Genomic DNA, 121,026 nt, shown 5'->3' on the forward strand with positions numbered 1-121,026 from the left:
AACATTGGGTACTTTGTTGTTCTTGAATGATCTCAACTTCAACAAGTTCTAAAGAACAAGGACAATATAAGTAAAACTGGAATCTAAATTCTCTTCAGCAACATGATTAACTCGTAAATTCAGTCAAAATATTGTGATAGTTGTTTCAAAAAGTTAAGAATTGGGACTTGAGGTCCCAGCATGATTTTACCATTTTGTTGACTGAGTTTACTAGACATTGCCAGAGAAAATAGACAAGATCAATATCCTCGATCTCCAGCTTCACGATCTGATGCGTTCCCGAAGTAGTTGCAATCAATTATCTGAATGCAGGTGAGAAACAGATGGTTCTGCGTCAAGCAGAACTCTTCTTGTCGGAATTATTGTTTAATTCCGCAGTCGATTGTTCGAGCAGAACTCCGCATGTTTTTCGCGTGCGATCCGAAACCGGCGCGCCAGTGGATCCATCGGGATCTAAAGACCACGGATCGAGTCGCAGGCGTGGAGAAGCAGCTCGCCGCCGATTTTTCCCGGGGTGCCATTTTACAGGCATTGCCTTTTCGCCGTACAAATGTTGCCTTTCGAAATAAGAGAGCAACTTAATCTCACATTAGCCCGACCATATCTCACGTTTAAGGCGAGCGCGCAAACGTGACTGCACTCCTGACATTTCGAATATCGTTGTATTCGCCCGACACGTAGCTATCCCGGTTACAAATGCCCGAGCGCTGCCTCAAACTTACTTTTATCTGCCGCGTGCCTATCTGTTTCTGATTGCCCGTGGCCCGACCCCGCGGCGAAACAATGCAAAGTAATGAGAATTTATTCTTCGACGTGTGCTCCCCGCTAGTCGCGACCGCCACGGAGTCGTGCAGCGATTATTTACTGCAAGATGAAATAAAACCCGGGGATCGCCGTTAACACGATCTCTGGACCCATATACGGGGCCAGGATGAGTTCAACGAACGGTTCACTAACTCACCCATCATCGACAACGACGAGCTCTGCGAGCCAAATTAACCCGAAGCCCATGGAAAATTGGTAGAACGAAGAAAACGAATTACTAGACTGTGAATCTTCATGCGAAACAAAAATTGTCAGCATCGATTGCACGAAACGGTAGAAATTCTCAAGTTGCCTATAATTTGGATATAATACTGTTTTCTATTGTCTGCCAATTAGCAACTAAATTAGTTGCACCGAAATAAGTGTGCAATGTCAATGTGACCCTAACGGATACCTCTGTTGACGATAGTGTAATGTAACCTTGTGTGTTAACAATAGGTCAATGTGACCCAAAAGTGATTTCTGTTGTCAATACATTAAAGTCTCGTTTACTGACCAGTGCCAACCCACTCCACTATCATGCTGTCCTTCTCTACGTTCGGCTTTCGCAGACGCAGTCATAAAAAAATAATGTCGGTATGCGATCAGTGTCCGTGCAGAACACAGGCTGTTGGACAGTAAACGCGACTTTACTGTAGACCGCGTTTACTCATTTCTTGTTATAAATTTCAGTAACATGAATGCACCGAATAAAAACTAAAAATTGTGCAGCTTCTTGAAAGATTAGACGTTCGGGTTGAGTTATAATTATGGTAGAGACGATTGATAACGACGGTGGAAGGAAAAAATTAATTTTTCGTTGGCGTTTCGGGCGATTTTGGGGCTCGTCGACGCGAACGTGCCTCGTCGGCAGTTATCGCAATTGTTCCGGTGCTTATCGTGACATTAACTACTGTGCAGGCTCCTCTGCCATTTGAACTTCGGGAACGTTCGCCGCGCGGAGAGCCTGGCCGAGTTCGGAACGGGGACGTGCTAAGATAACAGGATTGTTTAGACATGCTGTTACTTTGCCGAACACTTGCACATTGCCGGTTAATTGTGCCGTCGAGAATAGTAACTTCGTCTTCGCCCGGAAAACCGGATAGATATGACGTCAGGAGCGTCGTATAATTGTGCGGCTCGGTGTACCATAAATTGATGTATTGATCGGTGGCTGGCGTCGGACAAATTAGAAGCTAACTGAGGAAGCTACGCGATAGACGCACTTATAATTTTGCAATTAATAGACCTGCTCACTCCCACGGATCGGGGAATTACAAGACCGTCGCGGAACGGATGAACAATGGAATTCCGAGCTGTTCCGAGATTCGATTAAATTGATATTTATAGAATTCATTGGGCAGAGATAAGGGGCGCGGGCTGGAAGGTAAATCACAGGGAAAACACGTATCGCAGAAACGATTCCGATAGAAGGTGGAAAAGCACACGCGCCATGAGCATTCCGAGCTCCGCCACGGCCTGGTGGGGTGGCCGAGGTTTCAGGGGATGCCAGTTAAAATGGGAGGGTTGTTCGGGCAAGCAACCACTTTGGCGCACGCGTAACCGCTGCCAGTCAATATTAACCGACGAGTCAGCCCCGAGGCTTCGGTGTCACCGTAAAAACCCGCACCGAATGGATTTTATTGCGCCAAATCGCGCCATCCTGCCGTTCCATCGAAAAACTACCAATTTCAACGTAAATCATCAAACCGATTATCCTTGTAACATTCTTTTCGAACCCCCCCTATTTAATATCGTCGAAAAACAGAATTTACGGTTGCGTACTCTGTCAGTAATACAAACAGACGGAAAATACAAAGGTACAAAAGGAAGCGTAAGGGGTTGAAAACAATATTTGAGGTTACAGAGTCGCAATCGAGGGGAGGATTGTGACGAGATCCCGTGTTTTTAAACAACCCCGTAGAAGACCAAAAATAGTAATGAAATCCATGGCTGAATATTTCACAGTTTTTGCTAATATATAGGGATCAACTGCTACAACAATTACAAGGGAAACTAGAAAGAAGATCAGCAGCCATCTAAAAATCCAAAAAACGCAGGTAAGCAAAGATCGCGAGAGAGGAACAGCAAGGTGAATAATCAGCAACTTGGATGACTAAAAAGAATGCAGATTGAAAGGTAAATGGTGGAATGGAGGGGTGAGAAGGGGTTTGCTCGATGTCGCAAATAATTGGTCAATAATAGTCTTGCGGCTGGCGAAAAGCACGGTGCTGCGGGGACAAAACGTCGCCGGGGCGTTATCGTGCACAGCTATAGCCGTGTTCAACGAATAGCAACCCCTTCCTCCGGTGGAGCCCCCACCCGGAGCCGGCGCTGACAACTTCTCATTGTCCGGGATTCAGCTTGACGTCGCGGGGACGTGCTCATTGTTAATTAAACTACGCGTCGCCGCGCCATTGCTACAGAACTCTCTCTCCGTGCTACCGATAACTGCGGCATGTTACTCGCTTGCTCGCTTGCTCGCACGCTCGCACGCTCATATTTTCTCCGCCTATGGTTTTCTGCCCGCGGACTCGCGCAGAGCCAGACGCGTTTCATCGAGCCGTCGTTAATCACGCGGCAGTTTAATTACCAAAGCGAATTAACGAGCTCTTCCCAGCGACGCGACAAGGCTGTTGCACACTTTTATACACCCTCCGACTCAAGCTTCTCCCTGCCGACTGGCAACGTTCCATTCACTGCCAAAATTCTGATATTTATCGTCGTGTTTCGCTCGTTTCCTGTCTGATTGCCGTTGACTGCTCTACTGGCAGTCCCCGCATTCCTGCAAGGTTTCGAAAAATCAAAATCCTTGTTGATATTGCACACGATCATTTTTAGCATGTAATACATATAGTTGAGCTGGATGGACCAGGTACCGTGTCACGGGGGTTAATAAAGGGATAGCGAGCAAATTCGCGACACGATTTACGGGCGTTTGGGGCGTTTGCGCTCCATCCAGAGGACAGTGGTTCCTCGGTATCGATTTCGCGGGCCGGAAAACTCGGAGTGGTCGTCCACGTTTAAAAAGGTCGAGTCTCAGCCAGCTAGAAGGGAAGTTAGGAATCGTTCGGGCCGAGTTTACGGCGTCCTTTTATATATCCAGTGGACGCCGCGATATTTCTTTCCATCGCCTGACTCCGAAATTAGGAGCCCGAGGATTCCCGGGGCAAGAAAAAGCCGCCTTAGCCGCCGCGACACACAATAGAGAATCGTTGCACGTGAGATGGTTCGCTGAAAGGCCCCCGAAGAAACTACCCTCTATCTCGCGCCTCTCTTCGACCTCTCTTCTCTTCTTCCCCTTTCCTCGGCGAGGGAAGACGTTCTTCCACGCTCGAAGCGGTTTCTCGGTTCTGTTCTCTCGTCCCTGGTGCCGATCCCGAGCTGTGGAGAAGGCGATGCCGCCTCGCCGACGATAACGTCCGTATCGGGAAGAACGTCACGACGTACCTACCCGGTAATTTCCTGCGTTTTATGGGTCGCTTAAGGAGCATCGGGACGCCCGATCGTGAGAATTAGGACGGACATCGCGATCTCGCCGCCTAATATACGGTTTCTTGTTACACGGGGCACCTTCTTCTTTCACGCGTCAGGATCCCCCTCGTTTCCCAGTGAAAGGATCCTTCTAGCTTCCGTCACGAAAAAAACGGACTAGAACCACGGCGATATCTTTTCTTTCGGTATCCTTGTATTTTTACTACTTGCTCTACGATTTCCTTCACAGCCTCGGGCGTTCAGTAGACCGCGGGGGTTTATGCAAAATAAAAATTGTCTGCTTCTACTGCAGGACCCAGCATCTACATAAACATTTCTTTATCTCTCAAATAATTAAAATGAGCTGAAAGTAATACAGCGAGATTTTTAGATTCGTCAAACGTTTTCACGGTATTATATTTCGTCTAGTGATTAGAACTACATATACATAATATTGCCTTGCACAACTGTTGGCTTCACGGCCACGGTGATTGGACTTATTAGACACTGGATAATAGTCTTGCGGGTTTTAGGAGCATAGCCAGGATTCGATAACATTATTGGAAGGGGACCAATAATTAGATTTAACTTCTCTAAATTAATACCTGAGCTATCAAACGTCCAATAGGAATACAAAGCCTGGTAATTTCATACCTCGTACACTGCTTGCAGATATACATATATATCTTTTTGTGACCCTTTCGATACGATAAATTAAGTACAACAGAATATAGACAACATTTTGTCATGTACAACATACACCCCAATGTATCCATAGGTGGGAATGTCTATCTCGACAAAGTTTTGTAATTTTATTTACATCCTACTCAAAAATGTCCCACTACAATGTTGTAAGTCTACAATGGTGTACGACCGTGTAAACTTGTATCAGGTTAATGCAAATGAAATATCCAACTTCTTGGTATTATATAAATATTTTCTTGAGAAATTGTTTCAGTACACTTTTTATTCGAGTACGTGTTATCATGAAACTCCTATATGAGATCTGAATAAATTAAATCCTGCCATTTTATTATAAAGGAATGTACATCAGTCTCGTTTAGGGCTCGGTAGTTCGAGCGTTAAGGTCTTGCAGAAGATTTAGAAAGCTGCCGCAAGGGATCGTCTGATCGAGTGGACGCGAAGAGGGTCAGAGAATAGCGCTTGGTGGTAAAATCGCGGGGAATCCATCGGAGGATCCGTCAGAGAGCGGTGTGCCCGGGGGCTGTTTCTTCGAACCGCGTTGCGCGTCGGAACGCTCGAAGAATCCGGATCCGCGACATTCGTGCAAATTAGCAGCGGCCGCTGACAGTATCCATGATCACCGTGACACCGAGTAACCACTCGTCGGTCCGTACATTCCTATCTGCGATCCTTCGGTGGCCGTGACAGCCACGGGATGGCTGTCCGTGCGATCTCGAGTGGCGAACTCGAAGAGAGTCGTCCTGTGCACGGTCCGCTCCTGCGGAGGAGGCTGGGGACCGTTGAGAGGTCGCTAGCTCGTAGCCGCCCCAGCATCTTCGTGGCTCTTCCTCTCTCCCAGCTTCTGTCTCGTTTCTCTCGACGCTGCAGGCTCGGCTTCGTTCGTATTCGCCTCTCGTTCTCCACCAAGTTTCCCTCTCCCTCTCTCTCTCTCTTTCTCTCTCTATCAAACAGGAATCCTTCTCTGTCTCCATTTCTCCGTCTCTCTCTTTCCATTCCGTCGTTTCCGTTCCCTCTGTCTCTCGTTCTCTCTTCCACTCGGTGTTCTCCTTCCCTCTCCCAAGAGCGAACAGGACGATGGAGCCAGAAGGGAGCAGAGTCGAGTAGCTACGAGCTCTCTCTGGAGCCCCCGACAATACCCAGGAAATTACATAACTGTTGGAAATATCAACCAATACCAGCGTGCTCTCTGGCAGCGCTATGCCGCGGCAAGCCGACGCGACGCGACGCGACGGCGGTGTCGGCGTCGGCGTCGGCGTCGGCAGTGGCGGCGTCGGTGGTGTCGGTGCCAACCCCTCCGTGCCCATTATTATAACTGGGTAGGTGGCGTATTATACGCGGCCGTCGGGGGAACTCAGGCGGGCGAACGAGATAGCACCGTGCTTGGAGAATGAAACGAGAAATTGAGTTGTGCTGAAACGGGGAAAGGGGCGGCCCTCTCTCTACACGGCCGCGGAAGGGCGGAAGGGCGGAAAGGGCGGTGGAGACGCGGGCGGACGACTCAACGAGCCGCGCTCGCGATGGACAAGAACCAACCCCACGCACGAACAAATAACATCAATCTACTTTCCCTTTAACCCCTTGCAATCTCTCGAACGTGACCGCTGCAATTGCTGTTTCTTTGCCGCTCGTAATTTCCTGCAAAGACGTTATTACGTGGACAAATTCAGTTCTTTCGAACGACATTTATCGTTTGCTCGGTGAAAGATCGTACGTCTTGCAATGCTTGAAATATTCGTTGCATACATGCAGCGGATTTTATGCAGTTGTGGGAAAAATGTGCAGGCGCAATTTGAACAAGTAGACAGATTTAAAAAATTATTAACATTATTGAAGGATGAATGAAATTTGTATTTAGCTGTTGTGTGTTGATGCAAACATTTTCTATTCTATATTCTATATCAAGGTCTGCAGTCTAGCCAAGACTGCAAATGGATGTCGATGGGTTTGTACAGGGGGGTGTGGATCATGTTCGACATGCGGCAGCTCCTCGAGCCCATCGCTATTTAAGAGACGAGCCGCGGGAACAAGGGAAGATAGCGCTCCAGTTGCACGTATACCGGTGGCAGCACGTCGACTGCCGAGTAATTCGCAAAAATTAATTACTAACTTGTTCCACGGCGAGAAAGGATCCCCCGCGCCGGCTGCTGCTCGGAGACAAAGGAAAAAGGAGCTGCTCCAGGAATCGTCGCACAATGGAACGGGAACGCGGTCGCCTCTCCCAGAAAACAACTACACCTCCTCCCTCTTAACGTTAACTTCGCGATGCAACTCTCAAATTCGAGCGTCAACCAAACAAGATCGAAAGACTGAGAATCTTGAAGGCAGAGCGATCACACGTTTAAAATCGGCTGCGAGGAAGAATAAACCGGTGTCGAGATAAAGAAGGTTGTCGCGGAGGTGATAAAAACAAAGAGCACACAGCCGAGGCCACTTGAAAAACGCGGGGGTCGCTGATCAGGAAGATAATATACTCGCCGATAACACCAACCCCTCCGAGAAGACATTTCAATTCGTAGATACAGGAGGGTCCATAAAAACTGGTCGACGATATAAATAAGCGTTTAATGTTGCGCGCTCCTAAATTGAATCTCGGCCGCCCAACGATCTGTGGACAAGATCCTTAGGGGTGAAATCCACGGAGAACTATTGTCCGCTTCCACCGACTCGATTACACTTCTCCGTGGTGGCAGACGCGGGACAGAAGATTCTCGGCCGTTTATGCACCCCATAAAAGCTAGCATTACATACGAAAAGTCAAGCGCCGCGACGATGGACCCCATACGTTCTCTGTTTGCCTATTATGTATGGTTTACCGTGGTTTAACCAGGGGAAATCTGGTTGCCGGGGACGGGGCTCAACCCGGAGGGACTTATGACTGTGATTAAGTGTGATGTATCGGGAAATGGATATCAGGAGACAGGGGCGGATTTCCACCCTCCCCGAATGATCCTTTCCCTCCCTCGAATGGAATCCTCGAGTAATATTTTTCTCACGATAAAACACTTCGGCGTGCAGACTTCTTCCGCAGACTCTGCGGTTTCACTTGATCCAATTCGGGATTGATTTTAACCAAGTTGATTTTCCTCAATGTGATTTCGTATGGTTTGATTTCACTCTGATTTCCATCAGTTCGATTTTGCTTAGATTGATCTTGTCGAGTTTGATTCTCCTTCGACTTTAACGAGGTTGATTTTACTTTGATTTCGGTGGGGTTGATTTTGTTTTAGATTCGACGTTGCATTTTGCGTTTGATCTTACTTTAGTTTCGATCAGTTCGATTTTACTTCGCTTCTGCTTGATTTAATTTCGTCCTTAAGGTCCATTTTCGTTTTGTAGTCGAAGGATTGCGATCTGAAATTTTAACGAAGAGGTAGCTAGTGGATCTGAAATTTTAAGATCCCCGTTTATCGGAGAATTGTCGAGATTGAAGGAGAGCTACACTGATTACGTTTCCCTGTCTCGAATCGCAGACGGGAGGCCAATTGTCTAGAAGCCTAAAATGATCGCTGTCAAGCGTCGAAGCGCAGTCACGCACGGTACACTCAACGTGCAACTCTCCCGCTAAACGCTTTCTTATCGTGGCCGTGTGAAAAAGCGCATACGTCAGGGACTGTGACATTTAAACGCGCAACAACTAATGAGGAATATTCCCGGCGAGACGGAAATGAGCTGCGAACGTATCTACGTTTACCCAGGTCTCCATTATGCGTGCTTTTATTCATTACGGGACAATCGAGCCCGCTGGTAAGAGAGAGAGAGAGAGAGAGAGAGAGAGAGAGAGAGGGTGTGAAAGAAAGACAGAGAACGAGAGCGAGAGTGAGAGCGAGAGAGAGAAGGGAAAACGTTCGAGGAGTGTTAAAAAGTCTCCGGCGAGACTCGGGGAAATTCAGGCGCGTCTGCTCGTGACACGGTGGTATTCAATTATCGCCGTTTAAAGTCGATTCTTTTTTTAAACGTTGCAGACGGCCTCGACGCAACGGAAAATCCCCGCCGTGACATTCAACGTTTCAAACTTTCTCCGATTTATTGATTCTAATAAATCCGCGCGCGGAAAAGACCCAACGGATAGTCCTTTCCACGATACAATTTCTAAACACGGGCGGAGAAGAGAATTACAAACGTGATTTGCTCGAGAGGGACTGAATGGAACCGGTCCGGCCTGCGACTACCCCTTAGTCTCCATTTTGCACAGAAAATAAATGTGGTCTTCGAACAGCTGTAAGGGAATAGCTGTAAAGTACTTTGTATCAGCATCTAGGATGCACCCCGTTGCATCTTAACATGTTCGCTACTCACTAAATATGTGACATCCATAATCTGACAGTTCAGTTAAAAACAGTCAAATTAATTTTATAAACTTCGTTGTTTAAAGTAAAAACAGTCAAATTCATTTTATGCACTTCGTTGTTTAAAGTCATGGTAGAATTCATACTTTTCAGAGAATCCGTGACTTTCTTCTGCTAAACTGTTTTGATCATTCAAAATTGGGTATGTTGGACTTAATAAAACTTTCGAACAAGGGAGGTAAGCAACGAAACAAATAGCGGACGTGATAAGAAAGAAAAATACTGTTGCACTGCAATTTATCTATAGGTAATAATGTCTACACATAAAGTGGTTGACGTAAAAGGGATCAATTGATTATATCAACTATGCATTAAAGCCGATGCATCTATCTTACAGAAGAAGTACGCTGGAAATATTTTAATGGCAACAGTCGACTATGATTTGTAAATTAGGTCCATCCAAGGGGCTGGTCCAAATCAAACAAACTCTGCATTAAAGGAATCTGTCCGCAACGATTGGACGCGACAGGAAAGAAAGAACGATGATTGCGGACTATGTTGAAACAGCCCAAAAACGATTTTCCAGCGTTCTGGAGTGGTTTGGTCGCCCGAAACGAATCAGAATGGTAGGCAGCCGACAAAAGGCACCGTGGAACGCGGAGTTCGACGGTTGATGATAAAGTGCACACAGGGAAAAGACACGGAGGGCGTAATGCGCCGCAGAAAGCGAATATTGTGCCGTGTAGCAAAAGGGGTAATTCCGCAGTAGGAAGCCTTATTGGAAAAGGGTAGATAAGGGGATGGGTTGGGTGGAGGGTAGGTGTGAATGGGCGTGCGAGCAAGTTGGTGTGGGTGGCCTCACCGACGAGACTCGAGGGGTTCGTGTCGGTGCGGGGGTGTGGATGGCGTTGGATGGTGTGGATGGTGCGCCAGCGTTGAACGGAAATTAAATATGCCTCACTCGATAAGTCAGAGAGTAGCATAGGAGGGCTCCGTATCAACGCCGGGAGATGAGCTATTGTGCTATTTTCGAGCGAAATCTCGGCGAGGCCATCCCCTCGAGTTCTGTCTCTGTAAAACGCTTTTCGCTTATTCCATTGCGCGGCCGGCCGGATATCGGCATGGCCGCTGGTCCGACCGTGTTCCACGGACATTTTTCTTCCTCCTCTATTTTTCGTTTCACCCACACCTCCCTTTACCCCTCCACAGTTTTTCATTTTTCATAGCGCCCGCCGAACGCCGCTGATATGGAGCAACCCTTATTGAAAAGATTCCATAATCGTGCTGTAATTGATTTTACGCGGCACAATGATCCTTACCGCTCGGAAAGGTTATTTCCTCATTTCTTACTCGATCGCCACATCGATCTGACGAAGAATTTATTAAACATGGATGTTAGGCATCATTTTCTGTATTTTTCTTTTTGTATTTGATAGGGTCAATGTATAATACTTAAAAGAATCTCGTGAATAGACTGATCTTTATGCAAAATAAAAATTGTTTGCATCACTTACAACAAACTAGAGGCAAATAACAATTTTTTTCATCCCTTAATAATGTTTCAAATGTACAAATCAACCCTATCTTGTAACCACTAAATTCCATGAGTTTTATCTTTTATTTGAAAAGTACTCGTTCGACAGTACAAATCGATTCAACGCCAACGTGCTCGATTTTCGGCGAATGTCCCGGCACTCCAGGTATTTCCCGCAGGATCCGAGCAGCGGGCAGCCCCTTATTTTTAATTAAGGAAACGGAGGAAGGAAAGAATCGGGCGAAGGAGCGTTTCCCTCTTCGATTCGCGCCGGGAATCGTTCTACAATTCTGCGCGGGCGTAACGAGAGGAAGAAAGAAGTTAATTTAAGCGCGGACAGTAAAGTTCGCGACGCGAGCGAAATAATTATATCAGATTTATTATCAAACTCCGGGCGCTGTGCCGCGAGCCCTTAGATAATAGGCTTTTTACGGCTCGGCCGCACGAGCTGCGCGATTCGAAAGTTACGATACTGTAAACCCTCTTTACGAGGCCATTACCGGGGGCTGTTACTCATATTTTTTCCTCAAATGAGTCGAGAGACACTTCGACGGTAATACCGTGAATGGGAATCGTAACAAACATCGAATATTGATTCCGTGTGCTCCTCTCGCCAGCTTCAACGACCCGGCACATCAAGAAAAATTCCTTTACAACGTGTTTGATAAGCCTTTGCAGTGAATGCTTATGCATTGTGATCGCATAAAGTGAATGACTTCTCGGATCATTTCTTCGTTCCCTTAGATTATCCATCGGGGAGTCTAACACATTTTGCGAGAATCGTTCCATATGAAATAGTGTAGTTACTCTATTTGGGTGAAATTTGTCCGACAGCTTTATTAATGTGTATTTTGTGAAACAACAATCAAATTTTAGACTTTATTCATTTTTTAATGTTCGATATCGTTGAAAATAGTACTCCATGCTCATTGTAGGCTTCGAACAGACCAAGAGTTTTACAAATTTTGAAAACGTTGTTCTTTCTTTTGTTCCTTTAATGTTAAGTACGGAGTATCCATGGAGGTATGAGTGTTTTATGTTTTACAATTAGCAGCAATCAGTGTCCCCTCGAAAAAACTGCTCGCATTGCTAGTTGAATTTAGGCTGTCTGCTTAAGGTGGTTGATCACGAACTCCTTCATTTAAGGGGCCCATTCACGATCAAGCATTTTGCGCAACAATGCCTATTGCGCAACATGATTGATTGTGAATGATGTTGATTGACTAATTGCGCAACCTGTTGTGCAAAATCAAAATTTCCTGATATTTTGTACTGTGAATGGCAATGTTGCACAAATATAACTGAGCGAAAGCTCAAATTATGTGTTAACGTGAATACAATTTGGATTTGCGTAACATCATGCTGCAAAATAATCGTTGCGCAACATACTTGATCGTGAATAGGCCCCTTTAGCGAATGAAGCCATTTGGTAATAACAACGACGAGTTGCACAACGTTCTCGAGACCGCGGGAACCAAAGCAAAATCTGGCCTCCTTAATTGTCAGCGACGGACTACCATTTGACGGAGAGAAGATATTTAAAAAAAGAAATAAAGAAAGAAGAGGCGCGGGCGAAGGGAGACGCTCGCCGGAACAATGGGAATTACCAATTTTAATTCCGTCGATAACCGATGGAAATCGCATTCAACGTAGAAGAATTTATTAAACTGTGAACTCGCCGCACTCGGTGGTTCTATGGAAAGAGACAAATAGCGACGATATTGTTTTCTAAACCAACGCGCGCAGGCTATGCATATGCATGGGGGACGCGAGCAACACCGGTCGAGAGAAAAACGACGAGCTGCGTCGTCGTACCTGTCCAGACAACGATCGGTAAATTTAATAAATATTCATCGGGGGAAGTGCTTGGCAATCGTTAGACCCTGAATTTGAACCAAACACGTTCGCCCGGATTGATATGGCCGCGCGCACCGCATTAGCGTGTTAATTGCGCGATCAGCCCCAGAATAATATCACCATTGATTCGAGCATGGTCGTCGATCCTCAATTTTATTACCGTCTCACGGCCGGAAACGGAAAGAACCAGCCCGTTTATGATGCATGCAACAAATGCCAATGAACAATGAATTTTCACGCTGGAACTGTGGGTCTCAATATACGAATTCACGTTTACCGTGAACATACATCTGCGTAGAATTAGTCAATTTCATTTCTTCGGACAATCTTTGGTTTAAACGTGATATTGCAGACAAGTATAAATATTCTAAACTAATAATTAATTAGTGTATTCTAGTCATTTTATCGTGCTTTAAGGTAAACACTTTACATGATAGAATTTGTTCGTCGTTTCAGTTCCATAAGATAGTAAAAAAAGTCGTAGTGCAGGTTTTAAGGGGTTGTTGCAAAGACGAAGCTTCAATCTCCAAGTTCATAGTAGATTCAGTCAGGAAAAATTTTACGAATGTTTCCAGAGACGTCCGAATTTGTAATTTTCGAGAAAAAGTTCAAGCTTTGAAATGAGCCTTTTTCGCAAAATTGTAAATAAATATACATGTACAGCCAATATCAATATCAATAAATGCCAGTATCAATAAATATACTTGTTCATTTTCCCAGCCCAACGACCAGCCAACGAGCTGCAAGAAAAAAATCCACGACAATGGAGAATTCATTTCTGGAACATAAATCGCGGCTGCTTATTTCCGATGACTCGCTGCGGCGATCCATCATATTCCGTCTCGAAATTGCAGGTGCGTGCGCCCTTCATCCACCCCCGCACACCCCCGTGCTTTCTGGCCGCTCGTGCCCAGGATTACGCAAGATAAACGTTTTTAATTATTTTTCCCCCTCGCGCCGAACCCCTCCAAATCCCTTCAGCAAACACGAGTAATACGAATCAGCCCCCCGGCAGGATGCAGTTCTTCAACCCCTCTGTTTCATCCCCCATCTCTCTCTCTCTCTCTCTCTGTTACTCCCTCATTCTCTCCTTCCCGCATACGAGGCGCGTGAAACTGCGTTTCCAGGGGCTTTGTGTGCGTACACGCGCGCGCGTGTAATGTCTGCAACGGCGTAGACGGCTCCATTGACCACGGGGATGAATGTGGCGGCGAATATGTGGGTTTTTTGGGAAGGGGAGTTTCACTGTCGTTTCGGTTCCCAGGAATTTCGAGTTGGAATTATAGTTTACCACAATTATACTTGTGGTGGATTTATAGTGGAGCTGCGAGCATCGATGATAGCGGCGCGGTGAAAAGAAACCAACATTCGTGACAACATTTCGACACATACTAATGAAAAAGTACATATGTTCTTTCTTTGTTTTTCTTTTTTTTCACCGCACAGCTCACCTCGCTGCTCCACTATAAATCCATCCTTAAACGTTCGAAACAATATTTTCTAAAATAAAAAAGTTAAAGAATGAGTGCTAACCAGAGTCGCGCTCAAAATTTCGAAGAACATCAAGTTCTCATTGAGGCAGACATGTTGTCATTTAACAAAGAGACTGTGGACGACCTAATAAAAATTGATCAACTTGAACCGCTTTGAATCCTCATTTAGTATTTTGCAGAAAGCGTAATCGGAGCATCGATGCGAAGTTCCCGGGATCTGAATTGAAATAGGAAAGTGCAGTGTTTGATTGCACCGGAGCTTGAATAGCATCGGATAATTTGGTAGCTCTTCGAGGATTTTATTAGTAATCGTAAAAGAAGAAGTCCGAGTATCCACGGGATCGATATCGTTAATCGGATATCAATCAGCACAAATTCCCGGGCTACGCCATTGCTTCCGGCGATCTAGGGGACGTCAAGATGAAGGCTGAAGAAGAGAGGTGGGATAGAAAGGTGCACACGTGGCGGGGAAGGAAGAGAAGAAAAGATAGAGAGAGAGAGAGAGAGAGAAAGTGGCTCTTTTAACAGGCCATTATTGTGTGCCGGGGACATTTTCCCGGGCCATTATTGTATCTGACGATAAGTCGGGAGATAAGCGATCCGAGGGGGCGTCCCAGCGTCCCCCGCGTCGCGTCGTTCTCGTTGACGGCCGCGTGCGCGAGAAAATCGGAATCGCTATCGAGATTCGATCGGTGACTAAGCGTTGTTTGTTGAGTGGATCTCGTCGGCGTCATTCGATCCCGATGTCTTCCTTTTGCGAAACGTGACAGTCCGAGCGATACACTTTCGAGAGATCCGCAGCGAAGCGATAAATACTTCGGAACAGTCTGCTGTTCAGAGAAATTGAAACTCTGACCCCTTTCCTCGCCGTGCGAATTGTCAATCGTTGCTGCCGGCTTCCCAACTCCTTGCTAGACGAACCTAAAGCAAGATGGTTCTTCTGATATTTAAACGACGAACCAAAGTAGGTAGTTCGAACAATCTTTACTATCACTAAGCCTGAATCCTCTATCCAAGATGAATCTCTTGTTATCCAGTTAATAAACCACGAAGTCTATGGAACTCTCTTTGTTAGCTTCTCTGGAACATATCAACCGAACCAACTTTGATTGCCCACTTGATAGATTCTTAACCCTTTGCGGTCCTATGTCGAGCCAGACTCGAAACTTTTGCACCAATAGGTACTTATTTGACTTACATTCGTCAATAATGCCTCAATTTCATGTGTACAACAAGAACTGTAGTATTTCTGAGCTATTTCACACAAGCTAGCAAATCTAGGAGTATAATTAAATTATATCTACATATTCTTCGGGAGTTTAAAATCGATGACTCCATCTCTTCCGAGGCCTAGCAAGACTCTTGTCCCTTTGGCCCAGCACTGGATGAAGCGGGTTTCGCCTTGATAGCAAGCAGGCTCCGGTAGCGGAGCGTTCGCAGGCCAAAGCTTGGGTAGCAAAGAACGAGCGCAGGCTATCCGGGAGCGAGAGTAGAGCCCGGTCCGAGGCTGCAGGTTCAATTAGACCGGCGTCCCGCGATCCACGATCTTAATTAGCCCCGGTCTAAGGTGGTCCAAGCTGACCGTAGATTAGGAAACGTCGATAGGGACCGTAATAACAAGCGACATTATCCCGGGGACTCATAATTCCAGCGCTACCGCTATACTCCGTGGCTAGCAAAACGAAACCGAAAAAAGGAGGATCAAAAAGAGAAGATTGACGAAGAGAAGGGGTTGGGGGAGGAGGAGAAGGAAGAGGAACCAGCACACAGAAGAGGAGAAGAAGAAGAAGAAGAAGAAGGGAACGGGGGAGCCGGAGGGCCGAGGACAGGGGAGGATTCAGGGGGCAGCCCTTCAATTATCGAGCGCGGCTCGGCCTGGCTCGGCTTGCGGCGGCCATGTTGCACGATCCGACGACGACGTCCCAGGTTCGGTGTCCATTCTGGACACTCGTTCAGGACTCGGGCCGACTTGCCACCGGACTCTCCGCGGCGACTATTGCATATGTATTATATGCGATTGTGTTCCGAGAAACTTCTGGCCGACATACGAGGACTCTGTTCGGTGTTCTCTCCTTCCTCCTCGGGCCAGCTCCACGGGACAAGCCTCTTCCTCTGTCTCCAGAGCTCTACCAGAGTCACTTTGCACCTGGCTCGTGTTCGCTCGTTGCCAGCTCTCCGTTCGTATCGTTTCGTTCCGTTTCGTTTCGAGGCGAGCTCTCGTCCTCTCGCGATATCGCCTGTCCCCTGCTACCACCTCCTCTTCGCGGTCTTTTTTCGCCATGGTCCCTCCGATCCTCCTCCATCCTCTTCTGTTAGCCACCCTCTTTCGCTCTTTCTTCGCTCTCCCTCACTCCCTCGCAGAAAGGGGTGCAACGAGCAACAAGAAATGGATGCGCTCGTCCATCTTGCCGCGCGATCGTGCGACCACTGTCGACACAACCACGGCAAATTCGACTCGGCATGGTTTTTTCGACCGACCGTCATTCGATCCCCACATCAAGAACGCTCTCCTCTCGCTGGACTCAGCCTTGCCCACCCCGCATCCTCTATTTCACCCCTCGCGTGACGAATCTAACATCTTTTCACCAGCGCCTGTGTGTGTTTTTCTACAAGTTAATTGGGTAATTCATTCCGGGGTGGAAGAAGTGGCTTCTCTCTTACATTGGGGAGCTTGGGGACTTCGTGGTGTGTCCATCCAGTGTTGCGGGTTCGTCGTCGAACGTGTCATTTTATAACTGAAGGTGTTTGCAATATTATCAGTATACTGCGGATTTTTATGCAAAATAAAAATTGTGTGTATCCATTGCAAGATACGGAAGCTACATATACATTTATTTCTTTTCTTCATTATTTTGAATATTTTATTTTTATAATGTTTACACTGTTTTGAATTTTATCTCATTTTCGTCATAAATGCTTAATATCCGCAGTCAAATTATTTGGTCTGATAAAAGGGCCGAAGCGAATTTTGAAGAAGCACGTTCGAGAAAATATTTAGAAGAGCCTGTTAGCTAGCGATTATATCATAATTTTTTGAAATCCATGGCTAAGGAATTTTTAGAAGATCTTTTAACAGCACAATATTGTTCTACGCTCCTCTAAAATTGACACAGCATCAAATTATGTTTCATACCTGATCGACGAATTGCGTTTTACATGTTTATAATTCCACAGAGAAATGCATTTTATAACACGAACAGGAAACGGAAGGTATGAGGACTAAGGTTTTTGCCAGTTGTAGAACAAGATTGTACATTTTCATCGAGTTGTTCGCTTGGAGAAATTAAACGGGTAAATAATGTGGTTGATTCTGTTTTTTTTTTCGACGCCATTCAAATCGGATAATACCGAGTCGCAACAGTTCATGTCCTTCTACCGATTGACGCATTCGTCTGTGTTGCGTCAAATGTCAATGCCTGCCCCGCCGGTCAAAAGCATTGACCCTCGGCCCGCGGTTAAGTGATTGTATTTCAATTATGTTCATTATACCGTTGATTCTAATCGAATCGGTAATCGATTGACAATCGCCGGAAGTATTACGCGTTCGCGGTCGGGAAAACGAGTATCGAAATCGTGTAAATTGAAGCCGAGGCTGTTTACCATATCAGAAGTCGAACGCTAAATGAGAACTTCGATCGCAGTCAATTATGGACAGCAATCTTCTTTGAATAAAACGAATAAACTTCTATGAAATGAGTTCGCTTAGCTATTCTTTTTCGCATAATTACGGGTTACGTCCCGACCCCAATCCCACTGAATGACGTCGCCGGAACGCAAGACCACGAAAAATATTTTCCGGAAACATTGCTTGTTCATCGATGCTAATGTAATTCGTAATCGCTTTGCATACGCTTGTCGAGCTGCGCGAAGTTACCTTGTCCGTCATTTTATCGTCGCAATGAGCCCATGATAAAAATGGGGGGTCGCGTTTCCGATATTGCAATCAACCGGAATGCTAATGCGTGACTTTACTGGGGCAAAAAGATCGTATACATATACATCGTGCTCACCGCGCCATACTGTTTTCGTTTGCGCTGCGAACGATTGTCAAGGCCTACAGTCACGCAATTATCCACAGTTACGCATCCTAATGTGCAATGTCATAAAACATTACGACGTTATAAATCTTAACTTCTGAATTTTGTTTAATCGAATAAATTGCGTTGATTTTACCCAATTTCTGTGATCACCGAGTTAAATAAGTTGAGTTTGGCAAAAGAAAATGTATGCGGGCGAGAGACGCCATTTCTACCGAAGGGGTTGACGGAATAAACGTGGGTCTGGGTCTAGGAAGACCCCAGGAACGCAACAGAAGCGTAGCAACTTCGAGAACGACAATCTCCAAGGAAACGGGCTAGGGGGAGGAAGGAGACAAATAAAGGTAAAAATTGAGCGGGAACTCGTGGGAATCCACCCTTACAGAGAGGAGCAGGGGTTCGCGGGATGGGCGGAGGGATTCACGGTCGTTGCCCGTGAAAAATCCCCCCTCGAAGAAAACACCTGAGCCGGTTTGGTGGTATCGAGCGGGGTCGGCACAAAGGAAAAGTCGTAAGTCAAAGACGGCAGACGGTTCCCGCGTCATTTGTCATCGGTCCACGGCGCGATTGTTCGCCGGCAGCCGGCCGCCATTTTGCCGGCCACCCTCCCGATACCTAATAGACCACCCTACGCATTCAGCGGACCCTGGTGATAAATCGTGAAATAATCTCGTCCGGGCCGTATTATGTCGGATTTATAAACGGCCGAAATGGCTCGCAAGCTCACTGGCCCGTGAGGATGTTTCATTTTTCGCCGAGACCCCGCTACGGCGACGCCTCCCTGTCGATCTCGATCCAACGATTCGATCCTAATGATCGGTTTATGGGGAGTAATGCGTAGGTAATGTACCGGAGGGAAGAGACGAACTTCTCAATTCGAAATTTCTTCCGTGGCCCCTGAAGCGCTCTGAATTGCCCCTGGGGCCAAAACTTCGGAGCCAATCACATTGCAAAAAGAGCAGACTCTCGATCTTCCCTTGAAAAATGATTTAGTCGTATTGAGAAATCAAGCACGAACTTTTGCACTGACCTAATACTTTAACATTACTAAAGTTAGCTCCGACTGGGCGTGGTTTTCTTGCTCTCGAATAGCCAGATCAGAGCCCCACGGGGCAATCTATGTCTACTCTGCAGTCTCGATTAGGTTCTATCAAATTTAAGAGTTTAAAATACAGTAGATTAAAGAAGGAACTTCTCCCTCCTAAGAAATTGATCCTCTTGTCCAGCGGACGATAGAAAAGCGACGCTGCCAACGCTTCAGACAACTCCCAAGAGATCCCTGACGTAATGGAGTCAAGCATGAACGAATCTTCTTCAATGAACATCATAATCTCGAGTGCAGTGTACGAATTTCTGCGGAATTTTCTAGAATTCAGTCACTCAGCCGGGAAGGAAAATAAAGGGACGCGCGTTCATTCAGCATGGAAGAAAGAGTTACCAGCGCGTTTTGGGAGCGATGACAACGCGTTTTTCGCGACGAGTTCATTAACTGCGGCCGCAAGAATGAACAGCTCGAGGACTTCTATGATGTGAATGCGTTGCTTCCCTTTCAGCTAGTCGACGGTTTTGGAAAATCATTTCGAGATGAAGTTGCTAGGTCGAGAGGGTACTCTTTGTCCGCGATTTCACGGGTCGGATTCATTCACGGTAGTCTCTCGCCGTGAATGGCCGCGGCTATGATCTCGAGAGGATCGACTGTGCAGCTCGAGTGGACATTTGTGCGTCCGAAGCGCACAAACGATCCCCGGCGAGCCGATACACACTTCGGAGATCGTCATTCAACTGATCCAGCCGAGGAGAAAGCGATAGCTGCCATTATTTTCCTGTCGAATTAGGCGCTATATTTTTACACGCTGGTAGCTGCTTTGTCCGGGACGCAGCGTGAAACTGGCATAAACTCCCGGCGAGATCATAATTATAGTTGGACAGTAGGACACCTTCAAACGTCCGAGCGATCCGTGTGCGACACGATTTATCGTCCGAATGGTATGAATTTCGTCCGGCACTGTAGCCTAATTCTGGAGCTTAACCCTCCATGGGCAAACTTATTTGTCCCGCAGCTTCTGTAGGCAAGATCGTTTATTTTTTACCACGCTTATATTTTACCTGCCGTGTTGTCGTTGTATGCGTCAAATCTTGCAATCGAATCTTAAACCTCTTCCCAATCTTGCTGAAATTTTGTATACACACTAGCTTCCGATGACAATAAAAGTAGAAAATAAAATATGTACAAAAAAGCCTTTTGAAAATCACGCTTATATTAAAATGCACTAAAAAGGAGAAAATAATTTTTTCTTGGTTCTCCATAAAGCGCGGAGCGCTAAACTATTTTGACGTAATCTCCGTGGGCGCTCCACGCTGTATGACCCAGGAAAAAAATTATTTTCTCCTTTTTAATGCATTTTAATATAAGCGTGATTTGTCAAAGGTTTTTTTATTTATTTTTTAAAACGATATTTACAGATTGTCATCAGAAAAATGAACGTTACCCCTCCAGTGTGCCCGTATAGGGTTAATCCTAGACAGAAAAAGATATTTTTAATTTTTCCAATTGTGTGAAGGTTCAGTAAAGTCTCAAACGCGATATTTCGGAGTCCAATGGAAATAAAAATGTTACCGAAGATAATTAAACTTTCTACACCTGTTCCCGCGACTGTGAGCACGCGTTTCTGGCAGACTGACGGGCCCGGCTCGTAATCGGACAATTACTACCCCGAAACTTGGCAGTGTTTGAACACGGTCGTGTGTCAAGGAAAGGGTAAACGCGTCCCTCAGTCACACGGTGGACGGCGAATGGCACCGGGAAAAGTTACAACACTCTACAAATACAAATTTAACCGCGGCACGCGTTTTACGAGCGAGACATAGTGTTCCAGCCCGCATCTGGTGAACCTTCCACGCCGTACTACGGGCACCTCGCAAGTTCAGAACACTGTGTACGTATTTACGAAGTGTGAAGCAGAGTTTAGTCGTGTGTTACCGAATAAAAATGCAACCGCCGCCGCCGGGAATCCCTTGCTACGATGTCTCTATGGGACGTCGCTTGAAACGCGGAGCGACGAAAGATCGGCCGAAATCTGTTCGGAAATTCTTCGGCGAGAATCCGTTCGCTCTAAAGTCTAAAGACACGTGCTCTCCATCTATGCACTCTGATGCCGAGCAATTTATTTTAATTGCGACTACTTTGTCCCAAGTTTCATGAAGCCAGTCGCTTTGAGCTTAAAAATTATTGCCTATGTAATTATTGAAGCTGATGACGATGGTATAATCTTTTTAATTAGCTTGTATTGACCCCTTGCTTTGTGCAATCGAACCACACTCGTAATGAAAACGATCTAGTGCGTACCTTGGGAAAGATTAATATTCATAGCGCGGATTTTATGCACTTATGTAATAAATCGGTAAGGTAAGGTGGGGTAAGTTCATAAACAAGGCAAACGCATATACTGGTTATTTTTATTACAGTATGAGCGAAATTTCTCTAGCTTGTATTTATTAATATACTATAAGTTAATGTGAACTATTCGACATAGATGTCGCCGAAGAATAAAGGTGTTTTCCTCGCTTGAATGAAAAAAAATCACTGTATCCCCTTCCATATTTCAGCAGAAAGTACTTGTTCGTTTAAAAATGGATAACTATAAAACTAAACAATATAATTTAATGCAATAAAAAGCATTTTATAGCAGGCTTGTTAATAATTCTCTCTTGCCTCGTTGCACATGAAACAAGGTTCCCCCATTTTCGGGGGAGAGTACAGAGTAGTTGACATTTTGTGTAATATCCTATCAAAATGAAAATTTTCAAGAAAAATTAGAATCCTACGTAATATTAATTCACCACTAATAACTGTGCACAGCGTTTAATATCATGAAATGTCGCATTATTTCCTACTCATTACAATGATTAATAACGAACAGACGATCTTTATTTTGCATAAAAGTCTGCAGTCTAGTGATATCAATCGACTCTGGATTATGCTTCGAGTCCGGTTCAGCTTAAAGAAGCTTCCCCCTTGAAGAAGAGAGACAAATTCTGCAAGCGTCTCTTAATAAACAATCTTGACACACCTGCTAGTCACATGAGAAGCGAATAAGACTGTTAGCATCGTCCATCGGAAGGGGATAAAGACAATTATAGTGACCGAAGGGTAGCAAAGGTTAGCAGAAACACGCGGTTGAGGGACACGCGATTTCCGCCGAAGATGTCGCGCAGCGATGTTTGCGCGAGAACGGGATTACACGGCTAATACACGAGCTTGCTTCGCCTCATTGTCTCCCTTAATTTCGTTGGCCCGGCGTGGTGGCTCATGGCTTCGACGCGTTAATCGGCAATTTCGCGGGTCGAGCCGAACAGAGGGAACAAGAGGGATGAAAAAGAAATGTTGACGATGTTACCGCGAACTAATAACGCAAATGCAGGTCGGATATATGGCCGGTGAAGTAAAGTAAAGCTGGTTCACCATGGCGGACAGTTAATGGGACCACCCGTAGCCGTGCTCTAATACCGGCACGATTAAATGCAGACAGGATATTAAACTAGGCACTATACACCGCGGCCATAACACATTTTGACAATGCATCGTCCTGGCAATAAACTAAAATCGTAAACCTCTTGCCGACGCTTATCCGCGGCTACGAGCCTCCGATGGTGTCGTATAAATCGGCGGCAATATAGCGGCCGCGCGCGGATCTGCACGCGAATTCTTTCCTTCGCTTGATTCACGCGTCCAACAGCTTGTTTCGACAATTTAGATGGATTTAATGCATCCCTTCAAATCCTTGCGTGCAGCAATTTTCCACGAACAATTATAAATTATACAATTGCACTCAAACTATGACTTCGAGGCGCCAGTAAAAAATTGCCATACGAGAAAACAAGTTTATTTTCATGTGCACAATATAAAACAGATTACATAGATGAAAAATGTTCTAGCTTGAAAGAAATGTCTTGGTTTTGGAATTAAAATTGCCTCGAGTGCAGAGGGTTAATGTATTAGGTGTGCAAATAGGTCCATTCCCCTTTTTTTCTACGATCATAACTCCTGACTGAATTCGAATTACTTCCCGATTGTGGCGCTATCTGAAAAAGCGTTCTTTTAGCTTTAAGAAGAATCTTAATTAGCGCTCGAAGAGTTTCCAGTCCTATGCAACAATTTCAAAGAATACGGCGTGCGAGAAGCATTATTTGCATCACTGCTTTCTCTTTGCATTCCAGCTTAGAAAATCAGCTGTTGAAACTACTGAAATGGTTTGTGCGACACTGGCAGAGAACGCTGTATCTGACAGAACATGCAAAAAGTGGTACCGAAGATTTAAAGCTGGAAATTTTAATTTGGAAGACGACGATCGTTCAGATGCGCCGAGAAAGTTCGATGAGATAGAGGAATTGCTCAACGAAAATCCGACCCAGACGCAAGAAGTATTGGCAGAAAGATTGGGAATCACACCAAACAAACAGTATCTATCCGACTGAAGCAATTGGGTAAGATACAGAAGTTAGGGCAATGGGTCCCAGACGAATTAAGCGAAATAAATGAGAGAAACAGACTCGATATTTCTGATGCCTTGCTTCCACGGCATGAAAGGAAAAGTTTTCTGCACAAAATTGTTACTGGCGATGAAAAACGGGTCTTATATGACAATCCTAAACGACGGAAATCATGGGTTAATCCTTGGGAACCGTCGACTTCAGTTGCAAAAAAGTTTTGCTGTCTATGTGGTGGGATTTCCGAGGAATCATCCATTATGAACAGCTTCCACCTGGAAGGACAATAACTGCCGAATATTATCAAAATCAATTAATGAATGCATACGACCAGCTAGAGCAGAAACGGCCGTTTACTGGACACGGAACAAGACACGTGATTTTGCAGCACGACAATGTGTGTTCGACCTAAAATCTTAGATTCTGTTGAAGATCGGTAAATTAATTGGAACAACGCGTTGTATAACATGTCGAATGCGCGTCAAATTAAAAGGGGGGGGGGGGTGCAGGATTTCTGGATTCAAGGATAACCCAGAAATAGAATGGTTCCCTGCAGAACTGGAGAAGCTCAATACAGTTTGGGTTCGAGCGTGGAACGAAGAAAGGTACATTTCTCAGCGGTGCAACTGAAATTCGAGTCGGCAGATCTAATGGCGGCGGTGGCAAGTCATCACGTTCGCGGGAAGGGAACGAGTTGCCGGGCCAAGGGGGCCACCGTTACTGGGACTATGGAGAACGGAATGGAAATTGCGAGAGAGAACACGCGAAAGAACCCGTGTCGTGTTGCGAGCATTAGCTACCGCGCGTGTCATCGCGCCGCGGATCGAACCGGCGACACGCGAGGAATTCGCGAAAAGAAATCACTGGGAACGCGATTCATGTGTGCAACGATCCTGCAGCCATTTTGGTCATTTAGGCGATTTGTCGATGCTTTTGGCATTCGAGAAGAAAGAAAGGAACCGTTGAAAATCGCTACTGCAGCCGTGATAGAATATTATTCTATGCGGGTTCACAAACAGTACCAGTGAACGAAATCAAGAGGAGCCTTTCTAGAAGCCAAGAAACAGATTCTAGAACCTGAAGAAAAATTCTAGAGTCCCCAAAAGAACTCTGGATTCTAGGGAAAATTGTAGAACCTCCAGAAAAGTTTGGAAGTTAGGAACAAGATCGTAGAGTCCACTAAAATATCGTGAAGCCTAGAACAAGGTTCTAGAGCCAGTAAAAGTAATCTAGAATCTCTAAAAAAAATTCTGGGGACCAAGAAATAAATTCTAGAACCTGTAAGAAAGTTGTAGAGCTCAGGAAAGGATTCAGGAGCCTGAGGAAAAACAATGTAGCCTTGGAAAAAATTGTACAGCCTAGAAAAAAAATGACGGAGCCTACAAGAATGGAACGAACGAAGAGGAGGTTTCAAAAACGAGGACACGAGTGCGGTATACAGGTGCGGATCGTTGCCAGCGGTACCTGAGGAGACGAAAAGCTTGTTCTAATTGATTGGCCGACGTACACTCGTAAATTTCATCGGCGAGTAGAGACGAGGAATCACCGAGTGGGTAATAGTCGTCCATCAATTAACGCCTGGACATTTAAGCACAAAGGGTAAGCAGCGACGCGATTTATCAAACCGCGAGTTGTTAACGATACTGCCACGAGAAGTTCCGAGAGGGAAGAGTTTCGAGATGGCTACTCGTATTCCCGACTCGGTTGATTCACGGCTCTCTTAAAGTATTTCGAACGTAAAGAGGGTTACACCAGTAGCTAGAGGGGAGAACAGAGGGAGAGAGGGGAGGTCCTTAAAATGAAATATCGTTATCAGGATTGCCGGGAGCGAAGAGAGCTGTTCTGCGTGGAAATCTGCGGCGCGGCGCGGCTCGCGAATTCGACGTAATTGTTTCCCACGCTGACGAATATATTTCGCATAATATCCGGTCTGTTCGCGATGACGCGAAGCGCCGCGCATTTTTCATTTCCACAATATAAACGGAACCGCCGCGAAATCGGGCATAATAAAGTCGCGATAGAAATGGGGAGGCCAAGGCTCTCTCTCTCTCGCTTCCCCGCGATTCTCACAATTTGCATTTTCATACGTTTCGGTAAGCGAAAGCGAACTTGAAGCGAAACGCTTGAGTAAAGATTCGTTCGTGTTAATTCTTCTATTTCCGCGATCGAGAACCTCTTTCCTCGATATCGGCCGTGAAAGCAGGATCTATCCGCCCGAGAGAAACTTGCATTAACATCGGGAGACACCGAACCGGTGTGAAGTCGAAGACAGGAAATTTTAATGTGACCCTGTTTGACTTCAATTGAAATAAAAGTATGGTGAAACATCCTTGAATAAATATTCAACGCGCGACAAGTTACCATCTTGGTGAAAGAACCAATCCGATCGGAAGATAAGAAACAGGGGTTGGGAGTAGATCGAAAACAGATTGCCTTTACAGGAAACTGTAGCAGACTGTGGATCTCAATGCAAAATCATAATTGTCTACCTCGATGGTTAATCATTTTGCATAAAGATCGACAGTCTATTAATAAGATTCTTCTCTGATCTGCGACGTAATGGAACTCGTGAAACAAATGGTTCCTTTCAAATCGTTATGAATCAGCTCGTAAATAGCTGTGTTCGCGTAAAGATCCGCAGTCTATTAGCGAGTTTATACGAAAATAATTGGCGGGGATCGTTCGTGGCGCGACGAAGTGGTAGGACGTATTTCGAAAACCGATTTTGGGGTCAAGTTTCAGACGCCCACGCGGCCGTTAATTCCGGCGGGGTGCTGAAGCGGATTCACGCGTTGAAAGCAGAAGCCGAGCGGCCGATTCCGCGGCGTATTTACGAGTGTCGGTGGCGCGCGACACAAAGGAACCGACAATTTTCACGAAAATACGAATCGACCGGCTCGCCCACCGAGAATTTATCACGGCGAGGCGGCGCACGGTGATCCGAATCCAAGAATTTCGTGACACTTTGCTAGAACCTCCGAACTGTAAGGAACTTCGAAATCAAATTCTCACTATGTATAATTACTTTATACATATACGTCATACATTTTATGTTTCCACAATAACTGTGTTCTTTTTTTAATTTTGTCACTCTAAAAATAGCATGAAAAAAATAACATGAAAAGAACAAATTCAAAGACCTACAAAAAATCATACCATACTCGAAAATATCAAGAGAAAATATAAAACGAATAATTGGAACATATTTCACATTGACAGCCAGCACAGCATCTTTAAAACTTCCATGAAATAAAAGTAATTTGTTTGGCGAAATAAAAACGTTGAGGTTAAATATGTAATACTGAAGGTACACTCTCAACCTTCTTGTCAATCTCAAAATTGATGTATTTTGGACAAATAATTCTGTCTTCCGTGTCCGGAAATGAAACATGCTATTTCTAAAACGTTCAACTTTTAGCGATCATCGCAGCCAAAATATTCATTCGATTCATTTTTGCAGTTCATATCCCCCGGAGAGCAGATATCGATTTGAGAAAAATCACTTTTCGAGAAAATCCCGCTGAAAATTGTACGATCCAGCCCGCTATGCGGCTCTCGGTTCTCCGTTCGTCGTTCTGGTCGCATCTCGGCCCTATCGCCGGTGATCTCGATGCTTGCTGATAAAATATCTTCGTCGTCGTTCACGTATGCTCGAGGCTCTCTCGTCGTTCTGTCCGGGACTTGATTGGTGCATTAAATACGCGAACGTATGCGTAGCTCCGGCTCGCGATCATGAGAGAAGAAGCACGTAAAGTCGGCGAATATACGTGTGCGCTCTGCTTGTGGCGAGATCGCGCGAATAAAATTAATCACCCCGCTCCGAAACCGATATCGGCGACCAGAACAAATATTTCGTGCCACGAACAAATATTTTAATTCGCATCACCGGCAATCATTCCCCGGAGGAAACTCTTCGGCAAATTTATGCTCGTTCCTGAGAAATTGGAAGAATCCTGATTTTCGCCGAGACAGAAGCTAAGAATAGTAGTCGTGTTTCTTTGCTGAGATTATAATCAATAGACCGCGGATTTTATGCGTTTATGACAAAAATGGGTACGTACAATTTAAAACAGTGGAGGTATTAAAAAGATTTAAAGCCAACAGTGTATTAGTTTCACCTTAATAAAATAATTAAAAGAAGAATGAATTTGTTATTTGGCTCCTGTGTCTTGCAATCAATGCAAACATTTTTTATTTTGCATAAAGATCCGCAGTCTAATAATCAATGATATCAGTACATTTGATAATAGACGCAGAAAAGCTTCAGCTGATTTAATTCTTAGACTGTGGACTTTCATGCAAAATAAAAATTTTATGAGACGACTAGATTCCACAGGAGTTTAATTTTAATTAAAACAAATGCCACAAGTTTATACAATTGGATTAGTAGTGGTTCACACCTATATGTATACCGGACCCCGTATCGGATTATCTTCCTGTCCTCTCGTGGGGTATTCCCCCCAGTGGAGGGGGTAGGCGAACGGACTAAGACTGACCATCTCCGTCGGGCTTACATCCAGTGTCGCCAGGTCGCCAGCAATCTAGGGGAATCAAGTACCCCCTCTCTGATGACCAGTCCAGTATACGGCACGGGCACCGTAGTCTACGGTCTTAGTGGGGGACGTTGGAGTGTGCGCATGGTACTGGAATGGGATAGTGGAAGGGGAAAAGAGGGAAATGTGTGAGCTCGGTTTGGAGCTCAATTGGCGACACTGCTTACGTCAAGATTTTACTGTATAGTTTTAATGTTAGTTACGTGTTCCGTTTAAGATTGAACTTCTAAGGCAGGCATGTCAAACTCTTTCACCACCAAGGGCCTCATTATGTATTATAAATTAATTCGAGGGCCGCAATAGAAAAAACCAGACTCGAAATAAAAAGGGAACACATTTTTTTTATTTGAATAAAACTATTTCATTTTTGAAAACTTGGGAATGTTTTTCAGTAACAAAACTTTTTTAATTTTCCCTCTCAGTAATTACACCGTTCACGTGTGTCTGAATAAATATATAATTTTGTCGAAATGAATAAATAATTATCTTTAAATATTCTTATGGGTGAGATTGATTTGCAGAATGGTGAAATTGATTTACAGGAAGGTGAAATTGACTTGCAAAAGGGTGAATTTAGAGTGTAATAGCTATAAATTGTCATCAACGGTTTCAAAGTTTTCGGTCGGGCCGCAAACTACTTGTCGACGAGGCGCGTGTTCGATATGCCTGCTCTGAGGAGTGAAGAAAGTTGATAAAAAATATTACTGGACGATACTAGAGGAGGTTCGTGGTTGTAGAGGCAGTCGGAAACGATCGAGTCTATTGGAATGACCGGTTCAAAATTAGGTTCGGGTCGCGCGTGTATCCCTTACGTACTCGGAAAGTCCTGCTATGAGTCTAAAGGGTCCAGCGGAGGCACGGTGGAGAGAAGGTAAGCCGGAGGTTGATTTATCGGCCAATTAGTCCACTGTACCGGGTGCGCTTCTGTGGTGCGTCTCACCTTCCAGATGATATCCTGGCGAAGACCCGCGCACGGGTTAAAACGTCGCCGGAGAAACAGAGAACGAGAGGGACAGAGAAAGAGATAGAGAGAGGGCAGTGCCGTAGCTATGCGATCCTTCAAAAAGGAATAGCCTGTCTCGGACCCTTCGACGGCGAATCAAAATTGCCCCGCGATCAAAATGGCCGGGCTAATCTCTGGAGCCCTCATACCCTACCATTTCACTACCCCGTATCACTCACCAAAATTTTCTACGATGTTCAATAACATTGTAATAGCTACAATTTATGGTTGTCGCACATAATCTTATTCCTCGAATGTAAATCAGTTTACAACTCTCCCAGAAAGTGGATGCCTACAACAATTTTGCTACTGGACAAATGGAATGCGAAGCATCCAGTTGAAGTACATACTTCGAATTGCACAAACTTGGATCAGAAGAATCCTGAGAATGTATGCGTGTTTTCTTTCCTAGGTAGAAATTTCTAGTTCTTGAGCAATTTGTACACATTCTTGCAACAATTTTAGAATGATGAAAGCAAGCTTAAAAACAAAACAACTATTCGATCTTCTAATTTATTTATACAGTGTGCTCAACGTAAAGACGTTTCGGTCAGGAACACCAAAAGCATACTTAATTGTGTTAAAGAAAAGCAAAACAACCGACTCGGAGCAAAGTGACCGTGAGTCAAAGACGAAATTTTCGCGATCCCAATCGGAGCGGTCCGAGATTCGGGTGCTCGACGTTCTAACCGCGAGTTTCCAAAGAAAAACAGACAACGATACCCGTCCGCTCCGGGAGCATCGTGGGAATAGGGATATTTGTTTGACACGAGATACGAGATCTCGTTCGAAATTTTTTTTACTGTTTTGGCTGGCCTCCCCCGTTTTGTGTTGGCTGGTTGCAACGACTCCATTAGGCCTCTCTCGGATCTATCCCAATCTGTGGTCTGCGGTTAATGGTACAAGCATCCGTTCGAGTCGAGTCGCGAGCCGCCTCTATCTCGCTCTCCGTGGCGTTTGTCACCGCTGCAACGTGTTGGGGACGTTTAACGTTTAGCGTGTTCGTCGTCGTCGTCGCCGGGGGCGAAAATAGACAGCCGGCTGCACTCCGCCTCGAAACCGTTCCCAGAAAAATGCCTGACGCTCGGGGAAACAAGATTAAAAGGCAGCGGGACCGACGAGACCGTGCACGCCGCCGCGCCGCGCCGCGATCCAGGATCCAACCGCTACGCTGTCCTTCGATCGTTGCCGCAGCCATGGATCCCTCTTATCGGCTCGTAAATTATTACGCAAACCTTCTACCACCAGATTTTGATTAAACTCCTCCGATCGATTCATTCTCTACCCATCGTCCACCTCTTTGTTCGTCCCTCGACCCTTAACCCTCGAGTATTCACCAGTCTTCTGTTTCAGACACCGTCAAATCTATCATTTCCCTATTTTAGTCTTACAATTTCAGTTGTTTGTCCAACCCCTTACCGTAGAATTGTATAGCCAGTCTCGTGATGGAGATTTTAATCACAATTTTAGGTCGATTTGAAATTCTATTCTTTCATATGATCAATGTTGATACATTAAAAGTAATTTAGACTCTTAAAGAGCAAATTTTCTTCTAGTATAACTAACTGTAACTATAAAACTGTAGAAGACTTCGAGTATTCCTCGGAATATATTCCTGCAGGATATAAAAAAGAATTCCACTTCGTTTGTTGGTTCGATATGACTGAAATTTTTCTGGAAATTAGTGTTTATCGGAAACGTTTTGGAACGTGCAGCAACTAGAGGTGAGAAGAAGTTGCTTTATCATTGCTTCGGGGTGTGCACAATGTTTGTTGGAAGCTTTTCGGAGCAAAAGAGACAAGAGGAAGATAGTTGTGGTTGGTTCGGTGAGGTCGCAGCTTTAGGCGAAGGGATCGGTAATCGGGGATCGATAGGCCGGGCGAGAGGGTTTTAATAATCAGCTGTCGACCACCGTGAGCCCGGGTAAGATTATCGCGGCGAGACGATCGGTGGCTCTCCTCGGTGCTCCTGTAATTTGTGTTTTCGTTATTGCGTCCGATTCCTGTTCCCCGAAGCGCGCACGGCGGACAACAACGACGGTATCTGGTGTCGCGGGAGCAGCCGAGAATGCGAGAAACCTCCGCCGCGTGGTGCGCTATGTGGTGTGCGGAGTTCTACACTGTGGAGTGTGGATTGTGGTGTGTGGAGAGCGCGGAGAGTGTGGAACAGGTTCTTCGTTTTCCGGGGGCAGATCGGCGTCCGCAGACTCTACGCTTGTTACCGCGTTGCGAGCGAACAGCGAGCACATCGGAGAAAATGGCACGATAAAACGGACGGAGAGAAACAGAGATCGAGAGAGAGAGAGAAACAGGGTGTTCATACGTGTGTGTGTGTGTGTGGGTGTATGTGCGAGCACACAGCGCTATCACCACCACGTACGCGCACTAATCGCACCGAGCGAACTTGTTGGAATTAATTGGTCCGGCCAATTAACGCTCACGGCCTGAAACGCGTCGAGGGCAATGAAGGCGCACGATTGGCCTCGTCCCCGCCACCCTCCGACGCTCGATATCCTTCGCAGCCGAGCTCTCTTCCTGCGAAGGACCTAATTAATTTCGACTCGCGGCCGTTCCCAGAAAATTGAACGCCCCGCTCGCTGTGAAACGCCGCTACCGATTCGACCCTCGGCTATCCCGCTACTTGTTCTACTCGGACAAGCTCCTGGACCCGCCAGGACACCAAACCGATTGTCCTCAATTATCCTGCGAACGAGAAATTAGCTGCGAACTCAGAAACGCACTCCCAAGCAAGAGAACTGAACTGATTAAAATTGAAACAGCTAATTGAAAGCTAAAAAACTAACAACTGCATGTTTTATATATTCTTTTGCAAAATTTCCCTCTACCTCATCGCAAGAAGTCTATTTCGTATCTACATATATCGTATGATCGGCTTCTTGCTTAATCAACTTATTTTTCTCATGAATAATGCGCGAAATTTGCAATCTAGCTTTGATACGTTCGGTGTAATAGAGAAACAGCTGCATAAATTGATATTTTATTATATCATTAGAGAGCCTTATTACTTCTAAATACATTATGTATCACGCTAATAATTCAAATAATATATACTCTGTTCAACAGATCTCTTTAACGGGAGTACTTACTACTTTTTTCTTCCACTGTGGTACAAAAAGGAATCGGCTCCGATATTTAAATTGCATTTATCGGAACAACTAGGAAGACACAGTCTTCGAATTCGGTATAACAGTATATCCGTCAATGGATGTACGCTGTTGGTTCAATCCAATTACCCGGAAGTTGCCGCATTATTGTAACAAGCTGCTGATATACTATATTCTTTTTGCCCTTCAAAGTTAAGAAGAAATAGCGACCCTATAACAAATGTTTCACCCATTGATTCTATCAATTCCCTCAATCGACGGGAAACTCGTTTCGCGAAATTATGAATCAAATAAATAGAGTATCTAATTACACCGATGCAGAATTTATACTACTTATAACTCGCAATAATCTGGAACCTGTTTATTGGGTAGTTGATCCTGCTGCTGACCGAAGCCTATTCGAGGGCCTCCAGTTAGCCCGAATTAGAATTAATTAAAACGAGAGTCACCTCCGCTGCTGTCGGAGGCGATTTGTGACGCGGAGGCCGATTCTCGAACAATATCTTCCTTAATTTCCTGAACCAGTTTCGAAACTAGATCGATAAAAGCTGCTGAAAATTATTCGAGCAGAAACTCAAAAGCGAACTAACTCGTTCCCGCGACGTCTCTCTCTTTCTCAATTTCTCTCTCCTCTCTTTTCAGAGGGAGAGAGAAAGAGAGAGAGAGAGAGGAGAGGAGAGCGTAGAGTCCCGCGATAACTCGATTATTACGGAACATATTGATTCATGTACGCCGCACGAGCCGGCGCGAGCAAAAAGCGAATTTGAATCGGTCGGTAAAACAATGAAATAACGATGTAATCTTCGACAATGGATGGCATAACCGAGGTCCGAGTCGCGCGCGTTGTCCGCTTGTTAGCGATGAAATATTACGTATGTACGGCAGCTGTCATCTTACCTGTCCTTTGACGGCATATTTATACCGGTTTCACTCTGTTCCAGGCTCCCCGATCGCCGATAACGGATGCCCCCTCGCTAATGTGCCTTGCTCGCGAGACGCTTTTACGCTTCTGAATTCGTTATACGTCCACGGGCGCGTTCGAACACGACACTGGGCCACTTTCTGCTCCAACATTGCAAACTGCACAACAACTCGAAACGACCAACCCGCGATCCTCGCTGGCACAATCAAAACGCCTACTTCACCTTGCAACCTTTAATCGTGTGCGCCGCTATAACACATTTACTTCTGTCGAGCCTACCGCAGTCCGCATTATCAATTAATTGATAGTTCCGAAATGCAGAATTACAGAGAGATCAGCTGGCTTGAAAAGTACCACTGCATTTATGCGATCTGAATTCACATCTGTGGAAGGGAAGGTGCTACAGGTAGCAAAAATATTTTGTTCAAGTCTATATATTTCTGTTTCAATACGGAATCACACTGCATTTGCGATTAATTCCAGTTGTACAGGTTTTTCACATCAAATTAACCCTTCCGGTAGTCAAGTTCGCCCTTTTGCAAATCAATTTCACCCTTCTGCAAATTAATTTCACCCTTTTGGAAATCAAATTCAACCTTTTACAAATAAAGAATTTTGAAGTAAGTTTTTGTTAAAAAAATTGGATCAAATGTAAATTATCTATACAAATCTTGACAATTCAAGAAATTCAAAATTTTATTTATTGCAAAGATGTATGTACATTAAATACTTATTTAAAAGTAATTACCAATTCATTAACTTTATAATGTGCGGAAAACTGTGTGTAGATATGTATATTTATTGTAGCCATTTCCTGATTAATAAATTTTAGAAATGAAAGTACATATTTACTGAAACGTATTGAATGTCGAGTCTTCCCTCGCAGAGTGACGACAGCGTTCACGTGTGTCTAAATGAATATATAATTTAATCGAAATAAATAAATAATTAATTTTAACTATTCTTAATGGGTGAAATTGATTTGCAAAGGTTGAATTTGATTTGCAAAAGGGTGAATTTGGAGTGTAAAACCAACAAATTATCATCAGTTTCAACGTTTTTGATCGTGCCACAAACTACTTGTCGACGGGCCGCGTGTTTGACAAGCCTGATATAGAGCATAGCATATCTTCTGCTAAACTGTTCCTGTGCATTTATTAAAAGATTACTGATAACTTCTAACTGCAAGGGAGCTTTACAGAAACTGTTCATCTTCAGCTTCGAGCAGATTTCAAAGACGACTGGCATCCGATCAATCAGGAATGGCAAAGAGCGGCAATATCGGATATCGCGTCCATTTCTCTGTTTAGCGAACCGATATATTTCCCGACACGAATCGCAGGAGTTCCAATCGCGAAAAACAATAGTGTTTCCAGCAGTCACGAGCCAGCCGAAGCGTTTCGGGAACAATTTTTCCCAGCGCGTTGGCGAAGGGAGCCTTGGGAATAATGGCGAGTCGGTGAGAGAGCTGGCCAGATCAGGCGTCGGTCTATCGATTGACGTGTATCGAAATCCCTCTCGCGGATCTACCGGCATCTCGACTGTCTTTCGTGGCGTATTTATGCCGGGTTCGCGGCTCTACATGACGGCCGATGGTCGATAACCGGCGCGCGCACTAATGCCCGCAATCAGGAACCGTAATCAGGATCGACGGTTGCATACTCGGGCCCCATTACTCAAAGATCCGACACGCCGGGGAAAATATGCGTCACGTGCCGATTAAACGCGTGTCACGGCCAGCTGAATTTCTCGTTGACCTAACGAGAGACACCGAATCGGAAATGGCCACTGTCTCCTCTCCAACCGGAGAAACTCCTGCAGCGCGAAACGGCCCCGTTCGTGAAATCATTTGGGCCACTTTGTCTCTTGTTTCGACGCGAAATTCGGAGAGTCTGCGCTGCAATTGCAACATTGCAGTGACATAATTCGCACTGAAGGTGCCAAACTGTAAAAGTGAGTGTCTGTTGTGTTATAAAAATTATAACGTTGAATCTATTTCACTCTTTCGCCAGTTTTATGAAAAAGAGAAATTTATGGAGTCGTTTCCTATGAATGAGTCTTTATAATTTCAACAATTTTGAAATAAAAAACATCTGAAGCCGATCATTCTAATTCTGATTCGTAACCGACAATTGCTCTTTAAGTCACAGAAGGATTGTAAACTATTGTAAATGAGAAGTTTGTAGAACAGTAATTCACAATGATATTTTGTTTAACGTAGGAAGCTCCACCACGAAATGAAATGACGAGAGCATTTCGCTGGAGGACGGCGACGAAATGTAAGTCGAATATCACGAGGCATGGATAATTCCGCGAAGAACAAAAATCGACGGGGGAGGGGTGGGGGAGAAAAAAGGAGAACGAGAGGTTGTTACGGTAGTGTCGAGTTTTCGATCGAGCTTGATCCCGCGTGGAAAAACACGAAGTGAGAAGAAGAAATGGCGGGTCCGTTTAACAAGGTGCTTCGCCTACCGGATAATACATAAGGGGTATTAAGGCCGCTACTCAATTGGGTATGAGCTCACCGAGAGGTGGACGTCTCAATTTTCTTCGCGACTTAATGACCGATCGTTAAAACCCGGCTTCGCCACGAACCGGCTCTGTGGCGCACGAGAAAGACCAAGGAGGAAACGAGACGAAGAGACAAGCCCCGACCTTCTCTTCGAGCCACCGTTCTACCCACACCCTTCTACGAGCTGCTGCCTCTCTCGTCGTTCTAACGTAATCACTGGGGCCCCCCTTTCTCCGTGGTAATGACGTTTATAAGTTTCGTGGGCCCCGCCGATTCTTCGTCACGGTCCTCCGCTTCTAAAAGATACCGATGAGCGCCGTGAATGCTGTAATTGCCGACTACCGCCGCATTTCTTTTCGCTCCCCGCCAATACACGCTCGCCGTCCTTTCGAACGGCCAAACATTTGCCAATTAGTTCTGTAACTTTATTCTGAATTATTCGATCGAGATACATCTGTCGTTGTCCTCGTAGATTTTTCACAACTTTTAATTCCCCTATTGATCGAGTAGGGTGTCTCTTCCAAACAATGTTTGTCTTCAAACGAATGATAATGTACTTGACGACCATTTATTTTACCGAATAGAGTACAGGTATCCTTTGCAAGAGTAAAAATTGATCTGAATCAATCTGAGAAGACATATTAAAAAGCATCATACTTTTGCGGTAAATCTAACAGGAAATTAGGACTGCAATGAGAACTTCGAACAGATAGAAAGTAGTATAATTTGAAAAGGCTCTTGGAACATCCATCTATTGCTAAATGCAATATTCTTGGAATTCATTCGTACATTATTGTAAAATTACAATGTATCACGATTATCAGTATAGACGCAAATGATTCTTGTCACTTTTGTCATAAGAACAATGCAAACTCCGGCAAGATTCCTTCGGTCTGTTCAAATGTCCGTATAGCGTCATTTCATGCAGCGGCAAAACTCTGAAACTAGTAACAAATTTACCGACAGAATCTAATGTGTTGGTATGCGCCACCTAGCAGCGTAAATTAGAATCATCTGTAGGTAATTGGTATATGGTAATTGGTCTAATTCGAGCGTTTGCCACTGCGTGAATTCAATTCACTGAATTGACTGAATATTGCCACCAATGGCGCACGTCTTATGACGTCTGCAGTTGGACATACAGACGCCTGAAAGATGACCCGAATATCCCAAGAACCTCTTCCGAACGTCTACTGAACGTTTTGTGTTAGAAAACGGTACATTATAAAGACGTTTTTAAGATGTCTGTTTGACGTGTAAAAGACGTTCCGGATATGTTCGTAGGACGTTCGGGGGTGTGGGTCCGAATTTGACCTTGGTCGAGCGCCAGTGTGGTGGTACCCTCACACAACGCTAGACATTGTATACGTACACGAGGTTGCAAGGATTCCGTACTTTTCAAACATTTGGGGCCCCTACGTAGTCACAATCGATAGATAAAAGTCCCACCAATTGCGGTCAGCTCCAAAAATGGCCTACTTTTGCGTTTTCGAGGCGTAATTTTCATTATTCGGCAGCATTTAGCGGAGTTCGACAAATATTGGGCGGCGCGACAGTGCTGCCACAATCAAGACACATACATTTTCTTAAATATCGAGAGATTTAGGGTTTCTATAGAAAAAAATGAAGCTGGCCGCATATTCAGGGACACATACAATGTCAATGCAACCTTTATTATGTTAAACGGTTAAACTATACGTGTTTAAACACACAGTTTGAAAACTACGAAGTACGGTGGAACCCACTGTTTTACCGATTCAGTCACTGTATCGGTATAATATCGGTAAAACAGTGAGTAAAACGTAAAACTTCAGAAATACACTAGCGATCCTAGCTAAAAATGCCAAACTGGAACTGATACTTGTGCCGAAACCCTCCGTTTAGGGATGTACAAACACGATGTGTAAACTTGTAAACACCTATAGTTTAACATAATAAAGGTTGCATTGACATTGTATGTGTCCCTGAATTGGTGCTCTGGTTCATTTTTTTCTACAGAAACCCTAAATCTCTCGATATTTAAGAAAATGTATGTCTTGGATGTGGCAGCACTGTCGCGCCGTCCAATATTTGTCGAATTCCGCTACATGCTGCCGAATAATGAAAATTACGCCTCGAAAACGCAAAAGTAGGCCATTTTTGGACCAGAGTACCAATTGTGGGTCTTTCGTCTATGGATTGTGACTACGTACGGGCCCCAAATGTGCATTAGCGAAACGTATTTTGAAAACTACGAAACCCTTGCAACCTCGTATACGTATACAATTTCTAACGGTGTGTGAGGGTACTACCACACTGGCGTTCGGCCAAGGTCAAATTCTGACCGTCACCCTCAATTATGGCCCGGCGCGGATTAGTGAAGAAATCGGCAGGTAACTACATAATAGCCAATTCCGAGTCCGCACCACCATTCTTCGGACTTCTTTTGTGGAAACGAGGTACCTGTCAACCAGCTCCATGACTTGAACAATGCCGAATGACCTACAATAAAACGTGTTTGGTTTATTATACATGTAAAACGTCCTTACTAGATAAGCACGAGGCTTTCAGTTGCAACGGCAACTCAAGAAATAAGAATAGGGGTTCAAATTCTATGCATTTATGAGCTTGTAAAATTACCGCGTAAAGGTAAGAAAAACGTTAAACGCGGAGGCAATTTTCCGTTTCACTATGTTTAAGTTTAAATACAAAAATACAGTTGGTAAAACGTAATTATAGGTGTTCTGCAAAACTAAGTTTTTAGTAATTCATTAAATATACATATAAACAAATTTAATAATGTAACAAATATTTTCAATAATAAAGCTGTGACTTTTTTGTGTCAAAGAGCGTCAAGGTAAAACTTGTTAATAATTGTGCAACATACTTTAAAGTACATATCCTACAGGTTTTGACTGCGTCAACTGGCGCTATTGACACTGACTTCTTTGGTTCAAAAGAAATTGGTCATCTTCATCGATCGTGATCATCTCCAAAGCATCAGCATGTGCGATATCGAAGATAATTGATCAAGAAACTGTTATTCCCGTTGAACTTGTAGTTGCGATCGTCGTTTCCATTCCTTTCGTAAGGCCTTCTACTCCTGGTATAAGGACTCCAATTTCTCGATGCTGTGACGGCTTTGGCGGACTGGAATTCTTGCTTTTTCCCACAGAACTTCCACTTCCTTCACAACAAGATGTGCACTAGATCGATGGTCCAATTTCACTTTCCACAAATTGTAAAACAGAACTCTTAAAACTTGTCTTCTTGATGGAAACTTCTAATAAATTTATATTTAGCTCCTGCGTCTCTTACAATTGATGCAGCAGCTTTTTATTTTGCATGGAGATCCACAGTCTACTCATTTCTGTCGAAAGTTCTTTGATTTGTACACAAAGTTCATCGCTTCACCCCTCCGTGCGGCGCACCAAAACCCAACACCCAATCCAGGCCTGCGCGGTAACCATCCCACGAGAAATCCTCCCCCTATTGGCTTGTTCGGTTCCCTGGGGTACGGCACGCGAGTAAGGGGCTGAAGTGGGGGTACTGGTACTGTAGTGCGCGCAACAGGAACAATGTTCCGATTGAACCCACAGTAACTCATCGGAACACAGTAATCCAAATGGTCGACTTAGGAGTGCAAAACTCAAAGAATCAAACATGTAGTAGGCTCCATGGAGATCATATCAATTTCTTAAAATTCTGCATGGCGCTCAAGGTGCCACATTTCCTCAAGAAGCGTACTTTACTGAGGCTGAAATCGCCGCGCATGCGCGAAAAGACGTATCCCGTCTGGGCACACTGAACAGGTACAGGAACAGGTCAATGTTGAGCGATCGCTTGAACTACCGTGAACTACTTGAGCTACCGTGCGGTTTTGAACACTTGAAAATGGAACGAGTCTACCGCGGCCCGATCTTGATACTCTTGGGAGTCAGCTTTTTCATGTTACCGGTAAGCAAATGAACATTTTTTATTAACTCTAATCGAAAATACTGCGCGATTCGTGACGTGTGCGAACGAGTTGATTGGCCTGAGGTAGGAGAGTTGTACCCCTTCGGCAATCGTGTTGTTGTTGCTGCAGCCAATGATAAACGGAACTCAACGCCAAAAAATGATATTGTACAATCCTCGTGGAAATTATTTTATATACTAATTTGTCCTCTGTTATTTGCCTATTTCTTGTGGTTTCATATGCTTGGTCGAAAGCCAATAATCGGAGATGCAACTTATCAATAGACAGCGGGTTTTATGCATTTATGAGAAAATTCAGAAGGTGTGATTTAGAACGGTGAAAACATTAGAAGAATTTAGAAATGCTGTTATATTATTTTCAACCTATTAGCACTTACAATTAGAAAAATAATAAGTATAGATATATTTAGTAGTGCATGTATTACAATAAGAGCCGCACAAAGTCTAAATAAAATCAATGTGGTCATTTTTATAAGAGAACATGTACCAGTTACTTTTAAGGGGGTAGATTCCTTTTTCCAAGATTGCAAGGGTGCGGGATTCGCCCTCTCATTTCCCGCTAATACAAACAGTTTTTCAGTAGTAAGAAACGCTAGATAAAAGATTGATTTGGGGCACTATCTCCCTTAAAAGTCCTATTTTTTCGTTTACAAGGCGTAATTTGCATTATTCGGAAGCATACAACTGCACATGTGTAGCTATTTTCATAGCTACATGCTGCCGAATAATGCAAACTACGCCACGTAAACAAGAAAATAGGACTTTTGAGGGAGATAGCGCTCTAGATCGATCTTTTATCTAGCTTTTTTGACTACTGAAAAACTCCCCCGTGTTTTTATGATTGAGAAATGAGAAGGCGAAACCCTCACCCTTAAAATCCTGGAAACGAGTCTACCGTGTTAACGCATTTTTTTTCAAAGTGACGTACCTTGACCAGCATTTACATTTTACAGATCAACCATAAGACGGACGCGTTACCGCATCGCTTGTCGAGAACCTCGACTGGAAGTTTTAAAGGTTGGTAAATGAAGAATTATACACTCCCGTCTATAAATCATCGGACACTTTCTTATCTACAACAAAATGGCAATTAAAGAACACATACAAGCTTCCAGCTTGATTTGATTGTTTTACTTTGATTAGATGTAGCTATTATACGATAATATTTCAATGCAAAATTAAATATACATATACTGTTTGAATACATGTTGCAAAAAAGAGATTGAGAAATTGTGGGACGATTATATGGACAGCTCTAGAAGCCAAATTGGAAAACAATTTCACCACTTAAATTTTCAAAATTAGAAAATATAAGAAGAATAATTAAAATTTCGAAAATATGGGATATATTTTGGTCAGATTTGATTTGCATGTGTTCTCTACATTAGAAACAATTAGTGAGTACCACTTTTATTTTATAATTTAGCGAAATTTTAATAAGTGTCCGAGAACGTATGTAAACGGTGATCCACTTATAGGATGTAATATAAATAAAATTTAAATAAAAAAGATAATTCAAACGTAGATGAGACGTGTTTTAGGGTCCATACAAATGGTACCTGTTCTCCCTGTATTTATTTGAGGTAATTGATTCAATCTTTTATCGTGAAAATTTGTTTCCACAGATTTCCGGGACACGCAGTCGAACGCGATGATATTTCCCGACGAGGTCGATGATATAATTGCAATGATGCAACAACGGGTACCTGTCTCGCCTGTCTGCAAGGGGAGGTCTACGAGGTCTACATACTGCGAGGAAGTAACACACTACCCTGAACACACAGTAAACGAAGCTTTAAAACGGAACGAAAGCCTGAAATATCTGGCAGTTGTTGACGAGGTTGGTAGATAAATTATTAACACACTAACCGCGTACCACGACCGGTCAAATGACTGCTTTCACATTCTTTATATTTTTTAATTATTGAAATTATAAAGATGTGCTTCCATTAAAAATTATTCAATAAATTTCTTTGTTCGAGCACGTATTATCATAAAAGTTGTGAAAAATCTAAGTAAATTCTGCTTTGTAATCTTTATAAAACAATACATATACAGTAAATCCTCTATAAACGCAAAAGCCTCAGGGAGGTTCGTTTACATTTTTCGTAGACGGACACTAATTTTTTGAGCTTCACAGCCGAACGTAGAGAAGGACAGCACGCGTGTAACAAGAGACCGCGCGCGGCCGAAGCGACTGCGACTCTCCGCGTCTCTTTCTTTCCCATACGCTGTCCTTCCTTGCGCCCGAAACGTTCATCGTCAATTAAACCACTAAATACAGTTGAAATTATATTGTGTTTGGTCTTATTTTAATCCGCAAAATGCCACAAATATATTGGTGAAAGTTTCATTAAAAAACAAGTAGTAATAACAAAGATTTTATATTGGTATTGCATTGTGAGGAGGTACGGGCCTTTGAACTGTGCCGACGACTGCGATTCTCCGCGTCACACTGATATACCCGACCCGAGATCAGATTACTACAGTGGAGGGGATATTTTTTTATGCGTTTATCATGTACGGCCTTTTTGCGTTTATAGAGGATTTACTGCATATCCTACACATTTTGTGCCCCGTACGATATACGTAATATGTTTGTGGTTGTCAGAAAAAACACTGTATGTCACAATTTCAAAAAATTTCAGTTTATGCATTTATCGGACTTTATAGTATAGGATTTAGGTATTTACCAGAAGAAACAACATCAAAACATTAAACGGCAATATCTCGAACGTGAAAGTATGTGACATGCGGCGTTCTTCCTAACAACCACAGATGTATATGTACATATTCTTTATTCATTGTAAATTGACATTTTTAACATTCTCTAACTTTATCCGAATAGGTGTCTGTAATAGTCCAGAGATTCACGGCGGAAGACAACGACGTGCCTCTCTGCAGATCTACCGTAAGTATACGCGTGTAGTTGGGATCTTGTGAAAATAGTAAACTTGTTGGTGAAAAAGTAACCGGTTTAATAAAGAATTATCGTTTCAGGAGCAAGTTGTATACGTACAGGCGGCAATAAACATGGACAACGAATGGAAATACATTGCCAACCAGGCAAATTTCAAACAGGGGATTCGAATCGAGACGTGTAGGTAGGTATCTAAACCAATTACGAGTAGTACACCTTGAGTATACTTCTTGAGTACATTTCTAATCATTCGCGAACCGTTTTGCAGCAACGAAAACGCTGAATGCAGTACGGTGAACGGACCTGGTGCGGGCTACAAAACGAGCTGCAGGCAAAAGTTTTCGTATCGGCAACTTGTGGCAGTGCAACCAGATGACACATTAATCTTGGATACGTTCAAGTTTCCATCTAGTTGCTGCTGCCACCTCCAGTTTACTGGAGGTCTGTTACCAAGATTCAGAAAAGTGTAACATTTAGGTCGTATTTATTACTATTATTACTTTTTTGTACATATTGTACATTGTTTATAATGATAGTATGTAAGGGTAGAAAGTAAGAGATATGTATTAGCATGTAAGGACCAGTTTGAATTGGGCAAATAGAACCGCAGCTCTTCAACGGCATCTCTTTATGTGCACATAAAGTAAAGAATAAAGTCAAGTTATGCTCCTAACTGTATATGTGCTACTACTGCTACCGAACATAGCCGAAATACACCTAATTTACACGTAACACATTGGGAAATCGATCGACAGATAAATAATTGTAATAATCTGGAATCCCAACATCCACAGATTTTAGTTTCAATACGAAATCAGACTGCATTTCGAGTAATTCCAATTGTGAATTGCCATCAACAGTTTCAAAGTTATTGGTCGGGTCGCAGAGTACTTGTCGACGGGCCGCGTGTTCGACATGCCATGGTGTATACATATAAATCCACTAAAGAAAATATTGCAAACACTTCAACAGCTATTGTATCTTACTAAGTATTTGTTTAAGACTGTTCGCGGCACCTTCGATTTTATCGGAACACTCTAAATATTTATTTATTGACGGTTCAAATGAGGATGGAAGTACACCGGGTTGTATTGAGAAACGGAAGAACACCGTATTAAATGAACACCCAATTTGTTCGACTAGATTTATTTAATTAATTGGAGCACGGGCTTTCACACGCAGGTTTAGACACTTATCCGTCTACTTTTCGATCGCTCGGCGCGACGCTCTACTTCTCGCTTGGGATATGTGTTCGCTACGTGGTTATTTGTCGCTCGCATTATTTGTCACCTTCACTAGACATTCTTCGTTAACGCCAACGGTAGTCGCTAGGATGTTTGAATTCGAACACGTATACATATACATTTAAAAACACGACGACGAGGTCGAGCGCACCGGCTCAGCCGGAACAAAGACATATATGGTTCCTTTCAAACTTTTTCTCTTCCCCATGTGTAAAAGGTGTTGATGTGAATATAAGCTTTAACAATAATTTTCTTTCGCATGACAAATTTTGCGGAAAATTTCTTTTACAAATGTTCACCGATTCAGAGGTGTAGATTCATCCCTAGGACTGATGACCATTACTTTTCTACATCCTGTACCTGGTCGTGCTGTGCGTTCTCGCCTCGATCCTCAGATTGAATTATCGAATGCTCTCTCTCCGGTACTACTATGGGTTTCCGGGTCCCCACCACCGTAATGCAATTGTTGGTCGGGTTGCCATACTTTAGGCAGATTTTTAATTGTTAATAACTAAGTAACGAAGCCGGAATCGCAATGTTTTATTCTTCATTTTCGACTTATATTATCCTGGAGAACCACCCCTTTAAATAGTATCCCACCTGTAATCGAACACCCTGTATAAATCTCGTTTGTGTCGCGACGAAGTATGGCGCACAGCAATTTGTATACGGCTCCATCTAGCGAAGGAAAACTGAGACCTAATTGACCACAAGCTTGAGCGTTTTATCACTACGAGAAATGGCGCTGTTTGGATATTTTTCTTCTTTATTGAAAAATGCGGCATTGGACTTTTCTTTGACATGTGGCGGACATAGATAATGAAGATTTCTGATGTAGATATGAAGATAATGTAGATTACTGTTAATGTTAATTGTATCGATTAATTTGTTAACATTTATTTTGTTTTTGGTTTCCTACCAATAAATCTATTTATATAACAAATTAGAATTTATTCAAATAAATATTTTAAAGAAGTAACACGTCATTTTATTTTAGAGTACTATCTTACATCCTCTACACTCTACAGACAAAGATGAGTAGCGCCATCTAACAGAGATCGCTGGAACTATTTGTCCAAGCATGTTACCATTATGTTTTATGGCACCATTTTCGAATATTTTGGAATATGCCCATCAATCTCGAGAACGCATGAATTGCTTTACTTGAAAAGATTTCAATACAAGCGATCGGACAACAATTTTCTGTACAAAAAGAGTAGACCTTTATTAAAACTGCAAGCGTATAGTATAACAAATGTACGCGTACAAGCACGACGGAAGTCGGGCGCAGTTCGCGCGGTAAAAAAATTGTCCCATGAGAATACTCGTGGAAGCATGAAGTAGAGCAAGGAAAAGAATCGGCGAACCAGAAACAGGCTCGTCCTGTTGATTTTACGTTGTTCCGGCGACGCTGTTTAACCGAAAGTAAACGTGACGCGTGCAGATAACAGTGAACATTCTGGTCAATCGCTTCGCCGTTTCTGTTCTTTCTTTTCTTCTCCTTTCCCGCTTTGGAACTATTCAGGACGTCAATAGGCAGGCCTCCGGATACCATTAGCTTCGCTCGCCGAGAAACTTTGTCTCGCTTCGATAAAGCGAATCCACACGACGCTGAATATTCGCGTTCGCATCCTTAATTTTAAGTATTTAGCCTAACCGAAACAGATGGAACAACGCCAGCCAGGATATTCTCAGTATAGCGTAAGCGAAGATAAGTTTCAGCGCCAAATGAATCCAATACAATCTGGAAAAGAAAGTCGGTCAATCTGCGTCTTTCCACCAATGAAAATCACACGAGGTGGATCCGTGTATAGAATTACCTGTGCCATTTGACTCGCGCTGTCGGAAGAGTTTCCAACGGATCTTTGATCACGTAGACCCGAATTCCCCGGATGTACGTTCGGAAGTACTGGTCCCAATCGATTTTGGTGATGTCGCAGACAAAAATGTCGCGGTCCTCCGGACTCATTTTACCGAGGATCGATTTGAATGTGTCGTTCGTGAACGTCCAATGTCTCGTCGCGAAGTAACTCAGCACGTCCATGAACTTGTGTATCTTCTTGTAGAGCTTGAGCATCCTTTCACCGGGAAAACAGACACGCAACATTACGAGACCGTCGAGAAATGTTGAACAAAATTTATCAAATCGCGGAAGAAAGAGCCGAAGAACCCACCCAGGTTGTTTGCCCACGCAAAGCGTGACGGTATCGATCAGCAGAGCCGGAAGTAGATGCATGAAGTAGACGTAGAAGTAGTGCAGTATCTTGTACTTAGAGTTGCGGAAACTGTAGTACCATATCGCCTTCTCGGTCGGGAACTCTAGCACGTATTTCTCGGATATGGTCTTCAGCTCGTTGTAGGTGATGGGGTTGTCCTTCGAAACGTAATTGTAGACCGGGATGTCGTTCTTCTTTTCCTCTTTGGTAGTCGTAGACCTGCAATTAAGCGCAAAGGTCGGTCAAAGTAATAATCGGACAAAGATGGAATTCGCGTCGACGATAAGAACACAATCGAGTGACGTACTTGTAGCGGTTCGCTACGTCCCAGGCGCAGGCGATCAGAGCGTTCACAGTTAAATCTCCGGGCACCACGTTGGCCAGCGTCGATCCGTCGCAGTGGGTCGATCGAAGGATCCCGGTTCCTGCTCCAGCCGCGACACCAGTCGGCCCGTACAAATTGTCGATCCATCCTCGCACCGGCTCTCGATACGTCGAGATCACTAAAAATGCAATTGTCAACATTCGGCCCACTGATTTTCTCGTAGAGGCCGAGACGCGGCGACAAACGGTAGACAGAAGAAATGAAAAAGGAAGGAAATAGGGAGGCGGGAAAATTATTCGCAGAAATGAAATCGTCGTGAAAATACCAACCGATAGCGGGACGAAATATTCCGACTGGTAGATCGCCCGCCTCTTTCTTCACGACGCTCTCCGCCACCGCTTTCGTGAAAGTGTACGTGTTCGGCCAGATACCCAACAATCTGTAACGTTCGAAGAAATAGTTTATGCGAGCGCGTGGAAAAAAGCGTTTACGCGCGACTTTCCGCCGCGAAAGTTCAGAAAACGTTTTTACCGTGGAGTTATCTCCTCGAGGAGCTTCTCGTCCACGCACTCGATCAGCGTCATCAATTTGTCCGCGTCCATCGGCGGGTCGTATACTTTTTCCTCGATCACTGGCATCGGACAATTAGCATAAGCCGTGGACACGTGCACGAACGACTGAAATCATCAAATTGTTTTCTTAGCATCTCTATGCACGATTACAAGGCGAAATCTCAGCCGCGTTTTTCGTTGCGGTCTCATTCGATGATTTTTCAGACGCTTTTCAACCGACGGTGAGAACACTTTCGTAATTACCGGCACGTACCGCTGCCGAGAAAGCATTTTCACATCGCGTCAAGTATCGTTCACTTGCCTTCAAGCCCGGCATCACTTTGCAAAGATCAATCACAGCCTTGGGACCCCGCACGTTGATAGATACAGCCAGGTTCATCTTTTCATCGAACCTGACGGTCGCAGCAACGTGCATAACGATCGAAACCTCTCGTGTTATCATGGCTCTGTCCGTTGGAGAGATGCCCAACCCTGGCAGACTGCAGTCTCCGGCTACCGCGACGGTATGATGTCTAAACTTTGGCTGCATTTCCTTCAGTTTGCAAAACACCTGGAGAAACAGACGAGCAAGATTATACACACGCGATCAGGCCTTTACCTTAAACGATCCTTTATCTTCCTGTTATGGAAAACAGCTGAATCTGAAGTACCGATTAGACATAATTTGCAATTCATAGTCGAGTGACCATGACAGCTAAATGACACATATAATTTCCAAAAGTCCGTAGCTGAACACTGCAGGGCCCTGCCATTGATATTCAAATGCGTGCGAATACAAAAAATTAAGGATGACTAGGTAACTGGGAAAAAAATTTTAAATAACGACGTATACGAAGCCAAAACCGGTATTCGCGTATCTGAAGAATTTGAGACTACGTCAGACTATATGTTATCGATTCCGAAAATTCACGCTATTTATTATACTTCTCCTTTCCAAGATGCACAGCTAAATCCGAATCCAAAATAAATTTATATCCAGCCAATATTAATTAATGACATCGGAATAATTATTTATTTTGAGAAACATGCATAGGCGTTAGCTTAAATTTAGCTGCTCTCCTCCCTACCGCCAAAGATTTATATCGCTAATGTTCTCGCGAGGAAATGGTTAGGTGACTAAAGCAACTCACTATCACTCATTACACAATTCAATACTTATTTTATTTTCGTACACTGTCTATACACTTCTCTTCGTACACGTTCGATCACTTCGAACGCTCAAACAATAATGTCGATAGGGGACACAGTCCCCCATCTGGCCGATCGGCAAACCTCGATCGTTCAACCAATCATAGCCGGTAGGGGATACAGTCCCCCACCTGGCCGTGCGGCAAACCTCGCACCGATCGGCAAAAACTCGATCGTGCCCTTTTTTTGGCTTAGGTCGCGTCGCGGCCTTTCCCGCCCACCGGCAAACCTCGGTCGCGACCATAAAGTTTCGGCTATTGTTATATATTATATAAGCCCATATACAGTCCTTATCCGCTACGCGGAGAGAACCCAACATGTGTATATCAACACGATATGACACACGCCACAGAACGCCATAGACAAAGAACGCAGTAGAACAATAACGCAATAGAATACAAAACGCAATAGAGCGACGATAATACATTAAACATACCAGTACGCAAATTTTATAACTACCGCCGTGGCCCGATCGCGGCGGGAACATCCTCCCCTCCGTACAAGGTGGTAGCACGTTGTACTTCACTTTTACTAGTCATCTTTCTCGATTCTATTGCCGGTCTTGGCATACTTCCTCCTGTCGTCTGAACTCTGACCACACGCACTTGGTTATCGGAGCCCGGCAGTAATTCCGTTATTACTCCTTTTACCCATAGGTTTCTCGGGATTTGATAATCCACTATTAAAACAACATCACTGATTTTCATACCGTCTGTTTCCCGAAGCCACTTCTTTCGTGGTAGCAGGATAGGCAAGTACTCGCGTAGCCATCGCTTCCAAAAGCCGTCTGCCAAAGTCTGGGCAATTTGCCACTGTTTCCTTGGGCACGTACTTTGGCCATGGTGTTTTTCGAAAGCGATGCGACCGGAAGAACAGCCTATTAAAAAATGGTTTGGGGTTAATGCTTCCTGATCGCGAGGATCGAGCGAGACGTGAGTAAGTGGACGAGAGTTAACAGTGTGCTCAACCTCTGCAAAAAGGGTTAACGTTTCTTCTTTAGGGGCTTGCTCTCTCAAGACTACCTTCAACGCCGTCTTTACGGATCGAACTAGGCGTTCCCATGTTCCACCTATATGGGGAGCCGCTGGCGGGATAAAGCGCCACTCGGTTCCATAATGATGCACATACTCTTTTTGCGCCTTGAAATCCAACCCCCGTTTCGCTTCTCGTAATTCGTTACAAGCTTCTCGAAAATTGGTGCCATTATCGGAGTATATGATCCGCGGCTGACCCCTTCGCGCTGCTAACCGGCGCAATGCCATTATAGCCGAGCTTGTGTCTAAGCTATGCGCCAGCTCAATGTGGATCGCTCGTGTGGTGAGGCAAGTAAACAGAGCGCCCCAGCGCTTCTCCTTACGTCGGCCTATGGTGACTAGCATAGGCCCAAAATAATCCAATCCACAATGGCTAAAAGGACGCTCGAGATAAGCCAGTCTTGAGTCAGGCAAGCCAGCCATTAGGGGAGCCCTTGGTTGACTTCGAGTCACCCTGCATATCTGGCATTTCGACACCACCGAACGAAGAGCACCTCGCAAGTTCGTCACCTAGAATCGTTGTCGAACCTCGTTTAAAACAGTATTCTCGCTGCCATACTTTACGTCTACGTGATAATTATGTAACATCAACCTCGTTACCGAGTGTTTACCGTCCAGGATAACGGGTTGACCTTGAAAACTTGTAGTCGCCAGTACTCCAACACGGCCTTGTACCCGTAATAATCCGTGGTTGTGTCCATTACGGGTAATAATTTCACAATATGGCTGTTACATAGATCTAATGGCGCGACCAAGTTTTAGGGCTGCTATCTCGTCGGGAAAACATTGTCGTTGGATATCTATAATCCTTGCCTTCTCTGCCTTGGCTAGATGCTCCACGGTTAGAGTTATGGATGGTGTTTCTCGTTCTTAGCGTACCCGTTTCCATTTTTCCGCTGCCACAAAGAGACGAGCCGTGCTATACATTGTATAGTAAGCGCTTCCAAGAGGAGAATCGCGATGGGTCCGGAAGAGACGAGGTATCCTGTACGAAAGTTGCATTAATGAAAGCTTTCCTTTTTTCCGCGTTTGCCGAGCTTGAGGATTCGTTGGTCTCTAGGGATACTTGTACCGGCCATTCGGATTCGGGCAATCGTAGAAATTCGGGCCCATAAAACCTGCGATGATTTTCGTTGAGGACGCCTTTCGCTCGTTACGTAGCATCATCCGCCGGGTTAACATCAGAGGGAAACCATTTCCAATCCGTCGCAGTTGTCAAATCGCCGATCTCGGTCACTCTGTGTGCTACGAAGGTCTGAAGCGATCTCGGATTGGTGCGAATCCACAGAAAAACTGTACGCGAGTCGGACCAAAACACGCGTCTCGAGATTACAAAATCGTGCTCTTCGCTGATGGTTTTAGCGAGCCTGCTGGCTAGGACGGCCGCTTGGAGCTCCAATCGAGGGACCGAAAGAGGCTTCAAGGGGGCCACGCGGCTCTTTGCAGCCACAATGCTAGTCTGGATCGAACCGCAACTATACTGGAAACGCCAATACATATGCTTTATGCATATGCTTTAACGCTCGCATCGTAGAACACATGTAATTCAATCCGGGTTACTCTCCCCGGCAAGGCATACGACGCCGCGACGACTTCTCCGTCGGAAGCAGAACCGTTACAACCTTCTTTACATATCCACTTTTAATAAGCCGCTCCATTTCCTGATAATAAAGTGAAGCGTAGGCCGGACCGCGATCTAATCTAGCTTCTAACTGTTTTAATCAGAGCAGAGTTCAGAGCAGTAGTCTCTACTATTTGCTAGATGTCTTTTATCCGTCTGCCAAAGCAGACCAGTTTTCCACGCATCTCCAATGTAGCGAGTCGTTTGTCTCAGAATCTCAGTAGCCCTTGTCTCTTGCAACGAACTGCCAACACGCGCAGTCATTCCTTGCAGATCTAGCTTGAAATAAGTTTTTACCAACTCTTGCACATCTCTCTCATAATCAACTTGTACTGGTACGTGATCCACATCTGAGCCGTCGAGCAGTAACGCTTGCCGGGCTACCGCTACATTGCTTGTCAGTGGCTGAGCTCGCAGCCCGTGGATTAGGTACCCACCCTAATTGACGAGATCTTTTCACTCTCACAATCCCGCAAAGTTCCCGGGTTTCGGCACCAATTTGTTCTCGCGAGGAAATGGTCAGATGAGTAAAGCAACTCACTATCACTCATTACACAATTCAAATTTATTTTATCTTCGTACACTGTCTATACCACGCTATACCCTGTCTATGACACTAATACCACGAGTCCGATCACTTCGAATGCTCAAACAACAATGCCGATAGGGGACACAGTCCCCCATCTGGCCGATCGGCAAACCTCCATCGTTCAACCAATCATAGCCGGCAGGGGACACAGTCCCCGCCTGGCCGTGCGACAAACCTCGCACCGATCGGCCAAAACTCGATCGTGCCCTTTTTTTGGCTGAGGCCGTTGCGGCCTTTCCCGCCGACATCGGTGGACGCTCGATACGTCGAGAGAAAGTTGGTGCAGTTTCTTCGGTTCGTAGTATTATCGCGAGTCGGAGTGGACGTTGTTACGACTCGAAATAGACCAGGCTCGAAACTGCGAGAAATCGCGGGTACATTCAAACGACAGGGTAAATCGGTCACAGAGGGTAGTAGGATCGTTCTTACCGGATCATCGAAGAGCTCCTCGACGCGCTGGTGCACATCCTTCCCCTTCTTGGGGCGCACCAAAATGTAGATGAACGAGATCCCGGGACATTCCCTAAGTAGCTTCTCGATCAGTAATTTCCCCAAAAACCCGGTGCCTCCAGTAACGAAGATGCTCTGTCCATAGTAGAACTTCTGGATCGGTGTGAGGTTAGTCTCCTCCGAGGTCAAATGAATGTCACGCTCCTGCCTGGTGGTGCATTCCGTCGTGTTCTCGTTCAGGTTGCACCCGTTCTCGGGCACGGCCACGTCCTGGCCGCAGGACTCCTGAAAGACCTTCACCATCGCTTTGTTCCTCGGTCACTGACGGTCGGCTGATGTTTGCCCGCGAACAATTAACGCTCGCTGCTAACAACTAGAAAAAAGATCAGGACGGAACGTTTACACGCGTCGAAGCACGTACCGATTTCAAACCTGCCAGTCGTTCCGCCGCGCCGCACTGCCCCGTACTCTCGCGATAGTTAACCGGATAGAAACGCGTACCCCGTCGCACAGTGGTCGAAACGGGCCATTTAGCTGGTCAAAATTAATCTAGCCTTATTTTAAGACTTAAAGCCGCAGTTAAGTAGGTCATTGGTCACACACCACTAGATACATAAACGTACACGAGGATTGCAAGGTTTAAGCCGGACACCCTCGAAACTTGAAATCAAACCGCACCGTGCCCTTTGCCTGTTTCGCAAATCTTTCCGATAAGAAATCCTCGACAGCTCCTCTCACGAACCTCGCGCAGATTGGCTTTCGAGCGACGATCCGACAAATGAAAAATGTTTACAATTTCACTGACCTTATCCGATGTACTGTGCAACGGGTGCCCGGCGCCGCGACACTCCTAGTAGTCGATAAAACTGCCAATCGAGCGAATACCGTTCAACGGATCATCCATGTGACGAAGGGAAAAGCTAAATCGTCGAGTCGTCGATTAAACGGACGGAAACAAACGAGCGACGCGAACAACCGACAAACAGACCGATCGAACGAACAAATGAATTATCGCACACCAGATACCTTGGAAACTTTCTCCTCGCGCAAATTTACTGATCCTCCTCTTATGCCACCTTGCACGAGTCTTTTGCTAGCGATACACCTCGGGATTGTCACTCGTGCCGTCGTTGCGCTCCCTTTTTCTTCCTTCTCCTTCTACTCTCCTTACCGTGCTGCCCCTTCTCTTAACCCTTTAACTCTCTTTCCCCTTCCTGGTCAGCCTGATCGTGTCCGACCCTCCAGTCGACACCTCCCTTACCGTTGTGACGGTAATGCGGTTTACCAACCGGTTTACTACCGTATGAAATGCCGATTGCCCGTTGTTGCGGATGATGGTAAAAATTGTGAAGATTGGAAAAGAGTCTCGGCTGATGCTATGGAACATAACATGGAACTTAAATGGTGTCGAAGAGCACATCTTGTGTAGGTGGAGGCGTTTCAGAGATTTTGCGACGAGTTTGATTATTTTAAATGGAGTGACCTACTTTCTGTATTGCAAATCGATATAGCATCGAATTCTGAGGAAAAATGTATTGACCTTCGCGTGTCCAAAACGTCTTCACATAATGAAATCATTTTTAATACGCTGCCTGCAAACTAAAGTAGGTGCTCGAACCGATGTCTTTCCTAGCTACTTTAGCTTCCAGGCAACAACTTAAAAATTATTTTGTAGCCTGGAGACATTTGGAACACTCAAAAATTAATACATATTTACCCAGATTTATAATATAAAATGTAGATCACACCATATTAAAAAATCAAGAAGACCTTGAACCCACAAAATAGTCACGCGCATAACGACTCGTGCTACTCGACATTATTCAAATTTCACAGATCACGATTTAATCATCTGTAATCGGAGCTTAGTATTCGTTCGAGATGATCACGTTCGACATCAAGCAGGGGTCAATTTTTTCACGGGAATAGTGCGCAAATTGCCAACATGATGACACGGAATGCAAACGCGGACTCTGGAAACGCCACTGCCTTCTCGAGACGCTCTAGTATGCGCACCATAAAAACGCGGATTTTTTTCTATCGATAAAAACTTGTAACCCGCGTCACTGTCTTAATAAGGCTACATTTTCTTGTTTCGGTACGGGGTAAAAAATTTCCCGGACGGTATTCCTACGTTTGATTTACGTCAATTGTGCAATCATGTCCCGACGAAGCTTGAAACCTTCCCAACTGGATTTTTCTCAACCAGAAACATTGCAAATGCTACCGGCTGCTAGCAGGCAGATCGACCATTAGGATACGCGTGCTTCATTCGGTTGCGTCATTGCGATGATTTAGATCGAATAATTCATGGATCGAACGAACGCGGGGCCGAAGCAGTTCCACCGACACAGTCGCACAGCGGTCCACAACATCGTTTTAGCAGTTGAAGAGTCTAATTTGTAATTATTTCACGTGTATATGAATACACGTGGCACGTGAACCGTGTAGTAAGAATTTAAGGATCCGTGAAAACAGATCCGGTCGGCACGTTCAAGTCCGACAACTGAGGCGTTATAGTTTTTGACACGGACTCGTAGTCGCAGATTCATTCAATTCATATTCACTTACTACACGGTTTACGTAGCACTAATTCTCTAATTTGTACACGGAAACAGCTTGAACGGAATTATTATCTGAATATGGATGATGCTCATTATGTTTAAATTATGACTCGGTAGTTATATAACGTTTTAACATTTAATTGCAACCCAGAGAATATTAAACGATGCGACTTTTTATGCAATACGGTCTTAACTAGATCGTTTTCCGATGTATACCAAAGAAGGAATAAAGTACCGGTTTTGACGCTACCATTCATGATAATAATGAAGTACTATGATGTAATTAATAATAGAATTATCATTAAAAAACAAATCTATACTGCCGAGTACTTTAAATCTGTATTCTTTGATTTAATATTTGTAAGAGGTTGCCGCTGGTGGTGTATGTGAGTAGTTGCTGATCGGTGCACGTTGCCGCGACGACTGCTCGAGCCGTTTCGCCTTCGCTCTTTTCGGCGTGTTACCGATGCCGTCGCGTTCCTTGCGGCATGGTCCCCTAGGTAACGTTGACGCAATGACCGTTTCAGATGTTTCGGAAATAAAAGCGGGTCTTGAAGACCACATATCAGTTGTCGCACGACTACGAGCAAATAAACATCGTTTGATATTTTCCGCGTAATTTCTCTTACATATTCTACTTCGTTAGTAATTTGTTTTATTTTATATCCTTCATCATTCAGGGTTGAACCATGGCTGCTAATATCATTATCGAATATTTATACCGATCCTGTCCTGCTAAATCCTGATTTGAGACCACTGTGAGTCGCAGCGAAATTTACGCGTTTCGTTACGTGAATCCGGATTGCTATACCAATACGCGCTTATTACATTTATTACGCGGAAATAACTGTATCGGTGCAAGTAGGCGGTCGTGGAAGGGAAGCACAAATATAAAACACAAAGGCGGGTCGTAATAACTGGTCATGCGGTAATAAACAGGATACTAAAACTTGCCGATTGGAAAGATCGTCGATCGAAGACGCTAGCGTAACGTACCGGGACCGGGATTCGAATTGGCGTCGACGTCAATGTTATATGATTGCTCCGAGTTATCTTCATCTAACTAAGATCTTCGATTTTTCACGGTACACTAACTTGCCATTTCGACGAATTGACTGTATGGGTTATCTCGCTGACACGCGCGCTGCGAATAAAATCAACGATACTTTACGTCGTCGGGTGATCTCGAATTACCGTTCCCATCTCGTGTTCAAAATATCGTTTATTTTCTTTAAAAAAAATCGTAAAAACGTTCGGATAATTTTACGACGTCTCGAATCGGTAATAACATTTTTGTCGGCACGAGGATCGCTCGTAAAATACGCAAAAATCGCTTATTCAGGCGTTCGAATCTCCGCGATCCGAAGTCTGGAGAGATTGCGAGATATTGTATATGTTGTCACGTCGTTTCTCGTTTCTCACGAAACGATAGCGACACCGAGTATTTACAGGCGTTTCCGCCGGGCCACGTTCGGCCGCGCGAAACGTGGTCCACTCGGGACAAAAAATTGTACGCAGGCTCGTCGTCTCTCAAGATATCTTACGTGAAGCTCGGGCGCCAGGCACCGAAGGTGCCACGCGAAATCCGCTAATAATCACCGCGAGAGAGAGAGAGAGACCGACATACGAGCCTGCGACAATCGAAATTACGCGAAGATGTTCACGAATGGTCGCAGGATTCTACGCGGGTCGAACACGAGGCATTCCCCGCGGCGGGAAGGTTTCTCACGCAATAAACACTCTCGTACTATCTTGGTTAACACAATTTATTGTTTCGATGTTATAATGACGCAGCCGGCAGCGACCGGCAGCGTTTTGAGGTTAACCGGCGCGTAACAGGTGTTCGGCAACGAGAGCTCGTTGTACGCGCGCTTCGACCTTTCCTGGTCCGTTTCTGTTCGCTACGAATCCGGCAGCAACGTGATTTTATTGTCGGCGTTCACGATTTTCGCGTTTTACGCCCGAATTCGGATGGAATACGCGTTATCGTTAGCTTCTCGCCGGCGGAACAAGTCGCGGAAATACGACGAGAGCACGTGGCGGCGTCGCACCGTGGGACGACTCGAGGTTCGATTTATAACGACAATGACGCGCGGATCCCCCGAAAACCGAATAGTGCCCGATGCTTCCAATTTCTCCTGGGCCGCGCGTAGCGAGGTCAACTCTACACGCGGGCCCTCGCCCTCCGACCTCTAGCACGGACACCCGCGAAATATAGTACCCGCGCGTCCGTTACACACCGGATTCTCGCCCCTCGCGGATTACTTCGAATCCGTTTCGAGTATCGGCAACTGCGAATTTCCGTCGGTGCTTCTACAACGCGATCGCGGACACGACACACTACCGAGCCAACGCGAGAAGGATCACTTTATCGAAATGAGATCTGACAGAAGCTTACCCAGGGCAACGATGGATGATCTCACGTTCTCGTCCCTCTGTGTCCGGCAGCTCGCTTCGCAAATACCATAGTTCTTATGCAATAATTAAGGTTCGAAATTCGCAACTAGTTTTCGCTAAAGCCAACGAAGAAGTGATCTCTCGCGGTGTGACTCGGGAACGCGGAAGCGGAGCGTCCCCCTCTTGCCGCTCTCGTCCCCCCGCACGCAATTCAACCGATCGCTAATAGATTTTCGGACGGGGCCTAGCCCTGCGCGACGGTCCTTGGCGTCCTGCGATTCGATGATTCTCCGGCAGCGATGTTCGTTGATTCGCCGTTTCCCTCAGAGGCGATCGACGCGAGCCAATCCGGCAACTGGCCAGGTTTCTCTCCGGATGAGGCGACGGCGAGACAGTTGCGATCCCTGGCTTGGCATCGCATGTCCTCGACGGCGCCTCCAGGTTGTCTATCCTGGGCCACGTTGATCCCTTGCTTCCTCGGGGTCGGAGTTTTCGCCGACGCCGATCCGTTTTCCGTTTCTCGGCGGGAGAGGTGCTTCGGGTCCCCCCTTGGGGCCCGACTACGGTCCTGCAGATACGCGTCGCGCAATTGGCGCGACGCTCCAAAAATATTAGAACTCGCCCATGGGTCTCGTTCGCACCCAGGGCGAGCGCTCGCCACGGCGCCTCTCGCGTATTAGGCTGCCAGAGGGTGACCCGGTCTTCCGATAACCGGCATCGGGTGACGTTGGCAAAACTGCCACGTCACAATGTATTAAGAAATTGTTCGGAAACAACGATCCGCAGAACCAAATCGATCGGGAAAACGTATCTCTGTGCAGTGGGTTCATTATGTTTTACAAATCAATAATTCACACAAACGAGCGGTTGTTACATTAATGTTACATTGTAGAGTTCTATCGGAGCAAAAAATCACGCAGATTTACATGCAATTTACGTAACGCCGAGACGCTCGAGGCCCTCGGCTTTTTGCGGAGACCACGGATCTAGCGCCTAGGCGGGAAAAACGCTCTAGGCAGCAAACGAAAGATCGTCAAGAGGGGCGACTCGCTATGCCGCTCGCATGTGGCTATTGCCAGGCGACACGAGCGCCGTGGCAATGCGCGGAAGCACATATTGCCCCTACAGTAATTTGTATACGGCTCCATCTAGCGGAGGAAAACTGAAACCTAATTGACCACAAGCTTGAGCGTTTTGCCACTACGAGAATTGGCGCTGTTTGGATATTTTTCTTCTTTATTGAAAAATGCGGCATTGGACTTTTCTTTGACATGTGGCGGACATAGATAATGAAGATTTCTGATGTAGATATGAAGATAATGTAGATTACTGTTAATGTTAATTGTATCGATTAATTTGTTAACATTTATTTTGTTTTTGGTTTCCTACCAATAAATCTATTTATATAACAAATTAGAATTTATTCAAATAAATATTTTAAAGAAGTAACACGTCATTTTATTTTAGAGTACTATCTTACATCCTCTACACTCTACAGACAAAGATGAGTAGCGCCATCTAACAGAGATCGCTGGAACTATTTGTCCAAACATGTTACCATTATGTTTTATGGCACCATTTTCGAATATTTTGGAATATGCCCATCAATCTCGAGAACGCATGAATTGCTTTACTTGAAAAGATTTCAATACAAGCGATCGGACAACAATTTTCTGTACAAAAAGAGTAGACCTTTATTAAAACTGCAAGCGTATAGTATAACAAATGTACGCGTACAAGCACGACGGGAGTCGGGCGCAGTTCGCGCGGTAAAAAAATTGTCCTACGAGAATACTCGTGGAAGCATGAAGTAGAGCAAGGAAAAGAATCGGCGAACCGGAAACAGGCTCGTCCTGTTGATTTTACGTTGTTCCGGCGACGCTGTTTAACCGAAAGTAAACGTGACGCGTGCAGATAACAGTGAACATTCTGGTCAATCGCTTCGCCGTTTCTGTTCTTTCTTTTCTTCTCCTTTCCAGCTTTGGAACTATTCAGGACGTCAATAGGCAGGCCTCCGGATGCCATTAGCTTCGCTCGCCGAGAAACTTTGTCTCGCTTCGATAAAGCGAATCCACACGACGCTGAATATTCGCGTTCGCGCATGCGACCACGCACACACGCATGCTTAATTTTAAGTATTTGTATTGAGAAACGTGTACATCGATGCTACGCAAATTGCGACGCGCCTAACCGAAACAGATGGAACAACGCCAGCCAGGATATTCTCAGTATAGCGTACGCGAAGATAAGTTTCAGCGCCAAATGAATCCAATACAATCTGGAAAAGAAAGTCGGTCAATCCGCATCTTTCCACCAATGAAAATCACACGAGGTGGATCCGTGTATAGAATTACCTGTGCCATTTGACTCGCGCTGTCGGAAGAGTTTCCAACGGATCTTTTATCAAGTAGACCCGAATTCCCCGCATGTACGTTCGGAAGTACTGGTCCCAATCGATTTTGGTGATGTCGCAGACAAAATTGTCGCGGTCCTCCGGACTCATTTTACCGAGGATCGATTTGAATGTGTCGTTCGTGAACGTCCACTGTCTCGTCGTGAAGTAACTCAGCACGTCTATGAACTTATGCATCTTCTTGTAGAGCTTGAGCATACTTTCACCGGGAAAACAGACACGAAACATTACGAGGCCGTCGAGAAATGTTGAACAAAATTTTTCAAATCGCAAAAGAAAGAGCCGAAGAACCCACCTAGGTTGTTTGCCCACGCAAAGCGTGACGGTATCGATCAGCAGAGCCGGAAGTAGATGCATGAAGTAGACGTAGAAGTAGTGCAGTATCTTGTACTTAGAGTTGCGGAAACTGTAGTACCATATCGCCTTCTCGGTCGGGAACTCTAGCACGTATTTCTCGACCATGGTCATCAGCTCGTCGTAGGTGATGGGGTTGTCCTTCGAACCGTAATTGTAGACCGGGATGTCGTTCTTCTTTTCCTCTTTGGTAGTCGTAGACCTGCAATTAAGCGCAAAGGTCGGTCAAAGTAATAATCGGACAAAGATGGAATTCGCGTCGACGATAAGAACACAATCGAGTGACGTACTTGTAGCGGTTCGCTACGTCCCAGGCGCAGGCGATCAGAGCGTTCACAGTTAAATCTCCGGGCACCACGTTGGCCTGCTTCGATCCGTCGCAGTGCATCGATCGAAGGATCCCGGTTCCTGCTCCAGTCGGGACACCATTCGGCCCGTACAAATTGTCGGCCCATCCTCCCACCGGCTCTCGATACGTCGAGATCACTAAAAATGCAGTTGTTAACATTCGGTCCACTGATTTTCTCGTAGAGGCCGAGACGCGGCGACAAACGGTAGACAGAAGAAATGAAAAAGGAAGGAAATAGGGAGGCGGGAAAATTATTCGCAGAAATGAAATCGTCGTGAAAATACCAACCGATAGCGGGACGAAATATTCCGACTGGTAGATCGCCCGCCTCTTTCTTCACGACGCTCTCCGCCACCGCTTTCGTGAAAGTGTACGTGTTCGGCCAGATACCCAACAATCTGTAACAGTCGAAGAAATAGTTTATGCGAGCGCGTGGAAAAAGTTTACGCGCGACTTTCCGCCGCGAAAGTTCAGAAAACGTTTTTACCGTGGAGTTATCTCCTCGAGGAGCTTCTCGTCCACGCACTCGATCAGCGTCATCAATTTGTCCGCGTCCATCGGCGGGTCGTATACTTTTTCCTCGATCACTGGCATCGGACAATTAGCATAAGCCGTGGACACGTGCACGAACGACTGAAATCATCAAATTGTTTTCTTAGCATCTCTATGCACGATTACAAGGCGAAATCTCAGCCGCGTTTTTCGTTGCGGTCTCATTCGATGATTTTTCAGACGCTTTTCAACCGACGGTGAGAACACTTTCGTAATTACCGGCACGTACCGCTGCCGAGAAAGCATTTTCACATCGCGTCAAGTATCGTTCACTTGCCTTCAAGCCCGGCATCACTTTGCAAAGATCAATCACAGCCTTGGGACCCCGCACGTTGATAGATACAGCCAGGTTCATCTTTTCATCGAACCTGACGGTCGCAGCAACGTGCATAACGATCGAAACCTCTCGTGTTATCATGGCTCTGTCCGTTGGAGAGATGCCCAACCCTGGCAGACTGCAGTCTCCGGCTACCGCGACGGTCTGATGTCTAAACTTTGGCTGCATTTCCTTCAGTTTGCAAAACACCTGGAGAAACAGACGAGCAAGATTATACACACGCGATCAGGCCTTTACCTTAAACGATCCTTTATCTTCCTGTTATGGAAAACAGCTGAATCTGAAGTACCGATTAGACATAATTTGCAATTCATAGTCGAGTGACCATGACAGCTAAATGACACATATAATTTCCAAAAGTCCGTAGCTGAACACTGCAGGGCCCTGCCATTGATATTCAAATGCGTGCGAATACAAAAAATTAAGGATGACTAGGTAACTGGGAAAAAAATTTTAAATAACGACGTATACGAAGCCAAAACCGGTATTCGCGTATCTGAAGAATTTGAGACTACGTCAGACTATATGTTATCGATTCCGGAAATTCACGCTATTTATTATACTTCTCCTTTCCAAGATGCACAGCTAAATCCGAATCCAAAATAAATTTATATCCAGCCAATATTAATTAATGACATCGGAATAATTATTTATTTTGAGAAACATGCATAGGCGTTAGCTTAAATTTAGCTGCTCTCCTCCCTACCGCCAAAGATTTATATCGCTAATGTTCTCGCGAGGAAATGGTTAGGTGACTAAAGCAACTCACTATCACTCATTACACAATTCAATATTTATTTTATTTTCGTACACTGTCTATACACTTCTCTTCGTACACGTTCGATCACTTCGAACGCTCAAACAATAATGCCGATACGGGACACAGTCCCCCATCTGGCCGATCGGCAAACCTCGATCGTTCAACCAATCATAGCCGGTAGGGGATACAGTCCCCCACCTGGCCGTGCGGCAAACCTCGCACCGATCGGCAAAAACTCGATCGTGCCCTTTTTTTGGCTTAGGTCGCGTCGCGGCCTTTCCCGCCCACCGGCAAACCTCGGTCGCGACCATAAAGTTTCGGCTATTGTTATATATTATATAAGCCCATATACAGTCCTTATCCGCTACGCGGAGAGAACCCAACATGTGTATATCAACACGATATGACACACGCCACAGAACGCCATAGACAAAGAACGCAGTAGAACAATAACGCAATAGAATACAAAACGCAATAGAGCGACGATAATACATTAAACATACCAGTACGCAAATTTTATAACTACCGCCGTGGCCCGATCGCGGCGGGAACATCCTCCCCTCCGTACAAGGTGCTAGCACGTTGTACTTCACTTTTACTAGTCAACTTTCTCGATTCTATTGCCGGTCTTAGCATAATTCCTCCTGTCGTCTGAACTCTGACCACACGCACTTGGTTATCGGAGCCCGGCAGTAATTCCGTTATTACTCCTTTTACCCATAGGTTTCTCGGGATTTGATAATCCACTATTAAAACAACATCACTGATTTTCATACCGTCTGTTTCCCGAAGCCACTTCTTTCGTGGTAGCAGGATAGGCAAGTACTCGCGTAGCCATCGCTTCCAAAAGCCGTCTGCCAAAGTCTGGGCAATTTGCCACTGTTTCCTTGGGCACGTACTTTGGCCATGGTGTTTTTCGAAAGCGATGCGACCGGAAGAACAGCCTATTAAAAAATGGTTTGGGGTTAATGCTTCCTGATCGCGAGGATCGAGCGAGACGTGAGTAAGTGGACGAGAGTTAACAGTGTGCTCAACCTCTGCAAAAAGGGTTAACGTTTCTTCTTTAGGGGCTTGCTCTCTCAAGACTACCTTCAACGCCGTCTTTACGGATCGAACTAGGCGTTCCCATGTTCCACCTATATGGGGAGCCGCTGGCGGGATAAAGCGCCACTCGGTTCCATAATGATGCACATACTCTTTTTGCGCCTTGAAATCCAACCCCCGTTTCGCTTCTCGTAATTCGTTACAAGCTTCTCGAAAATTGGTGCCATTATCGGAGTATATGATCCGCGGCTGACCCCTTCGCGCTGCTAACCGGCGCAATGCCATTATAGCCGAGCTTGTGTCTAAGCTATGCGCCAGCTCAATGTGGATCGCTCGTGTGGTGAGGCAAGTAAACAGAGCGCCCCAGCGCTTCTCCTTACGTCGGCCTATGGTGACTAGCATAGGCCCAAAATAATCCAATCCACAATGGCTAAAAGGACGCTCGAGATAAGCCAGTCTTGAGTCAGGCAAGCCAGCCATTAGGGGAGCCCTTGGTTGACTTCGAGTCAGCCTGCATATCTGGCATTTCGACACCACCGAACGAAGAGCACCTCGCAAGTTCGTCACCTAGAATCGTTGTCGAACCTCGTTTAAAACAGTATTCTCGCTGCCATACTTTACGTCTACGTGATAATTATGTAACATCAACCTCGTTACCGAGTGTTTACCGTCCAGGATAACGGGTTGACCTTGAAAACTTGTAGTCGCCAGTACTCCAACACGGCCTTGTACCCGTAATAATCCGTGGTTGTGTCCATTACGGGTAATAATTTCACAATATGGCTGTTACATAGATCTAATGGCGCGACCAAGTTTTAGGGCTGCTATCTCGTCGGGAAAACATTGTCGTTGGATATCTATAATCCTTGCCTTCTCTGCCTTGGCTAGATGCTCCACGGTTAGAGTTATGGATGGTGTTTCTCGTTTTTAGCGTACCCGTTTCCATTTTTCCGCTGCCACAAAGAGACGAGCCGTGCTATACATTGTATAGTAAGCGCTTCCAAGAGGAGAATCGCGATGGGTCCGGAAGAGACGAGGTATCCTGTACGAAAGTTGCATTAATGAAAGCTTTCCTTTTTTCCGCGTTTGCCGAGCTTGAGGATTCGTTGGTCTCTAGGGATACTTGTACCGGCCATTCGGATTCGGGCAATCGTAGAAATTCGGGCCCATAAAACCTGCGATGATTTTCGTTGAGGACGCCTTTCGCTCGTTACGTAGCATCATCCGCCGGGTTAACATCAGAGGGAAACCATTTCCAATCCGTCGCAGTTGTCAAATCGCCGATCTCGGTCACTCTGTGTGCTACGAAGGTCTGAAGCGATCTCGGATTGGTGCGAATCCACAGAAGAACTGTACGCGAGTCGGACCAAAACACGCGTCTCGAGATTACAAAATCGTGCTCTTCGCTGATGGTTTTAGCGAGCCTGCTGGCTAGGACGGCCGCTTGGAGCTCCAATCGAGGGACCGAAAGAGGCTTCAAGGGGGCCACGCGGCTCTTTGCAGCCACAATGCTAGTCTGGATCGAACCGCAACTATACTGGAAACGCCAATACATATGCTTTATGCATATGCTTTAACGCTCGCATCGTAGAACACATGTAATTCAATCCGGGTTACTCTCCCCGGCAAGGCATACGACGCCGCGACGACTTCTCCGTCGGAAGCAGAACCGTTACAACCTTCTTTACATATCCACTTTTAATAAGCCGCTCCATTTCCTGATAATAAAGTGAAGCGTAGGCCGGACCGCGATCTAATCTAGCTTCTAACTGTTTTAATCAGAGCAGAGTTCAGAGCAGTAGTCTCTACTATTTGCTAGATGTCTTTTATCCGTCTGCCGAAGCAGACCAGTTTTCCACGCATCTCCAATGTAGCGAGTCGTTTGTCTCAGAATCTCAGTAGCCCTTGTCTCTTGCAACGAACTGCCAACACGCGCAGTCATTCCTTGCAGATCTAGCTTGAAATAAGTTTTTACCAACTCTTGCACATCTCTCTCATAATCAACTTGTACTGGTACGTGATCCACATCTGAGCCGTCGAGCAGTAACGCTTGCCGGGCTACCGCTACATTGCTTGTCAGTGGCTGAGCTCGCAGCCCGTGGATTAGGTACCCACCCTAATTGACGAGATCTTTTCACTCTCACAATCCCGCAAAGTTCCCGGGTTTCGGCACCAATTTGTTCTCGCGAGGAAATGGTCAGATGAGTAAAGCAACTCACTATCACTCATTACACAATTCAAATTTATTTTATCTTCGTACACTGTCTATACCACGCTATACCCTGTCTATGACACTAATACCACGAGTCCGATCACTTCGAATGCTCAAACAACAATGCCGATAGGGGACACAGTCCCCCATCTGGCCGATCGGCAAACCTCCATCGTTCAACCAATCATAGCCGGCAGGGGACACAGTCCCCGCCTGGCCGTGCGACAAACCTCGCACCGATCGGCCAAAACTCGATCGTGCCCTTTTTTTGGCTGAGGCCGTTGCGGCCTTTCCCGCCGACATCGGTGGACGCTCGATACGTCGAGAGAAAGTTGGTGCAGTTTCTTCGGTTCGTAGTATTATCGCGAGTCGGAGTGGACGTTGTTACGACTCGAAATAGACCAGGCTCGAAACTGCGAGAAATCGCGGGTACATTCAAACGACAGGGTAAATCGGTCACAGAGGGTAGTAGAATCGTTCTTACCGGATCGTCGAAGAGCTCCTCGACGCGCTGGTGCACATCCTTCCCCTTCTTGGGGCGCACCAAAATGTAGATGAACGAGATCCCGGGACATTCCCTAAGTAGCTTCTCGATCAGTAATTTCCCCAAAAACCCGGTGCCTCCAGTAACGAAGATGCTCTGTCCATAGTAGAACTTCTGGATCGGTGTGAGGTTAGTCTCCTCCGAGGTCAAATGAATGTCACGCTCCTGCCTGGTGGTGCATTCCGTCGTGTTCTCGTTCAGGTTGCACCCGTTCTCGGGCACGGCCACGTCGTGGCCGCAGGACTCCTGAAAGACCTTCACCATCGCTTTGTTCCTCGGTCACTGACGGTCGGCTGACGTTTGCCCGCGAACAATTAACGCTCGCTGCTAACAACTAGAAAAAAGATCAGGACGGAACGTTTACACGCGTCGAAGCACGTACCGATTTCAAACCTGCCAGTCGTTCCGCCGCGCCGCACTGCCCCGTACTCTCGCGATAGTTAACCGGATAGAAACGCGTACCCCGTCGCACAGTGGTCGAAACGGGCCATTTAGCTGGTCAAAATTAATCTAGCATTATTTTAAGACTTAAAGCCGCAGTTAAGTAGGTCATTGGTCACACACCACTAGATACATAAACGTACACGAGGATTGCAAGGTTTAAGCCGGACACCCTCGAAACTTGAAATCAAACCGCACCGTGCCCTTTGCCTGTTTCGCAAAACTTTCCGATAAGAAATCCTCGACAGCTCCTCTCACGAACCTCGCGCAGATTGGCTTTCGAGCGACGATCCGACAAATGAAAAATGTTTACAATTTCACTGACCTTATCCGATGTACTGTGCAACGGGTGACCGGCGCGACACTCCTAGTAGTCGATAAAACTGCCAATCGAGCGAATACCGTTCAACGGATCATCCATGTAACGAAGGGAAAAGCTAAATCGTCGAGTCGTCGATTAAACGGACGGAAACAAACGAGCGACGCGAACAACCGACAAACAGACCGATCGAACGAACAAACGAATTATCGCACACCAGATACCTTGGAAACTTTCTCCTCGCGCAAATTTACTGATCCTCCTCTTATGCCACCTTGCACGAGTCTTTTGCTAGCGATACACCTCGGGATTGTCACTCGTGCCGTCGTTGCGCTTCCTTTTTCTTCCTTCTCCTTCTACTCTCCTTACCGTGCTGCCCCTTCTCTTAACCCTTTAACTCTCATTCCCCTTCCTGGTCAGCCTGATCGTGTCCGACCCTCCAGTCGACACCTCCCTTACCGTTGTGACGGTAATGCGGTTTACCAACCGGTTTACTACCGTATGAAATGCCGATTGCCCGTTGTTGCGGATGATGGTAAAAATTGTGAAGATTGGAAAAGAGTCTCGGCTGATGCTATGGAACATAACATGGAACTTAAATGGTGTCGAAGAGCACATCTTGTGTAGGTGGAGGCGTTTCAGAGATTTTGCGACGAGTTTGATTATTTTAAATGGAGTGACCTACTTTCTGTATTGCAAATCGATATAGCATCGAATTCTGAGGAAAAATGTATTGACCTTCGCGTGTCCAAAACGTCTTCACATAATGAAATCATTTTTAATACGCTGCCTGCAAACTAAAGTAGGTGCTCGAACCGATGTCTTTCCTAGCTACTTTAGCTTCCAGGCAACAACTTAAAAATTATTTTGTAGCCTGGAGACATTTGGAACACTCAAAAATTAATACATATTTACCCAGATTTATAATATAAAATGTAGATCACACCATATTAAAAAATCAAGAAGACCTTGAACCCACAAAATAGTCACGCGCATAACGACTCGTGCTACTCGACATTATTCAAATTTCACAGATCACGATTTAATCATCTGTAATCGGAGCTTAGTATTCGTTCGAGATGATCACGTTCGACATCAAGCAGGGGTCAATTTTTTCACGGGAATAGTGCGCAAATTGCCAACATGATGACACGGAATGCAAACGCGGACTCTGGAAACGCCACTGCCTTCTCGAGACGCTCTAGTATGCGCACCATAAAAACGCGGATTTTTTTCTATCGATAAAAACTTGTAACCCGCGTCACTGTCCTAATAAGGCTACATTTTCTTGTTTCGGTACGGGGTAAAAAATTTCCCGGACGGTATTCCTACGTTTGATTTACGTCAATTGTGCAATCATGTCCCGACGAAGCTAGAAACCTTCCCAACTGGATTTTTCTCAACCAGAAACATTGCAAATGCTACCGGCTGCTAGCAGGCAGATCGACCATTAGGATACGCGTGCTTCATTCGGTTGCGTCATTGCGATGATTTAGATCGAATAATTCATGGATCGAACGAACGCGGGGCCGAAGCAGTTCCACCGACACAGTCGCACAGCGGTCCACAACATCGTTTTAGCAGTTGAAGAGTCTAATTTGTAATTATTTCACGTGTATATGAATACACGTGGCACGTGAACCGTGTAGTAAGAATTTAAGGATCCGTGAAAACAGATCCGGTCGGCACGTTCAAGTCCGACAACTGAGGCGTTATAGTTTTTGACACGGACTCGTAGTCGCAGATTCATTCAATTCATATTCACTTACTACACGGTTTACGTAGCACTAATTCTCTAATTTGTACACGGAAACAGCTTGAACGGAATTATTATCTGAATATGGATGATGCTCATTATGTTTAAATTATGACTCGGTAGTTATATAACGTTTTAACATTTAATTGCAACCCAGAGAATATTAAACGATGCGACTTTTTATGCAATACGGTCTTAACTAGATCGTTTTCCGATGTATACCAAAGAAGGAATAAAGTACCGGTTGTGACGCTACCATTCATGATAATAATGAAGTACTATGATGTAATTAATAATAGAATTATCATTAAAAAACAAATCTATACTGCCGAGTACTTTAAATCTGTATTCTTTGATTTAATATTTGTAAGAGGTTGCCGCTGGTGGTGTATGTGAGTAGTTGCTGATCGGTGCACGTTGCCGCGACGACTGCTCGAGCCGTTTCGCTTTCGCTCTTTTCGGCGTGTTACCGATGCCGTCGCGTTCCTTGCGGCATGGTCCCCTAGGTAACGTTGACGTAATGACCGTTTCAGATGTTTCGGAAATAAAAGCGGGTCTTGAAGACCACATATCAGTTGTCGCACGACTACGAGCAAATAAACATCGTTTGATATTTTCCGCGTAATTTCTCTTACATATTCTACTTCGTTAGTAATTTGTTTTATTTTATATCCTTCATCATTCAGGGTTGAACCATGGCTGCTAATATCATTATCGAATATTTATACCGATCCTGTCCTGCTAAATCCTGATTTGAGACCACTGTGAGTCGCAGCGAAATTTACGCGTTTCGTTACGTGAATCCGGATTGCTATACCAATACGCGCTTATTACATTTATTACGCGGAAATAACTGTATCGGTGCAAGTAGGCGGTCGTGGAAGGGAAGCACAAATATAAAACACAAAGGCGGGTCGTAATAACTGGTCATGCGGTAATAAACAGGATACTAAAACTTGCCGATTGGAAAGATCGTCGATCGAAGACGCTAGCGTAACGTACCGGGACCGGGATTCGAATTGGCGTCGACGTCAATGTTATATAATTGCTCCGAGTTATCTTCATCTAACTAAGATCTTCGATTTTTCACGGTACACTAACTTGCCATTTCGACGAATTGACTGTATGGGTTATCTCGCTGACACGCGCGCTGCGAATAAAATCAACGATACTTTACGTCGTCGGGTGATCTCGAATTACCGTTCCCATCTCGTGTTCAAAATATCGTTTATTTTCTTTAAAAAAAATCGTAAAAACGTTCGGATAATTTTTTTCGAATCGGTAATAACATTTTTGTCGGCACGAGGATCGCTCGTAAAATACGCAAAAATCGCTTATTCAGGCGTTCGAATCTCCGCGATCCGAAGTCTGGAGAGATTGCGAGATATTGTATATGTATTAAGAAATTGTTCGGAAACAACGATCCGCAGAACCAAATCGATCGGGAAAACGTATCTCTGTGCAGTGGGTTCATTATGTTTTACAAATCAATAATTCACACAAACGAGCGGTTGTTACATTAATGTTACATTGTAGAGTTCTATCGGAGCAAAAAATCACGCAGATTTACATGCAATTTACGTAACGCCGAGACGCTCGAGGCCCTCGGCTTTTTGCGGAGACCACGGATCTAGCGCCTAGGCGGGAAAAACGCTCTAGGCAGCAAACGAAAGATCGTCAAGAGGGGCGACTCGCTATGCCGCTCGCATGTGGCTATTGCCAGGCGACACGAGCGCCGTGGCAATGCGCGGAAGCACATATTGCCCCTACAGTAATTTGTATACGGCTCCATCTAGCGGAGGAAAACTGAAACCTAATTGACCACAAGCTTGAGCGTTTTGCCACTACGAGAATTGGCGCTGTTTGGATATTTTTCTTCTTTATTGAAAAATGCGGCATTGGACTTTTCTTTGACATGTGGCGGACATAGATAATGAAGATTTCTGATGTAGATATGAAGATAATGTAGATTACTGTTAATGTTAATTGTATCGATTAATTTGTTAACATTTATTTTGTTTTTGGTTTCCTACCAATAAATCTATTTATATAACAAATTAGAATTTATTCAAATAAATATTTTAAAGAAGTAACACGTCATTTTATTTTAGAGTACTATCTTACATCCTCTACACTCTACAGACAAAGATGAGTAGCGCCATCTAACAGAGATCGCTGGAACTATTTGTCCAAGCATGTTACCATTATGTTTTATGGCACCATTTTCGAATATTTTGGAATATGCCCATCAATCTCGAGAACGCATGAATTGCTTTACTTGAAAAGATTTCAATACAAGCGATCGGACAACAATTTTCTGTACAAAAAGAGTAGACCTTTATTAAAACTGCAAGCGTATAGTATAACAAATGTACGCGTACAAGCACGACGGAAGTCGGGCGCAGTTCGCGCGGTAAAAAAATTGTCCTATGAGAATACTCGTGGAAGCATGAAGTAGAGCAAGGAAAAGAATCGGCGAACCGGAAACAGGCTCGTCCTGTTGATTTTACGTTGTTCCGGCGACGCTGTTTAACCGAAAGTAAACGTGACGCGTGCAGATAACAGTGAACATTCTGGTCAATCGCTTCGCCGTTTCTGTTCTTTCTTTTCTTCTCCTTTCCAGCTTTGGAACTATTCAGGACGTCAATAGGCAGGCCTCCGGATGCCATTAGCTTCGCTCGCCGAGAAACTTTGTCTCGCTTCGATAAAGCGAATCCACACGACGCTGAATATTCGCGTTCGCGCATGCGACCACGCACACACGCATGCTTAATTTTAAGTATTTGTATTGAGAAACGTGTACATCGATGCTACGCAAATTGCGACGCGCCTAACCGAAACAGATGGAACAACGCCAGCCAGGATATTCTCAGTATAGCGTACGCGAAGATAAGTTTCAGCGCCAAATGAATCCAATACAATCTGGAAAAGAAAGTCGGTCAATCCGCATCTTTCCACCAATGAAAATCACACGAGGTGGATCCGTGTATAGAATTACCTGTGCCATTTGACTCGCGCTGTCGGAAGAGTTTCCAACGGATCTTTTATCAAGTAGACCCGAATTCCCCGCATGTACGTTCGGAAGTACTGGTCCCAATCGATTTTGGTAATGTCGCAGACAAAATTGTCGCGGTCCTCCGGACTCATTTTACGGAGGACCGATTTGAATGTGTCGTTCGTGAACGTCCACTGTCTCGTCGTGAAGTAATTCAGCACGTCCATGAACTTGTGTATCTTCTTGTAGAGCTTGAGCATCCTTTCACCGGGAAAACAGACACGCAACATTACGAGACCGTCGAGAAATGTTGAACAAAATTTATCAAATCGCGGAAGAAAGAGCCGAAGAACTCACCTGGGTTGTTTGCCCACGCAAAGCGTGACGGTATCGATCAGCAGAGCCGGAAGTAGATGCATGAAGTAGACGTAGAAGTAGTGCAGTATCTTGTACTTAGAGTTGCGGAAACTGTAGTACCATATCGCCTTCTCGGTCGGAAACTCCAGCCCGTACTTCTCGGACATGGTCTTCAGCTCGTCGTAGGTGATGGGGTTGTCCTTCGAAACGTAATTGTAGACCGGGATGTCGTTCTTCTTTTCCTCTTTGGTAGTCGTAGACCTGCAATTAAGCGCAAAGGTCGGTCAAAGTAATAATCGGACAAAGATGGAATTCGCGTAAACGATAAGAACACAATCGAGTGACGTACTTGTAGCGGTTCGCTACGTCCCAGGCGCAGGCGATCAGAGCGTTCACAGTTAAATCTCCGGGCACCACGTTGGCCAGCTTCGATCCGTCGCAGTGGATCGATCGAAGGATCCCGGTTCCTGCTCCAGCCGCGACACCAGTCGGCCCGTACAAATTGTCGATCCATCCTCGCACCGGCTCTCGATACGTCGAGATCACTAAAAATGCAGTTGTCAACATTCGGCCCACTGATTTTCTCGTAGAGGCCGAGACGCGGCGACAAACGGTAGACAGAAGAAATGAAAAAGGAAGGAAATAGGAAAGCGCGAAAATTATTCGCAGAAATGAAATCGTCGTGAAAATACCAACCGATAGCGGGACGAAATATTCCGACTGGTAGATCGCCCGCCTCTTTCTTCACGACGCTCTCCGCCACCGCTTTCGTGAAAGTGTACGTGTTCGGCCAGATACCCAACAATCTGTAACGTTCGAAGAAATAGTTTATGCGAGCGCGTGGAAAAAAGCGTTTACGCGCGACTTTCCGCCGCGAAAGTTCAGAGAACGTTTTTACCGTGGAGTTATCTCCTCGAGCAGCTTCTCGTCCACGCACTCGATCAGCGTCATCAATTTGTCCGCGTCCATCGGCGGGTCGTATACTTTTTCCTCGATCACTGGCATCGGACAATTAGCATAAGCCGTGGACACGTGCACGAACGACTGAAATCATCCAATTGTTTTCTCAGCATCTGTATGCACGATTACAAGGCGAAATCTCAGCCGCGTTTTTCGTTGCGGTCATTCGATGATTTTTTAGACGCTTTTCAACCGACGGTGAGAACACTTTCGTAATTACCGGCACGTACCGCTGCCGAGAAAGCGTTTTCACATCGCGTCATGTATCGTTCACTTGCCTTCAAGCCCGGCATCTCTTTGCAAAGATCGATCACAGCCTTGGGACTCCGCACGTTGATGGGTACCGCCAGGTTCATCTTTTCATCGAACCTGACGGTCGCCGCAACGTGCATAACGATCGAAACCTCTCGTGTTATTATGGCTCTGTCCGTTGGAGAGATGCCCAACCCTGGCAGACTGCAGTCTCCGGCTACCGCGACGGTCTGATGTCTAAATTTTGGCTGCATTTCCTTCAGTTTGCAAAACACCTGGAGAAACAGACGAGCAAGATCATACACACGCGATCAGGCCTTTACCTTAAACGATCCTTTATCTTCCTGTTATGGAAAACAGCTGAATCTGAAGTACCGATTAGACATAATTTGCAATTCATAGTCGAGTGACCCTGACAGCTAAATGACACATACAATTTCCAAAAGTCTGTAGCTGAACACTGCAGGGCCCTGCCATTGATATTCAAATGCTTGCGAATACAAAAAATTAAGGATGACTAGGTAACTGGGCAAAAAATTTTAAATAACGACGTATACGAAGTCGAAACCGGTATTCGTGTATCTGAAGAATGTGAGATACGTCAGACTACGTTATCGATTCCGAAAATCCACGCTATTTATACTTCTCTTTTCCAAGATGCACAGCTAAATCCGAACCCAAAATAAATTTATAGCCAGTTAATATTATTAACGACATCGGAATAATTATTTGTGTTGAGAAACATGCATAGGTGTTAGTTCAAAAGCTGCTCTCCTCCCTACCGCCAAAGATTTATATCGCTAAATAAAACACGGTATGATTTTCGGGTTCAGAGAGCCTTAGTCGAGTAGGCCCGTCGGGAGCGCGGTTAGGTCGTTGGGTCCTATGAATGCTCGTAACGAACGTATCGTCCGATTGGAACAGGTTGAGAAGGAAATTTGCAGCAAAGTGGAGAACGCGACAGAGGAAAAGAGTGGCAACGCCGAACAAGGAATGGAAGGAGCGGCGATCGACATCGGTTGGACGCTCGATACGTCGAGAGAAAGTTGGTGCAGTTTCTTCGGTTCGTAGTATTATCGCAAGTCGGAGTGGACGTTGTTACGACTCGAAATAGACCAGGCTTGAAACTGCGAGAAATCGCGGGTAAATTCAAACGACAGGGTAAATCGGTCACAGAGGGTAGTAGGGTCGCGTTCTTACCGGATCGTCGAAGAGCTCCTCGACGCGCTGGTGCACATCCTTCCCCTTCTTGGGGCGCACCAAAATGTAGATGAACGAGATCCCGGGACATTCCCTAAGTAGCTTCTCGATCAGCAATTTCCCCATAAACCCGGTGCCTCCAGTAACGAAGATGCTCTGCCCATAGTAGAACTTCTGGATCGGTGTGAGGTTAGTCTCCTCCGAGGTCAAATGAATGTCACGCTCCTGCCTGGTGGTGCATTCCGTCGTGTTCTCGTTCAGGTTGCACCCGTTCTCGGGCACGGCCACGTCCTGGCCGCAGGACTCCAGCAAGACTTCCACCATCGCTTTGTTCCTCGGTCACTGACGGTCGGCTGACGTTTGCTCGCGAACAATTAACGCTCGCTGCTAACAACTAGAAAAAAAGATCGGGACGGAACGTTTACACGCGTCGAAGCACGTACCGATTTCAAACCTGCCAGTCGTTCCGCCGCGCCGCACCGCCCCGTACTCTCGCGATAGTTAACCGGAGAGAAACCGCGTACCGTCGCAGAGTGAAAGTAGATAGTGAACTTCGTCCGTGCGTCTCTCGTGTCTCGAATCGAAAAATCCATTTGATAGATGCCGGCTGTGCCGAGCCGAGGTGTCGCGCTCGCGCTCGACAGAGAGAGAGAAAGAGAGCGAGAGAAAAAAAGCGTAGCGCCTCTATTTCCGCATGAAAGTCAACTGGCGTCCTTGCGTACAGCACGGTTCAAAGAAACACTCCGCCGTCGATCTCAAATCACGACGAGGAAGCGTCTCTGCCCTCTGATCGACTATGACATAATACTCCTTTCGCCCCCCCTCCGACAGCCATTCTTACTCGAGGCCTTTTCCGATCGATAGGTCTTGCTCGCTGGATCTAGGAAGTTGTGCGGAACAGGTGCAAAGGTCGCGCGACGCTGCTTGTTCATTACAGGTTGCCTATAGTTCGAAAAGTGACTCTTTATGCTTGACCCACTGCGCTGGTTACGCGCAAATTCGCTGACGAATTTCGAGAAGCTGAGATTGCGAAAGGCCCGCGATTTAATTGGGCAAATGGAACGAGAAACAAAGCGAAACGGTAGCACGGTTTGACGACTGTTGTTGCGCAGAACATTTTTCGAAGATTTGCAGACGATTGCACAAGGCTCCGCGGTCTAGCAGGAGCGTCTACCTCCCACCAGAGTCTCTTTAGATTGACATTCGGGTGTTGGGAGCGCGGTGCACGGGTATCGCGACGTCCGGCGCATCCCGGGTCTGTTATTTCGAAAAACGAGCCGCGATGAGGCAACCGCCCAGCCGCGAGCAGTCTTTCGAATGGAACACTCGTGGCGCAGTGTATGTTTAGGCGCCCTAGACCCGACTCGGGTCAAACCTCGAAGTAACGGTACGGATGCTGGACGAGCACGTTATACAGCTAACGGTATACATCGTTAAATATTCGATTCGGTCTGAAGAATTTTGGTAAGCCCGGAACAGAACACGACGAAAACTGAAACTGCGGCTACGCGTAACTGTACGGAATCTGATAGGTATTTCATGAACAGCCGTTATCTCCTGACGCAGCAACGATCAACGGTCGGGCGGGAGTCCGCGGGTTCGTATCCTTCATCGGACAGCCGTGGACGCGAATAACAAAATTTCCAGCGATTTTTCTTTTTTCCTCTGTTCCTGTCCGGCCCGTTGCTCTCTTGCCTTTCCTTTTCTTTGGCAAGAAGTTCAACGGGCAAACACGGGGTGAATCGCTAACGAAGCGAGTCGCTGGGACCGGACGTGTTCCCGACTAAAAAATTACACGATCCTTCGAGCACCGCGCGGACGTTTATTTTCTTTCCGTACGATTCAACTTGAGTTTTACTCGATGCTGTCACACCCGCGAGCATCCGTAGACTTCTGGGAACCGGAAGGCCTAGGATACTGGTTCGGATTTGACCTTGGTCGAGCAAGAGTGTGGTGGCACGCGCACACACCGCTAGATACATATACGTACACAAGGATTGCAAGGGTTGAGCCGGACACCCTTGAAACTTGAAACCAAACCGCAGCGTGCCCTTTGCCTGTTTCGCAAAACTTTCCCATAAGAAATCCTCGACAGCTCCTCTCGCGAACCTCGCGCAGATTGGCTTTCGAGCGACGATCCGACAAATGAAAAATGTTTACAATTTCACTGACCTTATCCGATGTTCTGTGCAACGGGTGCCCGGCGCGACGCTCCTAGTAGTCGATAAAACTGCCGATCGAGCGAATACCGTTCAACGGAACATCCATGTAACGAAGGGAAAAGCTAAATCGTCGAGTCGTCGATTAAACGGACGGAAACAAACGAGCGACGCGAACAACCGACAAACAGACCGATCGAACGAACGAACGATCGCACACCAGATACCTTGGAAACTTTCTCCTCGCGCAAATTTACCGATCCTCCTCTTATGCCACCTTGCACGAGTCTTTTGCAAGCGATACACCTCGGAATTGTCACTCGTGCCGTCGTTGCTCTCGCTTTTCCTTTCTCCTCCTTCTACTCTCCTTACCGTGCTGCCCCTTCTCTTAACCCTTTAACTCTCCTTCCCCTTCCTGGTCAGCCTGATCGCGTTCGACCCCCCAGTCGATGCCTCCCTTCCGCACGTTTCTTCTTCTTGTTCCTCTTCTACTTCTCATTCGCCACCTTCTCTACCATTTTATCCTTTTATCGCACCTCGCACTTTCGACCTTTATCTGCTCGGTCGACCCCTTTTTTGCTTGCTAGCATTTATCTTCCCCCTGAGAAAGGGGAGGAAAGGAAACACGGCGAAAAATGTCCAAAATTACACGTCCTGTTCACGATGCAGCGCTTCGGAAATGAATTTCTTTTTATAAGATATCAGTCTCCCTTTGTTCATCCTAACGTTCGTATATTCTTCACAAGAAATGGACACATTCTTTGAATTCGTATCTTTTAGTTTGAACAAGATGCAACGTAGAAACCGTTGCTGTTTTATTCCTCTTTATGGCAAAACTGCAAGGATGCCAATATACTAACAAGTAACTTACGACATTGTGCGCGACAGCGACTTTCGCGACATGTGTAAACGCCTCTGAGATAACGGCCAGCAAGTTGACAGTTGCTGTCAGAGAACGAAATAATGTGTAAACAATATTTTACTTTCAACAAGTGTACACACCTGCGCAAGTTGCTCTTGAAATAAAACGCCGCAAGTTACTTGCTAGTGTATTCGCGCCTTAAGAAACGAGCACGGCCTTACCGGTGTGCGAGGAGCGTGTAAAACGATGGTCGATCAATGACAATGGACGAAGCGACGTCGTATTTGACAGAGTGCAGGGCCACGCGCGAGAGGCAAGACGGCCGAAACGCTCACTGAAAAGACGAGTTTTCGACTGGGCGAGTTCCAACGGATCATGGACGCGCGCAACGTTCTAAGTCCGCCCGGCAGCTCTCGAAGAAGCGTCATTTGCGCTGGCAACTATACATGTATCGCCGCTTCTGCGGCGACCATACACTATACTCGAGTACTCTACACCACTCCCCGCATCTCGAGGTTCAGCAACAATCAAAACACCTTTGCCAGTGTCGCGATTCGCGCTCCTGGAATTCGTGTTGTCTACCATTGAACGATTGATGGAGCTCGTCTCCGTTCGTCCGACGATCGAACAGGAATCGCGCTCGCAATGTCAGCGAAAATTACCGGCACAAAAATTCCCTGTGGTTTTATATTTGCTTCTCTTTATGCAATTTCTACCGTTTCGTCACCGACGCGTCGCGGCGACGCCTCGTTTTCGATATCACGCGACTTTTTCCGAGGACTTGTTCGACGTTTCCATCTCGTTGTAACGGTAATGCGGTTGGTAGTATGAAATGCCGATTGCCCGTTGTTGCGAATGATGGTAAAAATTGTGAAGATAGGAAAAGAGTCTCGGCTGATGCTATGGAACATAACATGGAACTTAAATGGTGTCGAAGAGCACATCTTGTGTAGGTGGAGGCGTTTCAGAGATTTTGCGACGAGTTTGATTATTTTAAATGGAGTGACCTACTTTCTGTATTGCAAATCGATATAGCATCGAATTCTGAGGAAAAATGTATTGACCTTCGCGTGTCCAAAACGTCTTCACATAATGAAATCATTTTTAATACGCTGCCTGCAAACTAAAGTAGGTGCTCGAACCGATGTCTTTCCTAGCTACTTTAGCTTCCAGGCAACAACTTAAAAATTATTTAGTAGCCTGGAGACATTTGGAACACTCAAAAATTAATACATATTTACCCAGATTTATAATATATAATGTAGGTCACACCATATTAAAAAATCAAGAAGACCTTGAACCCACAAAATAGTCACGCGCATAACGACTCGTGCTACTCGACATTATTCAAATTTCACAGATCACGATTTAATCATCTGTAATCGGAGCTTAGTATTCGTTCGAGATGATCACGTTCGACATCAAGCAGGGGTCAATTTTTTCACGGGAATAGTGCGCAAATTGCCAACATGATGACACGGAATGTAAACGCGGAGTCTGCCCGCTGATCATAACGTTTTCATTGCTGATTAATTTTTATTTATTCGTTCAATCAGCCATACAAATTCATCCGGCGTGTGTGCGTATGTATGCATGATGGGTCGCACCCGACAAACTTATAAATGTCAGAAATGCGATGACGAAGATAATTAAGGCGACCGATGAAAACGCGGATTTCTTTCTATCGATAAAGGCTTGTAACCCGCATCACTGTCCTAATAAGGCTACATTTTCCTGGTTCGGTACGGCAAAAAATTTCCCAGACAGTATTTCTGCGTTGATTTATGTCAATTGTGCGATGATGTCCCGACGAAGCTTTGAAACCTTCCCAACCGGATTTTTCTCAACCGGAAACATTGCAAATGCCACCGGCTGCAAGCAGGCAGATCGACCATTAGGATACGCGTGCTTCATTCGGTTGCGTCATTGTGATGATTTAGATCGAATAATTCATCGATCGAACGAACGCGGGGCCGAAGCAGTTCCACCGACACAGTCGTACAGCGGTCCACAACATCGTTTTAGCAGTTGAAGAGTCTAATTTGTAATTATTTCACGTGTATATAAATGCACGTGGTACGTGAGTAAGAACCGTGTAGTAAGAATTTAAGGATCCGTGATTAAGGATCTGCGAATATACGACTCCGTGTACACAGATCCGGTCGGCACGTTCGAGTCCGACAACTGAGGCGTTATAGTTTTTGACACGGATTCGTAGTCGCAGATCCGTGTATGTACACGGAAGCGTGTTCACGAATCCATATTCACGTACTACACGGTTCACGTAGCACATGTATTTTAGTACACGTTCAAAACCGCGATCTCTAATTTGTACACGGAAACACCTTGAACGGAATTATTATCTGAATATGGATAATGCTCATTATCTTAAAATTATCACTCGTTAGTACCGTTGTAACATTTAATTGCAACGCAGAGAACATTAAACGATCCGACTTTTTATGCGATGCGGTCTTAACTAGATCGTTTTCCGATGTATACCAAAGAAAAAATAAAGTATCGGTTGTGACGCTACCATTCATGATAATAATGAAGTACTATGGTACAATTAAAAATAGAATTATCATTAAAAAGCAAATCTATACTGCCGAGTACTTTAAATCTGTATTCTTTGATTTAATATTCTACTTCGTTAGTAATTTATTTTATTTTATATCCTTTATCATTCAGGGTTGAACCATGGCTGCTAATATCATTATCGAATATTTATATCGATCCTGACCTGCTTAATCCTGATTTTAGACCACTGTGAGTCGCAGCGAAATTTACGCGTTTCGTTACGTGAATCCGGATTGCTATACCAATACGCGCTTATTACATTTATTACGCGGAAATAAGTGTATCGGTGCAAGTGGGCGGTCGTGGAAGGGAAGCACAAATAAAACACAAAGGCGGATCGTAATAACTGGTCATGCGGTAATAAACAGGATGCTAAAACTTGCCTATTGGAAAGATCGTCGGAAAATTGAAAAGAAACGAACGAAACAGAAGACGGTAGCGTAACGTACCGGGACCGGGACTCGACGCGTTTCGAATTGGCGTCGACGTCAATGTTATATGATTGCTCCGAGTTATCTTCATCTAACTAAGATCTTCGATTTTTCACGGTACACTAACTTGCCATTTCGACGAATTGACTGTATGGGTTATCTCGCTGACACGTGCGCTGCGAATAAAATCAACGATACTTTACGTCGTCGGGTGATCTCGAATTACCGTTCCCATCTCGTGTTCAAAATATCGTTTATTTTCTTTAAAAAAAATCGTAAAACCGTTCGGATAATTTTACGACGTCTCGAATCGGTAATAACATTTTTGTCGGGACGAGGATCGCTCGGACATACGCAAAGATCGCTTATTCAGGCGTTCGAATCTCCGCGATCCGTAGCCTGGAGAGATTGCGAGATATTGTATATGTATTAAGAAATTGTTCGGAAACAACGATCCGCAGAACGAAATCGATCGGGAAAACGTATGTATCTCTGTGCAGTGAGTTGGTTATGTTTTACAAATCGATAAATCACACAAACGAGCAGTTGTTACATTAATGTCACGTTGTAGAATTCTTTCGGAGCAAAAAATTACGCAGATTTCCATGCAATTTACGTAACGCCGAGAGACACTCGAGGCAGGCTTTTTGCGGAGACACACGCAAATTGTCTTTTGTTTACGATTGAAACTGCGAGCTGTGGTGTCGCGTCGGACCGCTGCATATACATATATGTATATGTATTGTGGATTTTTGCTCGTGCAAACATAATATGACGTGGAGATGACTGGATCGGTTTGCCATCGGAAAACTTACGTTCTAAAAATGACGGAGAGATTTTTTTGAAATTTCGAGAAGGCGTGGAACGTCACCGTTTGCCCGAGTGGTCGCCGGGTTCAGAGTTTTTGCGGCAGCGAGGGCGCGCATCGCAGAAACCTTCGTTACCTTTAAACATCGCTTTCGTGATTATGATTATATTCGCCGGCGCTTACGTGCGCGCCGAACAATGATGTACTCTCGTCTTTCGAGCCGATCTCTCTTAGAAAACATTTGCAAGGGCACTTGAGCCAAGGCACACGGGCGGTTACGTTATGTAAGATTATACTCGTATGTTTAAAATTTCAGTTGTGTGCGTCTCTCGTGCGATCGACGAGCGGGGACGACGGTCGAGGAGGAGTAACGCGATGAGAGGGAGGAAGGAGGACCGTCGAGGAGAGAGGAGAGGAATGGAGAGAAACGGTCTGCCGATGAAAAAATAAAGGAAAAACGGAGATAAAGGAATCATCGAAAGGAAGACGAGCGTGCACGTATCGGTGTGCGCGACGCACGCGGAACAAACAGAACATCCGCTCGAAGGTGATATTTGCAGAGTTCGGACAACCGTAACCAAGTGTTTCGTAGAACGAGGAGAGAAAAAAAAATGGGGGGAGAAGAAGTTTGCGAATGACGAGAGAGCTAACATTTAGGAGCTCCGTGTCGGACGCTAACCAGCCAGAAATGATCCTCGTTTTTCCGATTGGCCGATCCCTCATTAACAAAGCCACCGTTGTCACGCTAGCATGTAGTTCGACGAGCGCGAGTAGTAGTCGTCCCCGATAGCACCTGTCGGAACTCTCGCGTCCAGCAGACTGTTGTTCAGAGCGTAGGCGTACTGGGAGGACCAATCACGGAGAAAAATCTTCTCCAATTGCTGGCGGAGATTGTCCGGCGTCTGGTCCCCGACCGTCTCGAACACCGTACCTACACCTACGGCGCAAAGTCGATGGTCATCGCAAAGTAAACAGTAGGAGGAAAATACAGAGAACAAGAGGTTTACTCACCGGCGGTGGTTGTGAAGTAATCACCGGACCAGTTGCTGGTACCCACGTACGCCGCGGTGTCCGTCACCATGTACTTGTTGTGGTTCACCCTAGAGAACGGGATCTTGTCGAACCGGGAGTTGGTGGGCACCACGAATCTCCTCTGAAACAAAAAGGAATGCGAGCGTTGAATAGATAAGACGTCACTCGTCGCGTCATATTAACGTTGCAAGCTGGAAGCATTGGCACAGAGGCGGTAGAAAAATATGGAAGGTAGTCCTACGTTTCACATCGTTCTTCCGTATAGACTGAAAGATAAGCGAGATATGCCTTCCATGTTTGGTCAATAAGAGGGAGATGGATTTCTTTCTATGTGTTTGGACACGGAAGACCGTCTTCGGTATTTGGGCAACCGCAGGCTGTGCCATCTCCCGAGCTGCCTACGATACCAACCACTTCGATTTTCACTCCCGGGTAGCTGCCGGTCAATTCTACCAGCGACTTCAGGAACGGGATCTCCGATTTTCGCGAATGCTTCCACGAGGAGATCAACAGCCGCACTTTGATTTTCCGCTCGACAGCTGCGGCTCGCAGTGCGTCGTCTATCCTTGGCCAATACCTGCTCAAATAACCTCGTGATACAGCAAAGCCTCTCATGCCCCATCATCCGAATATCCTTTCATTACGTACCTCAGTTTAGTGGTGTATATCGTCAAAGGAAAATAGTCCATCACCGCGATGTAGATAAATTGCTCCGCTCTCTCGATGCAATAAAGAATAGCATCAACATCCTCGGTCCTACCATTTGGCGAGAAAGGCGGGGGCGCGCTCTAAAACATACGTAGCGTCGAAACCGTTTTCATTTTCTAAACTGAGCCTCTTACACACAATCTACGATTGATTGATCATACTGACCGATATGAACGTTCGATACCTATCGTCTCTGTACGTAAAGTCGATCGGCGTTTTTTCATTGATGTGGGTGGTGACCGAGTCTGGCCAGACTGCCGGCACTTTACCATCTTCCGCTATCATCCAGTAAACCTGGGGAATATTAACTTGCGATTTCATCGAATTTGAATAACGAGAAATGATCATACAGTCTCGTAACATCAAGGCAGGACGAGCGTAACAGGAAATGTCACGTCGGGTTCGAAGATTGTGGCCTTGTAAGTACTTCGTAAACTTCCCCGACAGCGGGAAACTGACTTACGTCAAATATCTTAGCATAATCATTTGCCAGGCAGCTACAGTTCAAAGCTAGCAGGCCGAGTTCCTTCACCTGGGTGAGCGATCGCCAATCCATGTTCGCCGAACCGACGTACACGTGCGTTCTATCGATCAGCCAGAGCTTCGTGTGCAGCACTCCTGATCCGAACAGCGCCACCAAGTTCAGACTCTTCACCTGTTTCAATTCTCATGAACTTTCCGGATATCTTTTCACTTTTGTTCGCTTCGTGTGCAAACAAACGTGTTTTTTCCGAGAAAGGGTGAACCATAGAGGTGTGCGGGACCGGGACGGAATTCCCGAAAATGTTCGGGTATTTTCGGGAATATTTCGAACATTTTCGGGAATCCCGTCCCGGTTTCGCACACTTCTAGCGAACGAACGTTTACCTTGGCATTTGCTTTCTTCGCTAGGATCTCGGTGTCGATATTTGGGCTGACCTGGGACGGCATGTTCTGCGCGATCCGCAACGCGATGTTGCGGTCTTTCCCCGCTTCGAGGAGCAAACGAAATATTTCCTCGCCCTGGAAAATGATCGGTTCGAATCGCATGCGGAAGTCACGGTACAGAAAACCGCTTCCCCAAAACGAGTATGCAAATCTTGTACTATACATATTCAAAAGCACTAACGATTACCCTGCGGATTTCACGCATTTACGGAAGAAACAAATATGTAGGTAAACTTCAAAACAGTAATAAGATTACACAATTTCCAGAACGTCAACATATTACTTCCTACTCTATAAACTTTCTAAAAGCATGAAGACGATTGTATTTGGCCCCTGTTGCTTACGATCGATGATAGTAAAATTTATTATGCATAAAGATCCGCAGTCTACTATTGCGTAAAATTAAATACGAAGTTTCACGATCCCGTTCCTCGTGTCGTTTTTAGACGCCAACTTTTGGGCTCTTTATTGCAGTGCTCAACGGCGCACAGTGGACCAAATCGACGCGCTAGCTGTTCATGAGCTAAAAAATGAGTCCTCATATCGATTTTTAACCAATGCACTGTGATTCTTAAATGTCCATTACATTCGAAAACGATAATATCAATTAAAGTTATTAAAAACTCTTGTTACAATAAGCGTTCAAAGATCAAACTTTTTCAGGTACGATTTATCACCGAAAAAATTCCGTTTCTTCATAACGATGTCCTGGAAAACCTACTGAAGATTAAGTGCCCAATTTTTTTTTTATGAATAATGTATATCTATGTTGAGAACGCCCCAGGAACTAAACGTTAATGTTCATAATCTATTATTTAAAAAACTGCTTAGTCAACTAAGGAAAATCGTCAAAGTTTTTCACCTTTAACAAGGGATAAGTTAAAATGTAACCGGAAGTAACCGCTCTAACAAAGTAGAACATTTTCAGCAACATCTCCTCTAAAAGTTCCTGTAAAGTTCTCGTCCCAGCTCGTCCCAGTTCGGAAATGATGGTTTAATAGTTTAAAGCGTCGCGTGACACGCAATTCCGCGGCGAGTTATAGTTTCGCGATCGCTCCAGTTCGGTTTTGAATTAACGAAATTCGAACGTTGTTGAAAAGATATTGCGGTCTTTGGTTTTTAACTATTTATTAAATATAAAATTGTCTTCAATGCCTGAACAGCCAGTTTTCAATTATTATTCATCATTCACACGATATTTCAGACATTTCCGGTGGTGTGACAAAAGAATGTTTCGTACAAAAAGTAATCAGTAATTAGTCTTCTACAAATTCCAATACAAAAAATTTAAAAAATTTTTTCTATGTAATCAAAAATTGAGGTCACCTTGATTATTTATTTATCACTATATATTTTTTATTTAATAACATTATAGCTGACGCTAAGACGAATTCAACGAGCTATTTAATGTGATCTTTAAGTTTTGAAATAATGGTGAAATAGGCGTGAACAGCTACCGAGCCATTCTGGCCCACTGTGCGGCGCGGCGTTTGAAGCTGTGTTGCCTGTTTAAAATTCGTACAGTATGTGCCGAGAAAAACGAATCTCGTCAACATTTGTTCCTCGACTTGTTTAAACAGAAAATATCATTTCGAACGCTTTAGAAACACATTTCAGACTGGCACAAGAGGTTCTTAAAGACACAGAGACAGAAGTGCCTACATATTACAAATACGGCCTGAACAAAATATTGACATTCGTGTATGCGAAACGTGCAAGAAGGAATGACACAATCTATGAAAGAATAGTACAAGACTTAGATACTCGTTTCTAAAGCGCGATTCTCAATAAAGTCACCTTGTCGGTTCGTCCGAGTTACCTGTTTCGCGCTGTCATCCGGGTACACGTCCTCTCTCTTCAAAGTCCAATAGTACGAGGCTATTTCTATTCTATCTCTTGCCAGCGAGATCAATTCCGCCCACGAGTCATAGGTACTTCGCTGGAACGTAGCGTCACCGGTGTAATTCATACCAATCGGTATGCTCTCGACGAACGACAGATTGCAGCCGTCCATGCAACTTGAATCGAAACCGAAACGAGTGCTGTTCGAGGCGACCTTGTCCGCCGTGTGATCCAACAACGGCAATAAAACGACCAACACTATCAAAATTAAGATGATGGTGATTGGTATGCAACTGGGTCTGCACCATCCTTGCGCTCCTCCCCATCTATCATCGCCAAAAGCGCAAACAATCGAGGCCCGTGATTAATATCGTTCTCTTTCTCTTACTCTCTCCACCGAGCAATCAGGCTCGCCGTGAGCAATTGGAAACGCGTACGATCTCTACGATAGATAAAACGGTTACTAACTTGCCGTTCGTCAGGGAATCGTCGGCATCGTTTCGCAGCATGAAGCCGGACTGGTCCCATAAATCGTAATCGTCGTCGGGCACCAGGCTGCTGTTGTGAACAACCGCACCGCCACTGCCAACCCCGCTGCCGCCGGTGACGCAACTCGAGGGATTCGTCTCTAATCTCACGTTCTCGGACACCGTCTGCAACGCGAGACGCCAATTAGTCGAACAAATTAGCTGAGGCGACAGAAAATTAGCTAACGCGCCGAGACGAAAAGCTGCGAGTCGAAAATTGGAGTCGAAGTGAAATTTCACTTCCTCTCGACTCACTCGGGGCGTCATCATAAACTGTCGACGACTTAAACATTGCGATATCTCTTTACAAATAGATTTTATGCATTCACGACGAAAACGAGTAGATGGAACATGAAACAGTAGGAAGATAAAAGGAATTTAAAAGTATCGATATACTAATATCAATGTATAAAAATTAGTAAGGAAAGGAACATTTTAATTGATGCAGAAAATTTTGATGTTGCACAAAGATCGGCAGTCTATAACTATATCTTTAATTTTAGAACTGTGCTGAACAATTGGACCTTGTTTGATCGATTTTGTAACCGTACCAGAATCTAGAACACAGACCTTGTCCTCGAAGGGTTAAAATATCATCGGGACCCCTTTAGGATGTCTTTCAGAGCTGCGTCTAATTTCATTTCGATTTAAAAGGAATGGGTTTCTGTTATTTCTGTTTGACATTTTGAGTCGGACACGATATGATAGGGCAAGGGGTGAACTCGCAATTCGCAGTAGAAACGAACGAGACACGTCCTGGTACGTACAGAGAGTTTATGTTTGACGAAAGCGGTCTTGTTCCTGCGATGCGGCAGCAAGACGACCACATCCTGATCCTTGGCATCTTCCTTCGCATACTTCGTGTAGGATTTCACCGTGGAGGAAGCTCCCTTGGAGACGGCAGCGTTCGCGGGATTTATCGAGTCCTCGTCCCTTACGGAGCATTTCGAATACGCGATGTTCCTCACGTTGTTGTTTCCACCGTACGAAACGTTGTGCGTGTTGTTCACCTTGGGAATCGAATATCGTGCGATCAGTAGGAATACCAGGGTTGTACATTCCCGCCATTTAGACACGACTGTGTCGTTGTCTCTCAGCGATTTGGAACCATCCGATCAATGGGGTATAAGCACAGTAAAACTCGCGAGAAGCTTACTTGTACCAAGATGTGACAAGCTTGGGAGGCGATCTGAAAGAGACCATCCTGCAAGTTGCGGCCCGTGTGCTCGGAACTTTCGGTACGACTGCTACCCTTCCAGCCGAAGAACGACATCCCTACGGATCCGCTAAAACGAAAATGCTGTTCTTTATTTCGCGAAGCGAATGTCAACCCTTTGCTCTCTTTTCCTCAACTACGACGATTGGAACTTCTTTTTCGTTCAAAATTTCTTAGAAAAATATCCTCTGTCTAACAAAGAATTCTAAAAATGATGAAACTTTGGGGATATGCAGTGCACATGTAGGTACGTATCACGCGATATCTTTTTACTGCCCAAGTTCAGTTCAAGCGGGTGATATTGACCCTTGAAAATTCGGATATTTTTCGAAGCTGAAAAATTGACAAATGTTTCAAAGAAATCATATAAAAAAAAATTTTGTCTGAGATTCGAAAAATCGTAAAATATCCCAATTTTCAAGGGTCGATTTCATCCCCTTAAAATGAATTTGGACAATAAAATAAATCGTGTAATACATATTCCCAAAGTTTTGGTAGTTGCTTGAATTTTGGTTTTCGGGATCATTCCTTGTAAATTATATCGATAACAGAGAATACAATATTACTGCAGTTCGACAGAAATGAATACCGCGCATATTTAGTCAATTTTGATTACAATCTTCATAGTGCAAGGGGTTAAACAAGTTCTTGGAACCTATCAACAGTCTACTTTCTACGAACACTTGTAAAATCCTGCCGAGATCGTCGACACAGATATATGCACATTTGAGATCTGGTTGATGAAAAGTAAATAGACGATGTCAGCAACAATTTTCTTACACTTTAAAATATAAAACTATCTTCCCGAAGAACACGGCAGAATTAAATTCGAAAGAACACGATTAAAAAATGACGTTGTTCCACCTGATTCGATTGCTTCGGAAATATTAAGTCAAGCCATAAGTTTTGTGTCGTTTCTGATCGCTATTTTACTTAGGCTATATTTTTATAGAAACTTCTATGTCTACAAGAATCCTCTCGTCGTCGTAAAATGTGTATTCGAAGCGAGTAAAAAGATGTTTACTATCTAGAAAAAGTCAAAGGACGAGAGTTAAGAAATTAATTTCTAGCATCCACTGTTGGGCAATAAATAAATTTATTTAAATAAATAAAAATTTAAATAACAAGTTATTTATTATTTGAGCAAGTCTAAATGAATTATTTAAAATAATAAAGTTAATTGCTATTTACAAATTATTATTTTTACAAATAATAAATTAAATTGTATTTTTTATAGACAGTCGGGCTCTTCGGACGGGCCCGACCACTGGCGGTATACCTAAAAAGGTTGCTATAGCAGACAAAAAACGAGCACGTGTTCATTGTATATAAAGAATACAAGAAATAACAGAAGATCAAAAACTATTTATTTGATTTCCACCTGAATCCAAGTAATAAATAATCTTTTATTTGCATATCAGAAATAATAATTTATTTAAATAAAAAGTTTAGTTATTATTTGCAATTAAAATCACACGTTCATTTATTATTTAATTATTTACTATTCAAAATAATATTTGCCCAACACTAGCATCGCGTGCTGTATGAATTTAAAACGAACAACACGCTTACAAAACAATTGTGACGCACAGAGAAAACGTTTCGAGTGCAAGCAAGTGGTAAACATGGTTTTCTAGAGCAAGATCGGCTCGTCCAACTTCGCTCGATGATAAACGTTTGGCAAACGCGAGGCAGAAGCATGTTCATTCAGAAACGATGGAATTATTCAAACTTTACTTTTAAAGCGTCAAAACACGTCACGACTAATGGTGGGATGACCTAATACATGTAAATCTGCTTGCTGGATCTCCCGATTCGAAACAAGTTTGTCGAAGAAATCACGTGAATCGAAGCGCAAAGATGGAGAACAGAAAAGAAACGGATGGATGACAGTACCAGAACCGGGCGGTTGTTGTCGCAGAAAATGCAGAATTGCGATAAGAAATGCGTGGCTCGGTAAAAACGTACCTCGGAAAAGAAACTGGGTAGCGAGCATTCGCAATGCGAACGTCGCTCCAGCCGTTGCGACTGTTGACTTACCTATCGACGTACTTTGCGGAACGACTACATGGTGTCGATCGAAAAGTCACGTTTGCTACGACGGACTTGCGCCCAAGAGCTTGCCGTGTCCTACATAAATTTCGACTTTCAACCACGATCCCACGACCATTTTCCTACATTCCAATTTCCCTCGTTGAACAACTTCAACTGCTTTATTTGGAGTATCTACTGTTTACTGGTATCGGCGTTCCTTCGGAAGGAAATCAATACGAAATTCTTTGCGTGCTTTTAATTAGCGATTCACACGTGTATTAGTCCGATTGCCTCCCGCCGCGTTTAGACTTCGATGCCTCGTGTACTTGCGAAAGGGATCGAGTATTTATTATCATTTTCACTTCGTAACAAATGGCAACGCTCCACTGTATCGTGAACATCTCAAACAACTTTCAACAACAAAACCAAATCAGACTCATGATGAAGATTTCAACTAGAATCAACTAAATCTTAATACGTGCTTGTTAAGTAAAACTACTATTCTATTCCCTTGTTAATGATAGTTAGCACTATTTCCACCAAAGGTGTCGAAATAAACTAAATAGACTGCAAATAAATCAATAAATTTTTTGAATTCTTTGAATATATAAAATGATCGGTGGCAAAAAAAATAAGTCGAAATAAGTGTACATAAGCTTGCGGTGAAAATAGTGTTGAAGAGAAATCATGCACATAAAATAAATATGAATTCCCCTTTTCCTTTAAGAATTTATTGCGACTGGGAGGGTCGCGAATATTTAAGCTGTGAAGAATATCACATGACAAAGGTTTAAATCACCCCTAAATACTTCTCGGTACGGGTCAAGACGAACAGGTGCTACACGAAACGAGGTTCCTGAACCAATTAAGTTCGATTTAGCCTACTCCCCTATATCCACGACTGAAAATACTACAATTTATGTGTCTCTCCAGCACGTTCTCGCGTGTTCGCGGATTCTTGAGAAGCAAATTTATTGCGCAGAATGTCTATTCACGTTTTTTACTGTCCGTCCGATGCGAATCTGTTGATCCACATTCGCGATACGACTATTTTTAAAATGCATGTTTTTTTTCTGCGCACCTGCGACGATCCTACGTGCAGTGATCTATATAAAGCATCGATTACGCTCAGTTATTTTATTCTCTATTCTTCGGAGAAATCGGTCGCGGTTGTGCAAGCGGAAATCAATAAAGGCGAAGCACTTGGTGGAAAGGAATCGAATCGAGTTGGTATCAACTCATTCCGGAGCACAATTCCTGAGACGCGACTCTGTATCGCAGCTATTATCATGAGAGTAAATTCTAAAGGGTTGAGGAGCGCGCTACCTGATTTATTATTCGCCAGCGAATTCAGAGAATCGTGCTTTATGGTTTAACAAAATATTGTTGTCGACAGAGCATACGCGAAATTGAATAACTCGTATAGGAACCCCATAGAGGTCGCTAACTCTGCGTAGCGAATTTTTATAGTGTGTGACGCGAGTCTGTGTTCGCTGATTCATGGTCGAACGAGACAATAGCGGATGAATTTGCTGACCGACGCCAACTGACGCTCAACGAAAGTCAAGGAAACAGCATAATTACTTTGATTAAGTCAAAATCTTGTGAGAAATTGTGAAGGTTTTAACTTGGTGTAACTGTTTGTCGCAACATTGTGACCTACAAAGCATCGGTGTGTGGAAAATTAAAGAAATTCAGACGAATAACCAGTGTAGCGTCATTTTTTTACGACGACGGAAAAATCTAACAATGAAAGAATACCAAAAAGAGTGTTGAGTCGGAGAAAAGAGAGGATCCCAATGTGACTACACTTTTTTAAAAAATGATAATGAATGTAATATATAAAATTGCTAATTTTTAAAAATACTCCGATTAAAATGCTTCACAAACCTCTTGGCGCCAAATAGTCAAAGGCTGTCTCACACTCCGCGGCGTCCCATTTTATCGTTTTTAAAAATACGTAGGAATGAATCAAACGAAATTCAAAACCTGTAACGACACAATTAAACCGTGATCTCAATTTAAAATAGCACCAGTTGGTGTATGAATAAATGCGCGTCGTCCGAAAGAAAACTTCCGGGTACAGTGCTCTTTGTGGCGGTTCCCCCACTCTACATTGAGGTCCAATAGTCCACCATGAACCAATAGAAAGACAGAATAAAAATCACTAGGTTCTTTACGATCTGATTGGATCCGGATTGAGAAGTAGAGGATATGTTGGTAGCTCTAGTTCCTAAATGTAGCGAGTGTAGAGAAATCTTGGGGGATTCATGGGATTAGTTAGAAACGTAGCTTATCAGAGATGTCTGATAACTCAGTTTCTAACAATGATACATTTTAATAAAAATCTGTACAAGTGAAAGAACTGTCAAGTTTAAAAACGTCCGCCATATCTAAAAGTAGTGTGTCGCCATCCTGCGGCAAAAATGCGATACCGTTACTGTCAAGTAGCTTTGCTGTTGTATTGTAGATGGCGCTTAATGCCCTTCGCAGAAAGATGAGGGGTATTTTATTATAAATAGTAGATAAGAGAGAGAGAGATAAGAGTATTTTCTATTCCACAGAGACCCGATAAATCCACTGTTAAATTCCCTAAACGTCTCTGTCAATATTCATTCAATAAATTGTATTTCAATCAAACGATACTTCTAAAGAAGGAGGGGATATAGAATAAAAAATTTTAATTTCCCCGCGTGCTAGTGGTAAGAAATGCCATAATGGGGCGACACTATCGCGTTAACAGAAAAATGTATAGAGTTACCCGACCCTGAGTAGTCGGACGCTTCGAGACGAGGAACACGACATTGAAAGAAGGGGGGGAGCGGAGAGGTACTTACGAAAAAAGGTAGCAAAATTATAATCGTTAACGTGCCCAATCTACATTATATAATACGAACACAGTCTCAGGATCGATGAATGGAGGCGTGCATCGCGGCGTTCCGCAGTGTGTCACGTTATCGTACAAGTAGTCGAGTGGCGTATCGGTCGGCATCCATCGGTCGTTGTCGCCGCCATTGTTTGCATGGGCGAGCAATCGAGCATACGAGCGTGAAAACGAAGAAGAGAACGGCGAGGAACGAGCAAACGAGAAGACGGAGAACGACACACGGCCAGCAGGGCGTACAAAAGATACCTGAGAATTGAAAACCGGTTCGAAAGACGAGCTATGAAAAGCGTCTGCGCTCCGCACGTTCGAGTGCGGTTTATTGTCTCGATCGTCCGAGGGGCAAATCGGCGACCAAGGGTTGCAGGAGTTGTTTAGTGCGGTTTGATCGAGGGTACGAGACCGTTTCGGTATTTCTTCCCTAACTAATGTGGCCGTTTCGGACAGTGACGGTCACGACGCACGGCATGATAGAAAGCGTGGAGCGTTGCTCTCCCGTGTGCTACGACGCTGCCGATGCAGCTTCGCCGAAGAGATCGGACGCAATTTGGTCGTTCCCTTGACCGGATTACGTTCGCAAGTCTCGAAGAAAGTAACAGTGGTGATGAACAATACCGTGCTGTGCGCGAACCTACGGCGTTTCGTTGAGAATTCGTCTCGAAAAGCTTCCTCGCTAAAAAATGTGTTTCCGACCGAATATTCTGTAATTCTGTGATCTCTCAACGACACGAATCACGGCGAAGCTTTGTGTGCTGCTCGACCCGCGCTCGCATTTACCTGAGAACATTATGTGATACTTCGTCTGTGGGAACTCTCTGCGCCCCTTCCTCGCCACAGCGTTTTGGATCTCAAAACACGCAAAGGTTAGTCCCACGAGAATATTCATTCAGCCTCGAACAGTAACAACGGAGATCAAGGTCAGATGGTTGGGATTTAAGGGGTTAACGTACTGTACAACTTCCGGAAACCTCCCAAAAGGCTTTTCAATGGTTGTTATATCTAAAGATCCTCGACTGTTCTCTTTACAATAATAGTTCTTATTGATAAATTTAGATCGCTGAAGAATCGATCGAGAAACCAAAAGATTGACAATGTGTCGTTAATTTTTAAAAGTTCATAAATAACCACGGGTAGGCAATGTGTCGAATGCTACTTCGAACCGTCGAAGATAAAATACAAAAGGGTCAATTCTATTCGATCAATCACTATTATAGGTGGTGAGCGAAGTGCTAAAACTTTGTTTACCTGATTTTATAATTTCTATGGAAAAATCGGCAAATTTTTCCGACTTTGGTATTCTAACCCCTCGAGAAGAGGATGCGCAGAAGTGGATGCGACGATTCGCGCATCGGTCGCGCACGAAAGGGTAGTAGATATGTAGGAGGCTTGCGGAAAAGGGAGCACGAGTGGAACGATACGGAAAGAAACACGTGTACCTTGTTGAATAATGCATCCGTCTCACAGGTTTTGTACGTAACTGCATTTTCTGGCTGTCTCTGGCAGTAGTGCACAGCCACGAACGACACCGACCGCAACGAGACCTTTTTTTCACTTTCGGTGATTCCGTTACCGCCGCGGCTAGTCGGAACGCCGAATGACAGACGTCTGCTGATTGTGTTTCGGGCAAACAAATCCGCGATAACGATGATAACGAAAGAAACGACATCGATATTCCGGCCAGCCAACGAACGATAAGCCCGATCGTATTTCAGTGGTTCGTTGTCACTTCGCTGATCAATTTCCTCCGCGGGATTCGACGAAACGTAATTCGAGTATCCGGGGCCAACAGATTAACGTCGGTCACGTACGTGCGATTAACATATTTTAAATACCGCGATCTAAACTGTCAACTTCGAACTGCTACGTAAGCAGGAGAGCGATAGCGAAGTGTTTGACGTTTCGGCTGTCGCGCGTAAACCGTTCATTTTCGTATTTTCTTTGGTTTTCTGATTTCAGGATGCTGGACCCTTCCTTTCCGCACCGAGAAGGGAATCTTGGCCCTGTGACGATGCTGATGCTTTTAATTCTATCGTTAAGCGACGTACCTTCCGTGAAAGGTGAGCATGCAATGTAGAGCCACCGGTGGCATTACCATCCCTCCCTCTCCCCTCTCTTCGCCGTGTGTCGGCCAATAGAAGAAGCGTACGTCAAGGTAGCGGCCGTCGAATGATTTGAAATCAATCCGATTTGAAACACAAATTAGTTTCCTCGAGGCTTTTCGAAAATTGCGTCAACTGTATCAACAAAAAGGAAGATTTATTTGAGAAATGACTGTAGTCTTTTATTACTACTACCACACAACTTCTAGCTTCACAAAAAAGTTCAAATAGTAGGGTCTCGGTAAAAAGAAGATTATTCTCAAGGGTATTTGATCATTGAGTCACTGTGTACAGAGACATTACCGTATTTGCTCTACTCGGTCATGATTATTCCGACGAATTGATAATCTACCAACCGGTTTGCTTCAGTTCGTTCGCAAGGTCCCGCGGGCTCATTAAAATGTAATATAACGAGTGCATTTTATCAATAAAAACGATAAGAGTACAGTGAATGAAACTGTCCTAGGTTCCTGCGAGTTCCCGGCGAGTTGGGCCGGTGAATGGTACGAGTATAGCAAAGTGGTATCGGTTACCGTAAACGCGACCTCCCTGGGTGAAAGGACGTGTGTGGAGCGATCTAGCGATTCGTACATCACCTAGTAAGTAAACTTAATGCTTGTGGAGCCTCTTTGTAAAGTAGAGTTTACATTGATTCTTTGTTTTAGCGGAGATAATTGCTACTACTGCCTAATCGTCAACGACAGGCACGAAAATGTAATACAGTTTCGCGAGGGTAAGAAGTGACTAAAAGTTTCCCGTACGAAAAAATTCATCCGACTTCACGCTAATCGATCTTTTCCTGTCGCAGGATATTGTCACCCAGTACAAACTTCGTTGGAGGAAATGTGCTCGACCATCAAATCGGACGACACCCTTTACTCGATGTTCCGCGTGAATTCCAAGCCGATACCCTGTCCCTTCAGTGGATCGTCGTTCACGTTTTCGTACGACAAGGGTTATGGCGAGTGTCTGTCTCCTGTCAGCCTCGGAGAAAAGTGCACCGACGAGAGTAAATTGCTCCTGAAATACCAAGCTTGCCCGGACATTACGAGCGAAAGCAACAGTGAGTTCATCTCAAGATATACTGAAGAATCGGTACTGGTGTGTCTGAATTCAACTGAACAGTTGTCATAAATTGTTTGGAATTTTAGCGGAAGAACTGCAGTGTCTCGCTGTGTGGAACGACGGTCGTAACAAGTACCTAGTTGGAACCTTGAAGGGTCGAAGCGTCTCCGGTGCTGAGAAAACCTACAGGTATGCTCGCTTTCAAGCACTCGGTGATTCTACTATGATGCTATCGTTTTCCCTTTTTAATAAACACCGTGATCTTTGTTTCACATAGATGTTTCTTGTACGAAGAGAAACCGCATCATCAGGGAAAGGTAGTTTACCTGCTAGCTCAATCTGGCGAACCCACCTGCAACGGCCTAACCACAGTCTCCGAGGGATCGCCTACGATCAAGTTGACAAAAAGTAGGAAACTTGTCTTGATTAATTCTTTTGTTCTGGTGCCGTTTTTTCCGTTTCATCTGTTCTAATCGTTCTTCTTGTTGGTATGTACAGTCGATAAGGAGCACAACAAATGTAAATATCCCTCGTGGATCATCGAGCATCACGACTGGCATTCGTTGGACGGCACCAAGGTCTACCACTTCACGAATAGAAACGCGACGCTGAAAGTTCGAGTACAAAACACCGAGGGGGACACGTTCCACGACGAGAAGATTGTTTGCCACAATTTGGAGAAATTCCACTCCGCCGACAGCACGCAAGGTCACAAAGTGCAATTAATTGCCCATGTAACCAGTGGCTGGTAAGTAAACGCGTTACCTCGAACCGGAGAGGGCTTTCGAGCAGAACCTAATGACATTACGGGGTGGTTGCAGCGATATCGGTTACGTTTGCATGATATTCCACAAACGGGATCACCACATTATAGAGCTGCAGCAGTCGGGTGAGTACTTTTCGAGCGCTTGCGCGTCTTGGCGCACTTTGTATCCACACGTACACACATGTTTCTGACCAATGATCGTCTGCAGATCAAAAGGCCATAATGCCGGACGAAGCGTGCTCACTCTCGGACACATCCACGATGCCGTACACCACGCTGATCAGTAAGTGATGTAGTTGAATATTGTCAGAGACCTTCCGGGTTGCAATGACCGCGATGTTCACGAAGCCAGTGCCGATCGTAATCGATCGCTCGTTGATGCAGGCTCGTCGCTACGTCAGAGGAAGTGTCCGAACCATGGGAGATACACCATGCTCGAATTTACTCCGTTCCACCTGGCCGGTACGCCGTCCCGTCGACAGCGTCGCAACGAGAAGCGTTCATCTAGGATCGTTAAAAGAAGAACGTGGAACGAAGACCCGCAGCAGGCGAAGACGCACGATCAGCTGCAACGACAACATCAGCAACAGCAGCCACACCATCATCATCACCACCACCATCAACACGGAGGGGAACAGCAACAGCAGCAAGAACAATACGGAGACGAGTGCAGCAACACCGACGTTGAAATAGGATGCAGTTCGCCGGATCAGAGTGAAATTATTACTAGAAAATCGTGTGACAGAGAAGAAACGAGTAAGTGTCACGATTCAGAACACATTACCGCCTTTCCTTTCTCCAAATCTCTATTTCACATCGGTTACTTTCATTTCTGGTTTCGCTCGAGACCCCCTGCAGAAGGATGCCACTATAGTTAATCATTTTGGTGCATTAATCATTTCTCGCAGCGTACTATTGCCATGGAAGCTGGGAAGAAAGGGGTGCCTGGTACACAATAGTGTCTCGACAAACCAGCCAGACCTCTCCCGGACAGGGGCAGACATATTGTTTGTCTATGCGGTTGAAAGGCAACGCGGGAAAATCGTCAACGGGAACAAGTAGTAAATCTAAACAGCCCGAACAAGAGCACTGGGTTACAAGATTGGACTATGTTTGTCACAGGGAACCTGCAGACGACGTGTGGACCCACAGCCTCATGAATCAAGGTACGTTGCACGTGAATCGATGGTACTCTGCCTTTTCCAAATCATTGTCGTGCTTCTCGCATCATCGTTGGCTGCTTTCTTTGTTGTAGGTGTTTGCGAGGACGCAACGAAGGCAGCTTCCAGTTTAGCGCCACTCCTTCCTCTATCGAAAATCTTATTTATTATAATTGCTGGGAATTGCGCGGCCTACAAGTATCTGTTGAGATGATATGCGTGTTTCAAGTGAAACAGAAGCGATGCTCGAGGCGGTACCGTTCCCCTGAACTCTTGTACAAAACGAGTGAAGAAAAAGGTCGGCAAACCCCTTCGAGCTTTCGTGTTCCTCTTCTCGAAGAGGTCGAGACCAAGAGTGATAAGCGAGAACGGTTCAGATCGAGCGCCGCGAATCGTTGAAAAAAGCCGCGAACCTCGACTGTGCCGTTGACGGATCACGCGTTCCATCATTTCTCATTGTTTCCTTCTTCTTCTTCTTCCCACTTTCATTTTCAAACTGGTTCAACGGCAGCTCATAGATAATTATAATTTCTTTCTTTTCGATCTGCTTCTTTTATTCTACATACTTTCATTCTGTTCATTCTGTCCGCTTTAGCCCATCCCTCGACTTTCCTGTTTGCTTGTTGGTGTTTGAACACACCGCTCGACGCAGGACCGTGCCGAAACCACATTTTAGCCTTTGTTAATTGGACGTATTTTTTCGTCACGGTCCTGCCGCTTTGCATACTTTAAGGACGTACTTAGATTTTATACGCGAGGACCGTCCGTTCCGAGCGACAACAGAGAATTTTTTAATGACATTTCTATCCTGTGCATTTATAAGTTTTCTACGTTTTTTTTTTTATCGTTTTTCGAACGCGTGTCGAGAGCAAGGCGATCTCTGTCGCACCGAGAGGTACCACAGACGTTAATTTAAGAGAATGCGAGCAACGAGACGTTACGATTATTCGAGAGAGCTTGCGACTTTCTAAAGACAAAGAAAAAGAGAGAGCGAGAGAGAGTCTGGCAGACAAGAGTAAGAATCAGCAGACTATCGAGCACCCGTGGCTTCTGTAGATACAAGCAGGGTATAATGAGTCAAGACCACGTTCGATCGATCGCGGGTGATGATTCTACGACTAGAGGTTTCGTTTGACTAACGCGTAACAATTACAATAAGAGAGTCCTTTTTTTACTTTTTAATCGACTACACGTTGTACATATAATGATTTAAGCACTGTATAAAGACTGTTTTTAAAGAGTATAAGATTTTCCACTATAAACGATCGCGACGGATCATCGAAGCGCGCTACAGATTCACGCAATCATCAATCGGACTGATGCAAGGGGAACGACACGAATAATGGCCTTTGCCCGCAAAGCGAAACTAGACCAAATCCAACCAGGAGACCGAGTACACTGTATGTACAGTATTCGCTCCGAGAGTGAACATACCTCGGGACTGAAGTTGATCGCTAGATTGCTTTTCATGAATTATTTTATAGAAACGAGAATAAGGCTTATTTCATTCACGAAAATATTCCTTGTCACAAGAATTTTAACTATTTTCTACTAGTTTAAACATTTCGAAATTCGGTAAATGCGTAATGATACGCAGTCTAATGATCACTGTAGAGAACTACGTTATTTCGAACGTAAAGAAAACCCGAATGCAGCTGGGATGCTTTAAAAGTCCGTGAATCGATTACAATTGTAATGCAAATAGGACTCTCTTGCCAACATGCTTGTGAAACTTTTCTGATCGAAACGAGATCTGACATAATTCGGATCTCATTTTAATCTGGAAAATCTCGTAAGTACCTTGGCGAAGGTTTTGCGAAGAAATGACTAGAGAAAGATAGTTTTTTGTCTTTGCATTGTCTCGCAGATATCCTACCTCGGATCAACCGACTATAATAATGAACGGAATCGTATTTCGATCATTCTTGGAGCGAGTACTCTATCCAGTGGTTGGCGGACAACGATGCGATTCGTTTAAAAATTCAAAGAACCATTCTCGAATCGCGCTCGTTGTTTCCTCATTCGGAAGAACGCCAAGTGAATCGTGTTAGATCCTATGGAAAACGTGGCGCGTCCATAAACCTCGTCGCACTCGCAGCACTTTAGTTCGTAGCGAAAATTGTCAGAGGTAAAACGAAGCTGACGCGCGTCGGTCTAATATCCATAGGATAGAGGAACTTTTTTAAGACGGAGATAAATTTTTATTTTTATACGCATAAAGCCATCATCGTTCCTGGTTCGATTCCCGTTCGTTCAGACATTCTCAGACTTGATTCTCCTCCGGAGAACCCCTCGCCACACTCGGCCGATCAGATTGTTTCCTCCCCACTGTACACGCTACCTAAGCCTGCCTGTTTTTTATACACATTCACTTTGTTCCCCGATATCCACTCGGATACAATTTTGATAAGAGACTACCGTGGGCCGCGTCCACTAGGAATTTTCCTTCGACGAATAAGAACGAGAGCGTGAGAGAGAGTAAGAGAGAGCACGTTTCTATGCGTCTCTGCGAGCCAGTTACTTGGTACACGCGATTCTCAACGAGCGGAAGAACGTTTGCATTTTGTTTCACATTTTCTTACAAAACGACTGCCCGCGTCTTGCGCGTACTAATCTTAAGAGTTAAAATACTATGCACGTTGTCATTTTGTCGGAGTAGATGTTCCTGGCGACGGATCCGCGTCACATGTGTCGAGTAATGACGAACGTCTCGGGGGGATGAAGGTGCGTGTCGCTAATTATGGACGTGGTCCGACAAGGGGTGTGCAGCCCCTAGTCGAAACTCTCCGGTATTTCCAAGATAGTGAAATCGAAAAAGGAGGGTACTATAGATAATCGTAATTACGTCAAATAATTGTTCACTACAAGTGTCCAAATAATTAATATCACAAAAGAGATAAAGCTCATTGGAGGTCCTTCTTTTTTCGTGAAGGGGAAATGGAATTGTGTTCGGCTATAAATACCAATTGTACATGTTATTTCCATTGATCACGCACGCTGCAACTGGGTGTGTCATCGGAGTTATTTCGTTGGGGAGTGTAACAATGCCTATGGATTTTTTCATTAATTTCGTGGTTGAAGATTTCGAAATAAATTTCGTAATTGAGATGAAGAATTTTATCATCGATCATTAATAAGAAGAATTATTATATTTTATGCTTTGTTATATATGTTGTTTGTACGAGACCGTCAAGCATCCAATTAACAACAAATGCATACCTTAACTTACGGCTTACAACATAATTTTTAATCTATAATACTACACGCTTAATCTACGACACATTTTTTCCTTTTAACTGCCTATCGTCTCCTCTTGTACATAATATCGCTTTAAAGGAATCGATTTAATTTCCTTTTAATCCTACGGCCTCTATAAGAAAATGCGATTATAGGCTGCTTCAAGGTGAGAAACTGAACTTTCGGAACTTTAGTAGCTGATTGAAAACATCTCGGATTTCCGAATGTCCAAACTTCCGATACTTAACCCATCCTACCACCGAAATAAAATCCATGTTAGAAACGAGAACAAAAACAAAGAATTTATTAATTGGTTACTTTGACGTTTTCCTCTATTTCCAAGATAGTGGGAAAACTCGATCGATGTATAAAAATGTCTCAAAATATATCTACACGTTTCCGGAGCATATTCATATACAGCGACACGCACGCTAGAGAAGGGAGAGACGCGTAGACACGCGGAGGGTTGCGAGTAGTCGTGCGCGCGTAAAACGTAACTGACCACGAACAACAATTTTTACAATGTGTAACTGTACATGTACGCGTGTGCGCTTTTGTACATTTTGTATAATGGGTGCGTGTTTCCGAGCCTGGAGTGCGTGCGTAATGAAGCGTGTGACTAAAAAACAGAGAGAAAATAACGAAAACGAAGAAAAAAAGAAGAAGAAGAGAAATACGTGCACTCTCGTGCGCGTACTCGCGATACTCTATTGTTTCTTTAACTATTGTGATGTTAACGCAACAACGACGATCATAACGACGATTGCCGACGATAACTACAAAGACGATCTCTCTCGGAGATAGAGACGGCGTACGATTCAGAATAAAAATAGTAGCGTTTAAGAATATACACCCCGTGCGCTGTTGGCCTCGACGGTCAAGCGTACGCAACGAAACACGCGAGATCGATCGCCGCGATGATCGATCGATGCGCGAAATTCACCAGGGAGAAAGCGAACCTGTGTTAACCGAGACACGGCGGCGAGCCTCGTTTCGAAAAGTGATCGTACAGTCCGACTGTTTCTCATCGTTCCTAAACCGGCGAAGTCTGCGAGCCCCGTTCGCGATTCGCTATTCGGAATTCGCTGCCGGGACGCGCGACGCAGCATCGAGATTTTGTTGTCAACGGTTCGTCGGGGAATTGCTTCTCCCCAGGGAAACGATAAACGATCGACGTCGCGCTACCGGTTCACCGTCGATCAACACATCGGACCGTGAACCGACAGGGCCTCTTTACTCGATCGAACAACTCGGTGGACAAGTCTAAAGCCGGTGTCGGTGTTTGCGATTCACCAGAACCATGGATCAAATGTTGTGACCCATAAGTAAAAGCTACACTGTGTGTAACGTTTATTATTATATTTTGAATATGACAAAATACACATTCATGTACAGAAAACGTCGTTGCTCAGACATCCATGCGATACATCCCGCCACACACTCCGCGCGAACGTTCTCCCAGCGGGTGCCATTGAATTCTCTTGAAACTGGCCGGAAATGCGTTGTTTAGCAATGTTCCTTCACATTGACTAGGATTTTCGTCTCGGAAATCGCTAAAAAGAATACACGACGCATGTCTTTCTTTGACGAAGTCCTTCCAACTCTCGATCAGCTTTTCGATTCCTTTCCAGAGAAACTTTCACAGTATCAGTTAGGGTTTCCAAACCATCGGTATCTATCCTCGTTGGTCGACTCGAACCGATTTATCGGAGAGATAGAAAAATTAGTTTTTAACCTTGGGATACGACCTTTGAAATTTTGTTGTACTCGATACGTGTCCTTCGCATGCGTCGCAAATACTTTCAATGACATCTTCAACCGCATTGTGCTTTTCAACTCGTTCGTTCGTTGACTCTACGAAATAAAAAATACCGTTCGAAACACTTCGCACGTTTCATACGAGCCTTACGCATCTCTCGCACGGATCTCTTCTTTAGCGAGTAAATGAAGTTTCCGACGCGAAGAGAATTTACGTATGCAGTGTTTGCGGAAACATAAATAGATTGGAAAATAGTAGTGGTAGTAAAAAGGCACCGCATCGCGTCGGTGTCATCGTACGGGAAAGTATTACAAGGCATAGGAAAAAGTTTCTATGAAAACATCGCATAAACAAAGTCCGGCGACGGTCTACATAGAGCGAAGCGCGATAAGAAACAACGCGACTTACTGTGTGATCTAATACGCACAGCCACAACCTCCCTGCTAAAAAAAACTATTGTAAACAAACGTTGAATGGTTTTTCGAGTTCCGCGTTGTATCGACCGGGCAATCCCTTGTTGGACCGAACGACTGGCATTTAAAACGCGTACAGTTTGTCGGCAGTGGTTTCGCTAAAATTGCGGAGTTTGTCGATCGGCGGCTACTGGGCGTTGTTTGATTAATTTGCAACGTTGAATTTCTCTCCGGGGCCTCGCTCTGTCGTTTCCTAAATACGCGAACAGCCTTGCATAACGAGCGTCGAAATTGTGCCTTGTCGCGCATACAGAGAAGTTTGATTGCGAACGCGACGGTAAAATGTGGAAGGGAAGCCACGTGGATACGGTGGATCGATAGGCGTGCTGTTTTGACAAAGCGGTCGATCAACTGGTATGCCAACAGTGAACTCGAGGGCGTGCATCGAATCCGCGTTAAACGGTGTTTAGGTATGCAAGTCGGAGCGAGTGCAACGCAAACACGAACATCGCCGTACACGCTCTTTTCGTGTCCTTCTCTGCTCTCCTCTCTCTTTCTAGAAAGAGAGAGGGAGATAGAGAGAAAGAAAGGAAAAAAAACTCACTCTCTCGACTAATTGGTTTCGCTCGGGAAATTCTACCTGGTCGCAAAGTGTGTCAGGGGAGCGAGCCAATTTCGAGGGAGACTATCGAATTATTGGTACGCTCGTGTGCGTACAGGTTCGATCCGGAGGAGCGAACGATGCGAGACTAAAAAGAAGTAGAACGGTGGAAGATGAAATGTAGGACACAAATGAACGGGGTGAACGGTAATAGCATCTAGGAAAGGGTTGCGTATCTGCGCAGGTGTTGTATAGATTCGCAAGGGGTTCAATAATTTGCCACCGATACGCGATACATACAAAACTTTTATAAACGTGAATTCAATCGTTTCCCCAATTTGCTAATCACCAGTTGTTTTTAATGTTCTTCATTTCGCATTTGACGGTTTTCTACATCGATCGCGTTTGCAATTCGTGTTCTACATTCTGTGTTCTACAGGCCAATCCCGGCGCCGGAGAATTCGAATGTAACGAGACCGTTTCCCGCATTGTTGACGACTGCATGGCCACGATACGACAAATCGATCGATTCGCGCGGACGAGGGCTTCGGCCAGTGTCCGTTCGATTGTACAACAAATCTTCGCAGCAGAATGCGATGCGAATCAAATCGACGATTAAGAAACGAGAACGTGTCCAGAGACGCGACCGTTCGAGCGTGTTCCACGGCTACGATCTCCGTTTCGCTCGGGGCGACGAGCAATTAGCGTGTTGCTACATTTTTGTAATCGTTGTTGACGTTTCGCAATTCCGGCCAAGCCTCCTCTCGCGCAGTTGCGAGTCGCACGGTGGTCGTCTTCGTCGTGTTGTTGGCGTTCTCGTAGTTCGGGGATCGGGCAAGGAAATGCACGGCGAAGAAAAGCACGAGCAGAGTGTCCTCTTAAACGAGAGGAGAACGGAGAAAATAGAAAGACGAGAGATAAAGAGAGATTGAGAAAAAGGGGAGTGAGAGGGAGGGAGGGAGGGAGAAGTTGGATACGGGTCGCCGGAGCGACGCGACGGTGCTGCTGGTTTGGTAGTTTCACCCCCTCGCCAGGAAAGCGCAGGCGCTAATGTCCTTTCTCGGTGGTCGTGTTCCACGCCAGTTATCCGTGGAATGCGAAGGTAAACGGTGCTCTTTTTCTCGAGAGGACGCAGGTATCTGGATCAAACCTTTGTTTTCGTGCATCGCAATTACCTCGGCCGACGATATCAGGCAACCCTGTCCGTCACACGTTTCACCACCTAGAGATCGACGCATGCTGCACCCCTCGGTGTTATCGTGTTCGCCACCGCACCACCTCTCGCATGCTGCACACCACTATCGTGCTGCCAATGTACCCCTTAACAAAAAGTTCGCCCGCTAATCGAGTTATAACCCGTCCGTCCACCACTTTCATGCCCGTCAAACACCCGGTTTTTTTCGTGACCATTTTCATTAATGCACCGAGTCAATCGCGCGAGCCGTATCTCGTATCTCGCTCGTGCCTCACGCCATCGAGAGGTCACCATTCGCTTTACGCAACACGCTTAATCGCGACCCGAAACAATTACCCTCCCAGTCATCCACCTACTGCAAAACAAACAGATCATTGTGCACCGTGTAAAAGGAGCAACGTGATCGTCCTGGGCCTCCTCGGCTTCTTGGAAACACTCCGCCGTGTTCGGTATATCGCTCTCTCTCTTGCTTTCTCTCCTGCCATTCGTTTCGATAAGTGTTTCCAATTAGAGCTCGTTCGATGTTCATTCGATCCATGCCTTTCCGTTCGGCAATTACTTCGGCCACCCGAGAACAATGCTGCCGCGTTGCCTTTTATACACCGCTCCTCCACAGTCGTCGCATTGTTGACGTTTTCGAGAGATCCGATAGCTAAAGAAAGCCGTGTCTATATTGCTTCGGGAAATTATCTAATTCGATGGAAAGCGGCCCCGGCGTGGCAACGGAACGGTTATTAAATTTTTCAGTCGCTCGAATAGCCGATTGACTCGAATTGATACGGAATTCCAGCGACCACTGGAATCTCTCGCAACCGGTATATAATCAGAGAAGGAGAGAGCGAGAGAGAGAGAGAGAGAGAGAGAATTACTGCGATCCCTGACCACCAGCATTTTGGCCGAGGCGACCTTTCTACCTAGATTCTCCCGTTTGCATGGTCGTTTGATCGTTTAGCAACCAGCGTGAAATTATCGATTGCCGCGCGATATACATCTCATATCGGCAAACAGGAAGGATATTTCTAGGCAGCAATTCGATCGGGAGAGCGAGCCGTTTCTTCCCGTTTGATCAATGATCGGGCCACATCGCGCCGCTGGATTTTCACGCTTTCGCGAATCGTATGTCGTTATTCCGTTTCTCGCGAATGCCCCGGTCGATTGATTCGTTGACCGAGATATCGGGTCGGTTCGATTCGAAAGGGGTCGCTAATCCCGCCGACCATGTTTCGCATTGTAGACGCAGAGATTCGACGTATTCGAGTGTACGCGAGATCGTTCGAACGCGAAAACCGTTCGACAGAGAGGAAAACAGAGAGAAAGGGAGAGAGAGAGAGCGAAAGAGTAAACCACGAAGCGAGTGGGAGGAAGGAGAGAGTCGGACGGAAACGGGATGAAGAGTACGCGGGGGTCAAAGTTCGAGACAGAACGGATCAGTGAACCACGCAGAGCGATTAACGCGCAGCTCGGCTAGAAGACTGGGATCCAAATGTCAGACACCGGGGTCGCGGCTCCTCGCAGTCACATGCAATAAAAAGACCGCGGTTACGGGGTCGTCGACGTTGCGTCGAGAATCACCGTCGAAATTCGCGGACGGTGTTCGACGGAGGAGGATCACACGAACGTGGAGGAGGATCTCTGAAACGAGAAGCTTGAACCCCGAGTCCGAAAGGACCCGGAGACAAGGCGATCGGAAGAGAATCGAGGAGCTAGGGCGAGGCGTGGGGAGGCATCACCAAGTTGGACTAAAAGAGCCTCGTGACGGAGGGGCTTCGTACGGCCCTGGCGCGATTGCGGCATTGCACCCCCACGGGGGGTTCTCTGCCAAACACACCGAACTCGTCCTCCAGCCCGGAACACAAGAACCACGTGAGTATGCAACTGACCTACACCCCCGCGATAAGATAGCACGTATTTAAACATTACGATCTTCTACACGCAGGTCGAAATCGGCTGAAAAAATCCGCCGTAAACGTGGAATCGAGTTTTCACGTCCGACCCTTCGTTTTCGAGGAAATCGAACCGCAGTAGCAGCAGAAATCAGCTGACGCGTCTGACTCATGACCGGTCGATTCTACTTGTAAACACTGATGCATGAGAACGGGCACGAATTATGAACGCCGTCTTTCTCGGAAACGAAGTCTGGTTTGCAGCGAGTTTTTATTCTACATCTACGACTACATTCTCTCAGTAGAATCATCCTCCTTCTGATTGTACCGCTAGAAAACACTCTGAGCATACAGAACGTTTCTGAAGTTAAGGTACCATCGGATAATCGGTGATCCTATACATAGAAATAACTCGCAAAAGGAGATTTTCTTCGTTTAAGGCTTCATTTCACAGGAAAGACGAGTTTGAAAGTCTGCCAGGTTCGCGTATCATGCTAAACGCTATAATAAGTAGAAGCGGTACGCGATGGTCAGACGCGCCAGCCGAGTATCGTTCAAGAACTCGCATAACCGTTGAACTTTTAAACTCCATTGCCTCTTAAACGAAGCGTCAACTGAAAGATGTTAATCACTTGTTTCTCCTTATTTTTACATGTAGAATCACAGCCATGCCTGATTGTATCACCCGTCCCGAGATATCCTGTGTTTAAAAGGTGAAACTTTTTCTTCGAACTTCCATTACTACCGCTTTATATTCTACGGTAAATGTGTACGTATACGTGGAATAGTCTATCTCGTTAGAGTTGGCGATAGACTGCGGATTTGATACAATTTGTGACAAGAATAGATGAGCGGGAAACAAAACTGTAAAAGTATTAGAAGAATTGAAGGTTGTACACATATTTAAATTTGTTATAATAATTGAAAAGGGAGTAGAGTTATAGAAACTTTTTATTTTGCTTAAAAATCCACAGTCCAGTGATAAAGCTATTCTCTAACAGAGAGGACTGTATATTTTGTGTGTGTATGTCGTGCTATCTGTCGCGGGGTGCAGAATCAATCGTAGATAAGGGAGAGTCGATGTTTGAGCGGCGTGGTGTATGTGTGTTCCGGCTCGCAGGGCTGTTTGGACGGTCGCGGGTCGAATGGACGAAACGGCGGCAGTTCGCGCAGCAACGGGACCGATTCGGCGTCGGCGTCGGCGTCGGTGGCTGCTGCGGCGGCGGCGTCGGCGGAAACGGAGGCAACCGAGTCGCAGTCGCAGTCGCAGTCACAGGCGTCGCGTGCAGGCGGCTCTTCGCATCGGCACAATGGGACCGAGAATATTCGCGATTCCGATTTGTTGTCTCACGCGACATCCGCGCTGCGAAGACTGCACTTCAAATCCACCGGGGGCAGCCGCAGCAGCTGCAGCGTCCCAAAAGTCGTTGTTATGGGATCGAGCACCGCCTCCGAGACTACGATCAACACCAGCACCGATAGCGCGAACACCATGCTCACCATGGTAAGATCGTTATCCTACCTGTTTTGCTCCCGCATCCTGCAATGTCTCAGGCCGCGTTTACGTTGCAGCTTCGATAAGAGCGAAACGCAGAAATAGGATTTGTTGTGTTACCATGGAAACGTGGTTACGTTGAAGCGGCGAGTAAAGCGACGATCATCGATTCGATGTTGTGGTATAATCCTTCGCATAATATATAATCCTCATTTACTATCTATAATTCTTCGCAATGCCATTAATTTGATGACAATCACATTTAAGCAATGCGATGGTGCCGGTCATCGGTGACCACCATGGCGTTCAACGTTTTAACAATTGAAATGATCAATTGAACTATAATCGACGCTCTCTTCGCTAGTATACAAGCTGCAGTGTAAAAGGGGCCTTAATACGCGAAAACCTGACTTAGGTCGCAATGGAATTAGGTAGCTATTTGCGATAGAGTACATCCCACTCACGTCAGTGGATAAAATATTGTAACTGCGGGATGTTTGAGCGACTCGGAGCCGAGGATCTCAAGAAAAGAACTGATTGCAGGTAACCACCACGGATGGAGAACAGCCGGACGATAGTTTCGATTTGATAGACATCCCCTCGGAGATGTCACCGCCAGCTTCAGTGCCGGCAGCTCCACCACCTGACCCGGCTACGCCACCACCGCCGCCGCCACCGCCGCCGAACGACGACGAATATTCCCAGATGGATCGGATCGCCACGACCACAGGCCAGATATCAGTCGCCACCTCGCGAACCGAGACCATCGCCCGCCTCGACGTCCGAGTCTCGAGCACCTCGAACCTCCTCGAAGACGTCGACGGTCCGCCAGTCGCCACTACGGCAATGCTCGCCGCCAACAATACCGGCGGCGAGACCAGGTTGTCCTCTTCCGGCCGCACTCCTCCCTTACCGGATCTACGCACGAGCGATTTTTTCAGGTTCGCATGCTCGAGCGTTTGCGTCCTTGTTAGACTGTGGATTTCATGCATTTATGACGAAAATTAGGTCATGAAACTCCGTATAGTTTTGAACGACAGAAGAACTTGCGGATTCTAGAACTACCGAGCTCTAAACGAGACAGATTTATATTGCTTTATAATAATAACAGCATCGGATTCATAAGATTTCTATGGTAACGTGCACTGGAAGAATATATTTCTATAACTTCACGAGCTGTAGATAACAAAATCTGACATCCGTCATTTTGACGAGCTCGGTAGTTCTATGGTTAACTCTCGTGTCTTAGAATGGACGCAGAAAATCGTTTATTTTGCATGAAGATCCGCAGTCTAGTCCTCGTTGCCTGAAGCTCTGGGATCCGGTGCCTCGCTGAAGTTCTTCGAACCATAGAATCTCTTGGTTACTATACATCTCCTCTCATCGAAAGCTCTGGATATTTTATACAGGCTCTTTGGCAACAGGTGGGAGGAAATTGAAGGAATTGTTCTCCATGACAATAGAGTGTAAAAATATTGCGACTTTGGCTTCGTGTTTTAGTTAGTAACAATTAAAACTCCGCCTGGAGGGTTGCAACCCGCTGTGCAGCGATGTATGTCGGGTAGGTCATGGACGCACGCGACAGTCGCGTATCAAGCTAAAGGCGCACACTCGGTTGTCGATCGAGGCGCTGTGCTGGGAGTTTGAATATTTTTTTAAAGATTCCTAAACTGATTGTTAGCTAGCATTGATTTCCAATTGTTACTAACTTTGATACTCTTCATTGCCTTGGAGAACCGCTCCTTAAACTTCCTTCTCATAAAAAGTATTATGATTGTGAGATTTTGGGGGTGATTGTTCGGCAATCAACGTGTTTAAAGAATTGAAGAGCATAAATCTTCCGTAAGAGAAAATTATTATTTTGTAAAAAGATCAACAGTTCAATGATCAGATTCGCCATCATTAAAATACTAAGAGCAGTCTGCGACGTCTAAACGAGGTGTACCGGACCTCGTGAAGCAGGGGCGAGGCATTTCGCAACGATGCTAGATCGATGGAAGAGCGTTGTTCATAGGAACATCGATGTTGTTGCAGCACTCCCGTAAGAGGCTCGGTGGACGCAGGACAGCCGGATGCAGGCAACTCGATGCTGACGTTGATAGTCAGCAAAGCTCGCGAAGACGGTCCGTCCGATCGATCGTGTTCTCGGCGGAGCAACAGCTCGTTCAGCGAGGGTAAACACAGCCAGAGGAAGCCGAGCGTGAACGTGACGACGAATCCGTTGGACATCTCGCTGGTCGGGGCTTGCACGAGTAACGAGCGACCTTCGGAAGGTCCTGGTAGGACAGGGGGCAGCAAGATCCGTGGAAGAGGCACCGGTGAGTGGGGCCGATCAAGCTCGACACACTGTTTGTGTTACGGTATCGTATAATCGGTGCTTTAGCGACGACGCGTTTATAGTTGTCACACCGTAGGACAGATTAATCCGCGAGGTAGATGCGAAAGAGCCGGGGCGATGATGTAGCGGGCGACGTAGAGAACGATTCGAACGCCCGTGGACGTTTGTTCTCGCTAAGAAAATCAATTGTTGTTGTTTTCTTTCAGAATCTCATCCCCTCGTTTCGACCATTCATTCATGGGTCAGGCTCTTTTTCCCGTTTTGCGCAATAGGTATACTGCTGGTTGTGCTCGAGAGTTGTGCTTCGAGATCCCTATCGAGATCGAGAGATCACCGAACGAATTCGATGCACCGCCAAATCACGCCAGACCACTCTTCTTCACGGCTGAAAAGAACGCACCTGGGGGGAACCCACATTAGGCTCCGCGTAATTTGTCTATCGGCTCGAAACACGACAATGTCGACGAATCGGAACCGCCTGACTTCTTCTGAACATCCGATCGGTTCTTCCGTTCTCGGACACGCGGCTATTGCGACCGCAGACACGGTTCAGTCCTGATTTCGAATGACTCGGCGATCTCTCGCGTCGCAGCGATCTTGTGTGTAGACGAGACGCGGACGGGACACACTCATTTGACGATTTAACATTCGTTTCTGGTGTCATGCCTTACACACCTGTTTGCATCTACTCGAACACCTACGTGTCGTGTGTCGTGTGTCGTGTGTCGATTACCACCAATGATTATCGTTTTCCTTTGAGCTCATCTCGCACCTCTCTCTCCGTCCCCTCGATTTCTCGTTTCCCATTCCCGTTTACGTTCTATGCTTACTCTTCCGGTTAGCCGTATGGTTCTCTCTCCTCGATCGTACCGGACACCAACGATGTTTTTTCAACGTTCTGTGATACACAATATTGGCCGAGTGCGAAAGTCCGTACCCGACTCGAATTAAACTGTTCCATCAATGGAATTCAATTCGAATCTGTTTAAATGGCGAGATGCAGACGAATTGTCAATATGAAGCATCTCAAAGACCTCCGCGCACAATGTTGCCATCAATACCAGAACGTCGATCCAGACCGATCGTTCGGATTAAAACCACCATTTCGAAATCTACCAAACCACTCTTCAATCGTTCAGAAAGCAGGAGCATCTTTTTATCGCGATTCCAACATTCACCTCTTTTCGAATCTCGAATCATCTAATATGGCGAAAATGTCATTTTTCGTCCTCCATATTCGGAAGCTCCTCTCGATCACAAATCGACGTGAACCAACGATGTCTATCGTCTTATAACGGTACTGTCTTTCGAGAGGTACGGAACATGACACCAACAAAAAGATATTCAGACAAAATTGAATCAAGAATATTTATATCATATTTTAGCTATCACAAGCCAATTGTCTCAATGATAGAATCATAGAAAATCATAGAATATACAGAGTGTCCCAAAATTCCTTCAACAGCCAGAAATGGGAGGTTCCTGAGATCATTTGAAGCAACATTTTCCTTTGCAAAAATGTTATCCGCGGCTTTTATTAACAATTGTTGCGCGGACAAGGAGGGTCGAACTGTGCGACAAGGACCGACATACATAACATACCACTTCTCCAAAATTTGTTAATAACTAACAATTTAAGCATCAAACCTGCATAAAACTGAAATGGGAATGTAGCCAAGGCTTCATTTTACATTCTACAATCTTAAAAGTTCACCAATAAAGTCTTCAAATTCAATTTGAATTAAAGTCTTCAAATTATGAAAATGTTACTTGTCAAACTATTCGAGGTTATTCGCGAAATCTCGTCACTTCCATAACGCTAGAAAATTGTAGCCCCCTCAACAAAGAAGTTTCACTTGAAAAACATCTATGCAAGGTTCCCGCTACCTCTGAAATTCGGGCACGAACTTTTGCACTCGCCTAACGCTTCCGCGCAATATTGCGAGATTATCCTCGTTGGACCAACCGAAGAGAGTTGTCTAGCTTTCTCGAGCGATTAGGCAAAGTACGGATGGTGGGATCGGTCGATCGAGAGAGCAGCCTCGAGAGGAGAGGAGAGCCGTCACTTTACTGCAGGCCACTCGATCTCCAATCTGTACCAAGCGTAGCTCTAATTCTGTCGGAACTCTCTTTGCGAGTCGTTGCGTTTCAGTCCCGAGCAGCGCATGTTTTCTGCCGATTTCGCCGTTAGTCGATGTGTTAACGTAGTTGATAGCGCTTCGTTTGCCGTAGCAGTATTCCACCGAATTGCCGCCGGCTCCGTTCGCGAGCACTGATCGTTGATTGCGCGTCGCGGATATCGTCCCCTCTTCTCGCTCTCTCTCTCTCTCCTTTCTCTCCTCTTCCTCGTGTCGTTCTCGTCCAGTTGTTTTCTCGTCGCGTAGTTCACAACACCGGGGACCATGGAGAGACGCGCACGCAACGCGAGCAACGAGAACAAAAAAAAAAGACAAAACCATTGCATTGTTTCGCTTGAAAGCTTACCATACGAATTCGTCATTCGCGAGCAATCCACTCTCGAGCGGCAATTCTGTTTGGAAAGACGCACACGCGTATGTATCCGAAAACGCTTAGCACCTTTGCGAGAAAGACTCTCCCGGCATCGTACGTTCATTCTCCGACCGAGCATCCAGAAAAACGTCCGCTTCAGATCCCGCGATCTCGCTCCGCAGTCTCTTTTGAATGTCGATTTGGCCAGAAGTAGACGCGGTATAACCAAGCTATAAACTGCAAAACATTGGAACACAGAGGCGAACGAGGACGAAGAAGACGCGGATGCGGATGAGGAGGATCGCGATGGAGAAGAAGGAGGTGACGAAGAAGAGGGCGGTCGAGGGGAGAAGCGGGCCGAAGGTGAACCGTCGAATGAACTGACCGCGTGTTGTTTTTCGCGTCGCTCCTTCTGCTTGGTCTTCTATTCTCTTTATCCTTCTATTCGCGGTCGATCGAATACAAGGGCACGGGGATCGACGAAGCGGAAAAGGGCTGGCTTCCAAAAAGCGAAGGTTACGCCGCGCCAGTGCGAGACGCACGGTGTTGTACGCGCAAACAAGGGGTGGGTGGACGCGGTTAGAATCTGGTTCGAAGGGGTCGGACGATAAGGTTAAAGCACGAGAATGCTCTCGCGATGTCCGGTGCTCGGAGGTCTTTTGGTAACTCGCAGTGTACGACAGGAACGCGATTCTGGATGGGCCGAGGTAACGGATCTTTGCTTTTCTAATGCCGAAAAGGGGGCAACACGGCCGGCAGCAAGAGAACCACGCAAGCGGCTACGATCGTGGTGCAGCAGCCGTCGCTCTCGCTGGACGGGTCCACCGGTGCGGCGACCATACTCTTGCACCCGGAGGTGGACGTCAGGCGCCGCGAAGAGAACATGAGACAGCTGCTGGACGTTGCGAACACGCTAACGTTACAAGAGATTCACGACTTCGAGATGAGGTTTGTTTCGCCGATTACCAACGCGTTGGGTACGGGAAGGTCAAACACTGATATTCCGTCTCCGTTGATGTCATAAATTCAAGAGTTAGCCGGCTGTTCGAAGCGCAGCCCTCAAGGACGGTCTCTCGTTGGCAGCTCCGGAATTGGCACGGTCTTCGATCGGTTCCACGTATCGAGGACCGCCTTCGTGTACAAACACTGTACAGCAATGTGAAAAAAGTTGTCCGCATTTTCTTTATTAGCAACCCAATGCCTCGGGATTGACTTTTTTGTGGAAAGACGATCCAATTCATGTTTTTGTATCGCGTCCGTGCCAACTCCCGAGTTCTCGATCATATTTGGCTACCATCCCCCTTATCCAACGCGTTGACGAGGTTGTTCGAGTACTTTTCCCTTGCTACCGGATGATCGAATAGGGAACACGCTAGGCACTGCACGTACCGTTTTGCCTTAGATACGGTAGCCCGCACCACAGCAGGTCGCAGTCGGTGAAAACACCCGGCAGCCGTTCGTCGGGCAGGCCAAATTACTTGTGTCTTCCGCAGCAGAGATCGAGAGTCGCCAGCATGCCGAACACGGGCGTCGAGGAAGAGTACTACAGGCAGAGACATTTCAGTATAACCGCGAAGGGGGTGGTAAACAGAGGGGACTCCCTGAAGAGTCGGAGATCCCGGTCCAACAATAGCGTCGCTTCGAGCAACTCGAGGTGAGACTTTCCTCAGCCACCACCCACCGACCCCCGTCGTGCCCCTTTCAACCAGTGAAGCCAGATCATGACTTTTTTTTCTCCCACTCCGTTCCACTTTCGCCTCCGTCGTGCACGCGGCGGAATGTCATGCGACGACTCTGATAATGAATGAGAACGGGTAACACTTATTCCCCACAATTCTCCCTGTCTGGCTACACTGTTTTCAACTTGTCGAGAACGGTAGACCGAGCGAATTTATACGAAACGGCGCTCGAAACGAGATAGCAGTCAGATGAGGGACAAGGATGTCGTCGAGATGGCTGACTCTGCGAGGTCTGCGGAGCCCCAGGTGGTCCTACTTTATATCGAACGCGTGAGTTTACGTGCGCTTCAAGAGTCTAGACGACGTAGACACACGTGTTGGGCTTTAGAGCGGGATCGAAATGCAACGTTGCCGCAGACAACACCGCGGGACCACCGATGCTGTCCCAGGACTCCTTCTTTAATCGTTTCCTCGAATCGTCGAGATCGATAGAAGTCGAATTCTCGAACCAAGGCGCAAGGATAAGCTTATTAAGCATCTGCGATACGAGAGAGAGAGAGAGAGAGAGAGAGAGAAAGAGAGAGAGAGAGAGAGAGGCGTAGAATTCTGCGAGCTCGTGAACCTATCTGCCGAACCCCGGCATCTTTTATTACATGCTTGTTTCTTTCTTTTTTTTCTTCCGTCCTTTTGTCGCTCTCTTTCGGCGTGATCACCAACGGCGGTGCAGCACGGAACACCTGACCGCTTCGTACCCTGGCTCGGCGAGGAACTCCGCGGCAGGATCACTGGCCAGCTCGAGGGAGAGCAGCGCATCACAGGGACCAACGCCGTACCATGTTCTGATGCTGGGGGCTCCAGCCGTCGGCAAGAGCTCGCTGGTCTCGCAGTTCATGACTTCCGAATACCTTCACGCTTACGATACCTCCATCGGTGAGTATCCCGACGCGACGCTCGTCCTCCTCCGCTTCGGCCTAGGGGGACGCGCGGCCACCTTTCCCTCCCGGAAGTATAACGCATCGAGCGAGTTACAAAGGTCAACCTTGTTTTTCGAAATGCGACGATGTATTCTTTTTATTTATATCCTGGTGGGGCGTTTCGAGACGAATGCCATGATCTATATTAGGAAGGTCGTTCAAGAACATTCAAGAATAACGTGCAAGAACGTACAGTCATTCTCATAATTGATGGCACACATTTTTTAAAGAAATGGATCGATTTACTAGATGATGTAATGAAGATTTTGGAAACATTACGTTTTCTCTGAATTTTGGACAAAATAGTAAAAGTTGCTTTTTTACAGGGTGACAAGAAATAACGGAGTTAATCATTTCTTATCATAATTCTGTCAAATTGACGAATTTTGAAAAACCAAATAATAACTACCATAACATGAACCTTTAGTATTCATATATTTAAGAAGTTTCGAAATGGCCACCCTTTGCGCCGATACAGAGGTTCAAACGTGTCCTGAAAGGTCCCACTCCTGGTACAGAGATTTTTTCAATGACTCCAAATTTTTATGGGGCCGAGCACAGGCCCTGGTCTCCAAAACCGACCACACAACATAACACTAAATATTGTGAACCTTTTTCTACGATTTTCAGCCTGTTTTTGATGTTTTATTCTACTATTCGACGATCTCCTCTTACGTTAACAGCAACCTTGTATATCATCAATGTTCAAGGTTGCGTATTAAAAGCTTGATTTTGAATGACCTTCGTAATCGTCACATTTGAAAAGCAGGTCGGTGTTCGTACATTCCTCGCGCCTTTGTCTATCAAAAATTAGTGACACAAAGTGACGATGATGATTTACTGTTTCCGGCAGACGACGAGTCCGGGGAGAAGACTGTCAGCGTGCTTCTAGCCGGGGAGGAATCTGAACTGACATTTATCGATCACACCTGTGCCGATATGACGGTGAGTCGCGGAAGGACGTGCGCTCAATCAAGCGGTTTACGCACGATGCTCCGATAAGTGCGATCGAACGATAGGATGCACCGACTCGCAATCGCAACCCCGCTTTTATAACCGATCACGCTTTCTCCAAACTCATTTCGTCGAATCGGTTTCGAACGAACCGGTTTCTGAAATCCTTTGTGCGCCGATCACACGCAAATCCTGCTGTTCCGTCGCTTCGATAAATCGCATTTGTTAATCGATATTAATTTGGAGTTAAGGTGGAACGTATAAAAAGGGAGCAAAGCGGTATCGGGAGCGCATCGCGTCGATGAGCGAGAGAGCGCGTTAGTCCAGCTCGGCGAACCTCCGCGAGGAACGATTGACGAGCATCGAGCCGTAACGAGGCCGGTCAACCGTGTGAAAATTGTTGACGGGGACCGATGATCGATCAAGCCCTGGTGCCTGGGTTCGATAGGATCGCTCTAGTCCAGCTTCATGCGCGGCTACACGTCGTATAGCGACCGGACTCCGCGAGCTGGACTGAAATAAGCCTGAGATAAGACTAGCCGAAAATGCGAACGATCGATTTAGCTTGCAGCTTTAGTCGAGCCAACGAAATTGAATATTGCACGGTGACTTGCTCCTCGTGTCTTGCCGCTTGGAACTAAGACGGTTTTCTGTTCGCAGCCGGAAACTTGTATCGCGTCGTACGAGCCGCACGCGTACTGTGTCGTCTACTCGACAACGGATCGGACTTCGGTGCGCGTCGCCGAAGCGGTCCTGCAAACCCTGTGGCGAAGCGACCACGTGTCCGCGCGAGCGGTGATCCTCGTCGGCAACAAAGTCGATCTCGAGCGCAGTCGATTGGTCTCGACCGCAGGTGAGAGTCCACAGCCACCTTTTTACCACCTTTCGATCGATAAATTCACAACTTTGCACTCCCGTCGAGGACGAGATATCGGACCGGCGACGAGAGGACTGTTAGCTATCTAGACCTAGACTTTCGCGGAACGTGTACAAGGATCCGTTGCTGTCCCATTTGCAGAAGGCAAGTCGATGGCCACATCCTACGACTGCAAGTTCATCGAGACGTCCGTTATGATCAACCACAACGTCGACGAGCTGCTCGTCGGCCTGCTGACGCAGATACGACTGAAGCTCGAGAACCCCGAGAGGACGAGGGACCTCTTCCGGAAGAGATCGAGGAAGAACCGCAGCAAGTCGCCGCTGGGTTCGTGCTCCGAGAACAATTCCCCGAAAAAGTATCGCGGCAGTCGCACCAGCACCAGCCTTAAGGTGCGAAACTTATTGGGCAAGGTATGGGCGAGAGACAGCAAGTCCAAGAGCTGCGAGAACTTGCACGTCCTCTAACTTGTCCGTGGCGCCACGATTCCGAGAGGGTGTTCGTTCTCGATACCCTCGAATCCGCCATCGTCCGTCTGTTTCTGCTACAGTTGTCGTGGTCATCGTCATTCTTCCACGTCGCGTTCCTTTCGTCGACACTGGTTTGTACGATACAAACGTGTCTCGATTCCCAGTCGTCCCGCCGAATGACGAAGAGAACGCGCCACGACGAACCCGTTACCGAAAACTGGTTATCGCAATACACCCGAGGTGAAAACGAGGAAACGAATCCGAACAAATCGAAACGCGACGTTAGCGCCGTAAACTAGACAAATTTGTTGTACACAGGTGCAAACGTGTTTTTCACGACTACTACTTTATATACGACCCGTTCGGTCATCGTTGACGGACACCGTTGCCATAGATCGGATCGATATGATCGATCGGTTTTACATTTGTATATTTCAGGCTCGTATATACAAACAGACGCGCTCTCGCATGTATGTACTCGCATCGATGCACACGATTGTTGCAAGCAAGCAAGCAAGCTAGCAAGCACGCACGCACGCATTCACGCACTTACGCACGCAAGCAAGCACGCACGAACGCACGCACGCATGACAATACGTATGCACGCAGGCGCACATGCACCTTTACACGCGAGAATGCACAGAAAGATTCTGTTTCTTCATTGGGACCTTCGGCATACCAAGAGTTTTCTTGTCGATCTTCGAGAAATACGTATTTCCTGCGAAAGGGACTCACGCGTGTGCGACGCGGACTGATCCCTTGATGCACGTTCGTGCTGTGAAATGTACTTTTTCACTGCATCATAGCTGAAAGACGAAAAAAAACCATGAGAGATCCTCTCTAACATCGACAATAGAAAACGGTCGTAGCGCTTTACATTGCTGTTTCACTTCCACACGATCGTGTTCTTCTTCCTTTCTCGATCAAGTACACCGTCGTTGGACGTCTTTCTTTCATATCGTGTCTCGTTCAATGTCGTTCACTGTCCGATCGCACCGACGCAAACGTGAACCGATAAAACAAAACGCAACTCCGGCTCCTCGGAGCCGAAGGACTTTCTCCGTAGGTAAAAACGTAACTGTTCCGATTACCGCTCTCATCTGTCGTTGCACGTTTTAAAAAGTATAGCGAATATATTCGGTAGTTTCTCGAAATGTGAATCTGTGAATTAGAAACTCGTGCCGCGGGAGCATGCACTCGGTCGATTCGAATCGAGCGGCGCTCGCGCACACAAAAATTTTTCGCGTAGAACCTACGAGTTCGTAGATTTCATTGGAATTTTGTGGGAGCTGTGAAATCCCCCTGTACGAGACTTTTAGCGCACACGATCTGTACGCATGTATTTTTGCACTTAACCGGCGCACTCCAGAAGAGAGAGACTGGTCCGAATTATAAATAAGATCGACAACGATTTATGCTACTCGATCTTTGGAGCACTTTGATCTATTTGTCTGCGTCTTTCTCCCTCTCTCTCTCTCTCTTTCCTCTCTCTCTATATGTCTCTCACACACACACTTTCTCTCTTTCTTAAAACAAGTAGAAAAAAACTTTACACAACATAGAGAATGCGTGGGCGCAAATTGCCCGTAACCCCGACGGGAGCAATGATACCACGCCCACTCGAGACACGGCGTTCGAAACATTGCTCCCGGGAGCTCTTCGGTGCTCTCCCGGGGGCAAAGCAGGCGAGGGTTGCCGCCCACGCCAGAAATAGAGAAACCCGTAGAGCGCAAACTTATGACGAAAAAACTAAACTTAACAAACTCGAGCTACGACTCGACTAGTCAAATAAGGATTGCAACGTTCTAGGATGAGAATCACGATCGCTTTCGGGAACTTCTGTGAACAGTTTATCGAATATTCGCTTGGCATGTCTTGTAGCACGTTCGATTCTCCACTTTATAGCATCCGATACGGTACGGGATCGAGATGAACTTGCGAAGAAGCGTGGTATTCGGTGATACACGTTCGAATGCGTGCAATCGTCCGACGCGAATTCGAGAACTCGTGTCCGCGACCGATTCGAAACGTCAAAAAGTGACGCGCGGCCAGGTGTGCCCTTCCCAGAAATGATACAGAGACACGCCCACGGTCACTTACACGTACACACATGCAACTCCCTTCCTCTGTCCCTTGTTTTTTGGAAAAGCACGAGCGAATGCGTATGTACGCTGTGTACAAACATATGCTGATTTATTCGTCTGTTTTCGTCCCTCGCCCCCCCCCCCCCCCCACCGAAACGTTTCGACGAAACTGTCCTCTGCTACTCCCTTCGAACGTTATCGAACGCGCGAGAGCAGCGACGTTAAACTTCACGCCCAGGTAACATATGCTCGCGTTTTTCTTTTTGAAAGAAAATCGAAAACGAGAGAGCCATCTAATAGAAAGGACCAAACCGATAACGAATAAGATACGAATAGGTAAACGAATTGTGTGCGAGGAAATCGGAAAGGGTAGAAAGCGACGTAGCAAAAAAAAAAAAAATGAAACAAATAACGAATTGCCGTTCGACACGGGGCGGGCAAGATGTTCGGTGACGATTATCCGTCCACCTACTTAAACTCTCGAGAAATCCTTCGTGAACGTGTGTCAGGCGGCTGTGAATTGAATTGATGATCGCGCACGCGCGATTCTGCGTGTGCCGAATTGGTTTTCGCGAAGGAGCCGAACATCCTTGTCCGAACGGAGCGGGGTCCGCGTTGTACTCGGGGAGAAATAATAAAATAAAGCGGGTTTCGAGGACAATGCGGCCTGAACACGAGCTATAAATCGTACACCGGTTGCAACGGTGTACAAGGTAGTATACACGATTCGACGGATGTCTCCTTAGCTCTAGGTACCGGTACTATTTTTTCGAATATCAGAACCGCTCGCGCCGCTTCGGTCCTGGTACTAGAACAACTAGGTACAACCCACGCGGCCAGATAAGCTGACGGATGCCCACAATGCGGACCACAGCCTATCGATTAGGCGATTTCTTCGATCGATGTTATTACGTACATATTATCCCTTGTACCTGCGCGCCGTCATGTATTATATCCTTGTAATACCGCGCCAATTTTATTGTCTGTTCTTGTTAGCGCGTCGTACATCGTTGTCTGCATATTGATCGTTACCATCTAGAAAAAAAAAACGAGAGTTCCGTTTGAACGCCGCGCCGGATCGAGACCGACGAGGAGGATACAGCCGATCGCGCAGGCTCGTTTTTTAAAGGCTCGATCTGGTCTCGGTCTATACGCCACAAGAGGACATCGATAGCGATGACAATGACCAGAACACCGACCAACACACCGTTACGATAACTACATATTACGGACACTTCATTCGTTTCTATTTGTATTTCTATATCTGTACGTATGTCCAATATATCTGGAGGAAAATCTGACATCGGGGCGACTCCTCGTCTCGCCTCTTTCATTCCTCGAAACGCTTAATCAAACATTCATCTACTTGAATACACCTATACCTCGCTATACGGCCCAGATACGTTCCGGAAAAGTTGGCCGTAAAGCGAAAAGCCGTATAACCAATCAATTATTCGTTCGATCCGTTCCAATTTTTCATTCTCTTGTCTTCAATCCACGTATCTAATAATTTTTCCATAATGCTGCTTCTTTGGCGAGTTAATTTTGAGACACTTAAAGGTGCAGCGGATAGAGAATGCGTTTTAATTATTTCTTTTCTATCGCGAATAGTTTGAACGGTAGACTTCGCTAGTTCCATTGCCTTACAAATTTGTATGTAGTTTAGTTGCTAGCGTGACAGATTTTCGGCTTCTCATTTTATTCTTACCAGTATCAATCTCCAAATTCAATAAACGTTTCTGAAATGAAGAATCTGGAACTCTC

General features: G+C 45.4%; 7 protein-coding genes across 22 annotated transcripts; 3 read left to right on the forward strand and 4 right to left on the reverse strand.

The window, feature by feature from the left end:
• The first annotated feature begins 38,652 nt into the window (after positions 1–38,652).
• LOC143208908 (uncharacterized) lies at positions 38,653–43,332 on the forward strand. Its single transcript, XM_076423852.1, has 6 exons — positions 38,653–39,727; positions 40,702–40,765; positions 41,374–41,588; positions 42,597–42,659; positions 42,749–42,852; positions 42,937–43,332. The coding sequence occupies exons 1-6, from the start codon at positions 39,599–39,601 to the stop codon at positions 43,136–43,138; spliced, it is 777 nt and encodes a 258-aa protein (XP_076279967.1). The 5' UTR covers positions 38,653–39,598; the 3' UTR covers positions 43,139–43,332.
• A 475-nt stretch (positions 43,333–43,807) lies between these two features.
• Positions 43,808–57,605, reverse strand: LOC143209100 (fatty acyl-CoA reductase wat-like). Of its 5 annotated transcripts, XM_076424352.1 has the most exons (11): positions 56,870–57,605; positions 52,934–53,283; positions 52,713–52,827; positions 51,887–52,280; positions 47,327–47,575; positions 46,985–47,130; positions 46,783–46,892; positions 46,436–46,631; positions 46,087–46,347; positions 45,733–45,990; positions 43,808–45,656 (listed from the first exon to the last, which is right to left on the reverse strand). In XM_076424352.1, exons 4-11 carry the CDS (start codon positions 52,208–52,210, stop codon positions 45,560–45,562), a joined length of 1,641 nt encoding a protein of 546 aa, XP_076280467.1. In that variant the 5' UTR covers positions 52,211–52,280; positions 52,713–52,827; positions 52,934–53,283; positions 56,870–57,605; the 3' UTR covers positions 43,808–45,559. The 5 variants fall into 5 exon arrangements, with proteins under 5 accessions (XP_076280467.1, XP_076280463.1, XP_076280465.1 ...); XM_076424348.1 differs by lacking the exon at positions 52,713–52,827 and having other exon boundaries at positions 56,870–57,604; XM_076424350.1 differs by lacking the exons at positions 52,713–52,827; positions 56,870–57,605 and adding an exon at positions 54,802–54,901.
• Positions 57,606–57,709: 104 nt separating this feature from the next.
• On the reverse strand, positions 57,710–68,348 carry LOC143209099 (fatty acyl-CoA reductase wat-like). Of its 3 annotated transcripts, XM_076424346.1 has the most exons (10): positions 68,286–68,348; positions 66,418–66,767; positions 65,374–65,767; positions 60,814–61,062; positions 60,472–60,617; positions 60,273–60,382; positions 59,926–60,121; positions 59,577–59,837; positions 59,223–59,480; positions 57,711–59,146 (listed from the first exon to the last, which is right to left on the reverse strand). In XM_076424346.1, exons 3-10 carry the CDS (start codon positions 65,695–65,697, stop codon positions 59,035–59,037), a joined length of 1,656 nt encoding a protein of 551 aa, XP_076280461.1. In that variant the 5' UTR covers positions 65,698–65,767; positions 66,418–66,767; positions 68,286–68,348; the 3' UTR covers positions 57,711–59,034. The 3 variants fall into 3 exon arrangements, with proteins under 3 accessions (XP_076280462.1, XP_076280461.1, XP_076280460.1); XM_076424347.1 differs by lacking the exon at positions 68,286–68,348 and having other exon boundaries at positions 57,710–59,146; positions 66,200–67,328; XM_076424345.1 differs by lacking the exon at positions 68,286–68,348 and having other exon boundaries at positions 66,418–67,327.
• A 1,674-nt stretch (positions 68,349–70,022) lies between these two features.
• LOC143209097 (fatty acyl-CoA reductase wat-like) lies at positions 70,023–76,236 on the reverse strand. Of its 2 annotated transcripts, none has more exons than XM_076424344.1 (9): positions 76,100–76,236; positions 73,714–74,107; positions 72,540–72,788; positions 72,200–72,345; positions 71,998–72,107; positions 71,651–71,846; positions 71,302–71,562; positions 70,948–71,205; positions 70,023–70,871 (listed from the first exon to the last, which is right to left on the reverse strand). In XM_076424344.1, exons 2-9 carry the CDS (start codon positions 74,035–74,037, stop codon positions 70,760–70,762), a joined length of 1,656 nt encoding a protein of 551 aa, XP_076280459.1. In that variant the 5' UTR covers positions 74,038–74,107; positions 76,100–76,236; the 3' UTR covers positions 70,023–70,759. The 2 variants fall into 2 exon arrangements, with proteins under 2 accessions (XP_076280459.1, XP_076280458.1); XM_076424343.1 differs by having other exon boundaries at positions 75,886–76,164.
• Positions 76,237–76,470: 234 nt separating this feature from the next.
• LOC143209095 (5'-3' exonuclease PLD3) lies at positions 76,471–90,941 on the reverse strand. Of its 3 annotated transcripts, none has more exons than XM_076424337.1 (13): positions 90,730–90,941; positions 86,746–86,875; positions 86,357–86,599; positions 85,531–85,715; positions 85,040–85,388; positions 83,161–83,295; positions 82,757–82,948; positions 82,459–82,587; positions 82,234–82,373; positions 81,997–82,162; positions 81,565–81,706; positions 76,956–81,490; positions 76,471–76,609 (listed from the first exon to the last, which is right to left on the reverse strand). In XM_076424337.1, the coding sequence occupies exons 2-12, from the start codon at positions 86,860–86,862 to the stop codon at positions 81,294–81,296; spliced, it is 1,995 nt and encodes a 664-aa protein (XP_076280452.1). In that variant the 5' UTR covers positions 86,863–86,875; positions 90,730–90,941; the 3' UTR covers positions 76,471–76,609; positions 76,956–81,293. The 3 variants fall into 3 exon arrangements, with proteins under 3 accessions (XP_076280452.1, XP_076280453.1, XP_076280451.1); XM_076424338.1 differs by lacking the exon at positions 90,730–90,941 and adding an exon at positions 88,846–90,648; XM_076424336.1 differs by lacking the exon at positions 90,730–90,941 and adding an exon at positions 88,774–90,648.
• Positions 90,942–91,281: 340 nt separating this feature from the next.
• On the forward strand, positions 91,282–105,552 carry LOC143209096 (uncharacterized). Of its 4 annotated transcripts, none has more exons than XM_076424339.1 (15): positions 91,282–91,684; positions 91,741–92,586; positions 93,680–93,780; positions 94,289–94,421; positions 94,488–94,555; positions 94,631–94,885; positions 94,974–95,076; positions 95,165–95,295; positions 95,386–95,635; positions 95,709–95,776; positions 95,862–95,936; positions 96,038–96,409; positions 96,562–96,819; positions 96,909–103,958; positions 105,253–105,552. In XM_076424339.1, exons 3-14 carry the CDS (start codon positions 93,681–93,683, stop codon positions 97,025–97,027), a joined length of 1,932 nt encoding a protein of 643 aa, XP_076280454.1. In that variant the 5' UTR covers positions 91,282–91,684; positions 91,741–92,586; position 93,680; the 3' UTR covers positions 97,028–103,958; positions 105,253–105,552. The 4 variants fall into 4 exon arrangements, with proteins under 4 accessions (XP_076280454.1, XP_076280455.1, XP_076280457.1 ...); XM_076424340.1 differs by having other exon boundaries at positions 91,282–91,668; XM_076424342.1 differs by having other exon boundaries at positions 91,282–92,586; positions 96,909–103,925.
• A 1,470-nt stretch (positions 105,553–107,022) lies between these two features.
• Positions 107,023–120,563, forward strand: LOC143209094 (uncharacterized). Of its 4 annotated transcripts, none has more exons than XM_076424334.1 (10): positions 107,023–107,405; positions 107,940–108,337; positions 109,431–109,714; positions 109,941–110,006; positions 112,965–113,172; positions 113,627–113,878; positions 114,631–114,833; positions 115,731–115,822; positions 116,492–116,684; positions 116,850–120,563. In XM_076424334.1, exons 1-10 carry the CDS (start codon positions 107,334–107,336, stop codon positions 117,173–117,175), a joined length of 2,094 nt encoding a protein of 697 aa, XP_076280449.1. In that variant the 5' UTR covers positions 107,023–107,333; the 3' UTR covers positions 117,176–120,563. The 4 variants fall into 4 exon arrangements, with proteins under 4 accessions (XP_076280449.1, XP_076280448.1, XP_076280446.1 ...); XM_076424333.1 differs by having other exon boundaries at positions 107,188–107,405; positions 116,754–116,884; XM_076424332.1 differs by lacking the exon at positions 107,023–107,405 and adding an exon at positions 107,525–107,827.
• The last annotated feature ends 463 nt before the right edge of the window (positions 120,564–121,026 follow it).

This window comes from Lasioglossum baleicum, chromosome 5, assembly GCF_051020765.1.
Source record: "Lasioglossum baleicum chromosome 5, iyLasBale1, whole genome shotgun sequence".
Lineage (NCBI taxonomy): Eukaryota > Metazoa > Arthropoda > Insecta > Hymenoptera > Halictidae > Lasioglossum > Lasioglossum baleicum.

Coding starts and splice junctions, on each gene's coding strand:
- LOC143209094 (XM_076424334.1), top strand. CDS start 107,334: ATGGGATCGAGCACCGCCTCCGAGACTACGATCAACACCAGCACCGAT. Junction 109,715..109,940: donor GATCCGTGGAAGAGGCACCG/GTGAGTGGGGCC, acceptor GTTTTCTTTCAG/AATCTCATCCCCTCGTTTCG. Junction 116,685..116,849: donor TCGATTGGTCTCGACCGCAG/GTGAGAGTCCAC, acceptor TCCCATTTGCAG/AAGGCAAGTCGATGGCCACA.
- LOC143209099 (XM_076424347.1), bottom strand. CDS start 65,697: ATGGTGAAGGTCTTTCAGGAGTCCTGCGGCCACGACGTGGCCGTGCCC. Junction 60,618..60,813: donor AAGTGATGCCGGGCTTGAAG/GCAAGTGAACGA, acceptor TGATGATTTCAG/TCGTTCGTGCACGTGTCCAC. Junction 59,147..59,222: donor GCGCGAGTCAAATGGCACAG/GTAATTCTATAC, acceptor TTTCTTTTCCAG/ATTGTATTGGATTCATTTGG.
- LOC143209097 (XM_076424344.1), bottom strand. CDS start 74,037: ATGGTGGAAGTCTTGCTGGAGTCCTGCGGCCAGGACGTGGCCGTGCCC. Junction 72,789..73,713: donor AGGAGCTCTTCGACGATCCG/GTAAGAACGCGA, acceptor CTGTTTCTCCAG/GTGTTTTGCAAACTGAAGGA. Junction 70,872..70,947: donor GCGCGAGTCAAATGGCACAG/GTAATTCTATAC, acceptor TTTCTTTTCCAG/ATTGTATTGGATTCATTTGG.
- LOC143209095 (XM_076424337.1), bottom strand. CDS start 86,862: ATGTCGTTCTTCGGCTGGAAGGGTAGCAGTCGTACCGAAAGTTCCGAG. Junction 85,716..86,356: donor TCGTCAAACATAAACTCTCT/GTACGTACCAGG, acceptor CTCGCGTTGCAG/ACGGTGTCCGAGAACGTGAG. Junction 81,707..81,996: donor CGGGAGTGAAAATCGAAGTG/GTTGGTATCGTA, acceptor TTTTTGTTTCAG/AGGAGATTCGTGGTGCCCAC.
- LOC143209096 (XM_076424342.1), top strand. CDS start 93,681: ATGCTGGACCCTTCCTTTCCGCACCGAGAAGGGAATCTTGGCCCTGTG. Junction 93,781..94,288: donor CGACGTACCTTCCGTGAAAG/GTGAGCATGCAA, acceptor AAACTGTCCTAG/GTTCCTGCGAGTTCCCGGCG. Junction 94,556..94,630: donor TGTAATACAGTTTCGCGAGG/GTAAGAAGTGAC, acceptor TTCCTGTCGCAG/GATATTGTCACCCAGTACAA.
- LOC143209100 (XM_076424353.1), bottom strand. CDS start 52,210: ATGGTGAAGGTCTTTCAGGAGTCCTGCGGCCAGGACGTGGCCGTGCCC. Junction 47,576..51,886: donor AGGAGCTCTTCGATGATCCG/GTAAGAACGATC, acceptor CTGTTTCTCCAG/GTGTTTTGCAAACTGAAGGA. Junction 45,991..46,086: donor TGCGTGGGCAAACAACCTGG/GTGGGTTCTTCG, acceptor TCCCGGTGAAAG/GATGCTCAAGCTCTACAAGA.
- LOC143208908 (XM_076423852.1), top strand. CDS start 39,599: ATGTTGAGCGATCGCTTGAACTACCGTGAACTACTTGAGCTACCGTGC. Junction 40,766..41,373: donor CTCGACTGGAAGTTTTAAAG/GTTGGTAAATGA, acceptor TTGTTTCCACAG/ATTTCCGGGACACGCAGTCG. Junction 41,589..42,596: donor ATCTGGCAGTTGTTGACGAG/GTTGGTAGATAA, acceptor TTATCCGAATAG/GTGTCTGTAATAGTCCAGAG.